This window comes from Mytilus californianus, unplaced genomic scaffold (assembly GCF_021869535.1).
Source record: "Mytilus californianus isolate M0D057914Y unplaced genomic scaffold, xbMytCali1.0.p SCAF_1, whole genome shotgun sequence".
Classification (NCBI taxonomy): domain Eukaryota; kingdom Metazoa; phylum Mollusca; class Bivalvia; order Mytilida; family Mytilidae; genus Mytilus; species Mytilus californianus.
Window position 1 is genome coordinate 120,739,526 of NW_026262581.1, and position 135,612 is coordinate 120,875,137.

The window sequence follows — 135,612 nt, forward strand, 5'->3', positions numbered from 1 at the left end:
CTAGCATTTTCTTATTGATCGATATTTCATTTTGGTACATTCATATGTACATGGCACAAGCTAACAAGTCTATTTACATTTTTTTTATAAATCTCTAAATGAACTAAATTATATTGTGAAACTTCAGTTTTATATTTTTCAGTTTATGAATTGGAAAATAATTGCTCTATTTTTATAAATCACATTTTAATGCTACCTTAAATTACTGGCTACACTTTATGTCGATTTTAGCTTGATCGGCTCTTCAACTTTGGACAAGTTTAGGTGTTTTCCAATATTTTGAAATTGACAAACAGTTACTTACATGTCGAATATTTTGTATCATATTTAGAAAAGTAAATGCAAACTTGTAGTGACAAATTTAGATTTTAGATTAAAATTAATTATAGGTTAAAATTACCTATTCTGAATATATATATTTATTGCCAAGATTGTTAATAAACTGTAATAAGATAAGTTGTATTTGTTTTAAAAAGTATACAACGGTACTATGTTTAACTCACCGGTTGAGCATTTCAACAAGTAAAAACCTTTCAGCTGATTTATATAGTTTGTTCTTATGTTGTGCTGTAATATGACTATCCCAGGTAAGGGGGAGGGTTGAGCAGTCAAAAACATGTTTAACACCGTCACATTTTTTATGTGCCTGTCCGAAGTCTGGATCCTATAGTTCAGTGGTTGTCGTTGGTTCCTGTCTGTCATATTTGTTTTTCTTAAATTGTTTTGATATAAATTAGGCCGTTAATTTTCTTTTTTTAATTGTTTCCTATTTTTCATGTCGGGGCCTTTTATAGCCGATTATACGGTATGGGTTTTTCTCATTGTTGAAGGCCGTATGGTTGCTTATAATAGCTCACATCCACTTCATTTGAAGTTTGGTGGATAGTTGTTTCATTTGTAATCATACCACATCTCCTTATTTTTATAATGTCTCTTAAGTTCTTCCATATGGGTAATCCATATCCTACTACAAACGTTTAAGAGGTTATATAATTGAAAAAGACAGAAGGTAAAGCCCCTGACAATGAATCAGAGCTTTGGTTGAGGGAGATATCATCCTGAATTTCAAACAATTTTCATTTCATCACTGCAAATTTCATTGCACATCATATCCGTACTTTTAAAAAAGGTATCGAAGTAACTGGCTACTGATAACCTCGGAGACTAACAGTCCATTATAAGAGATATCGATTTTTTATTTTTTTGTAGATATGCCTACGACAACGAATTTTACTGAGGCTGGAAAATTTAAAGAAACAACAGAAAATAAAATTCCATCTACAGTTCAGGAAACAGCAGCAGAGGAAACAGAGACTATAACTATAATTCCACAACAAAAGAACTGGACAATACTAAGTGGTACATAATAAAAAGAAAAAACTATGTGTTATGTTTAAGGACGGATTCATCAATTACTGCTCTACTCCCTCGCAATAGCATACACATTTCTTAGTTTGCTTTGGCTCCTTTGTTTTGAGCCATGAGTATTGTTCAAGCAAATGTTTATGCATTTCTTTTTATTTCATCAAGCTTTAGTCTCCAAACGTATTAATAACAAAAACTCAACTTAACTTCTAAATCGCAAAATATTCAAATTTAAATAACGGTGTTTTTTTTACCCATACCTTTAATGCACATTTCAATTTGCAAATTTGAAAGAAAAGAAGTTAAAATTAGTAAAAAAGACAAACAACACCCTGATCAAAAGAGGTAAGCTGAATACGCACACGAAATACATCAAGTACTGCAAGAAAAAAAAGGTTTTAGCACTATTTCTAGGATGAACTCTCCACTTTCAATTTGACGAACAAAAACTTACATGTGCAATATTTTGTTTCATGTTTTTGAGATAAGTAACTGCAAACTTGTAATGACAAATTTAAAGTTAGATTTAATTGACGGTTTAAATTACTTGGCTTAATATATTTCAATGGCCAATTCTTTTAAAATACTTTAATAAGATAAATTGTTTTGGTATTTTTGAAAATAAGAAAATAAAACGGTTCTTTGTTTACGTCACCAGATGTACATTTCAACAAAAAAGTCTCTGAAGAAATATTTTCTATGAAAATATTTGGAAATTAATCTATAACTTTGTACAAACGTTTAAAAAGTGATATAACTGAAAAAGACTAAAGGTCAAGCCACATCCAGAGAATGAATCAGAGCCTTGGTTGAGGGAGATAACTTCCTGAAGTTCAAACGATTTTTGTTTTATCACTGCACACGTCATGGCAAAACATATCCGTATATTGAATAAATATCGACGTACTGTACTACTGGTATCCCCGAAGACTAAAAGACCATGAGAGGTATCGAATTATTTAATTTTTTGTAGATATGCCTACAACAACGAATTTTGCTGAGGCTGGAAAATTTGAAACAACTGAAGATAAATTTCTATCTTCAGTTCAAGAAACAAGTTCAGTGGAAACAGAGACTACAACTATTGTTTCACAACAAACAAAAAGGACAATACTAGGAGGTACTATGTGTAATGTTTAGGGACGTTGTAATTAATTACTGCTCTGCTTCCACATAATAGCATTGACATGTCTTAGTTTGATTTTGCTCCTTTGTTTTCAACCATTAGCATTCTTAAACATATGTTTATGTTTTCTATTACAGTTTATAAGTTCCGAACGTGTTAAAATATTTTCTAAATCTGTTGAAATCTAAATACTGGTGTGTTTTAATCCATCTTAAAATGCATTTTTTTTTGGCAAATTTGAAAGTATAGAAGTTGAAGTAATTCATAACTGTTTAAACATATTACCACTTAAATGCCAAAAAGATGCAAATTAACCAAATTCTACCAATATAAATATAAATATAAAACAAATAGATCAGAAGATAACAATACACACAATACACAATAAAAATCTTAAGTTGAAAGAACATACTAAACCATGATCAAAAGAGATAAGCTGCATAGGCACACATAAGTCCATCAGGTACACGAAAAATCAGATTTAACAACAATAACTCCATTAATATTCTAGGATAAACTCTCCAGATTTTAATTTGACAAACAATTACTTACACGTGCAATATTTTGTGTCTTGTTTTTGGGATAAGTAACCGCAAACTTGTAATGACGAATTTAAATTCAAATTTAATTGACGGTTTAAATTACTTGGCTTAATAGATTTCTATGGCCAATTCTTTTAAAATACTGTAATAAGAAAAGTTATTTTAAGTATTTGTTTAGAATAAGAATATAAAATGGTTCTTTGATAACCTAACCAGATGTACATTCCAACAAATAAGTCTCTTAAGAAATGTTCTCTAACAAAATATTTGAAAATCTATAACCTACAACAAACGTTTAAGGTTGCACTTCTGTAAATATAGACAATGCCATTTACCAAAGGAACTCCTTTTACGGCTAAAACTGTGCCACTTTTACTATGAAGTTTCGTAAAAAATCATATCCTAGAATGGAAAGTTCATATGCACTACTATTTTTTTCAAAGGTCAACACATAGGGCTGTGCGGCATATTTTCAACATTTATATGCCCCGAACTTCTAAGTGTTTAAACTTATACTAAAATTCTGTACTACCCTCCCTTCACTTTGGGTCTTCTTCATAATTCAATTTGGCCGCTATCCATGTGTATTTATACTGGTAACATTTCTAAGTTATGTCTTTATGAGATGAAATATAGAGATTATATCTGGGAACCAGTACATAAACAAAACAAAATATTATGAATATTATATATCTCCCCAAAAGAGGCGTGGTTTGTGAAACAGCTGTATTTACAAAGTGCAATCTTTACTAACATTTATTCAAATAGAGAAATCTTGGAAAACACTTTTTCTCACAACAATACTTATTTATTAGAATCATAGCCTAAAAGAAATCACTTCATATACTCTTTCTTTTCTTTTACAGTACATTTCATACCCCCAACCCTGTTTCAATTTTTAAAGAATTTGAAAACAAGAATTTAGTTATTGTCAGCGTACCCTATGTGCATGTTTTCTGACATGAAATGCCTAAAACCTGTATGAAACTATTCCGATAACAAATTGAAAGCATTTCAGAATACTATAAATGTAAAGTTTAGTAGTTAATCATTCCAACATTCAAGATTACATAAAGTATCCAATCCTGCCTCTGTCTCCAGTCCACATCTTACTGTATGCCTATTTATCTATAAAAGTTCACAATTTCTGCCTCAAATGGTTAGTTTAAAAATCTTGTCACAATAATATCTACTCTAACCATATATCTAACATAATTTGGCTTATATATGAACTAGAAGTGTTTAAATAAAGCCATATTTGCAATAGTTGTATGTATGAAGTAACCAGTCTGATATATGAATTCACTAAAAGTTTTATAGAAGTGACTGCTAAAATCTGTTTTTTGTATAACTTCAAAGCACAGTTATTATTTTCTATACAAAAGACCTTTATAATAATAAAATCATACCCTTTTGCTAAATAATTCTGCTGTTTCTGTGAATATGTAATATTAGTACACTTTCAGGTGTTAGTTTTATTGGGGTATTTTTATATCTCTAGCATCTATTTTTTTATGCCGCGATCACAAGAAAGCACATTCAGGTGTTTCGGCTTATTTATAGGTTTTCGACTGGACAAAAACACCCCAATAACAATATTCATCAAGGATCTATGAGTTTCAATGACTGCGAAGAGTAAATATAAGCACTTCTTAATAATTAAAATTACAAATATGCATATATTATGATTTTACTTTGCATACAGGGCTTTCGGTAAACTATGCATACTGTAAACTGTGACTTTATGCTGAGTCATCATAGTTAAGGCCCAGGATTTTCTCAGTCTTCATGAAATTTCATGCTGTATTTACAAAGTGCAACCTTAAGAGGTAATATAACATAATAAGACAAACTGTAAAGCCACATCAAGACAATGAATCAGAGCTTTGATTGAGGGAGATATCTTCCTGAATTTCAAACGATTTCTGTTTTATCACTGCATATATCATGGCGAACCAAATCCGTACTTTAAAAAAGTATCGAAGTACTGCGCTACTGGTATTCTCGAAGACGAACAGATGATGAGAGGTATCATATATTTTATGTATTGTAGATATGCCTACGACAACAAATTTAGCTGAGACTGGAAAATTTAAAACAACTGAAGATAAATTGTTATTTACAGTTCAGGAAACATTGGCAGAGGAAACAGAGACTACAACTATTATTCCACACCAACAGAACTGGACAATACTAGGAGGTACCATATACCGAGAAAAGCTTAGTGTACTGTTTGAGGACGTATTTACTTCTCTGCCTCCACGCAATAGTATACACATTTCTTGGTTTGATTTGGCTCCTCTGTTTTGAACCATTAGTATTGTTCAAGTTTAAGCATTCCTTTTACAGTTTATAAAGCTTTTGTGTACAAACTTATTGACAACAAAAACTCAACGTTTTTGTAATCAAACTGTACTGCTACCTGAAATTTATATTTCAGTAAAAGATTCTATATTTTCTAAATCACAAACTGTAAAACATCTAAATACTGATGTATTTTAATCCATCTTTTTAATGCATTTTTATTTTGCAAATTTGAAAGTATAGAAGTAAAAATAATTCATAACTGTTTAAAAATATTAGCACTTAAATGCCACGAAGATGCTAAAAAACCAACGTCTACCAAAAGAAATAGAAATATAAAACAAATAAATAAGAAGATAACAATACACATTAACAATTATTTTAAGATGAAGAACAGACTAAACCATGGTCAAAAGAGGTAAAAGAGAGGCGATAGATACCAAAGGGCATTGAAACTCACAAGTCAAAAATAAACTGAGAACGCCATGGCAAAAAAATGACCAAAAAGACAAACAACAGTACACAAAACACAACATAGAAAACTTAAGACGGAGCAACACGAACCCCACAAAAAACGGGGGATCTAAGGCGTTCCAGAAGGGTAAACAGATCCTGCTCCCATCGTGTTGCTCATAACCTGCATAGGCACACAAAAGTCAATCAAGTACATGAAAAATAAGGTTAAGCAACAAAAACTACATTAATATTTTAGGATGAAGTCTCCAGATTTCAATTTGACAAACAATTACTAACTAACATCTGCAATATTCTGTATCATGTTTTGTGATAAGTAACTGCAAACTTTCAAACGGTAATTAACCGAAAAGGACGAAGCCTCACCTAGACAATGAATCATAGATTTGAATGAGGAAGATATACATTGTATTCCTCAATTTGCAACGATTTCAGTTGTATTACTGCAATTTCATGGTAATCAGCATCCGTACTTTCCGATACCCTCGGAATCTAACAGTCCACCAGCAGAGGTATCGTTTTTTTTTAATTCTTTTTAGATATACGATATACGTCAACGAATACTGCTGAGTCTAAAGAATTTGATATAATTGAAGATACATTTCTATCTACAACACAAGAAACAGCGTCAGAGACTCTAATTGTTGTTTCACAACAAAAGAACTGGACAATACTAGGAGGTACATAATACAGAGGAAAAGTATTTGTAATTTTTACGGAAAAATTCGTCAATTACTGCTATGCTCCCACGCAATAATATACAAATGTCTTTGTTAAATTTAGTTGCTCTGTTTTGCAAAGTTAGTATTATTGCTCCAGATAATAATGTTGTTTTTATAGATTAATAAGCCTTTGACAAAAACTCTTTATACATAGTTAGTGAAGTATTTGTAACATCAAAATGAGTAAAATTCGAAATCGAACATTGTTTAAAAATGAGAATATTCAATCATAGTGCAAAAGGTCAGCAGACGGTAACTGCTTTCGTTAAAGAACGTAGATATATTAGATGGACATTAAAAGAAAAATTCGGAGATACTTGTAGCAAGGTTTATAATATATAGATTGAAGCTTATCATATTTTACTTTATATGAATACAGCTTATGTTTTTGTATATGAATTCAAAGTCACCAAATCTGTTTCCAAACACAACTGGATCCGAGAATACCGTGGGTATAAACATATGTTTCGTTGCGGGATGTTTAAATAGATAACCTTGTCCTGTCGGAATAAGAACATGAAAATGATGCCTGGTTTGGAAAAATCAACACGCCCTTTGCACTTTTCAGAACCCTTTCAACAATTTTCATCGTTACATCGGAGTTAAATTACTAGTGTTATCGACCTTATAAACAAAATGTTCTCTTTCAGGGTAATATAACAAATTATAAATTATACACATCCTCACCATTCATTTATGTAAAAAGTAAATTGCTATATTTTTTTACATGTATGGATAGTCACCACTTCAGTTTATATCGTAAAATCTTCCTTTAAGATAAGGAGAACGACTTTTTTTTTTACTGTAGGTCCATGTTCATCAATGTATCAGAAAGTCAAAATTCTTATTCTTAAACAATTCAAGTACATTTGTAAAGGATAAACTTCTGTCTTGAGAGGACATTTAAACGCTAAAACAAAACCAAGGAGACACATAAGTCTGGTCCTAAAGAGTATCTGGTCAATTATGTAGGATCTGCTTTTAGGTGTCAGACCACCAATTACTCCCTCAAATTTAGAACGTATGTAAAAGTAGCCCTACTCTGACACAAAATAGTGCTTTTGGTGTCCTTGTTTACTTAAACTAACCAACAAATTTGCAGAAATGAAACTTTTGGTGAAAGAGAACTATTTAGACCATTTTGAGCCCAAATTTACTTGTCTATGAGTTTGCATTAAAAATTGAGGATTAATGCGCTCCATAATATACTAATTTAAGATTTCCAGAAAACCAGGGGTTATTTTTGGAGTACCTCTTTTTGAAGGTCAGTTTTTTTCTTAGAAGGCTTTAAAGGTATGTTGAAAATTGGCATGCAGATGGCTGATACATGTACAATTCAGGATATACCTGGTTTCTATGAAGTTAAACTTAAGGTAAAATATTTAGAAAGCTGTGAAAATTGCAAAATTTGGTTGAATAGATAGGGATATTTAATTGGTGGTCTGACACCTTTTATTAATGAAATTTCCCGGCAAACAATATCCGTATCCATTGATTATCTTTGAATAGAGTTATATATATATATATGCTACTGAGATATCGTGGCACCAAATCGCCTTACACTATGCCCGGCGCGCTAGACTACTCCACCACCTATATATATATAGAGATATTTAGCTGATCTGTAATATTCCATCTTCATGCCTTATATATCATGTACTGTGTTACGACGCTAGATAAAAACTGACGAGGAAAGGTAACACCCGGCCACCGAAAGCTTGATTTTTATCGAGCCTAGGTGGTCGAGTAGTCTAGCGCGCCGGGCATAGTGCAAGGCGATTTGGTGCCACGATATCTCAGTAGCATGAGTTCGAATCCCGGCCAGGGAAGAACAAAAATTTGCCTGCGCAAATTTACAGATCTAACATTGTTTGGCTGTTATTTAGACGAATTATATATATATATATATATTCATATTATTCATATATGCATTTACATTATTTACATTTAATTAAAAATGATAAAACATAGAGGTGTTTGTCCAGTAAAGGGTCCAGAGTAACAAACGATGGGTCATATATATTTTTATCAAAACAAATTACTTATTTTATTTACCTTGACATTCGATGTTAATCAATTAAATCATAATTAATCATGTTATACTTTGTTTATCCTATTTTAATTTAATTTTTATATCATGTTTGAAAATGATATTGTAAATATTCTGAACTTTTTGGGCGCCGTGATTGGCAAATTAATTGTTATTTTTTTTGTTTTATTTGAATCGGACACGTAACTTTTATGTAATAGTAAACCAACAATCAAAATAAATGTGTACTTCGAAATAAAACATTTCTTAAATACTCTTTTGAATATCTTAAATAATTTGTCGAATTGATTCCACATTAAAAAAATTAAAGGAAATAACAGGACTAAAATTGGTATCACGGACACTATTTATTTGCTTCTTACAGCGGCTGATTGTTATTGGACAACTAGTTCGGAATATAGTGGTACGATCAGCTACACGGTCAATGACATCCCTTGTCAGCACTGGAACACTAATAGTCCACATGTCAGCCAATTCAAACCAAAAGACACAACAGCACACGACACAAACTATTGCCGAGAATCAACTAATTCTGAAGGTGGTCCTGGATGTTACACTTCTGATCCAACTGTCCTCTGGGAATACTGTTTCGTTGTGAAATGCAAGTTGCTATTTTTTCTCTCTAAAATGCTAATGGGCAAAAATAGCATATTAGCAATATATGATTATTGTTCTTATAATTCTTTATTTTTTTTCTTCATTTCATACAATAATCATATGCATTCTTTCTATTAACATATTTTTTGCTATTTTCTCACCTTTTGCAGGTGAACTGTGAAAAGTGAGAGATAATTTTGTAATTACGTAATAATTTTTTAACTTCTTAGTGTTGTCTTAAAACAAGGTAACAGTAAGCTCCATCTACAAGAATAAATATAATACTTCATTAGCACAACAGAGAAATATATAAAAACTGATCCCACGAGGGTGTTTTGTTTTGATATCAGAACCTGATAATTGCAATCTGATTGTAATATATCAATTAGCTGAAACCAAAAACATTTTACAATGTCACATTCCCCCAACATATGTTCTATTGTCTCTTTTGTATCATTGCAGAAACTACATAGGTGTGTTTCTTTAAGTTTTTGCTTATATAGTAGGTCATTTATGGTTAAAATTCTGTGTTGAATTTGTATCGAAAAACTATAAGTGTTTTCCTTAAAGTATCCTTGAAAGGATACATATAAAGAAAATCCCAGTAATATTTTTCCAAAAGCAAAATGTCTTTCCATTATTTTGTGATTTAATTGGTTAATCATGATAAATAGACAAAATTTATAAAAATACGCACATAATTTCTGACTTGTTTTCAAATACTCTAAATTATCACAAGTAATTTTTATTTTACTTTTAATAGTTTTTGATGTGGTCCTTCCAACTACTTGGGATCATATGATATGCACCATAGAATTAAAGAAAATTTGTTTCAATATCAAATGTTTCTTGAAATTGATTAAAAGAGAGAAAATCATTGTTCTCATTCAGTAAATTTTTGACAAAAATATATCTGACTCGAACCATTTTTCGTAAAAAATAGATTTATTTTCAATTTTTCAATTTTATTCAAACAAATGGGCTTGGTCAAGAAGTCATTTTGGTCGTGGGTTGCATTGATCATTTTAGCCCAATTTATAAGGATGTCATTCCAAAAACTAATAAAATATACCGAAATTAGTTTAATAATATCTTTATTCATCACCCACATTTTATCTACTCCATATTTTCTATATTTTTTACAATTTTCCAAGGAGAAAGACTAAAAGGGTCTAATAATTTATAAATCCTTGTCATTTTCGGTGCATAACAGAAGGATTATATGTGAGGCATCTTTAGTCCAACAGTATTATAGAATCCAATTATACAATGATTATCGTTTCTTTTGATTTTATTTGGTTTACCATTCCATAGAAACTTTTTTTTTCAAATATTTTTAATTTTTCTTTAAATTTCAAAGGAGGGATTTGGCAATATTGTTATGGCTGAATGAGAAATTGTCAATGATTAAGACTTAATGACTGTAATTTTCCCAATGTATGAAAGATCTTGGTAAATTCAAGTATTTTATAGTGTATTTATCTTTTCAATTTTCTGTTCAAAATTATTTGTAGTCTTGTCGAGAGCAAACAGATCATAGTTTATACCTAAAAGTACCTCGGGGAACTATTTCTGTTGAATGCACTTTTGAGCCAATCCATATGGATTTTTCTAACTTTGCTCGTAGACCTTAACACTCTGAGAACTTTTCTAAAATATATAAGGACTGTTTTGATGAATCTTCATCATCTTCTAAAGTTAAGGTTGAGTCATCTACATTTTGACTAAGCAAAACCTTAGAGTTGTCTATCTTGATACCATTAACGTCTGGTTTATTTTTCATTGCTGCACTCATCAGTTCTGAAGCCAATATAAAAAGGTTAGGGGATAAAGGATCGCCTTGACGGACGCCTCTTTCTATATTAAAGAAACTAGAACAATGTCCATTGTTTATAACACAATTTTGGATATTGCAATATAAAGATTTGACCCAATTACAGAAATCAAGACCAAAGCATAAGAATTCAAGTGCTTTATTTTTTTTTTATAAATGACCATTCAAGAGTATCAAATGCCATTTTCAAAATCTATAAGGAGTAATAGTCCAGGTATATTTTCGTCTTCAGGTTTTATTACTCAGTCAAAAATAAGTCTTGTACACTCCCCTATGTATCTACCATTTTTAAATCCCAACTGTGTTTCACTTATAATATGTTTGAGCAAAATTTTTATTCTGTTTGCAATAGAACATATTTTAATATTAACATTTAGAAGTGTGATAAGTCGCCTGTTTTTTTTTTTTTTTTAAATCTAACATTTTCCTTCTTTTGAAATGCATAAAACAATGCCTTGTCTTTGCGAAATGGACAGAGAGCCTTCTTCAAATCTATAGTTATAGGAATTAAGTAAAAAAAAGAATTTAAGGTAATTCCAGAAAAAAAATATAAAACTCGGCTGCGTATCCATTCAACTCTGGTGAATTATTATTTTCATGTTCTTTTAATGCGTTCAGATATTCATGATATTGTTAATTTTCTTTCTTCTTCTAATATTTGTTCTTCCGATAAAAAATTCACAAAAGAGTTATTTTTATTGAGAAAATTTTTTTTTTATGTTCCACGCTGCAAATTGTATTTATAGATGAACACAAATTTTTATAGAATAATTTCTGTTCTTCTAAAGATTTCTTCTCAATATTCATTGATGAATATTGATGATTATTGATCAATAATGTTTTCATTGTACTGTCTCTTTTCTAAATTACAAAAGAGGTTTGTACTTTTTTCTCCTTCAGCTTCCCATTTTACTTTCATTCTAGCAGTTATAACATTTATCTTATTTCTCTCAACAATTTCAAAACTTACCTCTATGTTTTGAATTTCAATTTTTAGTTCCTCATCTGAGTTTAAGACATATCGATTTTGTAAAATATTTAAAAGTTGTTAAAATTCAGATTCTTCCCTTTGTTTTTTCTATTTTAAATATGAAGTATAAGAGATAGTTTTCCCTATTATTGTACATTTCAAGAACTCTCATAACATATGGGGGTCTACATATAATTCTGTTTATTCCACAGTATCTGTTTTTGATAACCTATATTGATTAACAGTGTCTCATAAACACTTTGTAATCTCAGCAACATAATATGTGTCATGTAGTAAGCTATTATTGAATATCAAGTGCCCCTCCCAAGATATGATTACATCAGTAATGATCGAGATTATTATAGAATGCCGATCTTTGTATTTTTGAAAGATTTGTATTTAAATATATTCGCAAAATTTTATAGATCTTCATTTATATACATGGAAGGATTTTACGGAAAATACCAGATTAAAAAGTGTATAGATACTGGCATTTCATTCATCGTACAAAACACAATCACGTAACAATCACTTTATCCACGTATATTTAAACTATGTGACATAAAACTATGACTTTTACCGTCATCATATAGTTTTGGAAATGGAATTTATTGTTTCTGTTTACGTTATACCTGAAAATTTATGGTTCAGAAAATGAAACTAACAAATACTTTTTTATGATCAGGTGATGCTTGTGGTGTTGACGAAAGACTTCCTGTTGTGCCGATTGGAACAAAATCCCACTTCCAAATCGGTAAATTTATTGGAATGGTGTTCACATGTGATACACTGACACCAGGAACTTCTATAGATCATTGTCCTGTTTCTACGTGTGGTTCAGATGATCAGTGGACAACTGATTATTCTATTTCATGCAAAGGTAAGTTTGATACATAATGAATAATACATTTTGCTTAATAACACAAAATAATAAACTTGCCAGCATACATTGAACTGTATGTTATGAACACTCTCAATAACCATGTTTAACCCCTTGTGCTAGTAACTAATAATAAAAATTGTAACAGAATGTAAGATAACAGCTCGATGATTTGATGTTAGGCTCTATATATTATTCAAATATTACATGTAATAAATTTTTGACAAAACTGGGTGTTAGGGTCAACATGGAGTTTTAAAAAATGTTCCTGTATGTTATTGGTCCTCTTTTAGGTCATTTTTTAGTAACAACAGACAAAGAACTATGTCAATTGGACCTGCTTTGATACGGTAACTGCCCTTGAATTTTTACTAGATAACATTTTTGTTCGCTATGGAGATTCCGTATATCGTCAAGTTATCGGAATTCAAATGGGGACTAACTGTGCACCACTTATTGCGGACCTGTTTCTGTATTGTTATGAGATACAATTTATGACTAAAATCAGCAAAGACCCATCGAAACAACATCTGATACAAAAATTTAATAACACTTTTAGATATTTGGATGATATATTGGCTCTCAATAATGACGACTTCAGTATGTACACTAAAGAGATTTATCCTGCTGAACTGACTTTAAATAAAGCTAATACTAACAATGAACACTGCCCTCTCCTGGATCTTGATATCTATATCTTTAACGGGAAGCTTAATACCAAAATTTATGATAAAAGAGATGATTTTTCATTTCCTATTGTTAATTATCCATTTTTAGATGGTGACGTTCCCTTGTCACCATCTTATGGTGTTTATATATCTCAACTTGTTCGATTCGCTCGTGTATGTAACAACGTATTTGATTTTAACGAAAGAAACCTCTGTATTACTGAAAAATTATTAAACCAGGGTTTTCGATATCACAAACTAGTCAAAACATTTACTAAATTTTATCATCGGTACAAGGACATCATTCGTAAATATAAATCAACTTGCAGACATCTTATACGTTCAGGTATTTCACATCCAATCTTTTATGGTAATATTGTATACAAAGCACAAAAATGTCGACATTCACCTCAAAAGCTAACCAAACCTTTAAACAGACTTATTCAGAATGGATATAGTTACGATACTGTTGTCAGGTCATTAAAAATGGCATATTTTGGTATTAATATTGATTCACTCATAGGGTCTTTACATTGGAAATAAACACATTTATTCAAAAACCAGCTGTTAGCATGATACGGGTTATGTTCATCTCATATATTTTATGATGGTATGATACTAAACACCTTACGGGTGGGATTGTGCTTGATTTTCATATGATGAAGACATAATCTTTCAATCAGTTTAATTGAGGTCTGGAGCTGGCATGTCAGTAACTGCTAGTAGTCCCTTGTTAATTATGTATCTTGTCATTTTGCTTAGTTTCTTTTGTTACCTATGCTGACATCGGACTCGGACTTCTTTTAAACTGAGTTTTACTGTGCGTATTGCTGTGTGTTTGTTTATTCTACATTGACTAGAGGTGTAGGGGGAGGGTTGAGATCTCACAAAACATGTTTAACCCCGCTGCATTTTTGCGCCTGTCCCAAGTCAGGAGCCTCTGGCCTTTGTTAGTCTTGTATGTTTTTTTATTTTAGTTCATTTATATGTTTTGGAGTTTAGTGTGACGTCCATTTTCATTGAACTAGTACACATTTTTGTTTAGGGGCCAGCTGAAGCCCGCCTCCGGGTGCGGGATTTTCTCGCTGTGTTGAAGACTCATCGGTGGCCTTCGGCTGTTTTCTGCTCTTTGGTCGGGTTGTTGTCTCTTTGACACATTCCCCATTTCCATTCTCAATTTTATTGAAAAAAATGTTTGTGGTTTATTAAAGTAGAACATGATGGTTTGTCCCACAAAGATGAATGGTCGATACCTACGGAGAATCGTTTTGATTTTCGAGTACTTTGAGAGTGCTAAAGATGTCACGATTACGCAGTCTAAAGCAGCGTTACCATAGCCGAAAAAAAGATTTGGGAAATGAATATTCTGTATTGGTACTCACTGTTAAACATAACCTTGCCCGACATTGGATGAAAATGAATATTTTTTCCTACAAAATCCAGTACTTTGCTATAAATAGTTGTGTACAAAAAGTGAAAATAGTTTTCACTCAAAATAAATAAGCCGTACTATTAACAGGTGTAAAATCAATATTCCATGCACTAAAATTCCCCCTTCCCAATAAAAATAAAATGGTCGTCTCCTGAGGCTTTTTAAATTTGAATAGTTTGTAACTGAGCAATTTTATTGTTTTTGTTATATAAATAGGTAAAAAAGACTTTATTCATTATATTATTATAATCATTTTTATTCAATATATGTTTCCTCCTTAAATATTCTTAAACAAAATTCACGTTCTTAATATTTAACTTACACTTAACCCACACAAGACCTGTATTGACTATCGACTGCATGTAGTCAAAACTTGATTAAAACTACATGCAAACATTGATTTTTATCAAAAGGAACGTAGGAGAGTTTAGTTTAAGTGTTGAGTACATGTGTGAACATGGCCTTAGTTGCTTACACTCATGTCATTTGGAGTCTGGTGGATACTTGTCTCATTGGCAATCAAACTTTATCTCCTTATTTTTTATTAATAGGAACCTCTCACCATTTTGACTGACCCAGGACAGTAAGATGTTGAAAACCGTTAATTGGAGGAAGTATGGTATTCAAAATAGGGTTGCATTTACAATGTTGTGTTTACGTTAAATTATTTTCACGTTCAGTGATCGATGTTGACCCTTTTTGTTGTAACCACCGGAGTTGTATTGCATGCGAAGCTTTCTCAATTGAATATGGTACATGTTTTCGTATATACATTATTGTTCTTCGTTTTCTTTCACTAGACCATGATTTCAAATCATTGAAATCATAGTAAGTTCATGTTTCAATATAATTCAAACTATTCAAACATAATCAAAATGGTGATATAATGTAAGATTTATGTCTGTATCGTATCTGCAATACTCTATTTAATAACTGTTTTTTTTTTAAATCGGTAGAAGGGTTCATTAGTGGCGATTGTTAGGGTAGTTTGGTGTTTTGTTTTGTACATCTTATTGAAAATCAAAACATATAAGAAATAATTTAAAAATAAATAGATTTCTCATTATAGATTTAAAAACATTAAAATATTTAGTCTATCTTTATTTCGCGAAAGAGAATATCCAACGTATAGTAAGGTGGGATAAATGCTTCAAATAAAATTATTTATTATTTAGTAAGAGGACATTATCTAGGTAGCTGAACTTGAAGTTAAAGGATAATGCTAGCTTCTTTTCTTTTTCCTAGAAGCTCCTATATGAAGTCTGCCTCATATGAATAAAGGAGTAGGTCAGTAAGAATAAGTCTACAGTTTGTTCACATAAGGATGCCGATTGTTTCTTGAAAAACACATTCTCCAAACATATCAAAGATGTTATCAATAAAAGAAATAACGATTCTTGACGATATTAGTTTCAGAATTTGTTTATATTTGAATCAAAGTAGTGGTTTTACTAAGAATGATTAATCCTTACCTAAACATGATATTGGTATCTAAATATAAGGGTACAGCTACCACAGGTGTAGTGTAGTCGGCTTCTCATATTGATTTACATTTATAAATTGTCAATGAGGGTGGGTTGAGAACAAACAGTTTACGACAAAGGGGAAGATTTCGACTTTTCAATTATAAAATGTCCTTTTCTATGTAGCAACATCCCAACTACGCCTGTCTGTAGACTATGTATCTCCCGGTTGGTAAGAATTTTTATAGCTTGCGATTCCTTTCACGATTTCCTTTATACTAGAGGTTTGCTGCTTACAAATTAAGGCGACAGTAGTTTACCAATGTTCAAATCTCGTAAATCGATTAGGAAGGGACAAATAAAAGGAAACAAACAAAACCGGAATCGAACGAACTCCAAAAGAAGCAAGACCAGATGTGTCGACAGAGTAAGCGTCTCGTACTATGCATGCATCACCTCCCATGCAAATTCAAACTCAGTCAAAATGTCACAATCGGGAATAGGACACAATCGAGGTAGTTACATATCAAACGACTTTACTGGTATCTAATGAACTACCGTCAAACATGTCGCTAGTGAGTTGAGACACCGACACATCGTATCGGTCAACCAATTCGTAATTGTAAAACTTAATCAGAGTTGATTTCAGTCGTTCTTCCTCGTTCTTCCTCGTAAATCTGTTAAAACGTAGAAGAATCAAATCCCTGTTAATGAAATCCATACAGTGTGAACATGTACGAGCGAAACATTTTAACTGGGTTATGTAAACGCAATTTGATAGAACAGGGGGATTGTTACTGCTGAGAAATGGATAATTGACAACTGGAAAGTTGAAAACATTCCTTTTGTCATAGATTTTTTGTTTGAAGTCGTTCATCTGTGTCAATATCGACAAAGAGATCGAGATTTAAAGCAGGTCGTTTACTTTCGAAAGTATCCTTAATCTCAAGTTCACTATGATATGTGAGACGTAACCGAAATACTCATTGAAATGTTGGTATTGCGTGACAGAACGTCATCAATATATTTTAAAGTGAAATAAAAAACCTAGCAAGCTGCTTTTTCTTCTGTGTAAATTTTGCTTATATTAGTACAAAAACAAACAAGTCAGCCAGTAGTGGTTATAAAAATATTTTCTGAAAAAAAAGCACAAAAATATTGTCCACTGCCGATAATAAATTGGACAGAGTGTCGTCAGGACATTTAAAAGGCTCTTTCATCCTATTGTAAAAACTAGTGTAAACTAGAGAAATCTGAAAAAAAGTCCCTTGATTCCTATTTAAATAAATATCTGAAAATTGTAGATATTCGCATATCACATTTCGAAATAAATAAAACAGTAATTAATACGCCTATTTTTAGGAAATTACTCGCAAAGCCTTTTGTTTTTGTACCAGCCGACAAGGCAGCAAACAATGTGATAGTGTTATGGCGTAAATACTAAACAGTAGTACTTAAGAATGAAATTATGCATTCATTTACGTTCAATTCCGAGTGCTCCACAGAGATTCAAATAGAAAATAATCATGTCACTGCCACAGCTAAGCTTTAGGCCTCATCTGAAAATTTGAAATTCCTTCCAAGTTTAGTCTCGATAGTATTTAATATCCGATACTGTGACGCATTACCTACAGACAGAGAAAATGTAGGATTATTTCCTTTTATCTATTTGTTATTTGTACGAATTCGTTGAATATAAATACATATATTACTATTTTCGATTGTAATATGTAATATATTCTACAATCGTTCCAGATAAAAAGAGAAAAAAGAAAAAAATGCACGACAAATTGCTGAATAGCGTGAACCTCGAATTTGTTTAATTTCTCATTAAATTGTGCATATTGTACGAAAAAGAAACGTACGGAAAGAAAGATATATACACAAAGATTGCGATATTTATAACTTTTTGGACTTCAATATTTGCATTTGTATGTATGGAACGACTTAAACGGGTCATGTCAATATGGAAAGATCCGGTTTTGTAAATGTGAACGACCGGGTTTCGTCGTAAAATTTCACAAAGTAGGACCCGGTTTCGTCTTGTGTGCATACTTATATTAGAAACTCTAATTGGTTTCTAAAAGAAAGCTCGTACTGCTGATTACATGTTTATTTTGAGGACATTAATAGAACAATATACGTACGTTAAATGGTAAATCTTATTTATGGACATGCTTTGTAGATTTTAAAAAGACGTTTGATTCAGTTATTCACGAAGCTGTATTTTCAAAATTGTTGGAAATTGGCATAAGGGGATCTTTTTTTTATAAAATTGTAAAGAGTATGTATACTAATAATTTATTAAGTATTGGCATAAATGATGAATTAACATCTTCTTTTAAATCAGAGGTTGGAGTGAGACAAGGGGAGAATCTTAGTCCAAATTTGTTTAAATTTTTTATCAATGACTTTCCAAATATTTTTGATGATGCGTGTTCGTCTGAAATTCTTGGAACTCGTAAACTTAACTGTTTATTATATGCTGATGATGTTATATTATCTTCAACAACAAAGGATGGATTGACATACTGTTTAAAAAAATTGGCAAAATATTGTAGTACATGGTGCATTCAGGTTAATTTGAAGAAGACGAGAATATTTTTTTTTCAATAAAAGTGGAAAGTTAATTAATCGAAAATTTTATTTCAATGGCAAGTTGATTTAAAATGTACGGTGTTATACATATCTTGGTGTTGGTTTTTCAAAATCTAGCACGTTTAAAATGATTCATACCAAAGAGCTCTAAAAGCATTTCTTAAACTGAAAGGTGTTTTTGGTAGTATCATGCCAAATATTGAAACAAATCTTCATATTTTTTATCATACAATTAAGCCTATTTTACTATATGGTTCCGAAATTTTACCTTGTATACATGTACATATCCCTCATGTTACGAAGTTTCCGTCTGTCGTATGTTCATTGTCATAGACCTCATTTTCATGGTCCAGCGACTGCATAAAAAATGAACAGTTTTGGGTTTTCTTAAATTTCACACTTATTATGATTGTTAGGATACATATATTTAATATGGGGTCCTTGCCAGTCAGGTTCACCCTAACTTGACCTCAAGTTTTGGTTCAGTGATACAAGGTTTACTTTTCGTGGTCAAGTCCGTATCTCCGACACTGTAAGTAGGTCAACTATATTTTGTGTATGGTGCACATGTCTTTCTGGCAGGGTTCATTTTACATTGACCTCATTTCATCGTTCATTGGTCATTGTGACGTTAGTGTTGTTTAAAGCTGTAACAGCACACGAGTTGTCATTAACGAGCTCATGCAATGATTTATCTGCTCCCTCAATTGTCACGTTTCCTGTCATCTGTGTTATAATTGTTAAAACAAAATAAATTCTTTGGGAGTCATAATCTTATAACCAAGTTTAGTTTTTGACCAAATTTACCCCCCACCCCAAAAAAAAATTATATTCTAACCCAAACTATCTAACCTCAAATATATAATATAGTAAGAAATTATCATAGCAAAGATACAAATTTGAGCCCCGATCACGCATTTTCTATACAGGTTCGAGGCAGTCGACATTGCATACTAGTATATACAGACAATTTTCATAATTTTATCACAGAATTGCTGTGAAGTATTTGTATTCCACTACAAATTAGATCGTAGATCAGTGCAGTAAGGAATGCTTATAGCATTTTGATAACGCAACATGTGTTTAATCCCTATTTCGAAAAGTTTCCAAGGAAATTATATCATATGCTAGAAAATAAAATTTCTTTCGACGGAAAATGTTCAAATCCGTGCTGCTTTTCTAAAGCCAAAACTGGGTCCTTGTATTGTAAACAACATTGACAAAACTGGGTCCTTCCATTTTCGCATTACCCATTTCTTTCGTTCAATGCATAGAAATACAACTATCGAAGTGCTCAAAGTGGTTAATTCTGCAATATGCATGTATATATCTTTCTTTCCGCACAATGTGCACAACTTAATGAGAAATTAAACAAAATCGAGGTATAATGTTCACTGTAGTCATCATTTTGACGTACATTTTTACTTATTTCTCAATAAACACAGAACGATTTTAGAAAAATATTACATCTCACAATCGAAATTAGTTACTTGTGTATCTATATCTTTCAATTTCATAAAAATAACTAATAAATAAAAAGAAATCCTACTTTTTCTCTGTCTGTAGGTGGCCCGTCACCGTATCAGATATTAGATATTATCGACACTTTACATTTTTGCAGGAGTACTTTAGACACAGTGGCTATGCCAATGTTTAATTAACAAATGGAAATGCATTGAAAATATAAAAAAAATAGCATCGCTAAAAAAGTGCTTAGAGGACTCAGTTTAGTATATATGCATGGATTGATCAATATTTTCCGTTACATTATAATTACCTGAAACTCGTTTCATATGAATTTAAAACGAAACCTATTATTTTTCACAATATGTTCCGATCAAATATGAATTTTGGCAAGTGGAAAGGCCTTCAATTGTTCTGTGATCAATTTGTTTTAAATGTTTTTTCTCTCCCGCCATTTTTATTTCTCGCGTGGGTTTTGTTTATGATGTTTTGCAAGATGTCGCTTAGATATTTGATACTTAGTTTATGGCATCATACAGTTTATAAGCTTTTGAAACTGACACTGTTTAACTGACCACTTTTCTTTCAATGAATTGTCTCCCAGACACTATTATCTTGCTTCTAATTATGTTTTCTTAATACCGAAACATCAATATAATGTATATTTTATATTTAACATTTTGATTAAATTCCTGGTAAAATCTTGTGTTAATCATTATTTCGCAGGATTAACCGAATTTGATTTTAATTGTCAGTATGATCTCGAATTAAACATATTATATACAAGTTTTGAGGATAATCTCAAATTGAATGGCATGTACGCTTCTTGAGCATGTCTGTTAGTAAACTTTAAAAGAAAGGCTATTAGTAACGCTCGGTGTCACATGGTTTTTAAAAACAACGATAGTAGTCAGTGTCAAAAAAGAGTAAGGATTAACAGTAAAATATACAATTGCCTTTCAATGAATGATTTATCTTTCAAAACAAAATAATAGACACATGCAAAGTTTAAGTTCACATGTAACCTTCGTTTAAATATATATATATATTTTATTGTGAAACTACCCCTTTACAACGGAGGCAAGCGCCAGCGGGGTACTGACACCTGCGTCATCAAAACATAGTATTTACAAACAACATTATATGATTGCAGTAAAACATGGTACAAGATACTTGTAAAGTCTAATAATTACATTAACGCTAAAATAACATAATACATTGATTATTTCGTAAAAGTACATTACAGTAACAAGTTCATATTCATATATTATTTGAAATCTATCTGTCGTTCATAAAAGACATAAAAAATCAAACCTTAAAACTAAAAACGTTTTTTAAAGAAAATTGACAGAAAGAGTCAAATAAGAGTTATTATTCGACGCTTAATTGTTGTTCTTTTCTATAACAGTTGAAGATTGTTACACTGATAGCACTACATATCAAGGAAAAGTCACCTGTACGGGTGGTGGTATTCCATGCGACGTCTGGACTGGTTGGGGAGCAATGCCAGCAGGTCCAGATAAGAATACAAACTATTGTAGAGATCCAGACGGTACAGGATCTCCTTGGTGTTATACTACAGACCCTAATGTACGCTGGGACTATTGTCCAGTACCAAAATGTTGAAAAAAAACAGAAAATTCCGAATAACTCTGCCAAATAACGCCAAAGCATCTATGCCCGGGAGTTGAAAAACCTCAGTGTTTTGAATGACTTAATATTAAATTAACAGTAAATTTACAGAAATTAAACAATCCAATGATATTTCATGTCAACTGGACTGGTGTCTTTTAGTAGGTTTTTTTGCCATGACGTTGTCAGTTAGTCTTCGGCTTATGAGTTTGAATGTCCCTTTCATCTATCTTTGTGTGCTGATGTGCGATTCAGACAGAAAGGGTTTTTACAGTGTTGTTTCTATTTTGTTTAACCTTGTATTTCTTTTTACTTAATTTTACTGTGTCGAGAAAGTGTATACTATTTACGGTATGTACAATCAACGACAACACTCTTTTTGTTGGTGACGTCATTGTCTAATTTACGTCACTGTTGAGCCTTTTGTAGACGAAACGCGCATCTAGCGTACACAATTTTTGTCTTGGTATCTATGATGATTTATTACAATTTACTACACCTTTTTTGTTTGCGTCTTTGTGAGATTAGTTTGTATGTTTGTTTGAATTGGTCAGTTGTGTTGTATGTCTGTGATGTTTTTTTACACAGTTTTGACTGCTGGATCCCAATTATTGTAGCATTAACCCATAATGTCTTTTGTATTGCTTACCTAATTTTGTGAATATGAATATAACGGAACTATTAAAACGACTGTCATAAAATTGGGAGGTTTAGCTATAAAACCAGGGTTTTCTTCGGAAAATGTCTGTACCAAGTCTATTGCAGTTTTTTTTCACTTGTTTCGTTGATTGATAGCGTTTAATTTTGCAACTTAGATAACTGGCATGTAATAAAGCCTTGATATGCTAACGTTATTTCATAAGAAAAGATGTTTGAGATATAAATAAATTAGATTGATTAGTCATTATAAAGTGTTATCATAAAAATTTAGCGACAATGGAAAAGGGAAAAAGATCTTTATCTTTTAGGTACATTGCTATTCAAACAGACAAAAACGACTATAAATTCAACACATTTTCACAATTATGTTAATTGATTTTCTCTAGATTCAGAATTCAGAAATAGTTAATGAAAATTAGGTTTGAATTAAGGCTAGCATAATGAATTTCAAACTATGAACACTTTTCAAATTAAATGTCGGTATTCCCTTTTTACGACTGAAAGACTATATTTTGATAATGGAACGTAAAAATTAGACATCTTTTCAGAATTTTTATCAAATTCAAGAAGAAACCCTTTACATATAGTTTAAAAACACATATCATTTAGCCATGCAGGGATATTGCCAAAGTATATTTATTATTTATTGAATGCATCCTGAACGCCTGTGACCACATTTATTTGTAATGCATTTTTGAACAAGAAATAAATGTAATGAAAAAATCAAGCACTTTTCAGTAAGATTTTCAATGTAGTGTATTACTTTGTTGGAAGATACTCTCAAAATTGTTGAAAATGTTGCCATCTTTAAATTAAATATTGACAAATATAGGTGTGGGATATTGCATTTATATTTTCAACTTATTTTTGACATGTTTTAATTGGAACGAATCCATACTTTACCTGAAAAGTCATGAACCAAGCTTTCTATAGTGCACGTGTCAATGGTGATTACCTTAGGTCTCTATAGGTAATAGTTTCGGCACGAACGATATTTCTGGAACATTTCAATTGGGATTGCCTCATTTAAGGAGAGGTCGTATCTATTCAGTCAAAGATGACATAGCTGTGACTTCATGTCCTTAGCATGTAATTCCACTTACTTTGTCTCCTCACTTTTTACCTAGTTCACCAATAACAAGATTTATGAGCATCTGGTGAAGTAAAGTTAGTATCGTGAATGTTACTACGGTGGAAATGTCACGGGAATTTTGACCTTTACAACTCTAATCTTTATCACAATTACAAGGCACGGAGTCAATTAAATGACGAACACTTTAAACGATTACTAATAATTTCAAAGTAAAGACCACTTATCATATATCTGGAACAATATTGGGAATACCTCCCAAAAGGAAGGGTCGTAGATTTTCGGCCAAGACATAACGAAGATGTGGCTTGATGCCCTCAATAATTTCTTTTGTCGAACTATCATGTTTTTTTTGGGCTCCTCCCATAATTAGATCAATAATGGAATGGTCAAGACCTTGACCTTTATGAAAATCAGATGTCAAAGAGCCAAATGGTGACGATTCTGGTTCTCTATGACTCATAGTGCTAATTTATGACCTCTTACAACATTTCTTTAACGTTCATTTGGAATTATCTCCCTTAAAGATGGAATCAACCTTTTCGGTCAAAATATATCGCAATTGCAACTAAATGTTATAAACATCTTCGACCATTTACATTTTCTCTTCCTTTTACGGTTTTCAAACTTTATCCAAAAGTAATGTCTAAAACAGAAAAGTCGTCATCATTTCAAAAGTTTGAAGTCAAGAAGGACAACGGTGAATAACTAAGGTGTCTGTTACTTGCGGTTGTCGAGTTTTAATATTTGAAGAATTCGGTTAGATGTGTGCAGAGAGCTATCTTCTTTAAGGATTTGTCGAATAAATTCAGTCCATGTAATGTTTCAAAATCTTTCAAAGTTATCTTCAAGTTGATTTTTTTTTTCATCTTAATGATAAACAAGTCTCATACAACAAGAATTCTAAAGAACACATATGGCTTGGTTCTGTAAAATAGACCAGTTCTAAATGAAGGAACCGCAAATGTGTTGAGAATCATGAAAAATTACTATATTCACAAAAAATCGGTACAGAAATAGTTTTTCTCAACCTTACACTAATTGGTATTCATGTATTAACTTATTTATATTTAAATTCAAAATTTTCATTTAGATCAAGTCATAAAAAAATATGTTAAATGCATTTAACCAAGAAAACAGAATATATGAACAATCATTTTATAACTCGATTCAAATAAACGTAGTAATGAAAAGGGTAAATTAAAACATCCGAAGGTCCTATTTCGCTATCTAAATGACTAAACAAATGGTGTGGGAAACACATCTAACAGGTGCGGATCGAACCATTTTGAAAAGGGGAGTTCCAACCAACGGAACACCATAAAATGTTCACATAATTAAAAAAAAATAGAAAAAAGGGGGGTTCCTACCCCCTTAACACAACCTTGATCCGCCAACGTCTAACAACTAATCATTTGATATTTTGACCGTATTTCCAAACACATTGTGCTCAATAATCAACCGGTAAATGTATCATTCATTAGAAACGGAGCAGTTTTCGTTTTTCTTACAATCTTTCAGATCATTTAACCGTATTAGAAAACCGGCCAATGTATTGTTTGCTCTGATAATTTAGTTCTACGATTCACATTTGAATGAATTTTCCATTTTATCATATTGAAGTTGTATACCATTTTCAGTACCTTTTTGAATTAACTAAAATTATCTAAGCTTTTTGTTGTCATCAATTTGTGCTTCACATTGACAGACCATACGAGCACTTTTTGACAATTAAACTGAAAGCTACCATAGAAAATCACAAGTATCTCACTATGCATTATATATTTTTTATCTAACGGCACTTAATAAATTTCATTCGTCCGAATTCACATGAAAAACCAATTTGTTTAATATATACAAAACGTTTAGTTTCAATTACTTACAGTTCTGTTTGATGCACTTACAACTGATTAGGAACTACATATCATATTAAGTGATAAAAAATTTGTCGCAGGAAAAATGGGACACCAAATCTATCGCCAACTGGGTGAAGATATAAAGTCACCAAACAACAAAGACTAAGTAAGAGTGGTTTTAATTGTGGGCCATTTTCTGCATAAAGTGAATCGTCCAAATATAAACTTTTATTAATTATCTGTGGCGGCGCCTCTCATCTTCCGCCCTTCCTGATATATATTGACCAGTGACTCACTTCAAAAAGTGCTTGTTAGTATATATATATATATATAGTTAGTATTGCCGCGCTTTGAATTCATGCATAGCTCATGCCATTTGAATATAAATATATATTATTTAAATATTAATTTAGTATCGCATTCACTTCTATAGTACTAATTTGAATACTTATGCCGTGATTTAAATATTCAGTTCTTATAGCCAAACATGACGTACAAAGTTATAGTCCGTTTCTAAATACGCAGCGCAAAACTATTTGCCGTCAATCTCAAGTGGAATATGAATATGAAATATGAATATGATATGAATGTGAAACATATAACACTGAAAACAAAAATAACATAAAATGTTAAATAAATGGAGCAAAATATATTGAATACATATATCCGGTGACAAATATATGGTGTAAACTACAATTTTTAGTGAGTTTTGAAAATTCTTTGTTTGTCTTAGATAAACTTCTTTCCCTTAAAGGTTAGTTCGCCTAGGAAAATGATTTCCTTTTTCAGTATATGCAAATATTTGCTATGTGTAACAATATGATGGCGAATGTAACACCATCTTTGATGGGAGAGGTCAATATAACATGTTTATAAATATGATTTATTGATTTAATTATACATGTTTACCATTTTGTTGCTTCTTCGTCATTTTAATGATAGATGACAGTTTTCAATTCATACATATTTTTTGTTTGTCTTTCCTTCATCCCATCAAACAGAGCAAGTCTGTGTTAACAAAAATAATATTATTACTAACAGTTTTCCTTTTAATAAAATTGTATTTTTCATAAACGTTGGTGTAAACATATCTGTTTTCTATGTGGTGTTTTGAAAACTTGTTTGGCTGCTCGTCGTCTTTTTTGCCATTGCGTTGTCAGATACTCATAGTATATATAGTTATGAAATTTATGATCTTCCTCCTTATTAAAATCAGATAATTATCTTTGGCCGATCATCCAAACAGACATACAATTGGCCTATGCTTGTTCTGTATTATTCTTAAATGAAGTGTCGTTCCATCGGTTAGTAACTCAGACTGTATTATCGAACATTCATTAAACATTTTCACATTTAAATTTACATTTACATTTTTATTGTCAAAGAAGGGACATGCATCTGGATATGTTTAGATATCGATATATGATCTTAAGTAATGAAAAGTTTAATGAATTTTGGAAATATTAAGGCAACAATAGTCTACTGAAATTGACAATTCGATTTAGAAGCAGATACAAATCTAGGTAGCTAACACACACTGAAGGAATCGCATCAACTGCAGATGGATCAAAACCGATTGCATCGACAGTGATTGATTTTTCTGCCTTCTAGAAATAGAAGGAAGATTTGGCATGATTGCCAATGAAATAATACTCCATCAGATACCAAAATGCATAGATGATCGCAATTATAGGTCACCGGACGGCCTTCAGCAATGAGCCAAACCCATACCGCATAGCAAGCATTAAAAGGTCTCAAAATGAAAATATATAAAATTATTCAAACGCGAAAACTAACGGCCCGGTTTATGTACAAAACAATACTGAAAAACAAATATGATATACAGCCACAATGGATAACCACTGAATTTTAGGGACAGGCACATACAGTATATTGCAGGATTAAACACATTTGCAAGCGCGCCAACCCTATCCATAACGTTGAACAGTGGTGTAACTGCATAACATAAGAACAATTTATAGAAATCAGTTAAAAAGATCTTAAATCTTTAGAATCAGATCGATACAAATAATAAAAAAAAAATATCACAAAACCGCAAAAGATATAAAGTACAGATCTGATAGTAATCGCAGTTTCTCAAAGATAGTTCAAAGTTAATAACAACAAAATTTATATATCTAAGACTAAAATATCAATCAGTACACATCCAACTTCAAATTGATTACGTGTAAAGACGTCATTAACAATCAGAGAAAATCATGACCCTATGCATGCCAAAATATAGTTTCGACAGATTGTAGGACCGTGAATGTTCATAGCTATATAACAATGATATTTAGTATGGTTTTAATCTATTGATACCAAAATCAATATGTATACCGATATTTTTATCACAATATTCAAAGATCTAAATACAGAGTTAGCTTGGCAACCCTTTAGAATACGTTTATTTAAAGGATCGATAAGTTTAATCAGATTGTATCTAAATATACGGGTCGATAAAAAACATCACCTTTTTGCCACTATATATGCTGTTCTCTCGTATCGATAAACCTGAAGATCATAAACGGCATTTTGGAAAATTAAATTAATTAACAGAGGTATTGATTTTATCAAATTAACTTATACATTTAAAGACACTTCCATTCAAAACTTACTACCCCCCAATTTTGATAACATAGAACCACCTTTTATTTCGTATTATTTCGTATACATACAAAACAAAACAGTTTAAGTATGATTTTACGTCAGTTACATCAGACGTCAGTATAGAAAATAACGCTCTTTCAGATGGAACGGTAGTATTTCCTGGGCACTAAGGGTAATTATATATAAAAAAGAAGATGTGGTATGATTGCCAATGAGACAACTCTCCACAAGAGACCAAATGACACAGAAATTAACAACTATAGGTCACCGTACGGCCTTCAACAATGAGCAAAGCCCATACCGCACAGTCAGCTTTAAAAGGCCCCGAAATGACAATGTAAAACAATTCAAACGAGAAAACTAACGGCCTAATTTATGTACAAAAAATGAACGAAAAACAAATATGTAGCACATAAACAAACGACAACCACTGAATAACAGGCTCCTAACTTGGGACAGGCACATACATACAGAATGTGGCGGGGTTAAACATGTTAGCGGGATCCCAACCCTCCCCTTTACCTGGTACAGTGGTGTAACAGTACAACATAAGAACGAACTATAAAAATCAGTTGAAAGAGGCTTGACTCATCAGATGGATAAAAATACAAAAACTACAAATACAAGTGGACGTGGCCGGGTACTTGTACATCCAAACAACAAAAAAACACTAAGTACAGATCTGAGAGTACTCGCAGTTACTGACAGCTAGTTCAAAACCACTAACAACTAATAAAAAAAATCATGCATCTAAGACTAAATAATCAATCCGTACACATCCAACATCCAATGGATTTAGTGTAAAGACGTCATAAACAGTCAGAGAAAAACATGATCTTGTGCAATGCCAAGATACAGGTTTCGACAGATTGTAGATCCATGAATGTGTATATGTATATAACAATAATATTAAGTTTGCTTTTAATTTTCTGATAACAAAATCAATATTACTACCAATAAAAACAATATTTAATGATCTAATTACAGTGTTGAATTGGTAACCTTTAAGAATAAGTTTATTTAAAGGATCGATAAGTTTACCAGGATCGTTTCTAAATTTCCGGGCACGGTAAACAATATTGCCGTAAAAATGAGGATGTGCAATCCCGTTTGAAATAAGTTTTCTACAGGTACAACCAAACTTCAAAACCAAATCTTTATATCTGTGGAAGAATTTAGTAAAAGTTTTAAGTAATTTGTGGTAACGAAATCCCTGGCTTAATAATTTACCAGTAATACATAGATTACGTTCGTTAAAATCAAAAACGTCACAACAGACACGGGCATAGCGAACGAGTTCTGAAATATAAACACCGTAAGATGGTGCCAAAGGAACATCACCATCCAAAAAGGGAAAATTAACAATAGGGAACGAAAAATAGTCCCTTTTGTCGTAAATTTTAGTGTGGAGTTTCCCGTGTAAAACCGAAATATCTAAATATAGGAAAGGACTGTTGTTACCGTTTAAATTTGATTTATTTAAAGTAAGTTCCTTTAGGTAAATTTCGGCAGTATATTGAGAAAATTCTTGATTATTTAACGAAAAAAATATCATCAAGATAACGGTAAGTGTTGTTGAATTTATCAATTAAATGCAATTTAGACGGGTCTTTACTGAGTTTGGTCATAAACTGTGATTCATAACAGTACAAAAACAAGTCTGCTATTAAATGGGCGCAATTAGTGCCCATAGGAATACCTAAAACCTGTCGATAAACTTTGCTGCCGAAACGTACATAAATATTGTAGCGTTTTCAGAATTTTCACCACTTTCTAACATTGACCTAGAACCTACATACACAGTTAACTTAAGTACTTTCGTTATAGTATTCAGAAATAAATATGACTATGTATGATAACCGTTTGCTTTTTCTGTTATCTTTATAAACATAAAGCCACTAGTGCTTTGAGGTCTTTTATAATGCAGTGAATACAAAATTTAAAAAAAATTTAAAATTCATTTTCACCTGTTTGTAAAATTATATCATATTTGTCTACACCTCAGCTTGGGAATATATATTCAGTAGATACTGTATCTGTTGTCCAATCACAAAAGAGAAACTTTTCAACTTGAGACTGTGAATTATTGAATTTTTTTTATGATCCCTATGGCCATGTTATTATGGGGTACTTCAACATCATTTAGTACCGAGAGGTTAAAAACGTTCTGTAAAAAGGCCCAAAATATCGTCCTCCATCTAAAAAAGATTAGAAACAGTGTCGTCAGGTCATTATAGACGCTCTTTCATCCTATAGTAAAAATTAGTATAAACGAAAAAAATATTGTTAAAATCTCCTGATTCTTATTTGAATAAATGTATGAATATTGTGGATATTCGAATATCACATTTTGAAAATAATTTAGAAATAAATAAAAGAGTACATAATACATCTATTTCTAGAATAACATACAAACTTTAAGTACTCGCAAAGCGGTTTGTGTTCACACTGGCCTACACTGCAACCAACAATGTTGTGGTGGGTTTGTGTTCGAACCGGCCGACAAAGCAGCCAACAATGAAAGTTGGCATGACGTAAATACTACACGGAAGTTCTTAAAAATGAAATTCTTCTGCATTTAGGTCCATGCGCTCCACAGAGAGTCATCAAGTAAACAATCATATCATTATCACATCTCTGCTTAATGCCTTTTCTGAACATTTGTCTCAACTATGTATTGGTTACCTAAACTACACAAAAAAACTTGGAAACTAGGGTTTCATCTCGACCTCCAGTAAGTACAACGAATTTTTCAGTGCTTTAAACTATTTCCTTAGCTACTGTTAAAAAACTTATCAGTAGCTTTTGTAAAAAAGCATATGCAAATTGTGGAATTTACAATTTTCGGAGTGTCAAAATATCTTTGGATGTTTTTAGATGAATTACGTGCTTTTGATTCTGTGGACAGTTTTTTTTTTTAATTTTCATTTTTTATTGAAATCTGTACATTTGTTAGTATGGAAAAACGTCGAATACCGGTACCTTATCCCGGCCTCGTTAATGTTAGTAATACAACATGTAAATATATATCTGTTAGTGTTTGTTAGTTCATTTTACAAAACATTATATCAGCTGTAGTCACTAAATATAATACCACATTTCTAGGTATGAATTATGCATTTAAAAAGAAAAATAACATAATAGAATGTTCAAAAGAAGGACCACCAGTAAATGTATGATCAAAATAGAATAATTATTTTAACAAACATACAGATATTCTAAATTTTATTGTTTAAGAATGGAAATTTTGTAGAAAAATAAGTAAATTTAAATAGATAAAAAATTTGAAAGGCAAAAAAAAAAAAAGAAAAAAAAAGAAGAAAATAGATATAATGTTCTGATGAATACTTTTTATTTTAGTTAACAAGTCAACATTCTACCATGTTATTCACATATGTATTATAATAGGACTTTAATTACAATTCGAATAAATGAGTAAATTTAATCTACTATTTGTAGAAACTCACAAGTTTATTGTTTTTTAACTGCTATACACTTCTCTAGGTTATAAAGATCTTTTAATATTTTCTTCACAGCATGTATTGATAAATCTTTCTGGAAACATCTTGTATTATAATATATATTGTTTAAGACACAGAAAAATCATTTCACCCTTGTATACATGTGAGACATCACGAAACAAAAAATTCTTTTTGGTGAAGGAGATACTTATACCATTGGATAACAACCATATATCTATGATGTGAGTTTGAAAATTTCTCTCCATTCTAATGCATCAAGTTCCAAAATTTAATTCCACTTTTTCTGCCCATTAGGAACCACTTTAGGTATTAATATCCAATATATATCTTTAGTTCGCTTTTTTCTTTTTAAAATGCTTTGAACAAAAGAGGGAAAAAAAAGGTTCTGTGAGCTTATAATCTCCCACAGAATACAACTTCCTTGTCTGATTAAATGCTGATATGATACTATTATACATCATTATATTCCCCGAAATATCAAATTTGTCTTTAATTTCCTCATAGGAGAGAAACTTTACACTATTACTAATCACATCATTTACAAATACAATACATAAAATTGAGAATGGAAATGGGGAATATGTCAAAGAGACAACAACCCGACCAAAGAGCAGACAACAGCCGAAGGCCATCAATGGGTGTTCAACGCAGCGAGAAAATCCCGCACCCGGAGGTGGTCCTCAGCTGGCCCCTAATAAAATTGTGTACTAGTTCAGTGAAAATGGACGTCATACTAAACTCCAAAACACATAAATGAACTAAAATTAAAAAACATACAAGACTAACAAAGGCCAGAGGCTCCTGACTTGGGACAGGCGCAAAAATGCGGCGGGGTTAAACATGTTTTGTGAGATCTCCACCCTCCCCCTATACCTCTAGCCAATGTAGAATAAAGAAACACATAGCAATACGCACAGTCAAACTCAGTTTAAAAGAAGTCCGAGTCCGATGTCAGAATAGGAAACAAAAGAAACTAAGCAAAATGACAATGATACATAAATGAACAAAGGACTACTAGCAGTTACTGACATGCCAGCTCCAGACCTCATTTAAACTGATTTAAAGATTATGTCTTCATCATATGAAAATCAAGTACAATCCCTCCCGTTAAGGGTTTAGTATCATACCTTCATGAAATATTTATTATACCAATTTCTATAAATACATGTTTATTATTGATGCTTATATTCTTATTCATCCATAATGGACTAGAAAGAAAAAAATCCCATCTAGAATTTATATCTTTATCTACAAAATATTGCCATGCTTTAAATACATCCATCCAATATTGGTTTTTGATATTTAAAATAGTGTTTGTTGTGTAACTATTTACTAGTTTGAACAATTTCTCGTTATCATTTGTAAATAAAATATTTAGCCATTTTCAATTAGAACTAAAAAATTTTCTTATCCATGCACATTTTAAAGCTATCATAAATAAATTAATGTTTATCATCTTTAAAGCACAATTTATATAATCCATATGTAACACTTCTTAATGAACTGGCGAGTTCCACAAAAAATAATAAATAGCATCATTGATTTTCTTAATCATCTCCGCATTTGGGTTTGGTAATGTTAAAAAGAGATGATTTGGCATAGGAAGAATAAGAGTTTTAACCACCGATATTTTTCCAATAACTGTTAAGTTTCTTCTAGACCATGTATTAATCAAAGTTTTTATTGAAGGTACCTATCAGTATAATTTAAGTTTAAAAAAATTTCAAAATCAATATCGAAGTATACCCCCAACAGCCTAAAAGAAGTTGAACCCCATGATAAATTTTTGTTCTGGCATAACATTTCTCTACTGTATTTTTTACTTCCAATCAATACCACTTATTTTTCCTTAATCCAGAAAGTGTTGCATGCAAATCTAGCTCTGATAAAGCTTCTCCCGTAGATTCTTCACTTCCATCCAAAATCAGTGAAGTGTCATCTGCAAACTGAGATAATTTATGTTCAACTTGAGAGATTTCTATACCCTGTATTTTCGTATTTCATCGAACCTTTATTGCCCAAATCTCTGCACATAAAATGAAAAGATACGGTGATAGTGGGTCCCGCTGTCTACAGCCTCGTCCAATATCAAAGAATTCTGATTAATTTCCATCCTGAATGACTGCAGAACTCATATTATTATAAAATACTTTAATCCAATAGATTATGGAATTCCCAAAATTGAAAAAAAGGCAGAACTGCAAAGAGAAAATCCCAGGATATTGTATCAAAAGCTTTTTCAAAGTCTATCAAAAGCAATAAACCAGGGATATCCTTTTCTTCAGTATACTGCAAAATATCATATATAAGTCTGATATTATCTCCCATATAACGCCCACTTATGAAATCAGTTTGATCTAAATTAAAACCTTTTTTAATCTACTTGCAATTACCCTTGACCCAATTTTATTAACTGTATTTAATAGTGAAATGGGACGCCAGTTCTTCAGAAAATACCGTGGCTTATTATCCTTTGGCAAACATGTAATAGTGCCTTGTTTTTGAATGACTGATAATGTTCCAATGTCCAAAATCCATAATTCAAAGATTCTACAATAAAACATTTTAAATCTTTCCAAAAAAATCTAAAAAACTCTGTCGAAAACCCGTCAGATCCAGGAGATGTATTATTTTTCATTTTTTGTAATGTTTAAACTACCTCAGCTATAGTTATCTCCCCTTCCAAGTTAATGTTTTCATCCTCTGTCAGTTTTTCAAAATTGAGATCTCTTAAATCATTTTCTAACTTTTCAATTTTACAGCCATTTAAACTATAATCCCTATTTTTGTATAATGTTTCATAAAATATTTTTGTTTCTTTTTGAATATCATATTGCTTTGTTATCATCCTTCCATCTTCTGTTTCAACTTTAGTTATAATCTTACTAATAATTTTTTTTGTTTTTGACTCAAGACCACAAAAATATTTAGTTGGCTTTTCCCCTTCTTCAATCCATTTGACCCTTGAACGTATTAATTTACACTTAATCTTTTCTTTTCTTATATCCTCCAGTTCTTGTTTTTTTATCTGTCAATTGATTTATTAATTCTTCCTTCTAATTTGCTTCTAGTGAATCTATTTCCCTTTGTAAATCAAGAACCTTTTTATCCTTTTCTTTTCTCGGTGGACAGTTTTTACTTTTCAACTCTTTACACTACACTTCAACACAATCTTATCAAACAAAAGTTTTCCTATTTAATTAAATGGTCGTTTGAAAAATCAGATTCAAAATTTATCTGCTGCAACTCATATGAAGCCTTTTTCTGTAATGACAAAGGTAAATATGTTAGATATACTTACTGGAAGTGTGATGAGATGATTAAAGCTATAAAACATGTATGTACGTTTCGGAAATAAAGTTTATCAACATTTTGTATGTATTCCTATGGGTCCCAATTGTGCTCCTTTAATTGCAGATTTGTAACTGTACTGTTATGAATCACAGTGGCCAAACTCAGTAAAGACCCATCTAAATTCCGTTTAATTGATAAATTCCACAGCACTTAACCATGTTAACGTTATCTTGATGATATTTTTTCGTATAATAATGAAGAATTCTTTACATATACTGTCGAAATTTACCCAAATTATTTCAAATAAATCAAATATAAACCGCAATAACTTTCATTTCCTAGATTTGGATATTTCAGTATACACGAAAAACTCTATCCAAAATAGTACGACAAAAAAGACAATTTTCGTTCCCTATTTTTAATTTTCTGTTTTGGACGGTGATGTTCCTTTTGCACCACTTTACGGTGTTTATATATCCAAACTCGTCGCTATGTCCGTGTCTGTAGTAACGTTTTGGATTTCAATGAACGTTAACTGTGTATTACTGGTAATTTTTTAAGTCAAGGATTTCGTTACAACAAATTACTTAAAATCTTTAATAAATTCTTTCATAGATGCAAATATTAACTTGAGGAATTTGGCTGTACCTGTGGAGAACTTATTACAAACGGGATAGCATATTCTAATATTTGTGGTGATGTTTTTTTCATCAATCCGAACAAGTAGGTACTTTCGGGGTAAACCTAACGATCTTTTAGATGAACTACTCCAAAAGGTTAACAATTCAACACTGTTATTAGATCTTTGAATATTGTTTTCATCAGTATAAATATTGATTTTGTTATCAATTAATTAAACCACAATTAAATAGTATTGTTATACACATATGCACATTCACGGTCCTACATCTTGTTGATACCTATATTTTGGCATTTTACAAGGTCATGTTTTTTTTCTGACGTCTCATTAGTTGTTATTGGCTTTGAGTACTCTCAGATATTTACCTTGTGTCTTTTGTCTTTTGTGTTTTTGCTTGTTGGTTTGTATCAATCTGACGAGTTATGCCCTTTTCAACAGAATTGTAGAGTTTTTTTTTATGTTGGGCTGTTACACCACTTTACCAGGTTCGAGAGGGTTTGCGCTCTCGAAAACATATTTAATCCGCCATATTCTGTATGTGTCTGTACCAAGTCAGGAGCCTATAATTAAGTGGTTGTCCTTTATTATATTGCTGCTATCATATTTGTGTTTTGTTTATTGTTTTGTACATAGTTTTCTCGTTTAAATTGTTTAAAAAAAATCATTTTGGTGTCTTTTCTACAGGAGTTTCTTCGGAAGAAACAAATAAGCTAGTATTATCCTTTAACTTCACGCTCCGCTATATAAACGATTTCGTCTTACTAAATAATTCAAAGTTTGATGACTATGTTGAATGCATCTATCTCATCGAACTTGAAAAAAGGATACAAAGGAATTCTGCTTCATTTCTTGATTTACATCTAGAAATTCACAATGAGGGTCGGTTGAGAACAAAACATATTCCATTATAGTTTCTGTGTCATTTGGTCTCTTGTGGAGAGTTATCCAATCATACCACATCTTCTTATTTTTATATTTACTGAAGGGTTTGTTACTCGTGCTGTGTGGATGCAGTAGAATGTGTCCCCGTGTCTGTGTATACCCTTATATTTTACAGTTGGGGTGTATTGCTTGTGAGAGAGCTGTCTACATATTCCATTATAATTTCAGTGTCATTTGGTCTCTTGTGGAGCGTTGTCTCTTTGGCAATCATACCACATCTTCTTGTTTGTATATTTACGACAAAAACGATGATTGCAGCTTGCCAATTATAAACTCTTCATTTCTATGTAGCAACATTCCAGCAGCACCTGTATATGGAGTATATATCTCCCAGCTGATACGATATTCCAGAGCTTGTATTTCCTATGATGATCTCCATGATAGAGGGTTGCTGCTTACAAGGAAGCTATTGAGTTCCAAGTGGTGAATTTGTAATCATCCCTTTGAACATTTTACGGACACCATCACGAGTTGGTTGACCATTTTGAAATATTTGTTTCACAGATGACGACGGATATATTCCAATAGTTGTAACCACAATCCCGTCCTCTTTTCCTTGAATGTGACCTACCGAATTAGACCGGGTTTGTATTTACATATGCAAGACGACGGATGCGTCTGTGGAGGAGGATCTTCTTTCCCTTCCGGTGCACCTGAGATCATCCCCATTTGTTGGTGGGGTTTTGTTGTTCAGACTTTACTTCTCTGTGTTATTTTTTGTGGACTGTTTTTTTGTCTTTTCCTCTTTTTTCGTTGTTGCCATGGCATTTTCAATCTATTTTCGACTTATGAGTTTGAATATTACTTTGGTTTTTTGCTGCCTCTCTTTTATAGCTTGCTATGCGGTATGAGTTTTGCTTGTTGTTGATGATGTACGGTGACCTATAGTTGGTAAACTTCAACGTCTTCTGGTTTCTGGTGCAGAATTGTCTCCTAATCTTCTTATTTTAATAAAAAAATGAATGGTTGGGAAAAACTTACGTATATTTGTGTATATAGTTAACTTTAAGATTTCTAAACAATTTGCAAATGTTACTATAAATTTTGCTCTTTTTTAAACCACCACACAAAATATGTTCGTGAAAAAATTTATGTCGTACAAAAAAAAAGATAAAATAAATTCATGTTGTAAAATAAAATTTTTGGTTATATATAACTGAGATTACTAATACCTTTTTGAAATTATAGAGATAAATCTTTACATTATAAAGGAAAATCGTTGCTTTATGAAAGAAAATCCAACGTTCTTTTTCTCCTCTGACTTCCGTTATCATATGTAAGTGTTAATAAAAGTACATGCATATTTGTAATCTTTTAAGGAAGAAAAAGACACACACATTTAATACAAGCATATTTTAATATATCACCTACTATGTTCCCCTTATTTGCTATAATTTTCAAAATGTTGAAGTAACGATTTCGGATGTTTAACCCTACATTTAGACGTCAATGAACTATAATTACAGTAGTTGATGGATTAATTTGAACTAAAGATAGTTAAGTTCTTTAAAAACTTTGATATTGTTAGTAAGCTTTTACATAAAGAAAGTATTATTTGTTCATGTTTTCATAAATTCATTGCAGATCGATAGTTTTTGAAGAAATATATCACAAAGAATGGTGTTAAATGTTTTCCTTTTGTATGTTGAAGCTTATGCGATATACGACAATTCTCAAACAGAAACCCGGAAAAGGAAGTGTTTGTATACATCTTTAAACAGCATTTACATGGACAAAGCTTTACTTAGTAGCCATTGTATTTCATATATATATATATGTATATATATAAAAACATTAATTTTAAATGAGTATGAGTAATCGATGAAAATATTATCTTCTATGCTGGTCCTAGATTCGCCAGCTATAGAAAAATTTGATATCTCGACCAAATTGACCAATGAACAGACGAGAACACAGGGAATAAATGGATTAAAACTAAAGAAATATACAAATGTAAAAAAAAAAAACACCGAGATAAGACAATAAACCACTGCTGATTCCATGATTGCAGTACCATGAATAAAAGTTCTAGTACAAGTTTATTTTATTACTAGAAAGAAATTCTAACGTCTATAACATACTGTTGTCTTTTGGTTGTTTTTCGGTTTTTTGCCATGGCATGGTCAGTTCGTTTTCGCCTCTCTTTTACAGAATAATGAACAATCCTCCTGAATATACAATTAATGTACGCATAATTAAAACAATAATAAATTTCTAGTTCTGCCAATTACTCAACGTAGTCTTTTTCCATTTTCTAAAATTACTAGCACACCAAACACTGTTTTATTGGTTTTAGTCAAAGTACATATTTAAAGACGGGTTTGAAGCATATTATGATAATATAAGAAAAAGATATGTATTAGTACATTTGATCAATCTTTTTTTTAACGCAAAAGTTTTATAGAAAAGCTTCTCTGGTTAAAAAAAAAGTTGTATGACATCATCAAAATGTTTGATTTTCAAATGTCGTTTTGTTTTGATAAGCAATCAGTGGACATTCATATAAGAATGAACTATGATCATCTCATCGTCGACCCATTCTTATAATCGCATGAGTCTTCCTACGGAACATTTTTAAGAAAAAAAGAAAATAAGATGCTTAGCGGTGTGACGATACACAACACCATGGGTAAAATAAATATGGCGAACAGACAATCATTAGTCCTCAAATCAATACACAGAATACAAAATATTGAGCCTTAACAGAATGAAAGGAAATGTCTGCAGTCTTTGTTTCGATAGTGACTCCCGTCAAGACCAATTTTAAAGATCTAGCACAATATATATGTGAGTTTGACTGTCCCTCTGGTATCTTTCGTCCCTCTTCTATAGTATTACGTGTTTTTTTTTTTCAGATGTAAAGTTTATTTGACTGAATTGTTTGCATCTAACGAATTAATCGTGAAAATTAGGATACCAGAGATACTGATAGGACTGCTTTTACCTTCATTCACAAACAGAAATTGGCAGTGAGACCAGGTGAGCCGAAGCGAAAAGAATGAACAAATATTGTCAACTAATTCTATGGAGTATATCTATCTTAGTTGAAACAATATTCCAAACCTTGTGATTACCAGAAGTCTGTTTGAAAAAGGGTTTCAAAGTACTATAAAACAGCAAAAATGCAGACTAAAAGTGAAGAGCCAATTTGTGCATATACCAATGGAAAAAGTAGATCAAAGCAATACTATTTATTGTTTAATTGCATTTTGTGGCATATAAAACCAAGATTATTGCAGAAAATCAACAGATATTATGACAGAGATTTTCGTTGTAAAATCCTAAATATAGATTTCTCAGTGACACTTGTCTGTGATGTGCTAGCGTTTATTGTTTACAAAAAGTCATAAACAACCTTAAGAAACCAAAAACAAAAAAACCACATGTTCAGAGATTTAAGTCGAGCGCACCCTAGAAGGTGTACTTGAATAGGTCCATATTTATACTTGTTTTTGCCAATATCTTTATTCATAAACTAGTTTTAGGGAAATCTTTGCTAGCACTGCATGCAATAATCCTCTATCTATTAAGCTCCGAATTGTAAAATATTAGAGTACAAAGGAAAATTCTGTTGATTTTCTATAATACATGTATTTCCATATGTTTAGCATTGAAACAGCAAAAGGGTACATAATCCTTTCGAAGTCATTTCAAAAGATTTACTTTTGTATTAATTATTTACATTCTAGCTTGGGTTTTTTTTAGACTCGAAGCGATTTAGAGTTTGGCATATTGTATAGTCACTTGTATTTGTTGAAGACAGTATTTTAACCCGTAGATAAATTTGTTGTGTAAGTTTGTTGTCTTGTTGACGTATAACAATCGTCTCCTTTTTACAATTAGTTTGTATCTGTGTCGCAGATGACAACGTTTACTGATGTGTTCTATTTGTCGGAATCTCAATCCCAATGTTCTATCTTCGATCACACATTGACAACGAATAATTCTCATAATTGGTTTCCATTCGCTTTCATTACATATACCGGTAGCACTGATCAAGCATAGGGGATACATATACATTAGCGGGTTCTTGATAGGAGACATGAAAATATCAATAAACAACTTAAGCAACTGCATTTGCTTTTATACTTGCTGAGTATTTAACTGTAGACTTAGTCATTATAGAAATTATTATTTATAACTTTTACTGCAACTATCCATCTTCAATTAATTATAATCAATAACAATAACGATATCAATTTTATTGTATCAGATGCGCATTTCGACAATTAATGTCTCTTCAGTAATTGTATCTGTCCTGAGAGTTCTTGCGTTTATTTGTACTGTATCCCTGTCAGGTTATGTTGTCATTTTATCGGTATTTTTAACATTGCCATATTAGCGGGAGGTTTGGCTAGCCATAAAACCAGGTTCAACCCACCATTTTTTTCCTTAAAATGTCCTGTACCAAGTCAGGAATATGGCAGTTGTTATCAAATAGTCCGTTTCTATGTATGTTGGCGTTTGTTTTTGCAGCAGTTCAGTGTTTCTGTTGTTCCGTTGTTTTCCTCTTATAATTGATGTTTCCCTCGGTATTGATTTGTGACCCGGATTTGTTCGAGTTAAATCGATTCATGACCAGCGGTATACTACTATTGCCTTTATTTAACAGGAATCTTGTTTTTATATTCTAATACTTTATTCCAAAAGCAAATACAGCTTATAGGATACATGCACATAATGATAATGATTTAATATGTACTAATAGTGAGAATTTTTACGAAATATTCTTGAGTTACACAATATATAGATATAAAAGTGAACATAAATAATACAAAATATGAAATACGAGCGGAGAAAAGTATACTTTAATAAACACAATATGTGAGAACAAATATACTATATACATGCAGTTACATTCTTAGTTGTTCTGCTGATTTTAAAAATATACCTAAATTTTTTAATTCTTTAATACAATACATTTCTGACAGATAACAACTGGATAAGAGTGTATGCAAATAGATTACTCCAATAATACTTTTTGATATACTTTTCTCGGTATACGGTTATGTCCTCGAAATCAAACAAAGTTGTGGTGTGGAATAAAAAATAATTTCAAAATATCAGAAAGTAACAACTAAAGTTTAGATACAGCTACTAAAAATAAGAAACTAAACCTAAACAATTAATTCATTGGTAGATCTTGATGAATTTAGTTAAAAATGTAGATACAAAACAAGTACGGTGTCACTTGTGTGAGAAGGCAAAATGAGAATATCGAAAACAATTAGGACATTTCAAGATAGATTTTTTTTGATTATATCACATATTGTTTTCTTCAGATATCATATATTTTAATGTCATGTGAACTATTGCTTATTTTGTATTGAAGAAGTCCTCGTAAGTTAAACATTTGTGTCTTAATAATTGTAATTTTCCTCATTTTGGAAATGAAATATGTTGAAGTAAAATTAACGTACAGAACCTAGATATTCAGAAAGACGTGTGGTTAAGCAAACACACGACATCAATGACAGCAACATATCTTTTGCAAGATTTAATCGAGTGTAAGATATTCGCAAAATAATTTCAGTTTATCTTGAAGACATATTTGGAAACCAACATGCGGTGGCGACCAGTTATTCAGTTATTATATCAACCCTAGCTATATTGCGATATGAAAAATGGACCGCCATGTAACATAATTATTTGGTACATTTTAGGTAACTTACACCCTTGTAGGACGAAATATCTCAGGTGATTTCATTTCGTTATAGGAAGGAAAGCTAATCACAAATATAAATTAAACAAAGAATATTTTTATCATTTTTGCAACAATGTTGATGAAATATTGATATATTTGTAGATCAGAGCAAAGAATGAGAACTCTAAATAGCCTCATAAAAATCATAAAATATATTGTAATCAATGTATATCAAAGTCTTGAAAATAAAATTCACCCCTTTTTATAGTGCATATCAAAATTTCTAAAGTTATCGCAAAAGTACTACAAAGTCAAAAGATAGAAATTACCTTTAAAATTAATCAATATATTTTATGATTTTTATGAGGCTACTTTAAGTTCTCATTCTTTGCTCTAATCTAAAAACATATCAATATTTCATCAAAATTGTTGCAAAATCTGGTCCTTGTCTTATTATTCTCTAAAACCAATAATTTCCTATATAAGATCACACTCTGCTGCCATTGGATATTGGAATTAAAGTACTAAACTAATGGACTCAACCAATCAGCATTACGTTCGGTAAGTATGTCCTCAGACGTGTGTATATTATAGAATACCGAACTGAAAAACGTTAACATAAATTGAGGATGACTTTGTTTCTTTACATTTCACCATTCTTGCTGTTACTGTTAATGTCAGACTGTTACCAAATACAGGAGAAACAGTTTACAGTATGGCAAGGATATCGCTTGAACAATACTGTGATTTTAGAACAATCGGTGGAAGTAAAAAACATGATTAACTGTGCATCAAAATGTCACAGAAGTCCACATTGTAAAGCAGTAAGTTATAACGAATTATCTAAGTCGTGTGAATTTCATGGAACAGGACATTCAACTGTAGTAATTACAAATATCACAGATAAAAACCAGTATTTGGCCATTCCAAAAGGTACGCAATAGTAACTATAGTAAAACTATCAATCTAGTTATAATTTGCAATACTATAACTGTGTTGTCTGTTCAGATATAAAGTCAGATTTGGTACCATACGAAATAAGAATATTTGAAATAATTTGATATTTATAAAACAATGCGGTATTTGGAATATGTTTAATTTTCAAATATGTTTGATGGATATTTTTGTTGTGCATGTTGAGTATGTGCATGGTACACGATAACAAAGATTTTCACAATTTTTGATAATCCTCCAATTGCACTCTTTTGTATTTTGAAGCTTACCAGAGACCAAATGACGTAGATTTTAGCAACTCTGCCTGTTCATGATTAAGAAGGTTATAGCACTTTGAAGGCACTCAAATTTTTATCAATCAAATCGTACGGCTACCTTGGATTTATATTTCAGAAATCGAATCAATGTTTTAAAAAACTTGTCTTCTAACGAACAAAATGTAAACATCTAAATAACGGTGTACTTTTAACCAACCTTTTTGATGCAAATGTCATTTACAATTGTGAATAGTGTTAAAACAATTTCAAGTTTTGTTCAATGAAATTTTTATAAGAGAAAAATATATGCACTTAAATACCATGAAAATGCGCAATAACCTTATCTACCAATAGAAATATAATTTCAAAAAATATATTTCAAAATACAAAGCACAATAAAAATATTATGTCGAAAATAACAAACAACACCATTATCAAAAGATTGAAGCTGAATAGGCACACAAAACGCATCAAGTACTGCAAGAACTATTATAGTTTAGCAACAATAACTCCATTAATATTCTAGGATGAACTCTCCCCATTTGAAATTGACAAACAATAATTACTTTCGTTGACTTTATTTTTGAAAGATAAGTAATATAAACTTATAATGTTCAATTTAGATTTTAGAGTAATTGTAGGAAGTAAAAAAGATATGTTTAACATTACATTACTTGCCTGCAAATATTTCTGTTGCCCAGTCTTTTAACAAACTGTTATAAGATAAGTTATATAATAACATAAAACGACATCAAAGTTACTTCATCATATGCGCGTTTCATCAAATAATGTCTCTTAAGTAATGTTCAAGGTCAACATATTTGAAAAAACATAACCTACAACAAACGTTTACTAGAGATTTTCAATAAAATGACATTGCTCGACATAACCAACATATCTGACCGTATTTCGGCCTATTACATTGAAGGATGACGGCGGGGAGTATATACTGCATGCAATTTTTGACTGGTTGAAAACACATGCTTTGTTGGAATAGATGCTATTTAAAAATTAGCACAATCTGCTATTTTAATTCTGTACATACTTTATCAAAATCGGGATCATTTATTGACAACAACATTTTTTGGGAAATAATTAATGCGCTTACCAGTAATCAAATGCACCGATCATTACTTAGTCATATCACTTGACCCATATATTTATTCCTCAAAGGGTGAATTCTTAAAGCTACTAAATCAAAATTAAGTTTGAAAAAATAAAAATAATGGAATCTGAAGCGAAATGATTTATAAGTTATAAGATTAAATCAAGAGTTTCAAACACGTCGGAATGTAAATGGGTACTCGACTTGCTTCTTTTTAGTATACTTTCATTTCAAGATACTGTTGTCAGAGGTAGAAATTCAGATTACTGATGCATCTATCTGAAGTACTCTGTCATCTTTCCGTAGAATTTTATCAAATTGAATTTATAAGGATGCATCTTCAAGAATAAATATGATTACACATAACTAAATCAGTTATTTTTCTACTTCTTGACTTTATTCTTGAATAGAGTACAGACCGGTACATTCCGCAACGCAAAAGTAGTTGACCGTACTCTTGATAGGTCACACACAGTCACAAAGATCCTGTCTATGAGAAATCCAGATTTATGGAATTTTATCATGAAATAATAATATTTCTAGTGCGCATCAAATCAAAAAAATCCTGAAACTGCTGATTAATATCTCAGTTTTCAGTTACAAACAGGTCCTGATTAAAACAAAAACCACTGACAAAATTATATGTATGACCTCCTCTAAAATGCTTTTGTACAGATTTAGGGATATTTAAGTTTAAGATCAACTATGTCGTTTAACTTTATACGTTTAACTTTTGTCAAAATGCATGGAATATAATAACTGGGTGAACTATGAAGTCTTGCTTATATCAACTAAGGTACATATCAGTAGGAGGAAGAAGACTATATACAATGTAGGAGTGTCAAGTGTCTGTTGAAAACTAAGTTTACCTAAAGTAATACGTTCGTTGTCAAGGAAAAAAATCAAGCATCATGTCAGTTTCACAGTTATGACCTATTGTTTGAATCAGTTTTTTATCAGGTATACTTTGTCTGTTTCTTTTAAACGATATTTGCATCTACCTTGTTAATTTTATTAAAGAACGTTTCATGTATATTTTTTGCAAGACGTTTTCTCTCAATCGATTTATGACTTTTGAACACCGGTATACTACTGTTGCCTTTGCTTCAATAATGAGGAATGAGTTAGTAAAGAGTAAAGCAATCAACGTTTCTTGGTCACTCTGTGCTCTATATTATGAAATACACGCTATATATTTTCTTTTTATCTCAATTTTTTTATGGTCAAAAGTTTGGTGAGGCAGTTGCCTCATTGCGTCTAAGGAAACTACACCACTGCTCGAGTGTTGGAGGTCTTGGGCTCGATCCTCGTCCGGTTCAAATCGAAGATTGGCTGCCTCTCTGCCAAGCACGCAATATTTATGAGTAAGAGCAAAAATTGGGCGGTCCGGAGTCAGAATCATGTGTCCGGGTATGATGACATGTCTTCCTGCGGTATAAATAAAGACAACAGTAGTATACCACTATTCAATAGTCATAAATCGATTTAACTGAAAAAAATCCGGGTCACAAACCAAAACCGAGGGAAACACATCAACTATTAGAGGAACACAACGGAACAACAGAAACACTGAACTGCTACAAAAACAAACGCCAACATACATAGAAACGGACTATTTGATAACATCTGCCATATTCTTGACTTGGTACAGGACATTTTAAGAATTTTTTTATGCCTTACCAAACCTCCCGCTTATATGGCAATGTTAAAAATACTGCTAAAATGACAACACTACGTCACAGGAATACAGTACAAATAAACACAAGAACACTCAAGACAGAGAAATACATAAATAATTAATATAATAGTATATTACAACATGTAAACCACAGAATAAAAACGGACACAAAAATAGAATTATGAACTGTGTGTCTGTGTCACACGAATGTATCAATGCCACAAAAAGTGACGTCACATGTAAATTTCTAAAAATAGAATATAAAATTGGGATTAAGTTTGTAATGGTGTTATTTTATGTATTTTTTAACCATTACAAGAATATTAATATAGAATTGTGTCAGTAATGGTGTAATTATTTGTATTTTCCAACCATGTCGGTTTTTCTTCTAAATCAAAACTGTGTAAAAACAAATAAATCATGTGCATATAAATGCTTTAAACTAAAAATCGTATAAATGAACTAGCTGATTAATTATCTTAACTTTTACATACATATGGAAAAAAATAGAATTAAACCACAAACGATAAGACAATACACAATATCTAACAGACTTACACACGAAACATCATAACTAAATACATGAATGTTGGATGTATAAATAATATGGATGTAAAATACAATTAATATCCATCTACTCGTCCTTAATATGCATATGCAAAATACATATGCAACGAACACTTATATATATGGCACTACATCCTGTTAATACTTATATTTTAGCGTTACGCAAAATCGTCATCTTCTACACTTGCATTGGGAATAAAACATCGAAAAGAAAATAAAAGCGTACTGTTTTGACTGCATAACGCATCCAAAGGTGGATTTAGTTGGGGAGGGGCATGTTCCTCCTTTAAAAATCCTGGATCCGCATCTGGCATCGAATTCTTATCATCTTATGTTGTTCTATGCTTCTTACCTAACATTCCCATTAATGATTTATGCAGTAAAACACATTCGTTCACCCCTATTTATTGGTTATCAACAAAATGGATAAAATATTATAACTTAATTAAACTTCAAGGGATATAAAAAAATTTGCCTGGAAAAGTCTTTTGTATTTGGACTCCGATAACGTCCCCCTTAACAAAACAACACGGAACAATCATCAATCGAGCACACCTTCTAAAATACAACCTATAGGGAATGTTTTATCAATACATTTTATTATTAAAAAAAAAACAAACTTTTGTTTAGAAATTAAATAGAAGCGATAGTTTTATCACAATTTGCAACTTTTTTCAATAGACAAATTCTGAAATTGTCAGAAATATATCCTTCTAAAATATGTTTTCCCGGAGACAAATATAATGAAAAGATAAATAAACAAATTTAGAAAAACATCGGATAGTGAAAAGATAAGCATGTAAAATATAGAATAATGGGGCGTTCATCAGCAAAGTTTATTAAAAAATAGTTGTCATAATCAAAACCATGAAAGATAACTCAAATCGATCGTATGATAGGTAAGGGAAACATGTGTTTATACGTGATCTTATGTCAGTGTAAATAAAGGCGAGACAATGGAGAACCACGTGATCAATAAAACTGCCAGATTTCTGTCATTTTATTGGAAATCTCTACTAGGTAACATAACCGAAAATGAGGAAAAGTATAACCATACCCAGTTAATGAATCAAAGCTTTGAATGAGTGATATATTTTTTCAAATTTCAAGCGATTTCCGTTTCTCCAAATTTCATGGCACACACTTTCAAAAAGTACTGAAGTTCTAATCTATTGAAACCCTCGGAGTCTAACATTACACCAGCAAATGTATCAAATCATTTTATTTTTTGCAGATATACCTACGACAACGAATTTTGCCGAGGCTGAAGAATTTGAAACAACTGAAGATAAATTTCCATCTACAACACAATCAACAGCATCAGAGACCACACCTATTGTTTCACAACAAAAGAACTGGACAATCCTAGGAGGTACTATACACATAGGAATATTATGTGTAATTCTTACGAGCTGATTCATCAATTACTGCTGTGCCCTGTAAAATTGTGTGATTTGGCTCCTCTATTTTATACCAATAGTATTGTTTAAGCAAATGCTTATGTATTTCTTTACAGTTTATAATATCGTTCAACGCATTAAAACAAAAATGCTTTATTCATAGTGAGGGTAGTATTTGTCTATAAAGTGTCTATATGCCATTTTATCGTTCTTGACATAATTGTTTGTTGTTATAGTGATTAAGATTATAACACAATGTTGACTGCTGTGTACCCCAATTTTTGACATTTTTACCTATCATGTCTGTTTTGTTTTGCTCACACATGGTAATGGAATTCTATGCGACTGTCATACAAGTGAGAGGTTTACCTAGTTATAAAACAAGGTTTAATCTACCACTTTCTACATAAGGAAATGTCTGTACCAAGTTAGGAATTTGACAGTTGTTTTCCATTCGTTTTAACGTGTTTGAGCTTTTGATTGTGCCATTTGACAAGGGAATTTCCGTTTTGAATTTTCCTTGGAGTTTGGTATTTTTGTTATTTTACTTTGCACATCTAAATGAGAACAACTATGAAGTCAAACTGGAACATTATTTGTAGATTATAATATTCTATGATTGTGCTGATGTAAGCAGACGATATAATTATGTAACTGCTTTCGTTAAAGATCTCAGATTAATAAAATTGATATGTAAAGAGACAAAATAATTTGGAGAAACTTGAAACAAGCTTAGTATTGTATATTAAAGTATATAACCAAAGCTTAATCATAGTTCATAATTAAAAGCTATATATTGTTGTCCTTTCGTTTGATGTGTTTGTGCTTTTGATTTTGCCATTTGATTAGGGACTTTCCGTTTTGATTTTTCCTCGGAGTTCAGTATTTTTGTGATTTAACTTTTTTCCAATCTTTTCCCAAACACATAACATTTTTTTTTTTTTTTTCGTCTGTATGGGACATTTGTTTGATAGTGCAGGATGTTTAAATAGACAGCTACGTCCGATCGAAAAAAGGGCATCAAATCCAAAGCTTCGTTAAGTAAAATCACCACGCCCTTTGCACATTAAAGAACAACTTTAAGGGGCTGTAGATGACTGGGTGGTCTTAGAGTTAGAAGATATAACGACATTATATTTTGTTTATACAAAGAATATATACATATATATATATGTATATATCCATCTCTTTCACGGAAACAAACTGTAAAACATGATGCTTAACTTAGATTTTAATTCATATCAATTGCAGACACTTTTTGCCCACAGCAAAACGGTTTTTCCTGTAAAAATAACTTAATTGTTCGAACTTATGGCGTATTGCATCTTCATGGACAGTTGATACATGCAACGAGGTTTTAATCTCTATATTGACGGTCAAGGGCAGATATTTTGTTAAACGCTGCAGATTCGGATTCAAGTTGCAATAGTGTTATCTGGAGTAACACTATAAGTTCAATAAAAATTATTTCCATGATAGTTTCCAAGATTTAGAAATGTCTAGAAAATGATTTAAAAATTTTAAACTTTTTATAATTACGTTTGACACAAGTTTTTTTCCGTGCGAGGTTCGCTTTATTGTAAGGTATTGGTAAGAAGTGTGGACCTACAAACATGTCCATCGTTACATCGTCGTTTTACAAGTTTTAACATCTAATTAACAAAGTGTGGTCTTTCAGGGTAATATGGAAACAATAAAATAACCACATCGACATCATTCATTTCATTTTAAAAAATAATTCCTATGTTTGTTTACATGTTTAAATAGTCGCCACTTTTAGTTATATCGGGAATTCTGGTTTGAAAGCGAAGAGAAGGATTTTTTTGCGAAAATGTTAACTCTAGGTGCGTTATCAATGTAACACAGAAAATGAAAAATTCTGCTTGCTTTTTCTAACATTTTTCATTTCCATGGAGTACAGTGGACAACTTTTTAACTTCTGTCGGATAGGGCAGTCTTTAACGCTAACCCAAGCAAGGAGATAAATGCGCCGCGTCCTTAACTGTATCAAGTCAATTAATTTTAAACCTGCTTTATATAAGACAAATACGTGCAATTATCTTGCAATAGAAATAAACAAAGAAAATAAATGTGTACTTATAACCATATTTAATGTACGCTTTTTTAATATTCTTTTGATTTTGTCCCATTTATTCCAAATAAAAATAGGAAAATGGCTTAGAATAATCGTATCAATACTATTTGTTTGTTTCTTATAGCGGATGATTGTTATTTGACAACTAGTATGGAATATAGTGGTACGATCAGCCACACATTCAGTGGTATTTCATGTCAGTATTGGAACACTGATACTCCACATACCAGGCAATATCTACCTTTAGACACAACATCACATGACACAAACTATTGCAGAGAAACAAATCATTACGAAGGGGGTCCTGGATGTTACACTTCTGACCCAAATGTTCAATGGGAATATTGTTACATTGTGAAATGTAAGTACATTAGGTAGTTTCAAAATTCTGAATTCAAGCATAAATTATAATAACATGTTTAGCAGATTGTATAAATGATAACTGAGATTATTATAGAATATTGTGCTTTATATTAAAATGTTTGTTATTACTAATATTCTTAAGATTTTAAAATTTGAGTCATCTTTGAGACAAAATCATGATTACACAGTGTATAGGTATTAATAGTACAAAAGCAAATCGCACAACAAATACGTTATCTCTGTTAGTTCCAACTCTGGGATATAATGTAATAGTTTTAATACTCGTCAGTGAAGATTTTGAAAGGAACAAGTCTTGAATTGATAGCTTCTGTTTACAACTAACAAGAAATATTTGAATCTTAATTGTTAATGAAGGAAATGAGCACATATTTTGTATGATCAGGTGATGCTTGTGGTGTTGATGAAAGACTCCCTGATGTACCGACTGGAACAACTTCCCACTTCCACGCCGGTAAATTTATTGGAATGATGTTCACATGTAATACACTGGCATCAGGAACTTCTAAAGATCATTGTCCTGTTGTTCAGTGTGGTTCGGATGATCAATGGACTACTGGTTATTCTGTTTCATGCACAGGTACTTATGATATATAATTACAATTATTTTGGATGACAATCAGACACAGGTAGAACATAATGAATTTTTCTTCAAACTTACATTGAATCAATACAATGAAGGAAATAAATAATCAATTTTAATCCTTGTGTTGGTAAAGTGAGATATAAATTGAATAGAATTCACTGCTAACTGTTCAATAAGATGAGTTTATGCCCTATAAATTATTCAATCCACTAGAAAAATAAGTAACTTTAATCAAAGTAACATATAGAAATAAAACCCTATACCATGTTGTCCCAGAACCGCTATATCTCACGATTTAAGGTCATAAGCATAATATTTGACACTTGTGTCAAGACTTTTGTCAAAACTAATATTTTCCAAGTTGTGTCAATGTATTCATTTGTATATAAATATAGACAAAATAAGATTACAAGCACTCCTACTCTTTCTAAGATAAAACCCAAACTATTGCAATGTTCAAACAGGCTTCGGTATCCACGACTTGTTATTTCCAAAACACAATTAATAATAATTGATATCTTACTTAACGCTTACATATTACGTTGGAACATGTTATATAATTAACAATATATATTGAAAAGTTTATTTCAGATTTGTTTTAGCACCAATTGTTACATTTTATTCTAGCAATGATTGTTTCATATAAAGACAACAGCACTTTACCAATGTTCAAATCTCATAAATCGATCAAGGTAACGAACGAAAACTGAGGAAATCGCATGAGCTCCAAATGGAGCGAAACTGGGTGCGTCGACAAGGCAAGCGTCTCCTGCTATGAATACATGTCATCCGAATCAACACTAAGTCAAAATGTCTTAATTCGGAGAAAAGGTAACAACCAGTAAAATTACAGATCAGACGACCATACTAGTACCTTAAGATCTAAGATCTAAGATGTCACCAGTGAGTTGAGACACCGACATATCTTATTGGTCAACCAATGAGTGATAATGACCGTAAATCTTATGTTGTGTCAATTTCAGTCGTTCTTCCTCATAACTCTGTTGAAGCAATTTTTTGTGTAAGGAGCACACCCCTGTTAATTAAGTCTGTATAGTGTGATCATGCACGAGTGAAATGTATTAATGAAGATATGTAAACGCCATCATACAAATGGGCAGTGTGTTTGTTACTGTTTAGAAATGGAAAGTTGATAATTGAAAATTTGAAATCAACACGTTTGTCATAGATTCTAGTTTGAATTATACCCATTGATATATCGACGACTGTCTGTTAAAATACCAATCCACCGAACTAAGCAAATATGTAGTCGATCAAAATGTCCAGCATTTTGATATTATCATCTTTGGTGGATTTGTTGTTGGAATAAATGTGGTTCTTAACAAAGTAAGAACTGTTATGACCTTAAACAAGGAATTTGTATCTACTTTTCCCTTTTTGTAAAAAAAGACGCTCTGTTTAGTGCAGTCGATCTTTTAATTGAGCATAGGAAATATTAGTGTAAAGCGTAGACAAATTTAAAAAGATTGAAATTACTGCAAAATTATTTAGATTATGATTGCAGATTGACAAGTAGATCTTTTAGAATTTTCAAGAATCAACATCTGATTAACACAGCTGATCATAATTAAATCGTATCACAAAAGTTGTCTTTGGAGGGGCTTTAAATTTTATGTGTTTATGATGTTTTCCAATTTTGTTTATCAATATGAACACCACATAGAAAACTTAAGACTGAGCAAACCGAACCCCATCAAAACTGGGGTTGATCTCATGTCTCTTGAAGGGTAAGCTGATCCTGCTCCACATGTGGCACACGCCGTGTTGTGTACCGGGGTATGTAAGTACTAACCCGGTGATAAGTCTACATCGGAAGGTCACATTCGCGGAAAAGAGAACGGGATTGTCGTTACGACAATTGGAATATATCTGTCGTCATCTGTGAAACAGATATTCCATAACGGTCATCCAACTCGTGATGGCGTTCGTAAAAAGTTTGAAGAGATGATTTCAACATCACCATTTTGAACTCTTGGATTAAAACCTTCCTTGTAAGCAGCATCCCTCTAACAAGGAAATCATGATAGAAAATACAAGCTCTGAAATATCGTATCAACTGGGAGATATATAACAAGTTTCTTATGCAATTGTCTCAATAAATAATTAAAACAAAACAATATGCGCGTATTTGCATGCATATTTCAAATAACATATGGTAACAGATAATATTTTAAAAATGTAGGATTGTGGTATTGAAATAAATTTAAATACGTTTGGTTAAGGACGCCAAAAACAATTATGTCTACCTATATCATAAGAGTTACGTTTGTATTGTTCTCGCTTCATCTTACTGAGTTTCGTTAGTTTTATAAAACCAATTTATGCATGCCTGAATTTTTATTTGTACATTTGAAATGTTGATGAGATGGAATAAATAAGTTCATATTTTTTTTAATATTAAAACATGACTTTAATATGTACTTTACATTTTGGTTTTTGGAGAGAAAGAAATCCCGGTAAAATCTCGTGTTGTTTTTTGTTTTTATTTCGCAGTATTTATATACTGTTGATACCCAAGTCTGACTTTTTATTAAGCAGACATTTCAAGGTTAAGGGGTAATCGCAAGTTGACAGGCGTGTTTGCTTTTTTTTATACGTATTTAATGACAATATAATTTACACATAAGACTACTAGTGACGCTCGGTGTTATCTGGTTTTGTATTCACCAATTGTAGAAAGTGAAAGGAGGTGTAAGGGATAACAGAAAACAGACTCATGCTTTTAAATAAACAATTTTATTTTTAAATCAGAATATTACAATTGCAACATTGAATCTTTTATGGTTAATATATAACATGTGTCTAGTTAAATTTTGTACTAAAAACCAAACGATGACCTTTCTTTTTTTATGACAGACGAAGATTGTTATACTGACAGTACTGAATATCAAGGAAAAGTGACCTGTACGGCTGCCGGTATTCCATGCAAAGTCTGGTCCAGTCATAGTGGGCAAGTGCCATCAGGTTCTGATAGGGATACAAACTACTGTAGAGATCCAGACAATACAGGAGCTCCTTGGTGTTATACTACGGATCCTGATGTAACTTGGGACTATTGTCCAGTACCAAAATGTTGATTCATAAAAAAAAATCGAATAAGTTTTCTGTTGAATAAGTTTTGTTAATAAATATTACTACATTCTTTTTTTATTTATTTGGTAAGATTTTCTATCTTCTCTTAGCAAACATTGAAAGTTGCCGAGTTTTGTATTCATTCTTCGATTTATATAAAGGGAATCATGGTACAGCAAAAATAAATGGCATAAGCCGTTCCAACGGATTTTCATAGTTTGTTCCTATGTTGTGCTGTTACACCACTGTCACAGGTTAGGGAAAGGGTTGTGTGATAAAAAAAATATTTAACATCGCCGCGTAATGTGTGCACCTGTCAAAATTCAGTAGCCTGTATTTCAGATGTTGTCGTTGGTTGCTATATGCCTTATTTGTTCTTTTGTTTGTTGCTTTGAACATAAACCAGGCTGTTTGGTTTTTTTCCTTTCGAAATGTTTCACATTTGGTCTAATAGGGTCATCATAGCTTAATACACGTTATTGGTTTTGCTAATTGCAGAAGACCTACACTGTGCTACATCTCATTTCTAGTCTTTGTCTTGTGTACTTCTTTACATTTGTCTTTTTTCATTGTAGTCAATTTACATTAGACTGTCGTTTCTTTTGGATTTTGTCATAAATAATTGATATGTTAATCTGTTTGCGTGTTAAGCTTAGCAATTAACTCATTTGTATCACATATCGATTTAGTTCTATGTTTTGCAACTAATTGAGGTCAACAATATTAATGGTACTAAATGCACATAGAAATTGATTGTCCGGTATACTAACATGAGGATCAAAAGTTTCCCTTACTCTTGTCTAGATATAAGCTAGAATATAATAGCAGATGCATTCAAATGCTTATCTGACACTTTTCAGGACATAAATAAATTGTTCCAACTTGATTTAAACGTATCAAAAGAGATGTGGGTATAAGAGAGGGGCGAAAGATACCAGAGGGACATTCAAACTCATAAGTCCAAAATAAACTGACAACGCCATGGCTAAAAAAAAAAAGACCAACAGAAAAACAGACAAATTGTTTGCACCTGTTTTTCTTAAGTCAGGAATCTGAGGTTCAGTAGTTGTCGTTTGTTGATGTGGTTCATAAGTGTTTCTCGTTTCTTGTTTTTTTTTATATAGATTAGACCGTTGGTTTTCCCGTTTGAATGGTTTTACACTAGTTATTTTTGGGGCCCTTTATAGCTTGCTGTGCGGTGTGAGCCAAGGCTCCGTGTTAAAGACCGTACTTTGACCTATAATGGTTTACTTTTATAAATTGTGACTTGGATGGAGAGTTGTCTCATTGGCACACATACCACATCTTCTTATATCTATAAACAATAGTACACAAAACACAACATAGAAAACTAAAGAATGAGCAACACGAACCCCACTAAACACTGGGGTGATCTCAGGTGCTCTGGAAGGGTGAGCAGATCCTGCTTCACATGTGGCACCCGTCGTGTTGTAATAAATTGTTGTATAAACTACGCTTTTGAACGACACAAAAACAATCGAAAACGTCTGAAAATGAACAAACGGTCTTGAAAATAAACTCATCATAGATACCAGGAATGTATACGCCAGACGCGCGTTTTGTCTAAAAAAACACAAATGTCTAAGCAACATATTTTGATGCTACAATCGACCCGAGAACAGAAACGAAACTGTTTTTCAATATGCCGAAATCTCGTGACGAACAGAATGTCTTGGTTTGTAAAATTGAACGTCCAAATAGTGCAAGTTATACTTAAATGTTATTGTTTTACTTCAAGAACATGTAATTTCGAGTATGAAAAAAAGACGAAAATAAATGGTTTATCTGTTGACGCTATTATAATATTTTCACTCAAAGAGCAGCTATTTAATTCTATGGTTTTACAAGAATTTACTATGTTTTAGGTCTCATCATCGTGGAATAAACTAGAGGCTCTAAATAGCCTGTATCGCTCACATGCCTGTACCAACATTGTAGACCATAATATAATTCATGACTAAAATCTCTTTTTCTGTTGCTCTTTTATTTTTTTTTTTTTGGTTAATTTCTGGTTTATTTCTCTCTATTTACTATAATTTCTGCCAAAAACTTTAAAATGAATAAAAATGAAAATCGAGGGGATTTTCTCTACCTTTCACGATGATAAACATAACTTGCATTTACCCTCCTGATGATCCCGTGTATACAATGTATAAATACATTTAACAGAGACTTTTTAACAGTTTGTAATTGACGCCAATTTTTTAAAAGAAAAAACACATTACGATATAACAAACGACAAGGTTGCTGAATTTGAACAGACATATTATCACGAGGCGGGTTATACTAGTTTGTTTTAACCCTCTCAATTATCGTCAATGGAATAACCACGTTAGATGCTTCAATGATTTAATGAAATTAATATAATTTATTCATGTACAAAACATAATATTCATAGATCTACAAGACATAAGCTCGAAGTGAAATAATTTTACAATCTTTGTCCTTGTCATTTCTCACAGTATACACTTCACCAACATTCCATTCAGAAGACTTCCTAATTTTAGTTTTGATTTCCTTTTGCCTTCCAAAATCACCAAATGTGTACCTTGTTATACATTTGTCAAACGTTATACCTCCTTTGTTATCTTTTGGCAGGAAGAATCCTACCATATCACCTTTCTTTACAGCAACTTGCTCCTCAAATGGAACATCTACTGATCTCGAACGATGGTTCCCTGTACTGGCTATGATATTTTGTCCAATCAATTCATACCTTAAACAGAATAAGATGTAAACTCAAAGCACAATAAATAAACAGCTGTAACGTGAGAGTAACAAAATGTGACTACAAAAGTTGAAAGCAGACACACCCATTGCTAAAAAAGACGAAAATGCAAACAAATGTATGAATTCAATAAAACCGCATTTGAAAATGCATTTGATTGCATTGGCTATAGTATGGTTTAAACTTAAAGACGATGCCAACTTCGGGTAGAGACAGAGTTAATTTTGGTTCCTCCAAAATCATTCCATTTTAATTTTTTATTTTCTTATATTTGTATTTACCTATTTATTACCTCTCCCATTATTCTTTTATTAGTTTTATTATTGGCAACCTTTTAGTGTATAACCATTTATCGATGAAAATGAGTAAAAATATCATAACAGTCTAAATCTAAAAATATAAACTATTAAATGATATCACTAGTAAAAATCTGAAACGGTTATTTAAATCTAAACAGTTCTGAAAATATTATACAATAAATTATTACTGTGCCTTGACTATAGGTTTTGTCCTTTATCTATACCTTTTGTTCAATGACACATTTAAATTGACCAGTTGGTATTGTAAGAGTTGATAAATGGGTGATCACTCATACATTTTGAGTCTACCTTGCTGCTGTCTCATCACTTAAGCTGTTCAATTGTAACTGTTACTGAGGTTTTTACCAAAGTGGTATTCTGTCATCAGTTTTTTTCTTGATTAATTTACATTTCATGCAGATTTTTTAGATCAATATGGTTACACTGAAGCTAGAGTTATGGCCAGTTTTTTATCCACTGCAGTAAATCCAGAACTGTCAAGACAATTCGCTTCTGGCCAATTCAGTACTGTCTAGTAGCTTTTCAGACAAGACCAGTTTCTTTTCATGCTCAATCTTTCCAATAGATTTAAAAAAAACCACACATACTGCAAGGTATAATTCAAAATTATCATTTTGAATTTTACATGCCACATAAAGTTTTTGGATGAATTATTACCTCCTTTATGCTTTTGATTCTTGGGGATAGAATCAAATCACGATTGTAGAGGAAACATTAAATCTCAACTAATAAGTGATTTAAATTAAAATAATTCAAAACCCTGCCAAAAGTACTCCTAAATGACACTGTTGCAGGGATATATGAAAAACAAAACATGACATTTCCAACGGAATAACATTAAAGAAATACTCAAACTGTAAACAACTGAATAGCTGAAGTACTGAACATGACTAATTAATTAAAAGTTCAGAGTTTTGAGATGATGTTAAGATCAAAATAACCGTTTCAGACTAAAACTAATTTACTACTGTACATTAGCTAGTCTTGTCTGAATCTTACAGAAAACCTACTTCGTACTTTACGAACTTCATTGTATTGGCTTTATCAGGAACTTTATACAGCTATTTATATGTTTTCACTTATGTTTTCTTAGTGTCCAGAACAATCAAAATTTATTAGAGACTTATAGTTACTGAAACGGATAAGTAAGGCTGACGAATATACATCCCATTACCATCGGGAATTGGCTGACCGATACGATGTCTTTGTGTCTTAAGGATGTAGTCAGTTCAAACATAGGAATTTTTGTCATATGTTCGGACTTCTTGGGTTTTTCCTACGATACAAGTTAAAATATTTTGTCCAATATCATCCACTTTTCTTTGCATAGAAGACTTCAATAGCTCATAAAAAGGTCAGTACTAAAAATTTAAGCAGATTCTAGATTTCTTTTCTTACGATTTGAGACCCAAATAATGCAAATGCTAAATATAAGGTAAAAGTCCCGCCATTTAAAAAAAATTAAATATCTCAAAAAGAAATTCCATACCTATCAATATTTTTGTAAATTACACGAATGTGACATATTACCTGTTGTGACTTTTGGCTGATTGTGGATTCGCATGTCGGATAATGCATGCATAGCAAGATACGCTTACCTAGATGTCACTCCATTTGAAGTTCAAGCGAATATCTAATAATAAAATTGAAAATGGAAGTTTATCTCAGTTTGTTTTTGGTTTTTCTGTCCTAATTTTTATTAACAAAAAGCCTTTACGAGATTTGAAATAGGCAAACTGCTTTTTCTCAACTTTCATTTATCTTTGTTCTCAATCCCTGTTTGCAGTATGAAATACTTTTTATTGTCAAATTTTCCGGAAGTAAATATGTCCTCTACCACCTTGTTCATTGTCTCTAGTGTAGTTATAATATTAAATATCGTCGTTTTTAACATTTCTGCAAAGTGACTGCTAGACTTATTGGTTCGTTATGTTCATATATTGATATTTGGAAACACATTTTTAGACGATATAAATATTATTTACTAAACTGTTTAGATTTATTCCAATTATTTACTTGTCAAGATTCGTTAAAGTAGTTTTCTCTATGAACAGATCTTTTGTATTAATATAATATGGACAATTCGAACATTTTATATATTCAAAATGTTTTGGGATTGAGAAAGGACCCATCTCATCCTGAATATAACCGAAGATCAATGTTTGAACTGTTATATCGTTTTCTAGTATATTCACTTGGGTAGAATTTTTCAAATTTAGGTACAATACGTTCATTTCTTAACGCAAATTCAGGAAATTTAAACAGGAGATTAAACTGCCAAATCCTAATCTATGTTAACAAGAAATGTATCAACACCGAAGAATCACTATTCAATTGACATCTAATGAATGTATTAAACTTAAAGCATTTTTTTTTAGAATACATGTATACTACTTTCATTTACTGACGTAATTGTTGCTCTAAGAATTTAAAGTTCTACAAAGATACAAAAACAAAAGAGGGTAGGACATTATAATACATTCAAAAAAGAATAACAAAAATACTGAACACCAACTGATAACTGCAATTTCTCCATGTTCATTAAGGAGACCTTGCCTGCTTATAGAAACTCAATTCATCCTTTCAGTCATATAGCTCCTCAAGTATTTCTAAAATCCGGGCTTAAGATGTAAGTAATTCTTATTGTCTAGCACTTGATGGATAGATCTGTAAGTGAACTGTTCGTCCCCAAGGTTAGTATATGCCCAGTAGTCTATGATTCGCCATTAACATAATTCATAACATATTATATTTTATAAAAAAGTTGGATAAATTTAGAAATTTTAAATGATTTAGAACATGTAATTTTAAATTGTCAATATAAGAATTATTAATAAACTAAGATTAAACCTCCTTCAGGCAAAGTTGACCTAAGGTTTTGGCTCTTCAGTATAGATCCCTTTTGATAATATTACTCTTCGAGTATTTTAACATCCCCGGCTTTCAAATGCAGGTTAATTCAGAAGGGCGAATTGAATGCTCGAAATACCCTCCGTTTCTATATTAGAAGTTTCGATCGATAAATAGATGTAGGTAGGTAGGTAGATATCCATGTAACACTGACATGTTGTGTAATATAACCATAAAAAACTTTAAAATCCTGTAAATCCACTTACTTATCACGTTTACTGGTAGGTCGCCATACTTGAAAAGCTACTTCACCATCATAAATACTATAGAATTCCCATGTTACTAACTTTCCAGATCTTTGAATTCTTAATGCGTCATTATCTGCAGTATATGCCATCCCGGCCTTACCATCTACAGATCTCTGACGTAACTCGATTCTGTTGTTTGGTGATGGTACCAAGTCTTCATCTGGTATAAATATTATCACAAAATTTAACGTAATGAATTTGTCTTTATAAGTAGGAAAAACATATCTTTTGAATTAATGCATATGCTATTTCTCGTTTGAATTGTTTACCATTTGTCATTTCGGGGCCTTTTATCGCTGACTGCGATATGGGTTTTTTTCATTGTTGGAGGCCGTACGGTGACCTATAGTTGTTAACTTCTATGTCATTTGTCTCTGGTGGAGAGCAATCATATCACATCTTCTTACTTCTATATTCGCTCTGACTTGCATATGAATTCTATGATAATGCTCCCGAGATGTGACCTCGTCTACATCTATCCATAATATATGTTTATATATTAAGTTTCATACTTACAAACTTGAAACTAAGAAAGTAATATAGATAAGTGATAATTGTATTTATAACACATAAGGTAAATAACAGAATAGCTGAAATATATGAAAGCCAGGTTTAAACTTCAAGCAATTCTGTTCACATGGATTAAAAATTCCGTAAATCAGGATATAATAGTTTGGCTACTTTAATCATATCAGTATAATGAATTTTGAGAGAGTAAAGGCTTGAAATAGGTTTACCAATGGTGTGTACCATTTCTGAAAATCATTCTATTCATTCAACGTAAAATTTAAAGATGAAGTATTAAAGATAAAAGAATGTTAAACCAAAAGGAAAAGGCATGTTCTTTAGATGATTATAATAAAAAAAAAAAGAAACATATACTTTCACGAGAAAATATCTTTTCAGTACAGATAATACCAAAATTTAAGCTGAGAAATAAAAAATGAGACCTCATACCTACACAAACAGGTTCATTTCCTGTGAAATCTTTATTAACTAAGCAGGCCCGTCTTAGATTTCCATTGGCAAGAATGAATCCGTCTTTACATTTATATTCTATCATCGTACCAGGGCGGAGGTCCTTAATCTTATTCAACAGTTCCACGTTCTTTGGTATGGGTGGCAGAGGACATGTCACGACTAGGTAAAATTGAAAGATCCTTTTTCAACATAATCATTCAACTTATAATACAATTTTCCTTGGTCAGAAAATAATAGGTCATTTCAGATGTGAGTTTTCAAAACAGTATAGGAATTGCGGTATAACAAAACACAGAGATTTAATGGTATGTCTTATAGGTAAAACGAAGATCAATTGATTTGCTTTTTGTAACAAGTGCGTGTCATATGTGGTTGATTATAGACGTGTTAGGAAAGGGATTTAAATACTGCGCTGATGTTAAATACCAAAACCGATACAAGATTTAAGTGTGGACTTTCTCAAAATGCAATTGAATTGAAAAGTATCCCGGCGCAGTATAGTTTAGCTTTGCGATGGGTTTGATACAATTTGAAGCAAACGGTTAACGTCGACTCCAAATTTTAAGACGTGCATTGGCCTTACGTAGATCTTAATACATTTATTTGCATTTGTTTGATTTAGGAGTGCAAAACAAAACTTAAAAAAATATATGTAAGGGTCAAGAATGGGAATGACGATTTTACGACCACAAGTTCAAATATATATATTAAATGATATGAGTAGAATATGTTTAATAGTCAAATAACTCAGTTTGCCTCTCCACAAGTCCAGAACACAATTTTGAATTTTGAATAGGGGTTTATTCTATTATTTAATTTTTGGTGGAAAAAAGGGGTATACTTTAGTCAATCAGAATCATGTTTTGCCTGCATAAGACTTCTTATAAAAGAAGGGAAAAAATACCAAGGAGGCAATCGAAAATCATTTGTCTAATAAAAACATTCAACACTATAGCAAAACAAAAATCAACGAAATGACAAACACATTAACAAAAACATTTGAAAATCATAGACGAATAAATACCTGAAATACGTGAAGAGATATATGAACAAATGAAACCTAAAAAGTAACCACATTCCCTTCCTCTTTTTCTTTATTGTGATATTACGCGACTTTCACGTGAGCAACTTGCCTCGAACTATCAGCAGGATCTACTTATAAATCTGGAAGACCTGATTTCTCACCGTCTTTTGGTTTGGTTCGTGTTGTTCAATTCTTTCTTTGTATTTTTAACACCTTCAAATGGTTGAAAACCGTATATTTATCTGTATAGAATGTTGTTTATTTTTGTGGTGTTCGTATCTCTATGGTTCACGTATAAACCAAATCATATTCATTAGTCCTGACAATACACGAGATGTGGATAATGCAAAATATTTACCACTGGAATTTAGGCAATCAAAAATCATTTATCAATGTGAAGCTTTTGTAAGAGAAAAATTACCCATGACAATTCACTATCTTATCATGGAACAGAAAAGTATGTTTTGCAAATGTTATGATCTGAATGGAACTGTTTTGCAATTTTGATTTGATTCGTGTTGTGGATGTCTCCACAAAGTACCGACAACCCTAAATGTTTTAAACGTCTGATAGCGTGTTCGACATTAACTTGACATTCTGAAATTCTTCTATTTAGTTTTTTGCATTTTATTTTTTTCCTTTTCGGTTTTGTCTTACTTGTTGCCTTCTTTATGGCGTAACAATTGGTGGAAGGTTCACATAAATCTTATCACAAAAATTAACACAGTTTGGAGGAAAATCCAATTCCAAGTTGGTGCCAATTCTTGGAAGAAGGTTGTCTTGCTGCGCATCGTTTTAATGTTCAAGAAAACCATTTTTCATGAGCCGTATGTGATTTGTATTGTCTAGAACTATCTGGGTATGAATGCAATGAATGGACAGACAGACGAAAGAACGGACGAAGGAACCCATCCGACCATCACTATATACTGTCCAATTTAGAAAGCGGAGTGTATAGTGAATATTAGGCAAAACAAAATGAATAAATCGGAAAACAATTACCCGATATATAAATTAGCAGGATTTGCAAAAGGTGAAAATGAATATTCCATTCTCAATATATCCTCCTGACACAAAGATGATAAAATTTACTTCTCCATATGAAAGTTTAACGCCACTTTCAACAGTATCTCAATTCAATCGTGGTGTTCTGTTGTGTTGGTAGTGAAAGCCGTGATACAACGAAGAAAAAAACTTCCGAACCTTCAGTAAAACGTTAATTTAACATGCTTGAATAATGCCCAAATGTGGTAATCTTTTCAAGCTTAATTCGATAACCTTTTTCACTAATTGACAAAAGTTGATAGAAAGAAAATGTCAGTTAATTTTTTTTAGGTATTGTCCCATTTTAACAATACATTAAATTTCAAGAATGACCTTTCTAGATAAAATAAAAAGATAAAGATAATGAAATAGAATACTCTTCTGTTTCATTCTTTTATTTTTTTTTAATTTTTTTTATTTGAATTTTAAGCTAAACATTCTCTATTCTAGAAAATGATATAAAATAAGGAAATTTGGTATGATTGACAAAGTAGACAACTCTCTGCCAGAGAATAAATGACGTAAATGTTTACAATTATAGGTCACCGTATAGTCCCCAACAAGGAACAAAACCCATCCCGCGTAAATGCTATGAAAGGCCCCGGCATGAAAAGTATATTTTAAATAAATTTCAAATGAACGAACATTTTGAACAAAGATTGATGTAAAGTAAAAAATCTGATTCGGATGTGATTTGATTGCAGTGTTTTTTTTTATTCATTTATTTTGATCACTTTGCAGATTTTCCTTGTAGTCGTTCACCAAAATAGTAAGAAATTGGGAAACAACGATCTTAAACCGAATCGATCACTACTATGTAACAATGCAGTTTATGATGATAATATTAATAATGGTCGTGTTGTTTTGCTGTATTGCAAAATAAATTGTTATTATTTAATTGTTTAAAAATCATTTCAGTATTATCAAACAAACTCATGCAGGTAACTTTAATTAATGAATGATTAGCTGTACTTTTTGAGATGGTCCCCACTATAGTCTGTAGTGGTATTGGTATTTAACATCAGCGTCAAAATCGTATTGACTTTCCAAACACGTCTAATAGTATATTTACCATATATTCTATTATTCTTTTTATAAATCGTATGCCATCACACTGGGAAATAGATAATGGAATGTCTTTTTATTAAGTAGATAATGGCATTATAATTTCTTCATATTCTTCATATTTATGTTCAGCTTACTATTCGATCGAATACTAAGTTTGGTGTTTTATTACAAACAAGTTAAACCGTGCTATTAGGTTTTATTTACGTGGTGTTTTGCCTTATAATTAAGCAATTAGCAATGAATAATAGAAAAACAGATCTAGAAATTCCTTATAATTATGTGATAGACAACATGCAATGTCTAAATGGTTTGAAATTATTACAAGACATACCCTTCAATTTGTCTTTGGCCATTGAGTATGACACCTACAAGTGTTACTTTCTTGCTAAACTTATTGTTCATAATGTGGTTTGGCATATAATAATAGGATATAAGGTAATTATGAAATATTCTTTTGCACATTTTTTACGGCTGACATGTTTTATATAATGAGCGAGTTGACCTGTTTTAAATCAAATAAGTGTTAAATGATATATATAAAGTGATGTTACCTGATCCGTCATTACAGACATTACACGATTTTGGACAGACGTGCCATGCAAAGTCTTGATGTGCTCCACATGCTCGAGGATCTTCTTTGATGAATTCCTCACAGTCATCCCTAGCGTCATTACATACTTTTCTATCTATACATTAGAAATAGTGATGAAGTTATTTATAGAGTCACATATATTCCGACGAAATCTCAATTCTTTTGAGGAGCGGTAAGGAAAGTTGAAAGGAAGTGTTTATTTTATTTATTAGAGTTCCTACGTTTTAAAAGATTTTGTAAGATTCCTCACAATAAAGTATGTTGAAATATAGTTAATAGTTAAGAGAAGTTTTAAACTGCTAATTAAATTGTCCTTCCTTGTTGATTTGAGATAATTAGGCCATCGCTGGTATCTCCTTCATTTCGTCATTTATTTCTTTTCCACTTAAAATACAGAGCCATCTTACATTTTAATTTGAATTTTGTGCTAACAAATTCTTTGCTAAATGGAGAAAAAGTTTAGGTCATAAACTGAAGATGGAGACGTTGTAAGTATTTTTATAAAAGTAGTATAATTGAATATAAACGTATACTACCAATTTAAATATCTAAATGAATGTACATTCGTTAAACTTTTTGCACATCTGAAAATCCCTCAAGTAAGATATCATATCGAATATTGCTTTATATTCTATAATAAATTCATCAAATATTGTATGTCAAACCTGATGGAGACATTTTACAGATGACAGAGAGATATTGGACACTGTTACAAGAAATCCCCTTCCAATTCCCGGTTTTATCCACATATCCGCAACCTTTGTTGTTTCCTACAAAAAAAATTATATAATAAATAAATTTATTGAGCAGTTTCAATTAAAATTTATCATACCCATTGCGTATTATACAACTGAATATTGTTCGCACACGAAAAGGTTTATCCTGACAAGTGATATGATTTCATTTCTTAATAAACTTAATATTTAACATGAATGAATGTCATTAGTTTTGATATATGATTCACTATATTTATTCAATATAAATAATTTTATATTCTTGCAAATCGATGTAAGTTTTGAAAGATTTATTCACCTGAAACCCATTTGTTGAAGGTAACAGTCGAACCATCCTCTAGCCAAATAGAATCTCCTAAACTGTCCTCAAACTGTAAACCAAGCCAGAAGGGACGAACATCAGTCCTGAATAAAAAAAATATTATCTAGAAGCTAATGAATTTTAACACATGAATTTCAGTTTGTAACTTTTTTATCCAGAAATTAATATTCTGTATAATCAATCCAGCCAATGAGAAAAAAATATTGTAATAAGTCAAAACTGTTTTGTTTTCAGCAATAATGTTAACTAGTAATAGTAATAGCATACAAAGTAAATGCTAGTCGAGTTTTAGAAAATGAATTCCTACCTTTATTTTAATTTTACCAAGAATTTTGAAAAAAAATACTCTTACAATAGTTATTATAATTTATTGTTTAGTCCATTTTTTGCTATATCCCTTAGGCGTGGCTCGGTACTTATACATCCCGCCATTGTGTTATTGTGCTATGGTAATTTTTTGTATTCTTGTCTTTCATTTTTGCTTATGTGCTTTGTCTATATGCCATTTTGTTTCTCTTTGTTGACATATTTGTTTGTTGTTATAGTGATTAAGATTATAACACAATGTTGACTGCTGTACCCCTATTTTTAACATTTCTTTTTTTTTTAACAACAAATAAATATTCTTTATTCTTCAGAATGCTTGTTACAATTTCACTTCACTGTCCAAGCTCCAATAAAGTATCCCTGTGAAATACTTTCTGAGTATCCAGGACAATACTCAGAATATAATAAAATATAAATGTTTTTTTTCTATTATATCAATCTTTTTAAATTAATGAAAAATACATTTTGAGATACTGTTTTGTTCTCATTCATAACCCTTAGTATTTCTTTTATAAACATATTATACACATCTAAAAATTTAAGTTTTTGCTCGGAGACATAATATGACTTGTAAATACAAAAACCTAGAACCGTCAAAAAATAGTTAAAACCATAATACCCCTGGTCTGATATTTTGTATCCAAATACTATATGTTTTGCTAATACCTTGTTATGAAAATTCATTTTTGCTAGAAGATAATGTACCTTCTCCCAAAAATCTTTCAAAAATGAACATGTAATAAAGAAATGCAAGTAATCTTCTTCTTCTGTTTTACAAAAATTGCATTTATCATTCTCAGATATTTTCCATCTTAAAAGTAACTGCTTTGTAGGAATAATATACTGAAGTAGTTTCCATCTGAAAATTTTCAACTTGTTTTCTGTTAAAATTTTAAATATAAAATCGTATACAAATGTCTTATGTGGTGTGTATTCTAATTTTAAATATCTTGTCCAAATATTAATACCGATTGGCTTTGTATATTTTTTATCTATTAAAGTATTCTAAAGTATTTTATTGTTGATATATTTTTCTTCAATTTGTTTATTTTGCCAACTTAATTTATCCTTACATATGTTGATACTCTTAACGGAGTTTTCTTTTTTTAAAACTTGCAGCCATTCTTTTGGAATGCAAGATTTTAACATCTTAAACTCTGCAATCCAGTTTGATTTATTCTTTAACTTTTTTAAAATAAAGCTTTCGGATAATTTTCCCTCACTATCCAGTATGTCGTTAATATACACCAATCCACTTTTAACCCAGTTCGGGAAGAACAAACTTTTATTGCGATTTTTAATATATTTATTTCCCCAAATAATCTGTTTTCTGATACCCGAAAAGTGATCAGAAAATTTTGTTAAACCTCCTCCTGTTTTCACCCAACTTGAAATTACTTGTAAATAAAAATCAGGTATGTTTCCAAGTTCATTTGGTGATTTTATGTTATCTAAATTCATTTTAAAGACAAGAAAATTTTTACCAAGAGTGTTAAAATATTTAGTAGGAATAATCTTCCAGTTCGGCAGTGCGGTTGTTGTTAATTTGGAGACCCATGAAGCTTTCAGTGCTGTAAAATAACTGTTAAAATCAATCATTTTTTATCCCCCTTTTTGGTATTCTCCGATAAGTGTGTTTCTTTTTACTTTGTCATTTTTTCCCTCCCAAATATATTTGAAACAGCAGCTTTCAATTTCTTTTAGGTAAATATCTGGAACTTTGCACGAAGTAGCCAAAAATGTAAATTTTGGTAATATTAAAGATTTTATGATCAATATTTTCCCAACCATTGTTAATTTTCTTTTTTCCCAAGTTTTAATTAATGATTTCATGTTTTCTATTTTAGGTTCCCAATTTATCTTTTCACATTGGTGTTTGTCTTGACCAAAATAATACTTAAAGCTTTAACGGGTTTGTCTGTCCAGCGTATGCCTTCAATTTTATCTATGCTATTTTTAAGCGCCCCAATCCAAATTCCTTCTGTTTTATTACGGTTTAACTTCAGACCAGAGAAAGAACCAAATTTTTCAATTATATTCATAGCTTTTGATATATCTGATTTTGAACTACAAAAAAGTGTTGTATCATCAGCCAATTGTGATATTTTGATGCTGTGTGTTTTATTATCTATAGTAATACGAATACCTTTAATGTCTGAGGTTTGCCTTAATCGCTCGGCCATAATTTCGACTGATAAAACAAAAAGTAAAGCCGATAAAGGACATCCTTGACGAATTCCTCTAGAGTTTTCAAAAATTTCGGATACCCATCCATTATTTATCACACACGTCTGTATTCCCTTATATAGTGTTTCCACCCATGATATGAATGATTCATTAAAACCAAAATGCTTTAAAACGCTTAACATGAATTCCCATTCCAAAGAATTGGAAGCTTTTGTAAAATCAACAAATATAATATCCCATCTATTCCGTTTGATTCTGCATAGTCCATTATATCTTGGATTTGCCTTAAATTGAATCCAATAAAACGATTTTTTACATATCCGGTTTGATCTTCATTAATTAGTTTAGGAAGAAGCTCTTTTAGTCTCTGTGCCAAAACATGAGATAATATTTTCAAATCTACATTTAATAATGATATTGGGCGATAATTGTCCAAAGATAATGGGTCATTTTTTTTAAATAATAAAGATAGAACACCTGTTCGTTGTGTATATGATAAAAGTTTTTCCTCGTGTCCTTTATTTAAAACTTTTACTAACATTGTTTTTAATTTTTCCCAAAACGTCTTATAAAATTCTAATGTTAAACCATCTAGACCAGGTGATTTATTTAGCTTCATCTTATTAATAGCATTAGTACATTCATCTATAGTAACCTCCCCGTCACAAATTTTAAAGTCGTCTCCATTTATCTCCTTTTCCATGACAGTATCGCCTACATATTTATGTAGTAGATTTTTATCTGGATTCGTGGTTGTATATTATACTTTATAATAGTTTTTTATCATTTCTAGAATTTGTTCCTGATTTGTTGTTACCTCGTTATTTTCAATTCTGAGTTTGTTAATAGATTTCTTAACTTGTTGCTGTTTTTCTAAACCTAGAAAATAAGAATTATTTTTTCCCCCAGTTCTATCCATTTTTCCCTTGATCTTATTTGAGCCCCATTTGCCTTATTTTCATAAATTTTGTCCAATTGTAACTCTAATTGTTTAATATTATTTGTTATTGTTTCATCTTCGTTTAATTGTTCATCTCTAAGTGTCGTAAAGTGTTCTAATTCTCTTTCTAATTTTCTTGTTGTCTCCCTTGATAATTTCGATTTTCTTTTACAGTAAAGAATAGATTCGTCCCTAATTTCGATTTTTAGATTATCCCATAATAGACGGATATCGCTACTATCACTATTGTTTATACGATTTTCGAACTTATTAATTACTCTGTTGATTGTTTTTTTATATTCAATATCTTTTAAAATAGAATTATTCAATTTCCAGTACCCATTCCCTCTTTCAGAAGCTCCTGTCCTAAAGTTTAAAACCATCCCTTGATGGTCAGTCACTTTAATTAGTGCCGGTTTAATTTTACAATATTCCACGAGAGATTGAAATTCTTTTCCAATTAAAATAAAGTCTATCCTACTGGCTTGTGTCTTATCCTTTCTTCTGGAGACCAGGAGCCATGTAAACTGTTGTGTATTTTCATGTAAGAAACGCCAAATATCTATAAAATTATGATTTTTCATAAAGGTTTTTAAACTATTTACAGGCTCAGAAAACTTTGTATTTTTATTAACGCTTTTCCTATCTAAAATCTTTAACGCTTCATTGAAATCGCCGGCAACTAGAGTAATGCCTATAGAATTTTCTTTTATAAAATTGTTTACTTTCTTGAAGAAAGAATTTCTATCTGTTCTGTAATTTGGCGCGTAAAGACAAACTAGAGACAAAATTATATTGTCCATTTTCACATTTAATAAAATAAGTCTTCCGTCATTATTACAGAATTTATTAATGACCTCAATATCTGCATATTTGTTAATACCGATTGCTACCCCCCTACTTGCCGTAGTTCCATTACTGCAGTAAAAAATAAAATCCGTATCCTTTTCAAGACTAGCCTTTGATTCTTCATTGAGATGTGTTTCTTGTAAAAGGGCAATGGAACACTTATTACGTTTAATCCAATCTATAACTCTTAATCCTTTTTCTTTATTTTTCATACCATTAACATTAAGTGTGCATAAATTAATATTTGTCATTGTACGTGTAGTTTAAAGGGTAATTTAATTTTGTTGACTTATTTGTACGATCTATTTTAACATTAAAATTTTCAATCGATAATAGGTAGAAAAACGTGACCTTATTTAACCTCGTGTCAATTATTAACCCGTGAAGTACGGGCGTACCCAGGTACAAACGGTTTGTTTCATCACATGCTACATTGTGTATAGGAAAGCATTCAATTTGGATAAATAAATCTACTGCTTTCGATTTAGTTGGATTATATTGCAGTTCACTAAAAACTAAGTGTAATAAAAATAGTGTGTGAATTAAACACTCTAAACAAATGAACTGAGTATGTCGCAATTGAAAAGTGCACTTATATATGTGGTAGACTATAGTTTAGTCTGAATTTAGAAAGGATTTAAAAACTAATTTAGAATTCATACGTAAATGTCTTTTTGGATTACTTTTACGATTTTGAAACGACTGTTTTCTGAAGAAGATTACATTTCTAAAAAGGTAGGTAATTTTGGATATCTGTTCAATATTGTTTTTACATGTTTGTTTATAAATTACTTTATTATCACTTACATCAAGTGATTTGTTTTTGTTACCAACTAACAGTAAGTTCCAAAAAGCATCGCCTTTATAATGTACATGCATATTTGAATCACTTTCACTCCCAATACCATTATAAAAATGTGTGTACACTGTAAGTAATAACTGCCTCACAAGCATATGTTTACGGGTTTTAAAAATGACAATATATAATCTACTTTGTTTTTGTTTAAAAGTATTTTCATAATTTTTTATGCTATAACATTTTTCTAAAAATAGCCCTGGGAAAAACCAGTATCGTAAATAAGCACAACATTGCTTAATATATGACGTCATCGACAATGTACATGTAATCAGCTTAATACAATAGAATTTGATTAAGAACTCATACAGTATCTTATAGCAACTGTGTAAAGTCTCAACTTCACATGTTGATCTTTGTTTTACAAATCTATAATTGTTGTATGTTGTTTTCATTTTAGATATAAACATTTCAAATTTAATCAATTTACATTTGGCAAATAACAGAACGATAGTACTGCATAACCATGTTCATAATAATATTGGTGCAGTACTAACAGCTAAATATATTTGACTGAAATTTATAAAGCAACAACACAGTGTATAATATAAACTATGGTTTTCGGTCCATGAATAACCATTATTATCCGATAGAATTTCACTGTGGTTTGATGTTTCTAAATATAACATAGGGAAAACCAAGTTTTTTAAAAACAGCTGATTCACTTTTTTTTCTAAACAATGATAATTCGTAAACAAATGTTTACGCAGAATCTGATTGTACATGATATTGAAAATATATATTAGCTTTTGGCCCGTTAAATCGTATATGTTACACCATATCTTTGTTTCTAATATCGTCAATTGACATTTTATAACGACAAACCTTTGTTTAGTAATACATATATACATACATATTAATATCGTTTTGTACACCATATAAACTTTTTCATACCATATCTTATTTGAAAACATTCCAATATTTTTAAACATTTCATCATTACTTAGATTAAACTCTGTATTTGAGCTTGATTTTTTTTTCATTTATATGTTTTTTATTGGTTTTTTTTAAATAATAAAAAAATAAACAATTTTCTTTTAAATGTACAGTTTGTTGATAAATTATATTAATACAATATTTTGAAATATGATACAACAGTTATTTTGACAAGATAGTGATAAGATATTCTATGCTTTTGATTTCTTAGGTCCAATGTTTTCTGTGGGTGTAGGTGGCGTATGATTTCTTGCTGTTGTTCTTCTTGTGTTTTTTGGTGTTCTTACAAATTTATCAATTGATTGTTGTGATTTGTCATTGCCTGTGTTACTCAAACTTGGTAGTTGCACATTCTTTGCTGAACCTGTTCTTGTATCACTAGATTTGCTGGATAAATAGCTATTTTGTGATGGTTTCAGTATTGGTGTATTAGATGTTTTGTCAGTTGTTTCAGAAATGTGTTCTTTTGTTTGAGCTTCAATGGACTGTAGATTTACATCTGCACTTTCATTTTCATTGACATTAACCTCTGAGTTGTCTTCATTTATATTTTCACTTTGAAAGCCAATTGGGCAATCCATCATTTTATGCCCACTTTTGTTGCATGTTTTACAAACCCAGTCATTTGGGCATCCATATATCAAGTGACCAGGTTGCAAGCATTTATGACAAGTTTTTACATTGTTTTCATAATTGATGCTTCTGTTGAACTCTGGCTGTCCAGCATGGAAAACCCTAGCCATGTATTTACCTATCTGTATATTTCTTGGTATGGTCTTGTCTAGTACCTTACTGATTACCACTCTGTCAGCAGTTTGGCAAGCAGTTAATTTGCCATTTACTCTCAAACATTCTCGGAAAAGGCCTTGAATCTCACACCCTTGTAGAGTTAGAGCTCTGTGGATTTGTCCATCGTCAGCGGACAGAGGGACATTTTTCACCTTAATACGAATAGTATTCTCTTGCAGCCTACCAGGATTTCGAGGATTTTGCGAGTACAGGAGTACCTGCCTGCCACGCAGGTTTAGCCCTGTCACTAACAAAGACAGTCTGTCCTCCTCGTTGTCCATATAAAGGCGCCACATTTCTCTTATCTTATACGAGTGATGTCCCTTGTTGCTACGGCTCGTTGAGATAGCACTCCGTTAAAAAAGTTTAATAATTAGTAAATTAGAGGTAAGATGGACCCAGAATTTGAAGCAATATGTAAGCGTATGACGGCTGATCGTATGAAACGCCTCCTGAGTGTTCTACAAAATGAAGAAAGTGAATCTGACGGAGATGAAGTGAATGAACAAAATCAAAACAAAGAAAAAATGGCGTCTTTTTCTGATGTAGTAACTGGTAAAACTCAAAACAATCAAAACAATCAAACTGAGACACATCAAATCAATGTTAATGATCCCGGAAACTTCGTAAAACCTATTTTTCTTAAAGACGAAGATGTAGATGGCTCGGTGAAACCCCCAAGATCTCTTTGGCTCACAAATCTAGAGATATACAATGCTATAGGTACCAAAGTCCCTGCGAAATGTATTAAAGGTATTCAACGGATAAGAGAAATTTTTAACATTTCTACTATTATGTCTGTTTGTTTTGTTCACACAATGTCGTCAATACAATGGAATTTTCTTCGACTGTCATACAAGTTAAAGGTTTAGCTAGCTATAAAACTAGGTTGAATCCACCATTTTCTACATACAGAAATGCCTGTACCAAGTCAGGAATATGACAGTTATTTTCCATTCGTTTGAAGTGTTTGAGCTTTTGATTTTGCCATTTGATAGGGGACTTTTCGTTTTGAATTTTACTTGGAGTTCGGTATTTTTGTTATTTTACTTTTTCCACACGTGTATAACCGACTAATTTTTTTTTAGTATGTAGGGGTCATTTTTGTCTAATTAAATCTAAAGTTAAATCTGGTTACGAATTAAGGCTACGAGTAAAACATTTGCTTTTTTTTATACATTTTGCTTGCAATCTAGTCAGATCTGCTCCCTTAAATTACAGATTATTCATTATTAAGAGTTTGCCTAGGTAAATAACAGATAATGATTATTGTGAAAATGTGTAGCAACGTTTTTAACAGTGCCGAATTTATCCAATTCTTTGCTTTTTTATTGTAAATCATTTAAGATTGGTTCCGTGTAATATTTTCTAGTGCTTCCTTTTTGTTAAATGATGCATTTATTTACGATACAATTGAAATACTATTTTATAAACGTAAACGGCGTACACATAGGACCTTAACAATATATTTGAAAAGCAACTATCACAAACCCTCAAGTGACTAAATATCAACGTTTCGTTCGTAGCATATAAAACGATGTATATTGTCTACCAATAGGCAAATATGAGATTAGATGAATGTAAAAAAAAAAATTAAATTTCCAAAGCACAATACAAAACAATGGAAGACAGGTAAATTAATCATCGATGTATAAGAGAAAGTTAACAGGACTGCAGGGAAACCATACAAACATATAAATTCAAAATGCTGACTAAGTAGCTTCTGTTACAATTCTCGTGCACTGTCACCTAAATGTTTTGTTAGAAAAAGAACCTAACGCCTTAGTGATATCTTGGTAGCGCGCTCGGATCATACCAAAAGACTTTGAAATTGGTACTTACTCTCCGCTAAGCACTTGGCATTTAGGAGTTAGAGAAAAATTAAGGCAACAGTAGTTTATCGATGTACTGAGTAACATGAACCCCATCAAAACAGAGATGAAATCGGGTGTTCAGGAAGGGTTAGCAGATTCTGCTCAACATGTAGCACCCGTCATATTGGTCATGGTGAGTGATAAATCTTATTCGGTGTAATCACAATCGAAGAAAAAAGGATGGGATGGTTGTTACGACAATTAATACATATCATTGTTCATCTTTGATATTCAATAACATCAATCAACTTGGGATAGAGTGAGTAAAACTTTCGATTGGATGGCCGTAACTTTGCCATTTGAAAATGAAAGGAATTCATGATAAGCTCTGGAATATTGTATCAACTGGGAGATAATTACTCCATATTGTAGTAAAACATTTAATTTGCATCTACATTATTGTTATTAAAAAGTAAAATAACAAAAATACCGAACTCCAAGGTAAATTCAAAACGGAAAGTCTCTTAACAAATGGCAAAATCAAAAGCTCTAACGCATCAAACGAAAGGAAAACAACCGTCATATTCCTGACTTGGTACAGTCATTTCCTTAGGTAGAAAAATGGTGGATTAAACCTAGTTTTATAGCTAGCTAAACCTCTCACTTGTATGACAGTCGCAGAAAATTCCATTTATTGACAACAATGTGTGAGCAAAACAAACAGACATAATAGGTAAAAATGTAAAAAATTGGGGTACAGCAGTCAACATTGTGTTATATTCTTAATCACTATAAAAACAAACAATTATGTCAACAAAGAAAAACAAAATGGCATGTAGACACTCAGTGGACAAACCACATAAACAAAACTGAAAAACAAGAATACAAAAAATGACCAAAGCACAATAACACAATGGCAGGATGTATAAATACCGAGCCACGCCAAAGGATATTACCAAAAATGGATTGAACAGTAAAGGTTAAACATATACAAAGACAAATAAAAAGAACACTATAAATGTAATTATGGTGATAAACAACATCAGTATTAAGAATCTATACTTCAAGACCAACATGCATTATTTGTAAAGTTGAATATTTATCAACAAGGTCTTGGTATCTTCCGATGAACCTCTTTAGAATTCATTTATTTAAATTAAGTCGACAATACATAAATGGATATGCCATAATCAAATATGTAAGCAAAGAGTTATTTAAGGTGCATTTATAGTACAACTATCACGGGAGTGTTTAACGATCTTGGCTACCATTTAGGGTTTTGCACGGTTGGTCACTTTAAAATACCGAAAGTGAGTACGATCAAAAATAACCAATTGTATTTTTAAAAGACCGTAAAATTGACAGTTTAAGTAACCGTGCAGGGAAACAGTGCATGTATTTCTCGGGAAACAATTGGTTTAATCATCCGGGAAACTGTCATATAAAAAATTAGGTGTGGAGCAGGCGATTGTCATTGTTACTATAAAATGTCGGTATGCCAAGATTGGTCCCTGTGACAGATAACTACGTCATATGCCGTCTTCAGACTAGAGTATCTCAAACTGAAGTCGTCCAACAATTCAACGATCACCAGAGTACAATTTCACACTTTTGGCAGCGATTGCATCAAACCAGATCAGCTCAAGATCGCCCTAGACGTTTTAGGTCACGCATTACTACTCCAGCCTTGAGTTATAAATTAACGAAATCGAAAAGTCACTGCTAAAACCATTGATGATAGTATACAAGGTTTACTGTGAATTTCTACCCAGACAGCCGTGACAGGCTTCGCAAACGCAGAATTAGCCCAAGGCGACCTCACGTTGGACCAGTTTTGACCATTGTTCATAAACGTCCACGTGCTTATTGGTGTAAAAGATGGAGGGTCTGGACTTTGAAGAAGTTGCACCGAATTTGGTGAAGCAAAGAATCAAGTTTCATATCCAAAAAAATTGACTATTGAACGATTTTACTCTGTTTGTGAAAAGGAAGTTGACAGATTTGGCGATAGAAGCAGCAATATCCTTCAACTGCAAAATATCCTTATTGTGTGTCGGAAATTGAACGGCTAAGATACTTTGCAGCCCCATATGCTCAGTTTCTTTGACCGACAGAGGGAGATGTTTTAGCAGGACAGTGTCTGTTCCCATGCATCAAGGGTAACCATGGATTTTCTAAATCAGAACCAACATTAATGTATTGTCATGGCCATCAAAGTAGACAGATTTAAACCCCACTGAACATCTTTTAGACGGACTTGATAGACGCGTCAGTCAACCTCAACCCAACCTCAATCATTGGATCAACTCAGTCAAGTATTAAAACATGATTGTCAAAGGATACCGCAAGTCCAAATACAGAATGCAGAACTGTGTTAGTCGCAATTGGTGGTCAAAATAGATACTGACTTTAAAGTCACTGGAAATTTACTAACTTTATCGTTCTTGACCTTTTTTAAGATTTTGTTTTACATTAGTGTGTAAATTTTAGGTCATTACAACAAACCTTTATTTAAAACCATTCTGCGTTTCCATTTTTGCAGAGTACATATTTTTTGAAGAAATAAATCATATCAAAATTCTGTTTCTCAAGACAGATATTTTCTTCTAATTTACCATTCCATTTTCGAAATACTATGTACATATGTCAACATTTCAAAATAAACACTTTTTTAAATAAATATTGAAGTATTCATCATTCCTAAAATTCTTACCTTAGCCGTAATAAAAATTTGAATTCATTCTCATCTTTGATTGATGTCATCACAGCTGAATGACGCTTACATATCTCGTTAGATGTTGTCATGTTCTCATATGTGTCAAACCATCGATAACATTTCCCGTGAAATGGAAACCAACCATTTGGACATCCTATAAAAATGAAGTATAATTATTTGGAAGATTACGGTTAGTGGAAAATAAGACTAAAATGTTTTTTGATAAAGCTTATCTTTTTTATACAATCATATAGTTCATTGATAAAATAAAATACCAAAGGGACAATATATAAAGTCATGTGAAGAGGACAGCAATTATCACAGGCAACATATCAAAAAGACAAGCAATACTCATAAAAACACTACATAGAAAATACAGTTGAATAAAAATGAATATCCAATTAAATGCCGTGGTTGTCTATATATATATATTTGTTGACAGTTGATCAAGTGAAGTTGTAATACTTTTCAAAAAAAATGACGAATTTACCAAGTAGAATTCTTATCATAGTTTTTATACAATCTGTCCTCATTGATGATCTTATTTGTCCTGCCAATGTGACATCACTGAATTAGAATTATCATTTGAACTTCCATTAGCAACACGACTGGGGCCACACGTTTACCTTTCAAGAGAAAAGATAAACCCTCCACCCCCCCCCCCCCCCCCCCCCCCCCCCACCGGGTTTTGGTGGAATTCTTGGAGATTTTAGTGGTCTATGCTGTGACGATTATTTTTCTTTTTGCTGTTTTTCGCCATTGTGTTGTCATGTCAGTTCGTCTTCGACATTTGATTTTAGGAACAATAAAGCAAAAGAACCTTTAATGGAATAATTCTTTACAACAGTCATATAAGTTCTGGTCATTTACAAATGTAAACACGAGAAGTACACATATTCAATGAAAACAATGAATTAAAATTTGTGTAATTGGAAATCGAATATGAGTTTTTATTCGTAACTATTATTAACAGGGAAAATACTACATATATCAAAACTTTTTCATACCGAACATTTACGTAATTGAATTATATTGTATATCCAGTAACTTCCAAAATGTTTTTATTCCTAACAAATATTTACAGGAGGAAAATACTCAATATTTCAAATATGTTCTAAATATCATTGGTGCAAAAAAAAATACAGATCAGAGGGACGACAACTAAAATTCTGTAGGTAAATTGAAAAAAGGAATTTGTCTTTTCTCTTACAATGTAAAAACATATACGAAAGAAACCCTGATAGATATAATAAAAAGTCGTACTTCCACAAACAAAATTTCCGCCAGACCAACTTCCATCTGCCAAACATATTCTTCTCTCAATTTCTATGCCTGTTTTACATTTAAATGTGACGACTTCTCCAACTTTGTAACGTCTCTTCATACGTTCTGTACAAATGGCATCATACAACAATGGTGGGGAACGGCATTTTACTTTTGAGACTGAAAAATACACAGTGCATCGCATTTTAATTAATGCGTTTTGAACTCTTAAATACAAATAACTTCATACATATATTATACAATATTGTTATTAATATATAGATAATATTATATCTTAGACATGTGCTGAATGTAATACCTTTTTGTTTTAAGTTTTGCGTTCGGAATATAATTTCTCCTTCTTTTAGATTTCAAACATTTCAGTAAAGGATAAAAGAAGACACTCTTTGTTTTTCCTAGTTTAGACATAATAAAAATAGAGAAAAGGACAAATATTCTATTTTCTGGTGTTTTCAAGGGAGATTTGTTGCATGTGTTGAAACGTTTGCCATTGAGACATCCGGAAACGCTTCATTCTTGAAATAAACATTTACAATCATATTTGTCAATCTTTCAAGTTTGATACAAAATAGACCATGTTTTTCGATTTATAAAATGAATATTTAACTGTCAACATTGTAGTAGCCCAATAAACACTACGTCAGAAATATTTCGTGAGAAGCTTAGATTAAAAAAAAAGGAAATTCCTTTGGTGGTCATGATTTCCAAAACAAAACGACATGACCAAACTTATAATAGACATCAAAGTCCTATAATATTTAAAATGTTTGTCGGTGTACGTTTTGAAATAAATAAATTTGAAAACCAAAAAAATCAGAACCAAGAAATACACGAGGAGTCATACGGGGCCATTATCCCTTCAAAAATAGATTCAAAGGCAAATGTTTTATAAAAGACAAATCAAACTAAACGGTTAACTAACGACGACAAACGCCAAGTATTGCTTTAAGCTCACACTGGTCCTGTTGGCTATAGAGCTAAAACTAATTTTAAAGATCGTACTTTTCCTACAACCAATATTGTCTCAAAAGCTATAGAAAGATTTTGAAACGTGATTTTATAAGGAATACAAGTATTTCTTGTATTTTTTGTACCTAAATACAATCTTTTATATACTGATACGCATGCATTCACTAAAAACAATTATAGTTGTTCCTCGCATTGAAGTAGCAATATTTATTTTAACAAGTATTGACACAAAATAAAAGTTTATTATATAGTAAAAACATTGTAAATTTATCAAAGCGTTAAATTAAAACATATAAACATATACGTAAGTAAACAGAGATAACTAATTTATATATCATTTAAAATGTATAACTAGAAATCTACAAAAATAAAATAACTAATAAACAGAAAGAATAAGTCTTTCATACTGCTTTGACATTGACATTAAATCAATGTTTTTTATGGTTTTTGAAGATCCAATACAATTTGTTATTATAGTAATATTTACACCTCTGTAAAGCATGGATGTTCTAAAGACATATTCTAATCGTTTTAAACAATAAATCTTGCTTTAATGCATTTGGACTCTATAATACAGTATTGATGTAAACGGGGGAATTATTGATGTAAAATAAACATGTTTTCTTATAGATTCTTTATGATTAAGGCATTCATAATTCAATATGTAATGTGAAATAAATTACACTTTTAACGACATTCATCATCAATTGTAGTAGGAAGAAAATTATGTCTATAAATTTGTTCATTGTTTGGAAAATACAAAACTTTTTTAATTTGTTTTAAAACATAAAACATATCCATTCGGTCGCAGTTTTCATCAATAAATTAACCTGACATTTGTTTAATTTATAAACAATATCTATGTTTCACGTAATCCGATATCGCAGTAAGATTTATCTCAATTTAAATATGTTCTCTCATCATGGCTTTAAGAAATTCAGAAAAGTTCGGAGGCAAGGACTTCTCCAGTGTTTTTTTTTATAGATATCATTTAGTCATTGTAGATTTTGGAACCCTAATGAAGAAAGAAAGGAGATTCTTTTTAGAATCTTCGAGATCGAAAAGAACGACATTGTTGATGAACACATAATATGAAATTTTACTTTGTAAGACATTCAAGAATTTAATTTGTATAAAATTAGGTTTTTCCTGCTAGATGTTTAAAAATACTTCCAACAATACCTTGGAAATCCTTTTAAAAAAGAATGGAGATGTCAAATGCAATACATTTTATGTAGTACTGTCAGATTCCTGTAAAAATGCCAGTTAATTTAAGGGAACAGTTGTCAACCGATATTCAAATCTCAATAACATCGATAAGGGAGAAACAAATCGGAGTAAACACAAACACTGCGGGAATTGCATGAACTTTAAAGAAGCGAGATTGAGTCCGTCGACAGGATAAGCATCTCATGCTATGCGTGCACCATCTGCCATGCGAATCCAAACTCAGTCAAAACGTAATAATCATAAATGGGACAGATCAGATGACTATGCTGATAAATAAAACTCTAGAAACCACGAAAACATGTTGCCAGTGACTTGAGACAGAGGCATACCATATAGGTAAAAAAAAGTATATAAATATCTATTTTTCAGTTAGATTTATAAGAGTTGAAAAGATATATCTATTAGTTGAATATAACTTTGATGTGTTTTATATACCTGGTTTTGGTTTTCCCATCATACAAAATCCACAAGATTGTCTACAAATTCTTTGTGCTTCTACATTATTCTGACAAAATGTTGGTTCTTCAGCAACAAGAGTAGCACAGTCATCCAACAAATCATAACAACTTTCTTTGAACAAATGTAAAGACGATAAATTACGTAGCTAATAGCAAAACAATCATCTTGAGCTAATGTATACTACTTCTAATAAACTTGGAGTTGCGAATATATCACTAAACAATTAGTCACTCATTTATACCTTTATAATTCAAATATTGTAAAAACAGGTTTCATGGTACTAGTAATACGTCCCAAAATTTTTTCTTTCCATATCTTTAATATTGTTTTGCCTTTGTCGTATCTGAATGACTTGTAATATCTAGGCATGCACAGGGAAAATGTATTACTTTCATCGTGAAAAATTACTTTGTGAAAATAAAATAATCTTCAATTTGACTATGGTGCAAGTTTAGCAGTATTTTGAGCTACAGCAGACCTTAAGCTTAAGACAGCAGTAAAAAGTAGTTTTAGGTCATCTTTATCATTAAGAGATGAAACATCAGTTTAAACTTTATAGTGCAGTTTATTTCAAAATTTAGAACGCACTTATTTTCAACCAAAATTTTCTACACTCTACGTTTTTATCAGGAAACACAGTTCGTATGTAGCAAATGCTGGTTTCCACTGTAAGTAGTACTCACAACAAATAAATAGAACGTTTAATTAGAACTGTTAATCAGAACCAGAAAATAAAAACAAAATATTTTAGTTGAATCAGAAATAGCTTTGTATAAACTTCAAGACATCATAACACGATTTTGAACATATCGTTTTACCTGAGGTAGATAGGGGTCTTTGTTGAAAAAGATTTTTTCATACTTTGCTGACATGTTGAACACCAAATTTAAAACTAAAAATTAAATGCAATTACTCAATCACTAGTAATGGTGTATAAAAATTTATAAGAGAACATTCTAACATGAACATTTGAAGCATCTAAGGGTTATGCCGATTAAACTTTGCATAATGCATCTGTCTGCTCTATAAGATTTGTTTTTTCATCTTTGCACAAAAAAAAACATTAACTTCAAATTCCATTTATGATTTAGATGAAAAGCAGTTGAAAATAGTAAATATATTTGTTTTTAACCAATTGACATCAGATTTTTCCTAAGAGTTGATATATTTTTCATTGATTTACTAATACTTTTAAAAAGACGAAATGTGATTTTGTTTTCCCCAGTTTTCCTTTCATCTATTTATGTCAACGAATTTTACCTAAGCCACATGGATCACAATAATTTCTGTTACAGTCTTCATAGTGAGTATAGCACCATGGTTTTGTTCCACTTCCCGGATTTCTACAGTAATTGTCAACTAAATCATCGTCTAAATCACTAAATAAAGTATTAACACATTAGTTCTTTGTGAATATGATTACACTTCAAAAACAATATATAGGAATACGAATAGATACAGAATAATCATAGCAAAAGCTTTTCTGTAATTCTTTGGTCATTTAAAAAAAAGTTTAAAGCTTTACTGAGTTTCCAAATAATAAGCAAGTTAATCAAATAGAATTCGTCTATAAACGAAAGTGAAAACAAAACAACGTACAGATACTAGAAATGACAAGAATAAGCACACAAGGCTTAATGTTTTATTCAAGAAAATATTAAAAATATTTCTAACAAAACGGTATAAAAAGATTGATTATCAATGCCATTTTTCAATTTGATAATTTAAGAGAACGTAAGATTTTTAACAGAAATTGTATAAGCAGAGAAATTTTTGAATTTACTTATGACTGAAACATAGAGTATTACCCAGAATTAAATGCGTGATGAGGACAGTTTTGAACTCTTGTCCAAGGTAAACATGATTCAAACGTTCTTGTGACATTCACTGTGCCGCGGTAATCATTACCTTTACCAGTGTAGCACATGTCTTTATCTATTATAAGAAAATATGATTAAAATCATGCGCATGTAAAAAATGAAAGTAAATCAATCCATCAAATCATACTTTCGTAGACTCCTTCCGTCTCAGTTCATCATTCTAAGTTGTTATTTAGTAGTTCATGTCTGTCTCTCAGTTTAGTGGTTTCTGAATAATCATTTGCTTACTTTAAAATTAAATGATCTTTTAATCATCTTGGAGTACTTGATAAGAACGGAGATGGTGTAACTGTTCGTGATACAAAATCACTACACGCTTGAAAAAAAACAAAGAAACAATGCCTTTATTACAGTTTGTAATCTCAAAGTTAAGTGAGGCCTTCAATGCAATTTCGAGCAAAAACTCTCGCCTCAAAGCAAAATCAAGATTACCTCTAGTTCTAGTTTGGGATATTTTGTATATCTACAAATGTGCATATAAAACTGTAACATGAACTTTAGTAAACTGTTTTTGCTTTTTAATTTTCGTTTTACTTGAATTATAATTTGAAAGTTGATTTTACGTATCGCAGTTGCCGGGGAAAAAACACTGTTATAGTGGTGTACAAAGTATTAGCGATGTCCTGTTTGAATAATAATTCCGTGTTAATTAAGTACTTAATAACTTGTATTTGTATGTTTGTTTGAATTTTTTGTCACTTGTGTTGTATGTCTATGACGTATGTTTTCCTAGCTATGGCTGCTGGATCCAAATTATTGTCACATTCACATATAATGACTTTTGGGGTCGCTGTCAATATAACGGAACTATGAACAATTGTCATACATATTGGAGGTTTAGCTAGCTATCAGACCAGGTTTAACTTTTTCTTCGGAAAATGCCTATATCAAGTTAGGAATATGACAGTATTTTTTCATCCGGTCCGTTGGTTAATAAAAGTTTAACGTTTGATTTTGTCAGTTTTTATAGTCTTTTTGATTCCTTGGAGGTCGGTATTTTTGTTAATACTTTTTTGAGAGTACTTTTCTAAAACATTTCATATAGAAGGCAATTGACAGTAGACATCTGTCTTTACATTATGTCAAGCTCTAAAACTGGGTCTAGAAAATTTGTGCATATATTCAACAAACCCTTTCAAATACCTGCCATCAACATTAGATTCCTACAACATTTATCATGTGTATCGTTTCTACGTCTTTTCCTATACGACTAACAACATAATATGGGATTTCGCACTTCATTGCATAACAAAAAAAGTTTCAGATATTTTCAGGTCCTTTAAAAGATATTGCTAAGTATGTTCTTTATATGTTCTAACAGTTTATATACAATATAGTCATAATTAACAGAGACAGAAATCTATTTTAAACCTAAGCGATATTATAGTGCAATATCCGATATAGAATATACTTACCAGTAATCAATGACACAAAAGCTTTAAAACCATTTCCGGTTCCTGTTAACCCGGACGATAATGTTAGTCCAATGTAATTCACTTCTGTAATTATTATAGAGCTAAACCTTTGTCCGCAGTAACTACAAAACATTTTTGCAATATAAATTTATCTATATTAATGGATGCTTTATTTAAATATACTGTGCTTCAAAATATTTTTTAATCTCTTTCTCTACAAGACAGCAGACTTCCGGATTTTACTATTTATCAGAATTTACATACTAACACGGAAACCATAAGTGAGCAGAAAAACTATTTTAAGATTTCCTGCTCAAGTTGGTTAAGTAAACATAATTTTATTTCATTTGCTTTTTGTATCAAACTATTAAATCTTTTCAGTACTATCTATAATATCTGTCAGAAGTATTTGGGATGTAGTCCAAAAAATTGTGGATTAAAATGAAAAGACTTATATTAAATCAAAAACATGTTTTGCAAATAAAATATTTTACTTGACGCCTGGATGACCTGGTAGTGTAAATCGTACTTCTAATGAATCATCGCATACGGGATAGGATGTTTCACTGTCAACAGTTGACTCAATGTCAAATTTATCAAATGTCAGCTTCATTTTGGTATTTTCAGGACTCTGAAAGTAAACATACGTTTGACCGTTACCATTTATGATTTGTTATTTAGATAAATAGCAGAATGCAAAAGAACATCCTCTGTTTTTTTCTGAATTTGGGAACAATATTTCACAAATTTAGATCGAGGGGTAATTTATTACTATCATACTTCTCTTTACATTTTATTTTGCTGTAGAATAGTTGACTGAAAAAGTTTATCATTGAGCTCTGCAACTTACTTCTAAGAGGCATATAGATCATCTCTTCGTTTTTGTTCATATCAAAACCAATATGAACAGTCAGGTTTACTGTTTTACTTGACGGTTGTTGAACCACAAAATCTGTCTCATTCTTTTGAAAAGTGTTTATGCATATATAAGTAAATGGATTGAGTATTTTATAATCATTTTGTATAAAGGTCATTATGACCTTCCAATTGTGCCAAATAGCATATTTAGCATTTTTACAACTGAAACAAATACACTAACTAATTCTAAATATCAGGGTTAACGAAAAATTTCGTATTCTGAGGTTGCATTGTCTACTTATGGTGTTGAAAAAAATACTTTTTGCACTTTTTACTTAATTGCTGCTTTGACATTGACCCTTTAAAATTTAGACAAGAGAAAAACATTTAACTTTCTTTTAAAGTATTACAATCCGATTATATCCGATAATACGAAATAGTTTGTTCTGGATAATGTCTTATTTTTTGTCAAATTTGAGACCAACTATGGCCTTTCATGACTCCCGTCCATCAAACATGCGTATATCCTGTTGAAAACGGCACAAGTAAAAATTATAAATATCTAATATTGATCTCTATTTTGTCATCACTTAGAAAAAATATTTAAAGTTTAAAATCATTGGTTGAACGGTTCATAAGTTATTGCACGGGAAGGACATGAAGTGTAATTTTCCAATCTATTAAAGACCGTAACTCCTAAACAGTTGTAACATAAATGGCACCAATAGAAGTGAACATCGGAAATATCTAACTGTATCTTCATTTTGTCATCAGTAACAACATAATACAATTTGAATGTATTGGTGGAACGGTTCATAAGTCATTGCCCGTTTAAGACATAAAATGTCTTTTCCCAATATATGAAGGACCAAAACTCTTGAACGGTAAAAATGAAAATCGTTAAAATCGAAATTGACCTCCATTTTTTGTCATGAGTAACAACAAACTAAAAAAGTTGTGACACGAAAACGACATAAAGTGCCATTTTCCAATCTATCAAGGACCATAACTCCTAAACGGTAAAAGTTGAAATCGTCAATATCAAACATAATCTCCATTTAGTTATCAGTGACAACACAAGATAATTTGAAAATCATTGATGAAACTTTTCAAAAGTTAATGCATAGAAACTGTTGGCACTGTACCTTGACAATAGTATTATGGTGAAAATTCCTGAAAATGGGCAAACATCTTATCTTAAAATTCAGGTAGTGTTTTTTCCGTTCAGACGTTTTTGAGTCAATTGTTTTGTCCTTCAAACGTATAATACAAAAACAGATGAGATATCATCGTGCCTCAGATTCATTACTTTTAAAATTATTAGGCTACATGTTGATAAAATAAAATTTAAATACACACTGTCAGTACTAAGAAATCATATGTATGAGTCAAATAAAATACCTTTGTAAAAAGTCATCACAACAGAGTAAGTGTGTCCAAATAACAAAATAAAACACCTTTCTTGCTACTACAAATGTTAAAATATTTAGTTTATCACATACTTGTTTTTAATTTTCGTTCACTCATTTTAAAAATCGAAATTAAGGAGTACTTAAAATTATTTTTTTATGAATATGTACTAGAAAAAGTAAAGTCTGTTAATCCGTTCACTGACACACCCTTACATTTTTGCCAAAAGTCCTTTAAGACAGACTTTACTCTTGGGTTTTAAAAATACATAACTTTAAAAAATGACTTTGTGTGTGTTATGTAGAATATAATTAGTCTTCAATCGTTGAGAATTTCTAGTCTTCCCTTCCACGAAATACTTAAATATTCTTTTTTTTTTTCTATTGAACTTTTGAAAATTTCCTTGACAACCATTCAAACAATAACGATTATGCTTATTAGCTGGAAGAAACATTTGTCTTTTAGAATACAGCTTACAAGTAAGTATCGAAATGACACAATTAGAATATTATATCGATTTTCAAGAGCTAAATTGACAGTGCCTCACCCCTACAATGGCTTCCACTATCATGATTGAAAAATCTGTACGTGTTATGGGGAGACAATTCTGACGAAGTAGAATTCTGTCCGTTAATATCCTCATGTTATATCATCATTTCATGAACAGTAAAATAATGAATGTTTTTAGTTGTTTGATATAATATAAAAAATAAGGAGATGTGGTATGATTGCCAATGAGACAACTATCCACCCAAGTTCAAATGAAGTAGATGTAAGCAATTATAGGCATCCGTACGGCCTTCAGCAATGAGAAAAACCCATACCGTATTGTCGGCTATAAAAGGCCCCAACATGAAAAATATGAAACAATTCAGTTGGGAAAACTAACGGCCTGAATTATAACAAAACAATATATTTAGACAATATACGTATAGTGTCTTGAAATATGAAATTTATTTGTATGAGGCTAAGAAACGGGGGTAATGCGAGGTTTACCGAGCATTTCCCCGTTTCGTGCCGAATACAAATAAATTTCATATTTCAAGACACTATACGTATATTGTCTTTATACTGAAATCGATAAAAAACATTAAAAAAAATAAAATACGTAACAAATTTATTGTTAAAAAAAAAGTGTTTGGAATTTCCCTCTTGGTGTACCATTGTTGGGTATTTCCCTATAAGCGTAGTAACTCATAAAGTCCAGGCGATAAGACATTGACATTTTTAGGAATTAGAAAGAGAAAATAAAATAATTTAATAATATTTAATAAACATGGTATGTAAATTACGAATTTCAAGACAACAAGTTTAAATTTACAAAAGTTTGACAATTGTTACTACACGTTGTCATGGTTGTGACGTGACGTTGTTGATGAAATACAGTAGTTCCGGTAAGTAGGCGTGGCTAATAGGTTAGTTGAGGTCATTGACGTATAAAGCTAATGTTTATACGTATAGCTTTATCTGTATAGTAAAATAGCTGATTGCAGTATAAATAATAAATAAGCATGCTACATTTGTAAGACAATTTTGAAAATTCACAGACAAATGAACGTCTACTTGGAGTTCTCGGAAAACGTGTAGACTCAATACAAAATCTGAGGAAATAACTGTTAGAATGTACCATGATCACTATGGTTAAACATACCTTTAACGTATTATTTTTATGATATGCAATGAACTTAATACTACTCTGTTATCATACTTCTTATAATTGTCTACAGATTGTTTAAGCAATTAGATTTACCTTAATTGTCCAGCTACATTCTTGTTTAGAATTATAAGTATGTGGAAAGTTTGGAGAATTTATGATGGCCATCGGGTTCTCCTCTGAAACCGTTATTATGTCACCGCAATCTAAAATGTGATAAAAATAATTTAACCCGTCACATATCTCTATCTTTATAATATGTCAGGAATATCGACAGTAGTTCTATTTAACTATCTAAAATGAGCAATTTATAGTTATATTAAATAGAATTGGCCTTGGCTTTATCCTATAATAAAAAACAGTATCAGCAACTGTAGATGTTGATATGATTGACTTTAATATTTTCATTAACCACACTTATCCTATTATTGATAGTAGAAAATAAACAAAAGCAGAATACATAATGCAAAAGAGTAAAGGTTATAGGCAATAATACAATTCCCTATATCAGACATCGGTGTTTTCTTTATTTCTATCATTATCTTTAGTTTGCTGTATTCTAGTTACAAGTGGAACAATATTTCGTATACTGAACTAAAGATGTATAAGCATACCATAATTAATTGGCCAGTAGTAGCAAAAGTTGATAAAAATCGACGTTATTCTTGCTATCCGGGAATTTGGTGCTAACCCAGCAATTTGGACTCTGCTGCCACCCTTCAGCATGAACCACTGCTTTTCTGCTTTCATATCTCAATTTAAAAAATAATATTAAAAACAAAAATAAATGCACACTGTTAAACAAACAAAATCAAATTCAAGCTAAAAGAAGAATGACAAATCGTGTGCTACTACATAATATACTTTGAGTTACTTCGAAATATTGAGATTTGAAGAGTGAAACACAGCTATTTGATTGTCAATTTCTTATTTATTTCGTAATTTTGCTTGTTGATACGGTGAAAGTCAGCTACCTTCGTAACAATTATTTTCTTTTATCCTTGAAGCCTTCGTTTTTTAAACAAATGAATGTGTAGAAGAATTAAAACATACGTCTTTAAAATGTTCATCATTTACTAGATTATTCGGATGAACGAAACGTCATTTAACATTTCCATGTACTGCAGATTGTTTACTGAGTAAAACTTGATGATGTCGGTTTCAGAAAACGCATTTGGTTATATTCAAAGTGATCTTACTTGTAAGTGATTTGTTCCTATTTAGCATATGTAGTTTATTATTTGTTCAAGCATATGTAAACTAGTGCATCCCTTATAATATATTTTAAGGTTTTTTCAACATGTGGGTAAACACATGCCAAACAAGATTAAACAAGCACACAGCGTAAAAAAGTATAGAACATGCAACACCGCCTCTACTAAAACGGCACATTGACATTTAAATGACATATTCAATGGTTATATACTATTATTATGAAAAGATCATTAGAAAATCAATAAAGGTAAGTTACCTTTCACCTCTTGACATTCACTGTCTGTAGGGAATAATGTAAATGGTTCTTTAGTTGGTAGATATAACGGATCTTTCCAACTACCGTCTTCTCTGCAACAGAAATGCCATACCATGGAGTCACCTGTAAACTTCCCGTCCGGTATTGGTTTCTTAATAATCTTCACATCGCCTTTGCCAAACTTTATGAATCCCTCAATAAATCCTGAAAGAAATGTAACACAACTGTGTTTAACAAAGCAATATAAATTATTTTTCTATTTTTCTTTTCCTCTACAAGCATTTAAATATCCCTTTATCATCAACTGCATATACATACTGCATATCCAACTCATTCTTGTTATCTGTCTAAAATGTCCAAATGATAACACCAAAAAGGTCTGATTTTTTATTACAAATGGGATTCTGTCAATCTTGTCTTTTTTGTATTTATTCCTAATGATTTTATTCATGATAAATACTACTGCTTTATAAAGAAAGGCAACAGTAGTATACCGCTGTTCAATAGTCATAATTCGATTTAGCAAAAACAAATCGGGTAACAAACTAAAACCGAAGGAAACACATCAACTATAAGAGGAAAACAACGGAACAACAGAAACACTGAACTACAACAAAAGCAAACGCCAACATACATAGAAACATATTGTAGATAACAACTGCCATATTCCTGACTTGATACAGGACGTTTTTAGAAAAAAAAATGGTGGGTTGAACCTGGTTTTATGGCTAGCCAAACCTCCCGTTTATATGGCAATGTTAAAAATACCGCTAAAATGACAACACTACGTAACAGGAATACAGTACAAACAAACGCAAGAACACTCAGCACAGAGAAATACATAAATAAATAAGATGATAGTACATTACAACATGTAAACCACAGAGTAACAACGGACACCTCCCATAAATTTACGAAAGCACACCAGGACACCACAAACGAAATATAAACTGCGCGACACATGAATGGATCAACCTCACAAAAAGTGACGTATTTTTTATGACGTTTATATTATCACAGGAAAATTTCTAAAAATAAAATAGATTAGTTTTATTTATAGACACGTACAAGAATAGTAAATTGGGATTGAGTTTGAGTATGGTGTTATTTTATGTATTCTCTAACCATGACAAAATATTTAAATGAAATTGTGTTTGTAATGGTTTTATTATTTGTAGTTTCTAACCATGTCGCTTTTTCTTCTAAATTAAAATTGTGTATAATCAAAAAAATCCTGTGCATTTAGTTGCTTGAAACTTAAAATCATATAACTGAAGTAGCTGATTTTTTATTTTAACTTTTACATTCATATAGAAAATAAAAATAAAATAAGTGTAATATAAGGCAAGATCATGTAAGACCAGACAGTAAACACACATGAAAACAAACAACATAAAACAAAAACCCTGTAGTCGAACCACAAGTAACTCGACTATACTGACAAATAAGACATTTCTGAAATGTACCGAAAATACAATATTCAAACCACAAACGAAATAAACAGACAACAACTCAGCACAAAATGACCCGACGGACCCACACGTATACGAAAGTAACAACAAAATTCCCGAAAGCGGGATTTATAAATACCGAACCACGTCGTCTCCAACAGCGAACATAAAACATAACAAAGTTTCCAATCGAACTTACAAAAGAAACATCATAACTAAATACACGAATGTTGGATATATAAATACCGAGACACGTCGTATAGCAATGCGAATTCACACTCGGCAAAACAGTCATATTCGGGAATAGGTCACGTTCGGTACTAAGCAGACCAGACGACGTAGATGGTAAACCACAATCTATATATGTGAATTATATAGTATAAGTAACTATAAATATCAACACATAACATACGAATCTATTTGAGTGGTAATTAATCAGTACAAAGATTAATTCAATTACACAAATGAAATTATAAATTGCCTAACAATGTAATTTTAACACACTATTGAGTATGTAAATATTAGAATGTTTAAAATATTTACAACGCGATAAAAAATAAACGCAATATTTCGCTAGACAAACTAGCTTCATCAAGCGTGCATTTATCCAGGTGAAATCGGATGTAGATAAGAAACTTTTGCAGCTCACTGTACATAAATTTAGCTGTCTTGTAAAGAATTCAAAATTTGGATGAAGTTCAAAATTATTTACAAAATTGGTGGTTGAAGTTTGCAACGTCCATTGGCCAATATCACAGAATAAAAAGGACGATGCTGTGTACTAAATTATTCTTTATCTTTCCTGTATCTTTTCTCGTCTTTTTCATTAAGACCATCAGGTTCTAAAGTGTGGAGCTGGTGGATCCAAAAGTTTTCTCTTCTCCTTCTCGCCGTGGTGTCCCACTCGGTGTTAACTTCTATGATTTGGAAAGTAACATTATCAAAAGGATGTTTCTTTGCGCGAAGATGTCTTGTGAGAGGACAGTTTTTGTTGGTTTTGTACCATGAACATGAACGATGGTTATTAAGCCGAATATTAAATTTATCCATTGTTTCTCCCACATACTGAATGCCACAAGTGTTACATGTTAATACATAAATTGAGTTCACCGTTTTACAGTTAAAATTTGAGTAGATGGTATACCTTTGTTTTGTAAAGGAGCTGATGAAAGAACTGCTTGTATTGGCAGATTTACAACATAAGCAATTCCTTCTGCCACATTGTTTGTAGCAACCGGGAGGTGGAGTAGGTTGTTTTGTTAATACAGCTGTCACTAATTTATCACGGATGTTTTTATGTCTTCTGAAGGCCATGACTGGTGGTGAGGAAAATACTTTTTTTTAAATTGGAGTCATTTTCTACAATTTTCCAATGCTTTTGAACAATGGATGACACATTTTTAAAATCAGGATGATAAGTGAGTACAAGAGGTGTTCTGTTGACTCCTTTATTTTTATCCTTGTACTTCAGAAGTTCCTGGCGACTAGTGTTGTTTGCTCTTTCGAAAGCTGTATCAAAGATGTTGTTATTTTATCCCCGAACAACTAGATGTTTACGTTGTTGTCCAAATCTAGCATTTTGCTTATTTTCGGTTGAGCATACTCTCTATTCGCAATACCTGGCTGAATGGGATACCCCGGGAGCAGTGTTTAGGATGGCAACTTTTAGGAGAAAGAAATTGATGTTTGTCCGTTTTTTTTTTCGTATGAAGGTCCGTTATAATGGTTCAGTTCTGGATGTAACTCGTAGTATCAAGGAAGTTTATTTTCTCCATAGATGTTTCGTGTGTAAATTTAATTGAATGGTGGAAAGAGTGACAGTGTTGAAGAAATTCATTCAGATGGTCTTGTGAATCTGGCCATTTAAATAAAGGCAACAGTAGTATACCGCTGTTCGAAACTCATAAATCGATAGAGATAAAAACAAATTCGGGTTACAAACTAAAACTGAGGGAAACGCATCAAATATTAGAGGAGAACAACGACACAACAAAAACACAACATTAAAATGTAACACACACAGAAACGAACTATAATATAACAATGGCCATTTTCCTGACTTGGTACAGGACATTTTAAGAAAAAAATAGTGGGTTGAACCTGGTTTTGTGGCTGGTCAAACCTCCCGCTTTTATGGCAACGTCAAACACAACACCAAAACGACAACATCACATGACAGGACCACAATACAAATAAATGGGAGAACATATAGGATTTAAAATCAATATCGTCAATAAAACGAAACCATGATAATGGCTGGTATGGAGCACTGGCCATGAGGCGTTTTTCAAGTAGGCCCATAAATATGTTGGCATATGACGGGGCCATTTTTGTGCCCATGCTAGTGCCGTCTATTTGGAGATAGTGTTTGTCATTGAAAGAGCATTGAAGTTGTTGTTCTCCAGCACTAGTTTCAGAAGTGTAACAAGGCATTCAGTTGGAGGATTTTTGTCACTACGGGTGTTCCATACCTCTTCACACGCTGCTATTCCTTCGTCTTGTGGAATGTTGGTAAATAAAGAAGACACGTCCATGGATGCGAGTATAGTATTGTCAGGTAGAGGATTAAGGCTTTCCATTTTCTTTAAATAATCTGTAGTCCTGAATGTAAGAGGGTAGTTCTTTAACATGAGGTCTTAAGTGATGGTCTACAAATTCGGATATCTTTTCAGTTGGGTGACTATTCGCTGAAACAATAGGTCGACCTGGATTGCCAGTTTTGTGTATTTTAGGCAACATATAGAATCTTCCAGCCTTTGCTTCGTTCTCAAGAGGTCGAAGATATTCAAAGGTGTCATTATCGATATGCTTTTGGTCGCACATCTCTTAAAGGATGGTGTTGATCTTTCGAATGGTAGTTTGTGTTGGATCTGTGGTTAATTGCTTGTAAAAATTGGAGTTTGACAGTTGACGATTCCCCTCTGCTATGTAATCTGTTTTATTCATGACAACCACAGCGCCCCCTTTGTCTGCAGGTTTTATTACAATATCCTCTTGTTCTTCTAACGCTTTCAAAGCGATGCTTTCTGACTTGGATAAATCATAATTTCTTTTATTTGTTTAAACAGGACTTTACATCAGACCTCACGTAATTAATAAATGACTCCATGTTTTCGTTTTTACTTTTTGGTGGTTTCCATGAACTTTTCTTTCTAAATTTTGGGTTGGGCGTGACTTCTTCATTGTCCTCAGTATCTGGATCTTTTAATCCGGCTTCTTCAAGGTGTTTCTTGCCCCTATTGTAAAAAAAATCTTTCAAGCGTAAACGTCTAGCGAATTGGTCTAAGTCCTCGTCTAGCTGAAAGTTATTTACATTTGATGGGATAGGACAGAAGTTTAAACCTTTACTTAAAAGAGATTCTTCTGCATGTGTTATTCTTTAGATGACAAATTTACAACAATACTTTCATTTTATTGTTTTCGTCTTTTAAATTTTCTTTTTCTAGGGGCCTTATGGTTTGTTGTATTGATATCATTAGTATGCTGATTTAAAGAAACAGTGTGAACTTTATCTCTTTGAAATTTATTCCTTTATTTTTCCCTATGTTTTGATTGTTCAATTTTTTCGATATCTTCGAATCGACGTTTTAGTCTAGGTAAATCGTCACGTGAAATGTGACCACGTTTGATGATATCAGATATTTCATTTACAATTTGTTTGTGATTTGTGGTTGTAAAAGAAAGTAACAGTTGAAGTAGCTGGATTGAACAGTTAAACAAAATTTCATTCCAACGGCTCATGAACCTATTGGATTTCTGTCCCGGTGCCTGGGGACTCACTTTGAAAATCTCCTCAAGAAGAATGTGAATTATATATTGATATAGATTTTGGGTATGCGTCAATGAGTTAGCAACCCAACAGCACGATAAACAAGAAAAGAAATTTAGAAGTAACCATGCTGTCAAAAAAGTGTCTTTACCATATATTAAGCTGTAAATCTCACCAAGAAGAATGGAAAATGTGAGTAAAATCGATAGACTATGTGCTTATGTCTGCCGTCATCCTCAAATTCGTTTAAAGCGAGACGGAAGATACCGTAGGTAACTTTTCTTTGTTGAAATAGTTATTTAAAAAGTGATTAAGATTGTAACACAATGTTGACTGCTGTTCCTCAATATTTGACAATTCTACCTATTATGCCTCTTTGTTTTGCTCACACATTGTTTTCAATATAATGAAATGCTATGCGACTGTCATACAAGTGAGAGGTTTTGCTAGCTATAAAACCAGGTTTTGGAGCCTTACACTTTGTCCTTTGATTAGGGACTTTCAGTTTTGAATTTCCCTTGCTTTGAGTTCTTTTTTTTTTTTGTTATTTTACTTTTTACTGAAAACGCCATGACAAAAAAAAATGAAAAAATACGAAAAGACAACAAAATGCAACATACACTGACATATAAATGAAAACAAGCGTAAACAGTTTCTGGTTAATGACAGGTACAAAAGGTTGGGACTGTTCGATTTAATAGTCGTCAATTAAAAAATGTGACACCACTAGCCACAGTTTCCATTTCATGTTAGACGTTTTTGAAGAATATCACAGAAGTTGATTAATAACATAAACGGTACCAATTTGTCTGTACCATATGCGCATTTCGACAATCAATGTCTCTTCAGTGATGCTCGAGGCCAAAATATTTGAAAATCCAAAGCTTATTAAAAAGATGAAGAGCTATAAATCAAAAAGGACAAAAAAGTATAGCCATAGATCATAGATCTGAATGTGAAAGTACACGAATTGAAATCGAATGTCGGGTGATATTAGCTTGAAATGACATATTCACCTTTTTTTCATATTCACAGGTTAAAGGCAAATAAGTTTTATCCTGCATCGATTTCTTCATTTATGGCAACATCAATGTTATTCAACTGTATTTTAAACAACTGTAACGCTTCGGGTGCATAAAGTTTAAACAAGTGTTATTTTCATGAACCTTAAAAAATGTAAGATATAATGATTATTTGCTTTCCTAACATAGCTTTTCAAATTTCAACTCACGATACATGACAAAGCAACATAAAGGAGTCGAGAAGGCCCTCATATGGCCCCTTCTTCCAGCTAAGATTTCAAATAAATATTTGTTAGCCATTTCATTTATGAATCATAGCTAAAACTATGACTCGATTTGAAACCGGTCTCTTAATTGAAATCTTACGATTCAGCGTTCTTTTAATGACGTCACAAATAGCACTAATTTTGATTTTTCTCTAGAATCAATGAAGACAGGTCTGGATCCTTTAATTGTTAGGACCAGAAACATACAGAGCATCAGTCGACAAAAAAACCCTTAAACATTATGTTTGTTAATAAAAAATACAAATCTGACTGCAATTTTAGTTTGCCAAACTCTAAGCTCTACGTTTCCTAAGCCAAAATATGGTTGAAATCCGGACGAGTTTGTGGCCTTTCACCATAACACCAATATATTTTTGGCCTTTTTCGGATGTAAATGTTACACTTTATATGAACTGCTCGACAAACATAGTCCCATTTCACTTTCTTACAGGTCTTTTGATCAACTTGAAAAAAAACTTTCATCGTGAAACAATGGACTTAATAATTGGAGCAATTTAGGACCATAACTGAACTTACTTATTTTTAAATTTGGATGTTTGTACAAGGAGACATAAATCTCAACATATTGATTTTTCAGTTCAATTATAGGATTAAAATTATTTTCATTATAACATTCGAAGAAGTGTGTTGAAAATATTGACAAATGAATCGGGGCTTTTAAAATCAATATTCCAGGTTTTTTCTTGTGATATTTTGAAAAATAGCCTCTTCGAATTATTTTTTGGGATTGTTAACCTCATTTAAAGGTAATTAAAATAATTGCTAGATATTATATGGTTGTGTTCCTATTTCTCATTTGTCCAGACAAATTGTTACTGTTTCATTTCAAACATTCACATTTCATCATTGGATTCGATTTAAAAACCCAACACATCAGATCGGCACGAATCACAACATAAATATTAAAAAATAAGTACCGACCTTATAGTAATCGTTACTGAGATCTAGTTCAAAGTACCGACCTTATAGTATTAGTTACTCAGATCTAGTATAAACATTAAAAAATAAGTACCGACCATATATTATTAGCAACTGAGATCAAGTTTAAAGTACCGACCTTATAGTATTCGTTACTGAGATCTAGTTCAAAGTACCGACCTTATAGTATTCGTTACTCATATAGTTCAAAGTACCGACCTTATAGTATTCGTTACTCAGATGTAGTTCAAAGTGCCGACTTTATAGTATTCGTTAATGATGAGATCTAGTTCAAAGTACCGACCTTATAGTATTCGTTACTGAGATCTAGTTCAAATTACCGACCTTATAGTATTCGTTACTGATGAGATCTAGCTCAAAGTACCGACCTTATAGTATTCGTTACTGAGATCTAGTTCAAATTACCAACCTTATAGTCTTCGTTACTAAGACCTAGTTCAAAGTACCGACCTTATAGTATTCGTTACTGAGATCTTGATCAAAGTACCGACCTTATAGTATTCGTTACTCATATAGTTCAAAGTACCGACCTTATAGTATTCGTTACTCAGATTTAGTTCAAAGTACCGACTTTATAGTATTCGTTAATGATGAGATCTAGTTCAAAGTACCGACCTTATAGTATTCGTTACTGAGATCTAGTTCAAATTACCGACCTTATAGTATTCGTTACTGATGAGATCACGTTCAAAGTACCGACCTTATAGTCTTCGTTACTGAGACCTAGTTCAAAGTACAGACCTTAGAGTATTCGTTACTGAGATCTAGTTCAAAGTACCGACCTTATAGTATTCGTTACTGATGAGATCTAGTTCAAAGTACCGACCTTATAGTATTCGTTACTGAGATCTAGTTCAAAGTACCGACCTTATAGTAGTCGTTACTCATATAGCTCAAAGTACCGACCTTATAGTATTCGTTACTCAGATATAGTTCAAAGCCAATTTCAAATAGTAGATGAAAGCCAGGAGTGTATAATTACATAGAAACTTTAGGAACGATATCACGAATTGGGCCTTAAAAGCATAGTCAAATTTACCTAAGGTCAACGTTGTCTAATGGAGTTGGAACGTTTGTTTCTCAGTCAGATCCAGGAAAGCGCTCAGACACATACAATTCTTAATTTTTATTTTTTTTTTCATAACACCGGTCTTATAGACTTTAAGTTGCCGATGCTATCATCATCGCTAAATAGTCAGTGCTTCGGTACTGGCATGATTTATAACATACCTTTCTTAAATTGTCCGTTTATAAATTTATCATTTGACCTTAGATTGATTCGCTATTACGTTAAGGTCCAATTTGGTCATATTGCTCTTCACTTGTTTCGGTGTTTATATATCCATGGCTTTCAAATATTTGGATTTGAGAGTTCCTGATGAAGGAAAATTAAGAAAGGCGCTTCAGACGCATAAAATTTATAAAGTGTTTTTTTTTTTCATTTACTTAATAATTTCCTTATTTATCGATTCTTAATATAGTACCTTACAAAATAAGTTTATTCCAAACAATAAATGAATTTATATGGATCGTGTCTAAATTTACGGGCTCAATTAATATTATCACCGTAAATATAAGTATGTGATTTCCCGTTTGTATTAAGTTTTTAACAGATTTTAAGTATTTTGTGGGAACGAAATCCCCGATATAATGATTTTCCAGTTCTATATAGATTACGGTCATGTTAATCTTAAACGTCACTACAGATACGATTATAGCGAACGAGTATGGGAAAACCTTATCGTATGAAGGGAGGGGTCAAAAGAACATCATTGTGCCAAAAAAAAATTAGAAATAGAGAACGATACATCGTCTATTTTGTCGTAATTTTTAAACTATACTTTCCCGTATTCAACTGATAGAAAGGACAATTTTTACTGATATCATTTGATTTATTTATAGTCAGTTTCCTTGAGAAAATTTTCGCAGTGTCACTAGAGATTTTTGATTATTTAAAGCAAAAAATATCATATATTGAGTGTGTTCAAAAATTGTGGTTAATTTAAAAAAAAAACAGGAATATGTCTGTTATTAATGGGATGCAATTGGTGCCCATAGAATTATCTACAACCTGTCGATAATTTTGATTGCCGAAAAGTACATAGATATCAAGCATAAAAATTACAGATTAAATTATATCATTTGAATTGGAGTAGGTGCATCTAATATGTTTACGTATTTTATTACAGAAAACAGCTATATACGAGTTGAACGAAAAATATTTGCAATCAGATAGTTTCAAGCGACCATATGATTAGATGAAAAAGTTCTGATAAGATTCTGTGGACGTGTAGTGTAGATAGTCGAATAGTCGTCGCTGTCATTCGAATTAACAGGACGATCAAACCCACGTAATGTATCTTAAATGTTAACAGAGTTCTTTGTACTTTACACAAACAAAAGTTTTGTGAAGAGGAGACCTTGACTGTATCAGAATTTGTAATTTCATTAGTAAGAACATTCCGTGTAGTGATGTTTTTTTGTTTTTTACTTCTATGTTTGAATACTATTTTGGGCCAAATACGAGCCTTAATGTTCCAACTTCATTAGAGGTTGAATCTTGGAATACAGATTTTAATTCAGTAAAAATTCTACTACCTACCCTCTGGACACAATCCGTTGTGACTCAGAATGCAATACTGACCAGGTTCCCAAACAGCACGATTATCGCTTGTTGTGTCTGATTTCTTAGTACAGAAATTGAAATCGAAGCTAGTTGTTTCGTGTCTAAAATCAAGGTTAAACTTTGTTGATGTCCTTATGCTTTCTACGTATTGTATTATATTTCCTTCTTCGTAGTTTAAGGGACATCCGTTTTCTGGTTTCAAGATTGAAAATGCACCCAACGGCCATCTCAATCCTTGCAATATTCTATCTGAAAATATTTTTTGAAAAAAAACAGTTCATTTTGTTGCAAAACAAAATAAAATGTTAAGTTATGGCATCTTGTATGCACTTTCAATTATTTGTTTGCAACTATTAGTTTTATATGATTCTGATGTTCTTGGTTGTGGTAGGTTGGGAAGATCAGATACAAAAATGCATAACATGTATTTACAATATATACGACAGATAATATTGTCGTCATTTTCCAAAATTCAAAATGTTTAAAAACATTATGAGAAATGAAGAAAGATGAATAGTAAATATCAATGCACTTCCAAGAAAAAATTCAAATATACTCATGGGAAAACGTATTATGGTAGGATCAAACGCAATTCATATGAGATCCTAACTAGTAAATAGTATTAAAAAGTCCTACTAGTGAGACTGTTCTAGTAGATCACACTATTGGAATCAGTTAAGGATTATGCATTATGCCAAACAATGGACTGACCGCGGAATGATAGACGTAAATACTATTTTTCGAATTAGTAAAGTCTGTGCGGCCGTATATTCAAATCAGAATTTAAAACAAACGTATCAGGTCTACGAAAACGTATATCTTTCTTTGAAGATCCAATTTCTACTTATCAGCAGTCCTACCTCCATGAAAAATTGGTTGGTGTCCTAGTAGATAAAGTCCCTTACAATATCGTATTGTTTTAGTTTGTAAAATCACATTACATAATCAGCTTGATAAAAAAATTAGGTATTGACAATTCACTTGGAAAAAATACATATACTCCTACGACATTAATTGAAGAGGAAATCCTGAACAATCATCTGTCTGTTCTATGTTCCTTTTGAAATATCAACCAAAGATGAAAAAATGGATATTCCTTCACAGTATTTGACATGCAAATTACACAGATGTCCTTACAAAACACCTTTATATTGCTAGGTCTTCTAAATGCTACAAGAAACCTCATTCCAAATTGTTGACATCTATTTTATCAGCAATCGAAATTCGGCTTTAAAGTAAAAGACATACTTCTTACTCTAGGGCCAGTGTAAATCAGATATGGATATTAAAACTTTTACAATATACAATCCAAGACTCTTTCTTCTTGCAAAAACACATTTAACTTCTTTACCCTCTACACAAGATTCCTCATTCTAAACTTAAAGACAGATTGAAACTGTTTGTCCGACTTTGTTTTAAAAAAAATGCCCAATGTAGTTTCACATATGATTTTTAGGGATGGATAAATCATTCTGTGTAAAAATAAAAACACTCTGATTCATACAAAACGTTCTTTGAAATTGATGGATTGACAACATATTATCACGTTTGGAAGACTTGGTTTTCAACATATTATCCATATTCCTATATAAAACCATTGGATTGTCGACATGTTCCTTTATTCATATAAGGCAGATTTCATACAAAAGCGTTTTAAGATCTTAACATCACGAAAATGAGGTAGCATTATCCTTTATCTTCCGATACATAGATTATGTTCTCTCACTGAATGATATAAAGTTTGGTGACTGTTTAAAGCATCTATCAAATTAAATTCGATAAAGAATATCATAGATTCAGTAAAGTCTGCTTCATATCTTGGAGTACATATACAAATGACAATGAGGGTTAGTTGAATACTGAATTTCGACAAAAGAGATGATTGCAACTTTCCAATAGTGTTTTTTGTTTCCTTTGTGGCCACATTCCAGCATATGGGATATGAATCTCATAGTTGTTGAATTTTACACCATCAAAACCTTAATATCTTTTATGTTCTTATATTTGTGTTGTTGGGTTGAAATTTCAACATGATTTACCTTACAACTATAGAACAAATATATTTTGCTTTTGACTGTTAATACCTATCACTTACCTAAAGCACACCACAAAGGACAGGATAAAAATGATAGCGTTGAAAGCTATGTTATCGTTTATTTTGGTACACTTTTATTTAATTACCTCCATGATAAACAGTGGTGCATCCTGTTCTTGGATCAAGACCTTTAGGACATCTGCATATACAGGTATCCCGAACAAATGCTACATATCCATCGTTTTTACATTCTGTTGCAAAACCTGAACATTTCATTTCTAAAAAAAAGAAAATAATTAAAATAGTATTACTTACTGTGTATCATATAGTTAAAACAATGTCTACTATAGATATTACCTCTTAATTACGAAATTAACTATGACGCTTTCCCCTTTCGGTAGACAAATAGTAAAATGATTATTGTCTTTAAATTCTGTTGTATAATATTAAAAAAAGCACAATTACAGACGAAGAGCTTTAATCAGTCGGGTAGAACGAAGTGTTCAATAAATTCGCCAGCTTCATTACTCTTTACAGAAGCATGTCTAAAATCGAAATAATTTGAAAAGATGCAAAAAACTAGAAAATTAGAGAAATAAAAATTAAAAAAAAATTTAAAAAAAGTATTGAATTTAGTTCCTTTTAATGCTAGTTATGGTTTAAAGTTGAAAGAAATGAAATACACACCTTTGCATTTATATAGAGATGTAACTTCTTTAAACATGTAGTACATATGTGGATCTGGGTTGGTAAGAAGGTACTCCATATTGGAATCAAACAACGTTAATGTTGGCATGCCGTTATTTGAAAAAGCCTTAAATATAAAGATATTTGAATTGTTCCTTTTACTATCATTATTGTTATTTTAAAAGCCTAAATGTCATGGTCAAAAACAAATAAAATTGTTGGTAAACTTGAATACTACTGTTAAAGAGAAACGTTCTATATTCTGGTGTAACGTTTTCAAAACACTGTAACAACAAAATGTTTTGCCAAAGACATAATTTAACATTTTTGCATAGAAAAAAATGTGAAAAAACTATTGATTGTTGTTTGGTTGACGTCCAATTGCAAATAGTTGATGCATGTTTAGGAGGAGACCAAATTAACAAAAAACACAAGAGTTAGGTCCTGCAAGGTAGGGGTCAACCGGATTGAAGGGCGCGAAATTTTTAATGCCATAGGAATATGAGGGTATGTTGGTTAGGGACAGAAGTTTGTCCTTGCAACAGGCCACATACGGGCCCCATAATTTTTTAACGACCATCGGATTTAACGTCCCCATTCCGAGTATTTATACATTCTGCACATCCAAACGCATGCTCCACTTGAGCAAGGGTTTAACAGCAGGAAGTCCAAGGGATGAATCAAAATAGTCATTTCTAAGAACATGTTTGTCTTATTTGGCTAACAGATAAGCAATTAAGTAGAAACCATCAGGGCTGTAATTTTCTGGTTATCATATATTGTAACGGATAAGGCATTTAATAGTATTTTATATCTTATGCCCAACACTTTTGTAGCATTATTCATAGCAAATAAATTCTATTAGCTTTGCGTTTTTTACTCATGGACATACATTCTATTTGTAAATATTTGTCAAGTTTTCTTTTTTATTAAATGTGTGGTACGGATTTTGCGCTGTTTAATAATTTATAAAAAATTGCGTTTTATTATCTCCTTGTGGGGTTTGGGCATTTGTCAAAACTTGTATGATCATATGAGGTTGTGATTTGAAATAAAATTGCTTGACATGAAAGCATCTTCATTTTCCCCTTTCTATGTTTGATTATTTGCAAATTAAAGGGGACGTTAGAGGAGGTTAAACGGACATGGAAACATTCTTGAATGATCTGAATGATGACAAAAGAATCCAACAAGTCTTTTGCCTACAGTCATATTATATAAAAATGTTAATGTGTGAAACTTCTTGTCATTTTGCGTAAAACTATGTGTAAAATTGACCATGTTGGTGAAATAAATGTCTATATCTTCATTTTACCAAAGTGACACAACTAACATTTACTCATTAGAATGTCCAGATAAAAAATTATCATTCATACAAAAAATAACATGATGTGGACAGTTTTCGCAATTTCACGCGCATGATGGTAGCTCTAATCTTCCTGGTTTTTTTTGGGGATGATACAAATAGATATAAGAAGATGTGGTATGAGTGCCAATGAGACAACTCTCCATCCAAGTCAAAATTTATAAACGTAAACCATTATAGGTCACAGTACGGTCTTCAACACGGAGCCTTGGCTCACACCGAACAGTAAGCTATAAAGGGCCCCAAAAAAATTACTAGTGTAAAACCATTCAAACGGGAAAAACCAACGGTCTAATCTATACAAAAAACGAGAAACAAAAACAACACTTATGAACCACATCAGCAAACGACAACTACTGAACATCAGATTCCTGACTTAGGACAGGTGCAAACAAATGCAGCGGGTTTAAACGTTCTAATGGTACCAAACCTTCACCCTTTTTCTGAAACAATAGTGTAACATCACAACATAGAAAGAAACCTATTTCAGAAACTTTTTATCAATCTTCTCCATAAAGTTGTTTAAACATGTAAAAAGGCATTATAATTCAGCATTTTTTAATGTCGGTAGTCTTTTCCTATTCACAAAAAAAATTTATAATATAATCGGATTTTTTTAATGCAATCTTTTAACAAGAGGCTCTCAAGAGCCTGAATCGCTCACCTGTAATTTTTTGCTTAAATCTTTCATCATTGCTTTTCATTATATATTAATGAGTGGCTTAAAAATGCCATTTAAATGTTTTTGTATCTATTAGTGGCTTGGTTTCTTAACATACAAGGAAATAAAATACAAAATTTATACTAGATACTCTGAAACTCATTCAGCCTAAGTTTGACTGAAATTTATTCAGCAGTTTCAAAGTAGAAGATTTTTTAAAGTAAGCAAACTAGATTAACAAATTGTGAAAAATTGTCTTTAAAGGGCAATTACTCCTTAAGGGGTCAATTGACAATTTTGGTCATATGAAAACTTATTTGTAGATCCTACTTTGCTGAACATTTTAGCTGTTTACAGTTTATCTTTATCTATAATAATATTCAAGATAATAACCAAAAACTGCAAAATTTCCTTAAAATTACCAATTTAGTGGCAGCAACCCAACAATGGGTTATTAGATTCATCTGAAAATTTCAGGGCTGATAGAATTTCACATAATGAACACTTTAACCCCATGTCAGATTTGCTCTAAATGCTTTAGTTTTTGAGATATAAGCCAAAAACTGTATTTCACTCCTATGTTCTATTTTTAGCCATGGCGGCCATGTTTTTTGACAAAACAGAAAATAAAACACAAACTTTATTTTAGATACCCTAAGGATCATTCAGCTTATGTTCGGTTGGAATTGGTTAAGTAGTTTCAGAGGAGAAGATGTTTGAAATAGTTTGCACCGGACGGACGACGACGAAGACGGACGCCGAAGACGGACGACGACAGACGACGTCGGACGCTAAGTGATGGCAAAAGCTCACATTTCCTTCGGAAAGGTGAGCTAACAAGGCATATATTTCTTAAGTTTATCTATAAAAAAAAATTAAAATAAAATTTCTCTTTAAAATAAGAAGCATTTCAACTCATCGGATTGATAGCCACTTGAAAATAATATCAGTACATCGGATTATCGATAAACCGAATGTCGAATGTGTTGAGCTTAAAAGATTAAGTAGGCGAAGAGGAATATTTAACTGCAGTTTACTTTTGTATATATTTTTTTTAAATATGTTTTTTTTAACTCACAGTGAACAGTTTACAAGAGATATCAGTAGTCTACATTCTTAACTGAAGTTGTGCTACTAATCATCTGTTATTCAGTTTATTTATTCATTTTTCTATTGATACTTACGTATTTATTATACAACATAACACTGGCCATATCAAAGTATCCAAAAGTTTTGGATTCCATTGGTTCTACCTCATTATAACCACTAATTTTTTCTAGAATATAAATAGTAAGTTGAAAGTCCGAAAGATAAATTGATGATTAACCTATGTTTTTTTAATTTCATCTAGAGAAATGAATGTTCTTAAGGCTCCTAACAAAGGCAAACTACATTTGAAAGTGCAATGGTATAGGCTATTGAAAAGGCAAATAGTGAACCCTTAAAAACATATTTCTTCATACCTTATTATTTGAATTAAGTATTGATTAGTATTAGTATTAAATGATATTAGAAACTGTTTGTGCAGTTCATCCCAAACAAGATATGAAATGTGTATAAAAGATATCTACCTGGTTCAATGTTCTCTTCGTTTACTCTCAAATATACATCACGTAGTGGACTTTTTTGCTCGTGGTGAAGACCAATCGCATGCCCAAGTTCATGAATACACGTTACCTTAAATAAAATAAAGCACAAATTCCCCAAAACCCTGGTCACATAACGACTTCTAAAAAATAAGTAATATACAAAAAATAAACCTTAAGTGAACAAGTTAACACACCCCATGCCTCAAAATATAGGAAAAGAGCTTATACTCTTGAGAAATTGTTGTATTTTCATAAAAAGAAACAGCAGCATGTTAAATGTTTGGTACGCGTTTTTTGAAACAAGACTTTTCCTCTTGATAAATTTTTGTAAAATGTTGGAGAAATTCTTAAAAATAATCGTCAGAAGGTTTATATTTTATTCAGCACCTCTGAATTGTAATTTTGCTTTTTTAGTTAACAATACATTTCTATCGGGTTTTTTTCATGATCTAGTTTTGCATGTTACAATAACGATCTGATTTAACTGTAGTTCCCTAGAATAAATAGTGTTACTTATATAATTGAGAATCTGCTAAATATAAATAGTATATGTATTTTTCTTCAAAATTGGTTTCTCTGATTTTGTTTATTTTGTATATAAATATTCCTTTGATCAGTCTATTATACGCTATGAAGGATCTGTAGCGACATGAAAATCAAACCTTCTATCCTCAGTTTGAAGAATCAAACCAGAAGGGGATTGATGCATACTTACGATACTCTCATGGGTAGTCACGGTCGTTAAACACCCCCGTAGTAGTAGGATGCATACTTACACCTTTACAACATGAAATTTTCTGGCCGTCCATTTTCATATTTCCAACATGAGACCAGCATCTTAAAGATAAACAAAGTATTGTTTTCCCTTATGTGCTTTTAAAACATTAACATATTTTTGTTCATAGAAACCATTCCCTAGATAGAACATTATATATCGTGTTAAATTGCAAATACGTAATTTACATGCTATCATAATCTGTATTGTTTATAATACTTCCCTTTTTCTTGTCATAATAGAATATAAAAGAACAGAGTTCCAATGTCCCCCGCGTTGCACATATTTTATATATTTCCAAGGGGCATAACTCTTTTTAAAAAAGTCGATCATCCACCATTATATCTCTTGTCCGAGATATTGCTGATATTAACTTATAGTATAAGTTTTTTTATACATCTGGCAAGAATTGTACCCGTGAGAGTGCTAACGAGGTCATTTTCCATAAATTTAATATATCCAAGGAGCATAAATCTATTAAAAAAAGACGATCGGCCACCATTATAGAACTTGTCCGAGATATTGCTTATATTAACATATAGTATAAGTTTTATAAAAATCTGTTAAGAATTGTACCCGTGGGAGCGCTAACGAGGCCATTTTCCATAATCTATTAAAAAAAGTCGATCGGCCACCATTATAGAACTTGTCCGAGATATTGCTTATATTAACCTATAGTATAAGTTTTATAAAAATCTGTCAAGAATTGTACCCGTGAGAGCACTAACGAGGCCATTTTCCTTAAATTTAATATTTCCAAGGAGCATAACTCTTTTAAAAAAGTCAATCGGCCACCGTTATAAAACTTGTCCGAGAAATTGCTGATATTAACCTATAGTATAAGTTTTATAAAAATCTTGCAAGAATTGAGAGAGCGCTAACGAGGCCATTTTCCATAAATTTAATATTTCTAAGGGGCATAACTCTTTTAAAAAAAGTCGATCGGCCACCATTATAGAACTTGTCCGAGATATTGCTGATATTAAGCTATATTGCTGATATTTAACTAACCACAACGCGTTACGCGTGGGAACAAAAATGGGTTCTTTTCATGCTGATTGATTGTTTTGAAGAATTCATTCAGACGAGTGCGAGCTAGAACGTACCATATATTTTCGGCTATTGTTCATATTTGAAAGTCTACAAGCAGATAGTTAATATACATTTGTTGGTGGGTTGCTGTCTTATCAATGTTTATACTGTTTCTTTTTTGTTCATATGTCAGACATTTATTCGTATAAAACAATACAATTGATGTTTTTTATTGCAATTTGACGTTAATAAAATTGAAATAAGATGTCTATACGTGAATGGCTTACACATTTTCATATTTTCATTAATTGCGATTGTTGATTAAAAGTAGGTGTTTATTGTTAAATCTTACCCTTTTTTCTCAACATGTATCAAATAATTATCATGATCCAATGAATATTGTTGACTAGTAGATGATGTCCAGGGAACAAATCGGATACAGGTCCAGTAATGGAATCTACTTTTAGCTCTAATCTTCGACATTACGTTAGTTTCTATAATACAAGGTCATATGTCCAAAGAAGAAAATACCGTGAAGAATAAGAAACAAATAACAAAAATCAAAGCAAATTGAAACAAAGATCAAGCAAAACAAAAAACAAAGATCAAGGATCAAGCAAAACAAAAAACAAACCTTTTTCTGACACAATAAAATGTCTCCCGTTTCCTCCTATGTAATTTTACAAAAGACAGTAACAATATTTTTATCGATTTGCCCAAAACTTTGAAATGCACAACTATTCATGTTGGGACAATTTTGGTAAGTTTCGCTCCATTCCAGTTTAAAATGTGACTATTTAATGACACACTTTCCCATGTGCAAAAAACACAATAACATAACAGAACAAAAACAAAAACAAGCAAGCCTGAGTAACAAAGAACGATAACATGAAAATTTCTGATTCAACAAAAATTTGAAATGTACAGTTTAACGTTTTATGAAATAGTTTCGCTTAATTTTTATATATCTTCTACAGGATAGATTGGAATGACGAATGCTCTGGAAAGTGATTGAAATATATATCATGTGTCCACACTTCGCTTACAAGGATCAAGAATTTGACAATGTTCCGTTCTACTTTCTGTTCTAATAATTAACCAAATGTCTTCCCCCAGCATTTTTTTGGAAGACGTGTTCACATAACGACAACCACCAGGTGAATAAACTCATCATAAAAACCAAGCTTATCATTTGGTATGCCTTACGCACGTTTCGTCACAAAATACTCATCAGTGACGTTCGATTCAAAACAATTTAAAAAATTGATCCCAAGAAGGTCTACAAAACAAAAGAGTAGAATGAACGGTTGTCAGATCCTTGCAAGAAAAACGTGAACACATCATCTATATTTCAATCAGATTGCTTAGTATGAAGTGAATCTGTTTCGTGGGTTTCTACACATACCAATGTAAAATGCTGATTATTTTACAAGTTTTCCCATCTGAAGACGTATCAGAATCCATGTTTGGCAATTAGAGACCCAAAAATTCTATCTCATAAAAAAATCCAATGACAAATCAAATTAATCAAAGCCATTCCAGAATAAATATTGTGCGAAATTTTGCGTTACAGACTTGTAAACGGGCAGTCGATTATACGGACTGTTAGTAAAGTCGAATACAACGGACTTCCTGCACACAATTTGGGGTAGAGACATTAAATTATTAATCGATAAAAAAAATTAATTGAGACTGAAAACAAACTAACTGGCTGTGGAAATATATATAGGTTGTATAGCGGTTGTTTGAAATCTGTTACGATAAAAGCCTTTCATTATAACGAACAAATAAAAGTAAAGTTGTTATTTATAGTTCTTTTTGTGTTTTCATATTCAAATCTAATGTACATAATAAATAATTCAAAAGGTCGATCGTCTTTTGAATAATTTACTAATCAATACAGAGGTGAGGTAAAGTTTGTGTGTTGTCGTTTTGTTTTCCTTGGGATTTTTGTTTTGTTTGCTACAGCAGCATTTTATTTTGGAAATTAATTTTGTATTAATGTCAAGGTACAGTTAAACGGCTAAAATATTCATAGGGTCACCGACTTTGTGTTCGATGTATAAATCAATCGGTTACCTAGTTTGTAGTGAAAAACGTCAAAAATCGATGTTTCACCGCTTACAACGCGATGAATTTACGCTTATTTCGACGTTTTGTGGCATTCTTCACCTGTAACACCACATTGAATTATGTATACCGTAATAACAATTTTGGTGTAAGCATTGGTTTCATTACAATACAAAGCAAAATTAACAGCAAACCTTCAATGGTGTCTGTAAATGTATAAGGAACAATTCCTTTATCCCAGTACTTATCAGAATCTTCAATGGCAAGTCTCTTTGATCTACTTGTCTTCTTCAGCAATTTATTTTTGGACGATTGTCCAACGTGATAACTCTTCTGTAAGGAATTGGTTAAGTCATTATAGATAAACTCGTCATAGATACCAGTATTCAAATTTTGTACGCCAGACGCGCGGTTCGTCTACAAAAGACTCATCAGTGATGCTCGAATCAAAAAAGCTAAAAATTCCAAATAAAGTACGAAGTTGAAGAGCATTGAGGACCCGAAATTCCGAAAGGTATTGCCAAATACAGCAAAGGTAATCTATTCCTGAAGTAGAAAAGCCTTAGTATTTGGAAAATTTCAAAATTTTATAAATAGTTAATTTATAATGATCGCCATATCAATGATAATTCATGTCAACATAGAAGTGCTGACTACTGGGCTGGTGATACGGTGATACCCTTGGGGAGAAACCGCCACCAGGAATGGCATCGACCCAGTGATTGTCAAAAGGAATTTTCAGTTAAACTTAGTAACACGTTATTGACCAAGCCCAATCCCCCCCCCTTTTTTCCCCCAAAAACAATTGCAAAATTATGGACAGCCTGCAACTAAGTCGAATCACATATCAACAAACATATTAACCAGTGAAAAAAAGTTAAGACAATGATAAATTTACCGCGCTTCTTTTGACATTAGATCGTCTCTCTTTTCAAGTTCAGGCTGTAAATTTCTCAAAAATATATTACCTTCAGTTTACGCCAAAAATTTGATTCACATTTGCGATATTGTTGACATTTCAATTTGCAAATCGCAATAGAGTAAATGCATGATGATCATAAGATATTTATTAGCAGCCACTATTTGAGATAACATGTAGCGATTGAATTAGAAATTTTATTTCGAAGGACCTTCTTTTCTTAACGATAAAAGATTAAGGTAGCAATATAAAGTATGAATGTACAACATGCATTTAAGGTGGTATTGGAATATAAACAAACTAGAGGCTCTCAAGAGCCTGTGTCGCTCACCTGATTCTACTTTGGTTTTGGAAATCATGTAAAAATAGATTAAAATCATAACAGATACCCTAATAATGATTGAGGCCAAATTTGGTTTTATATTGGCCCCGTAATTTAATAAAAAATCCTGGTGGCCATCTTGAGCAGTAAATCAGCAACAAAGTAGCAACACTTCATCAGCACCTCATACGTAACATTTAAGCCATATATGGTTTCATTCCATTCAATGCACCTTTTGTATTATTTCCCATAGGGTTTATGTTAAACTAAGTCCCCTACAGGCGGCCATCTTGGATGATGATTCGGCTACAAAGTAACAACACTTGGTCAGCACCTCATTAGAAACATTCATGCCATGTTTGGTTTCATTTTATTCAGTGGTTCTCTAGAAGAAAACGTTTGTATGTATTTCCCATAGGATCCTATGTTAAACTTACTCCTCCTGCTGGCAGCCATCTTGGATGACAAATCAGCTACAAAGTAACAACACTTGGTCAGCACCTCAAAAGAAACATTCATACCATGTTTGGTTTCAATCAATTAAGCGGTTTTCTAGAAGAAGACATTTGAATATATTTCCCATAAGGTCCTTTGTTAAACTAATTTACCCGTTGGCAGCCATCTTGGTTGATGGATTTGCTACAAAGTAACACTTGGTCAGCACCTCATAAGGAACATTCATGCCATGTTTGGTTCATTCCATTCAGTGGTTCTCTGAAAGAAGACATTTGTATGTATTGTCCATAGGGTCCTATGTTAAACAAAGTCCCCCGCTGGCAGCCATCTTGGATGAAAGATAGGCTTCAAGTAACAACACTTGGTCAGCACCTCATAAGGAACATTCATGCCATGTTTGGTTTCATTCCATTCAGTGATTCTCTAAAAGAAGACATTTGTATGTATTGTCCATAGGGTCCTATGTTAAACAAAGTCCCACGCTGGCAGCCATCTTGGATGAAAGATAGGCTTCAAGTAACAACACTTGGTCAGCACCTCATAAAAAACATCCATGCCATGTTTGGTTTCATTCCATTCAGTGGTTCTTTAAAAGAAGACATTTGTATGCTCACCTTCGGGCCAGGTGAGCTAAAAATGATAGACATTTTTCATATGTATCAAACTGTAGTATAAATTGTGATATTTTCAAAAATCTAATAAATGTGATATGTCGCCGAGCTGGTTTTCAAGTTACAAAGGCTGAAAAAAGGACAAAAAAAGGGGCATGGATTATACAGAGAAAACGTCTCATAATGTGAATAGAAGAAAAACTAAATGATATAATTTTGAAATAAAATTTGAAAAGATAGCTCTTATAAAATACTTTCAGAATATTTAAAGAAAAAATGGGGTTATCGTGCGCTTTTTCCTGCTGTAACATAAAATAGAACCATTCCCTGGAGTTTCCTTTATGCATTGTACTATTTATGAGTTACCTTCCCTTAATAGAAAAAGTAATAAAGAATTAAACCAAGCAAAATCATTTTACTTTTGTAAATAAAAAGGTTTATTCTAACTAAAAATCGCATAAATTTGTACATTTAAATAAAAATTCTTTTTTTATTAATTCCACTCCTGCATTGAATTTGCTGACTTGATTAAAAATCTAGACCTATTGTAATCTGCTATTTTACAATCCAAGATGACGGAAAACAGCCATACTACCGTAAGGTTTCCAATGAAAGTAAAATATTGAAACTATGAACGTCTGATAAGGTATCAAGCAATTAAACGTGGGGTGTGTCAAAGAAACAACAGCCAAACCAAAGAGCAGAAAACAGCCAAATGCCACCAATGGGTCTTCAACGAGAAAATCACGCACCCGGAGGCGGGTTTCAGCTGGCTCTTAACAATAACGTGTAGTAGTTCAGCGAAAATGGACGTCACACTAAACCCCAAAACATACAAATGAACCAAAATTAGAAAAACACACACGTCTAACAAAGGCAAGAGGTTCCTGACATGGGACAGGCGCAAAAATGCGACGGGTTAAATATGTTTTTTGAGATCTGAACCCTCCCCCTATGCCTCTAGCAAATGTGGAATACGCACAGTAAAACTTATTTTACTAACATACCAGCTCCAGACCTCAATTAAACTGATCGAAGGATTATGTTTTCATCATATTAAATTCAACCACAATCCCTCACGTTAGGGGTTTAGTATCATGTCATCATAAATTATACAAGAAGAACATAACTGTTTCGAACAAATATGAACATAATTGTGAACATACTTCATAATTTTCAGCTTCAAATGATTCTTTAACGTTGTCTGGATCTTGTCCCTTCTCCATCGCTAATTTCCTTTGTTCCTGATAATCTATATATTGCTCTTCTTCCTTCTGTAATTCAAATTCGTAACCAGACGTTTCGTCATTTTCTTCCTTTGCTTTAACTTCGTCCTATCAAAACGTACAAAAAAGAAGTAGTTTTACATTTTGTAGGATGTACACATCTTGAACTGTGTATTAATTTACTTCATTTCAGTTCACGATTTCTGAGAATTCGAATAACCTACAAGTGATTGCTAGTCAGAGATTGGGTAAGAAATAAATGCGTTTTGAAACCGTTATAAAAAAAAGTATTTTTTCTGCAAATCTAATCATTCAAATAAAAAAAAAGCTTATGCAAATCATCCACAGGTACACAGGATTAGAATAAAAACTTTTGATTCGTTATATTCAGGTAAAAAAAATGATGATATTGTTCAGGGGGTTAGCATTATTAACTTTTTGCCTCTGGGATCATCACAGTCTACAATCGCCGAATTGTTTCCATACAAAATAATAAAAAAACTTTGTAGAAACTTAATTATTATAGTTTTCAGTCGCCGAATAGTTTTGATCAAAAAATGGTAATGAACTAAAAACAAAAACTCGATACAGAACAAAATTAGAATATGAATCAATATAATGTAACAGCACAATCGTCAAATTAAAGGATGACATTAATTAATAAATGAATCATCTGTCTTTAAGTTAACTTCTTAAACAAATGAAACCAACTTAGTTACGTAAGAATTATTTAGAGAAAAGACGTAATCGGTATATTTGTATGCGAAGTTCCCTTTCTCCTTGGGTTTTTTTACTTCTATCTATATATATCAAAAAGACTTATATAGTTGTTTTTATTTATGTATTTATGTATTTATATAGGTACATATTTAATTTCAGATAATAAATAATATATTTTTGAAAACATCAGTAACTAATGTCTGAGGGTTGGTTAACAAATATGTAACAATGCGTGGTAGGCCACCATAATATCTATGTCAAAAAGAATTTACATTCTCCCCTTCTGCCAATATGGTAATGAATAAATTGATTGAAATGTATATAAGTTACATTTGAAAATAAGGTTCAATACATATCAACAATAAGTAACATAAAATTATATATTGGTCAACCATAAAGTATTTACATATGTATCAGTTATCGTACACAGAACAATTGTCAAAAGTGTCTACCTTCAAAATTTTATTCGTAATCGTATCTATTGGGATGCAAAATAGTTTTTAACAATTTATTATATATTTTGTCATCTTTCAAGTCTGGCCCACTTTACAGAATTGAAAAAAGAAAAATTAATAATATTCTTTTGAATAAAGAATTTAAATACTATAATTATTTATTCACTTTACGTGTCTTATGCGGTTATCACAATTGTCATAGAGTCATGCAACTGCAAAAAAAAAAACAATACACATATTATGAATATTTCAATTATGAAAGTAATTGTTAGTTTTGTTATATAAAACTTGAATATTTCGAATAAAATCATTGAAAAGAAGAAAAAACATTAAAATAATTAGAAATTAAACGCAACGTTTTGAAATAAAATCTATATAATTCTGCCAATAACTAAAATTATAATTATACTAATGCAACACAAAAGAAAAGAAAGACGAATAAAATAAAAGTTGAAAAAATTCTATTTGAAAAAAAGACGGATGATATAAAAGCTTCATAGATCATAGACAGGCAAAACAAAATGGCAAAAAAAAAAACGAAAACAACGAAAAGACAAACAAAATTCAACAAAACACTACATAAAAACCTGAAGACGGAGCATTATAAACCCCATCAAAAATTGGGGGTCATCTTAGATGCTCCGAAATAATCGCAATACAGGTTCATGCTTGTAATGGCTTATATCCCAATGCGAGAACAACCTACGCAATCTTAACTTTATCTCTTTCAGTTTGAGCCACGCGTTTTTTTTTTTTGAATTCGTTCAATTAAACGGCCTTATTATTTCAATCTGTCTCTACGTTTAGAATGATGAATACTGGCGTAGAGGTCAAATGTTTTTTTTTAAACTGTTGCAAGAGGAAAAAACCTAAAATAGACTGTCCACTCTAACAAATCTTAGGAATTTTTAGTCTCCAAACTCTGAAGCTCGATCTTTAACGCTGATAAAATGGATAATATAATTTAAAACGAGGTTTCGCGGAGCGTTTTGCAGACTTATCAATACAACGTTGTGTATAAGGACACTTTTGTAATTTTTGTATTCAGACCAGTAACGGAAAATCTAGTGCTTCATCTTTGGTTGAAATTCCAAATGAACATAGAACAGGTTCAATGATAGTTCGGAATTTTCTCACTGGTAAGTGTCGTCAGAGTATATGTGAGTGAATTGTAAATACGTAGTTTCTGTATTGAGCAGTATTTGTAATATGATTTAGAAACAAAAACAATGTTGTTCGGGGCATTGTCAGCAGGCACACCACGATATTTCATTCAGGTAGAACATGAGTGTAACAACATTTGAAATATGCACTCAAACTAATTTGCCAACAGCTCCATTCGACAAATATTAAGAGAAAGAGAAAGTTTATGAATGAGAGTATATGCATATGATTTTTTTAGCTTCAATGCGACTCCGTCTGATGTACTGATTAATAAGTGCATCATCAATGTATAACATGCAACAGATGTTTATTTAGTAAAAAATAATAAATGACAAAATCTAAAATTCCTGCAATCAGGGTGATAACCAGGTGTACAAATTCACCTCCGAAGGTAAGTTTGGAGGGTTTATCTGAAAGTGTTGTGATACTAGTTAGGGTAAAAGCTGTAGTTCTCGTGAGAAAAAAAAGATTTCATGGGCAATCCGTCTATGTGTTTACTTTAAAAACAAGATTACAGATTGCATGTTACAATTATATATAAGTCGATGCCACTGCTGGTGGACGTTTCGTCCCCAATGGTATCACCAGCCCAGTGGTCAGCACTTTAATGCTGCCATGAAATATCATTGAGTATGTTCATTTCATTACATATCATTTCCTCGATATCAATGGTTTTGATTTACATTTCTTTTTGAAAGTTAAGTCAAACTTTCACAAAATGCAAGTAGGTCTAGTCAGACCACTTTTTTACCATCATAAAACATGCGATCATAACCCGTATCATGCCAACAACTGGTGTTAGAATAAATGTGTTTATTTCCGATGCAAAGACCCTATGAGTGAATCAATATTAATTCCAAAAATGCGATCTTTAATGACCTTAAATAACAGTATCCCTTCTGAATAAGTCTGGTTATCTTTTGAGGTGAATGACGACATGTTTGTGCTTTGTATAGAATGTTACCATAGAAGATCTATACTTACAAAAATTTGTTTGAATATGCCTCATTTTGTAAATTACAGATAACAATCAGATTCATAATAATGCAATGGAAGTTTGAGTACAGTATACTGAAAGTGCATGCGATAATCTAAATCCGCTACCTGTATACTTATAATTATTGGTTGTTTCTAGTCAATCATTCATGATTATTAGGTGGTTATATGAAGTCACTGATAATAGGTCTTAATTAATATAACAACAGTAATTTTTAAAAAAAACATCTCAACAAAAGTTTTAAAAAAAGGTGAGAAAGATACCAAAGTGACATTCAATTTCATTAGTCGAAAATAAACTGACAACACCATATTTAAAAAATAAAAAAAGACCAACAGACAAATAACAGTACATAAAAGACAATATAGAAAACTTAAAACAGAGCCAACAGGAACCCCACCAAAAACTGTGGGTAATCTGAAATAATTGACACAATGGATAAGCGTTGGATCATTAAAAAGATACCACTAACCTTCTGGGTTCGTTTATCCATTGTACTAACACTATTGATTTCTTCACAAAAAGGTCCCATACGATATAATCCTATTCAGTAATAATAACAGAAAGATAAATTTGGGGAATATAACTAAAAATGCAATTTCATGGCCAGTAAATGACTTCTATGATACCCATCCTTCAAATTATATTGAACCGCCTCGGTGGGTTCGAACCCCAGCCGGATCAAACCAAATACTTTAAAATTGGTATTTGCTGCTTCTCCACCAAGCACGCAGCATTAAGGAGTAAGAGCAAAGACTAATCGGCTCGGAGTCAATATAATGTGTCCGGGTAAGGTGACATGTCTTTCTGTGGACTGTTACCTTGTGAGCTAGCACGTTAAAAATCCGGGTTCGCGTGTCGGTCTAGTACAAAGCAGGGTAACTACTCATATTACATTAACATGTTCTCGTCCTGAATATGCATATTAATTTGCCGCTGGACGTTAAGCAGCCATCCATCATCATCATCATCATCATCATCATCATCAAATTATATTATCACGCTATATCATATCAGAGTGAATTGCGCTATATGCATTACATTCTTTTGGTTAAAATATTCACTATTCAGCATGAATTAACTGGATATATATTCGAATTTTTGATTGACACTCCGATGGGCATCAATTGTACTGATTTTAGCAAATTTTTGCTTTACTTGCATGAAGCATAAATCAGTCTCATGGCTTTAGCATTCATATTAGACATGTAAGAATTTGTTACCGAGGAGAAGTTATGGTCACTACTGAGAGAACACTGCAAGACTGCAATGTTGCAGCAGTAAACCTATTCCAATTACCATTACAATGACCTTAACCCAAGTCTATTGTCAGCGAAAATACTTTTATGATGCAATGATGGAGTACAATTGAGCATTTAGTCTTGTTAAAATCTAAGTTAATTTCTGGTTTTTTCTTATTGTAAATTTACCAGTGTTCAGACAATTCAGAACTGTTCGGTAGCTTTTTAGACAATTCAATATGTTGTTATTGTGTACAGGTAAATAACAATTGCTATACAGCCTAAACATAAACTGAACAGATTGACTGCAAGTGTCTGAACAGTACTGAATTCACCACAGTGGACAAGTAAAAATGTGTACTGCGAGACTGAACAGGACTTTATAATATAGTGTTGAGTCTTTTAAGAGCTGTTCAGATCAAAATAACCGTTTCAGTTCAAAATTGGTTAACTAGTGGTATACACTTAAAAGAGGGCTATTTTGAAGACCAAACAGATAACTTATTATCATAATTAGTGTTAGTTATTTAAAAATAATAATAATCCAAAAAATATTACTACATCACCTACCACAGGTACACATGTGACAGTTGATAACTTCCGTGAGAAACATCGATCTCTCATTCAATAACTGGTATTTCGGGGTTAAACTGACCTAGTCCTCTATAAAAAAAGTTTTGTAATGTTGATGTCAGTTTTGAATCTGGCATAAACATTACAAAACTTTTACAGTCTTCTTCATGGGCAATCGTTAAAAAACAAAGATACCAAGCTGTTGGATTGATTGATTGTTGGTTGCTTAACGTCCAGTGGCAAATCCAAGCTGTTGGAAGTTTACTGATTGATATTTAGTCTTAGAAACATGATGTGTTTATAAGATGTTACTGGCTTTTAACTAGTTGTCAGTAACTGCGAAGACTCCCAGATCTGTACTTTGTGTCTATTTTGTTGTGAGGGAGGTATAAATTCCCTGCCACGTCCGGTATGTGTTTTTGTTAGATGTGTTTTTTTCTTCTTTCGACTTATCTGACGAGTTAAGCCCTTTTCAACTGATTTTAATAGTTTGTTCTTATGTCGTGCAATTACACAACTGTCTAAGGTTAGGGGAGGGTTCGCGCCTTTAAACATGTTAAACCCCGCCACATTTTATACGTTCCTGTCCCAAGTCAGGAACCTGTATTTGCTGTTTCTCACATTTGTTTTTCGTTTATTGTTTTTTATAGTTGGTTCTTGTGTCGTGCCGTTACAGCAGTGTCCCAGGTTATAGGGAGGATTGGCGCCTTCAAACATATTCAACCCCGCCAAATTTTTGTATGTGCCTGTCCCAAGGCAGGAGCCTGTAGTTCATTGGTTGTCGTTGGTTCATGTCTGAAATATTTGTTTTTCGTAAATTGTGTTGTTATAAATTAAGACGTTAGTTTTCTCATTTGAATTATTTCATATTTTTGAGGGCCTTTTATAACCGACTATACGGTATGAGTGTTTCTTATTGTTGAAGGCCGTGCGGTTGCCTATAATTGCTTACATCCACTTCATTAGGTCTTTGGTGGATAGTTGTTTCATTTGCAATCATACCACATCTCCTTATGTTTATACTATAAACGAAAGAGTCACAAATGACCATGGTAATATTTTCGTAACAATGTCACCTTTTTTTTAACTGATTTCGACACTTGCCTAATTATAGATTTTTTGGCACTTGACTTAACGCTGCAGCGCTGTTATAGTATTAGAATGATATACTCCCCGTATACTACTTATGTTTTTGAAGGATGTTTATCATTGGAACACTAATTTTAAGTGTTCGTAAACGTTTATTGTTTTCAGTGCACGTGACTCAAACGCCCAACACAATGACATTTCCATAATAGATTAATATTCTTTATTGATAGGTCTGTTGATCTGCTGTACTGTTACATTAGGAGAGTGGTTAATTTTGCTCTAAAAGGGATAGGACTGAAAGAGTTCTGATTATAACATTACCTCCAATTCTTCTTCTTCTTCAAACGCCTCCCGACTTTGCCCAACTGGTCCCATGATTTTATAATATCTCGATACTGCTTTAAAACCAATTCCATTCGGAGCCTGTTTAATTTGAAAAATTGCAGTAAAATACAATGTTAAATATTAATCAAATAATATTTTCTCTTTGTATTCTAAATTTGCTTCAGAAGACATTGAGTATTCATAAAAATATGAGAATAATCATTATGGTTGTCTCGTTTTTAATCTAAAATTTTGGTTTGAATCAAAAGTCCATAAAAATGACAAAAATACATAAAAGTTCACCAGTTGCACTTTCCTCAATGTCTCACATGTTTGCTATCCATAATATTGCGTTATATCTTTTTCACGCTGATGACCAATATTGAGGCCTGACTTAAAATGCACAAGTCTCCAGAGCTTTGAGTGATTTGAATAAAATCAAACATAAAATATAGCAAGTGGACAACCAAAGCTGTTACAAACATTTTGTAAAGACAATATCTCAGATAAATAGGCGGGATGACATGAAGGGAAATGGTTCTTCTAAGTATGAATAGATTGAATATGGGTAAATGATACATCAAAAGTAAATTGAAATAGACGTGAGGAAAAGTATTTCATTACAACACTACAACACTAACCAATATTTCTTTTTCTACGCATTGGTTCAATATAAGAGACAATCACCTCCATGTTTTTTTTGTGATATGCTTACTATAATTTGCTATATTGTACACTGTTACCACACGAAACAAGTAAGCTATGTCGTGTGAATCTAAATAAATTTCATACGAGTATTTTCCTATTGAATAAAAGAATATAGAATTACCACTTATTGAATTAATAGTTTTGAAATGTTTATGCGACAAAGCAAGTGAAAAAAGAAATCATACTGAGTTTCTTGCATCCATGTTATTTTGACTCTAGTGAAAGTTGTCGTTTTAGAAATCATATCACATCTTCTTATGTTAACTAGTGAATATGTTGACCTAAAATGTTAGTTTTACCGGAGAGTGTAATACCGCGATCTTCCTTCATCGGTATTACCTTTTCAGTGACTAATACTTTTCGTCATTCATTAAACAATTAAAAAACTAGTTCTGTTTATTTTGTTCTTATCCCTACTATTTAAATTGTTTAAGAGATTAACTTTTCATAACAATTATGACAATTTCAGTACTCACCGTGTCTGTAATTTCTGCAAATGTAGCATACCAACCAAATTGGAACAGTAAAAGTAATCTTATTAGTTGGAAACTATTCATATGCATTGCACTCTCTTGTATGCGGAAAAATTTAAACTCCTCTGAAACACACAATGTTCATAAAGATGTCTTTTCGCCGAATTATTTTTTTAATTTATTTTTCTATCCAAAATTAACAAACAGATCCAAGGGATCACAGTAGCTCAAGGTTAAATTAAAACTGACGATTTTTTAATCCAGTTTATCTTTTGATTATTATTAAAATATGTATTAATCTTTTATAAAAATGAATACAAATTGGGTTTTGTCGATCAAACGTGAATTTTGAATGTTTGAACTTACCCAGTGTTTCTTCGTATTTACATGTCTCTGATAGTTGTGTCATGGGACTCTGTTCTTGTCCTTTTTGTAAAATACACCCGACAATTAACCAGTCAACAAACCTATAAACAATATCAAAATTAATAAAGGGAGTTTATTGCTTCGCTTCAAACAATATTGACCATGAAGTAATGAATCTATAGACGACTGTCCTTCAAAATTATATTGGTAAAGTAACAATATTGAAACCGACCATAAACTAAATGAAAACATTAATTATCAATGTGTAATAAAATATACCATATTCCGAATAATATCATTGTATACCTGGCCTGGACCGGACTAAGTAAATTAATATTTTTCCTATCATTTTTTTAATCAAGAATCGAGTTGACAATTTTACAAATAAGAGTGATTGTGTATTGATGATCACTCAAAACAATTTTCTTTCATATTGGTTAATGAAACCTTTAGCAGTAATACTGTTCAATGTGATCTTAATTTGTCTCAAACTCTCGCTTTCAATCAACGCAAATAAAAATGTATAAAGTATGAAATTGATAAACGTATACCTAGTATAAGTTTACAAGAAGACTAGTGATATTTTGGATAAGGTACGTTTCAAGTTTCAGTCTAGATACCAACAACTCCCATTCTCTCTCCTTTTGTTCTCATACTGATCCTCCGTTTATGTGATTATTGTTTTGCCTATATGTTGTAAATCTCTGAAATTTTTTGAGTTTTTGTATAATACCTGGGTGGAATAGTTTTAAAATTAGTAAATTCCCTGATTTTGACTTTGGAGTTTCTAAACTCACTGAAAAAAAAATAGAAGGTTTTTTTTTCCACATCATTCACTGGTTTAATTCAGGACATTGTTTTTTCTGAATATAATCTTTGTATTAGCAAAATTCGATTATACAGTTTACTTTCCAATGATCTGAACTTGCTCAAATTCACTGTAGAATTTATAGGAATCACTAAAGAGTTTTTAAAGGATAAAAAGAAAATAAATTATTTTCGGAAACAATTAATTATTTCAATATAAATACTGGAAGCAGTAATTAAAATATAGATATATGTATTATTTCTATAGATTTTTTAGAAAACGAGGCCCGGGTTTTAATTCATGTTGTATATAATTACTATGATCGTCTTTTTCTTTGTCTTTTCTTTTCGATGTCACAATCGGCAAATATTTGTTACTAAAACAAATCGTCAATTATAAGCCTGGTATCTTTGATGAGTTTTGTTATGCTAATTCATCGTCGACAGTAAGACGCACATATAAATATTCAGGTTTCTGATAGTTTAATCATTTGGGAAAGCTGTGTCTAATCATAATGGTGAAAGTCGGTATACTACAAGGCATCCTTACTCTGACACTTATGATGGTGGTCAAGTCTCTACAGCACAAAGACTATTTTAATGTTATGCCGGGTCAACCCCCGGGAAATGAATATTTGATAAGATTCGAATATGCTCGGAGTAGTATACATTGTACCTCCTTGTGTGGAATAACTTCTACCTGTATGACGGCAGTTCTCAATACTACAACAATGATGTGTGGATTGTATCGTCAATCCCAGCCTAGTTCTGCCAACAGGACTTTATCTCAAGATGTAGTTCTAATCCTAAAAAAAGGTAAAATTAAAACATGTACATCAACTATGTTTCTCCGATTTTTTTTAACTTCACATTGCAAAATATTAAAAACAAAAACAATTTTTTGAAAAACACATGAAATAGAATAACCCCTTATTTTATTTTTTTTTATCTGATTCAGAATTCTTCATTTACTGTTTTCACTTAATTTTAAAAAATATAAATTGAAGTACGAGAAATCAGAAATGACTTTCTATAGCAAATAGATCATTAATAGGTGTAGTTATAGAGTGGTTACTGTGAAAGTCTATCAGAAGAATGGCGGATAAAATAAGTTTGTTTTTTTTTCAGTTTTTCCAAATTTGTTTAAAAAAAATTTAATTTTAATTTCATGATACAATAAAAATCTTAAGATGTATATGCCAATTCATATAAAACTGTTTAGGTAAAAGCATAAAAAATAATCACATATACCAATGAAGAGACAAAATCTAACCTATAAATAAGAAGATGTGGTATGAGTGCCAATCAGACAACTATCCATCCAAGTCACAATGTGTAAAAAGTAAACAATTATAGGTCAAAGTACGGCCTTCAACACGGAGCCTTGGCTCACACCAAACAGCAAGCTATAAAGGGCCCCAAAATGACTAGTGTAAAACAATTTAAACAGGAAAACCAACGGTCTAATCTATATAAAAAACGAGAAACGAAAAACACTTATGAACCACACCCTAACCTGAAACAGTGGTGTAACACTACAACATAAAAAGACACACAATAAAATATCAATTGAAATGGATTAACTCATCAAAAAGACATATACACAAAAACAAGTAAATATACACTGAACAAATAAGTTTGATCTATGACACAATATAAAAACAATATAAATAAAAAAGATATATTGATGTCAAAAAGACAACTTTAACCTTGGACAAAATGGCGTTAAATAAAGTAACGTACACCGATAAATGTAAATATGATAATTTTGTTGTAAGGAGTACAGAAACATTTTTTACAAAATAAATTTGTTGTTCACAGTACGATTACAGAACATAAAACACGTAGATAAAAGTCTTAAGCTTGCCTAGTAATATAAAAAAAATGTATAGGTATGACAAAAACGTTATTAGGGGTATGTCAAAGGAAGTATCCAAATTTATGTCCTAAGATACGTCTTATGACTTGATTTAGGATAGTCCTAGGAATTTGCTGAGACATGTCTTATGATGTAAAAGAAAGGTGCCTGGGCATGGTCCTACCTAAGATATGACTATCCTAAACCATTTTATACTAATAATAGTAAATAATAATAATGATTTATTTTATTATAGTGTCACATATTTGATCAGACATAATTACATAAACAACACAGAATTAAAATGACCAAACATCCAGCCTTATGTAGACTTATGTACAAACATTTCTAAAATCTATATGTTAATCTTTCGAGTTAAACGCGTATCATCGGGTCGCAATATCCGACAGAATAATCGTATACATGCAGTTCGTTGTTTCATAAAACACGAGGTCCAACCCATATCGCCTCGAATCACGGTATTTGAGGTGTAGCTTCCAACAGACATAAAAACTTTAGCTGCTTTGTTCTGAATAGAGTTTATTACTGAATACACTTTTGTGCCCCAGATTCCAGAACAATAAAATAACACTGGTTCAACCATAGTAGAATACTGTCTGTATTTTTTTCCTAAACTTCTCCAAAAATCACGCTTGCAATTCGAATTCAACTGCTCCTGTAAATCCCTTTCTTTCTGAATGTTATATTTTCTTTTAAATTTCCGATTAAGTTTATCGAAAGTTTTCCTTTCGGAGCAATATCTATCTTTCATAAGTTTTTTCGTTATGGAGATCCCTGTAATTTCAGCCATTGTTTTTCACATTCGCAAGCAATATTCCACTGATTCTGTAGTGTTTGGTTCCAATACGGTTTATAAAACGACTTCGACCTTTGGTTTTTATTGCTCATTTCACGTTGGACAAGCTCTTGAAATTCATTGTAAGCATGTCCTGGTCGACGTGATTAAAATTTTCTATTTTCGTAATTGTGTCTCGAACCATTTGTTGCACACTTTCGTCAGTAAGAAAATCATTCGGAACGTTTCTGGTATTGCGTTTTATACTATTACTCACTTTACAATCGTTTACTTCACGTTGATATCTCATTTAAGATCACATAATAGAACGGAATGATCGAGTATACTTTCTAGGTAGCAATCCACAGACTCAATTATATTCGACATTCGTAATACATTAAAATCTAAAATACAGTTTAATTGCTCGTACAGCAGACAAATATAGTTCACAACAGATCTACCGGCTGGCGATATATATATATATATATATATATATATATATAAAAAAAAAAAAAAAAAAAAAAAAAAAAAAAAAAAAAAAAAAAAAAAAAAAAATAAAACGTCTGAATAATAGTCAACGATTTTTCCCACGAGGGCGCTGGATCGTTACGAGTAACGATACACGTACACAATAAATAAATTATATAAACGCCTAAAAAGTGTACACAACAACACCAATAACAAAAAAAGGAACTATAAATGTAATTATTTATAAATATTTCGGATAACAGATATCCTTCATCAGTAAATATGATTGTGATGTTGAATGAATCATATATCAGTCTACTTAGATTAAACTATACAAATCTTGAAATTTATACAATAAAAATGTCAAACCGAACATCAGGTAAGACGCTTGCACAATTCTAAATATGTGTTAAACACGACATAGGTTATATGACTAATTACAACAGAGAGTTCAAATATATGCTTTAAATAAAAATAATAATGTGCGATATGAACTAGCACAATTCTAAAGCTTAAACGGTGACGACAGTTATGATGTTACAAGAACGATTGCGTCAATAAGAATTCCAAATAAACAGCACTGAACGATCTAAATTTGTAAATATTTCAAATTTAACAACGGTAGAGTAGTTGCAACAGAGTCTGTGTATTTAAACATCGCAAACAAACGGCCGTTTGTTTGCGATGTTTAAATACACAGACTCTGTTGCAACTACTCTACCGTTGTTAAATTTGAAATATTTACAAATTTAGATCGTTCAGTGCTGTTTATTTGGAATTCTTATTGACGCAATCGTTCTTGTAACATCATAACTGTCGTCACCGTTTAAGCTTTAGAATTGTGCTAGTTCATATCGCACATTATTATTTTTATTTAAAGCATATATTTGAACTCTCTGTTGTAATTAGTCATATAACCTATGTCGTGTTTAACACATATTTAGAATTGTGCAAGCGTCTTACCTGATGTTCGGTTTGACATTTTTATTGTATAAATTTCAAGATTTGTATAGTTTAATCTAAGTAGACTGATATATGATTCATTCAACATCACAATCATATTTACTGATGAAGGATATCTGTTATCCGAAATATTTATAAATAATTACATTTATAGTTCCTTTTTTTGTTATTGGTGTTGTTGTGTACACTTTTTAGGCGTTTATATATATATATATATATATATATATATATATATATATATATATATATATATGTGTGTGTGTGTGTGTGTGTGTGTAATCGTTAACGCCTAATCGACCATTTAGCATAGCAAAATTGGCATCTGATAAAAAATCGCTAAATAGATCTCCGTGAAGGTTTTCGGTAGAATCAATTGACCATCTTCGACAGTTCCACACACCTAACCGCAATCTATCCTAGTAACGTTAATGTACCAATCTGTTACCGACAAATACTATGTCTTGTTCCTTTATATATACATAGAGAGAGGGAAGTACATAAAACAAATTTATGATATAGTATAGTATACATGTATACGGGGTATATTACATTAGTTATATTCTGACACTAAATAAACTGTTACAAGAATAACAATTCGATAAATGATCATACTACAATTGATAATAAAAAATAAGAAACTAAATGAACATGATTAATTAGGGGTTAAAACTGTGTTGTAATTTTTTTTTTTAAAGATTCCACATTTGGTCCAGACTATTCGTTTTCATTACCTGTACTCACGTGTTCATTGAATCACGCGAAGAAAAGGACTTCGTTCAAGTTCATTTTCTTCGGAAAACAAAACTCCAAACTCTGCTGGATGACTGATGTCAACAAACTTCCGTTTTGAAGTTTTTATTTCGAAATCCTAACGTTTAGAACTATCCTAAGACCATTTTAAGACAACTATTTAGTTTACCAAACTTTAGAACAAAATTAAGGGTATGATCTATGAGGACTTTTGTTAACCTGACTTAGAAATAAGACGTGTCCTAAGACCACCCATAGACATGTCCAAGTCATCATAGCATTACCGATACAATTTTTATTGCAGCAGATGCACATTTCGACATTTTAAATTATCTTTTTTAATTTTATGTAACAGATATACAAATTAATGTCTTTTAGAAACCCTCCTCCAAGTTGACCGAATGAGGTTATAAAAATTGAAGTTTATCTTACATTTCATATTTGGGTCTTCTTTCTGGTGATTGGGAATTAATTTAGAAAAAAAAATTAAATTGAATGTTTATCTGGAGAGTAAATAAAATTTTGATTGATACATATACCTAGATAATCAATTATATTCATACATATATATATATATATACAAGTCTAAATTGAAAACCTATGATTGCGTTGGATAAAAAGCGCAATTTTTATACGTGTGCATGCAAAACAAATTTCTTGGTAGAGGGGTCTAAATACAGCACAAACAACATTTTTCAAAAGACCAAAAAAGTGAAAAAGTATATTTTAACAAAACGCATTTGACTAACATATCGAACAACAAATGTTCTTAAACCCTGCTGACTGTCATTGGCGATTGCCAAATAAACGGATCACAAGATGTAACAAAATGGATCTTTTATTATTAATTTAATACCAAACAGAAAACAATAAACTTGCGGAAAAGATGGTATACCGCAAACATGAGGTGCAAAAATTTGTACACCATATCCGGATTTCGACAATTAATGTCTCTTCAGTGATGTTAGGAATCAAAACGGTATTTGGAAGGCCATATAATTTACCTCAATTTAGGATAGACTCTTGAATTTTGAAGAGTCGAAATAGGATGAACGGATCATATAAACCCGAAGGCAAATATAATACAAGCCCAAACGAAAAAATATAAATAAGTCTAAATTGAAAACAACGTTCAAACCTATGATTGCGTTGGATAAAAACCGCAATTTTTATACGTGTGCATGCAAAACAAATTTCTTGGTATATGCTACAGGCATTTTTAAAATTTAGGCATTTTACAGTAAGATTCAGGCATTTTATATTTTGACAAGTTTGTTTAGGCATTTTGTAAAATGCCTGGTAATTTAAAAATTGAAAAGCAATTTAGAAAATGCCTGAAATTATTTTATGAATCAATTATTAACAAAAACTGAGCAATTGAAAGTATCGAACAACAGAGCAATTTTATCTATGATAATTAATGAATTTTAAAGCTTGCATATTAAGAGTTTAAATAATTAAAAGTAAATTCTACTGAATTATTTAAAATTACCACAAGCAACGAACTCGACAATTATTTGTTATTTCATATAAAGTTTTGGATGGCAGGATATGTTACTCATTTGTCCTGTTCTGTTGCAAATACATCATTTGAAGTCAAATCTGTTCTAAGACTTATCACTTCAACCACATCTGCTTAAACCCTGACCATCACACATACAGCGTTGTCGATACTTTTTCTGATAACTTGAACACTTGAAGTTCAACCAACAATGGGTTTCGCAAAAAGTAGACACATGAATGTCTTCTTTGTCATGTGTTCCAAACGGATTCAAAGACACATTACCATGATTAGCTTGACTGACATCTTTTTTGCTATCAGCAAGTTCAACAAACTGAAGCAGCTATGCGCATGTCGGTTGATGCATCCATAACAGGGGACCAAGTTGGGGCACCTTTATTTGTCTCATCTTGATCGATTTTCAAGATTTTACAACGTTTAACTAATTAAGCATTAATTCATCCAATTGTAAAGACCCAAGAATTCTTTTGGGCAGTGAAGATGAATGTACCTTTGCATCAGAACTAGACATAAATTATGGCGAAACCCATGCTATATAGAGGGAATCTGTTTGGCTGTTCAGAATGTATAAATTCGAAGCAACTTTTCTGTCATATTACAACTTCAGTTTTGAATCTAGATTTCTAAAAAATTCGTTTCTAAACTTTTTTCTATTGTAAGAACAATTTGTCCTTCTCCCATCATGACAAGAAGATCATACAATTACTATTTGAAATACAGTACATACTTTACGTAGTTCCACTAAAAAGAATACAAACTTGCCAAGCTCGTTTTGGAAGATAAACGCAATTTTACCGAACAATCAGTTAATTTTTTAACAAGATATTGTGTTTTTGGTTAAATGCATCTCAATGATAATTATCCTCTTTTTAACAAGAAAGTGAACAGGCAGTTTGTTGAATTTTGCTTAAAAATTTCAGTCATTTTACAAAATAACCAGTATTTTCAGTCAACTTATATAATGCCTGTCAAGGATATGCATTTTATAAATTGCCTGAAAATTCAGTCATTTTACATAATGCCTAAATTTAGAAAATGCCTGTAACATATCCCTGTCCACCTAGAGTACATAAAAATATTTTAACTTTGGAATATTTTGGTACTTTGCATTACTTTAATTGTTTATAAATGTCTTTATGAACACCCCCAAGGTTGACTCGGGAATAAAAATATGGTCACCATTGGTATTCCTCCGACCGGCAGTAAAACCCTTGCCAAAGCGGGGCGTCCGTTTGACTGTGCGGGGTGTACAAGATTTCAGCCACACCCGGTCAGAATTGGGAGGTTAAATATGATGCCTCGTGTAGAGAGAGCACCACGCTCTTTGCACGTTAAGAACCATTGCAACAACTCTTTGAGGGGTTCGTAGATAGCCTGTTGCAAGGCTAAATTTCTGGCCCTATCCTATATACCCTCATTTTCCCATGGCAGTCCAAATTTCCCCGATCTTCATCCCGGACGACCTCTATTACATGACCTACCTATTGTATTTATTGTTAATTTGTTCTCGTCCTGAACATGCATGAAATATTTGCCACTGGACGTTATGCAACCAACAATCAATCAATCAATCTTTATGAACATAATTCGTTGTTGCAATATTAAAATTTTCAATCCCATAGACCATAAACATAAAATTCAAATTTAAAAAATCAAAGCTTCAATTAATCTTCTGTGGGGGTCATGATGTTTTAGCCACAAACTTGAGCTCATATGGGCTGGATTAGCATCTGTTTGTATTCCTTGAAAAGTTAATGTGAACCATGTAGAGCCTTGTTCTCCAAAATGGTTGTTACAAAGAGTTATTTCCCTTTCTAGTGACACAATGTATGTTAGGGTAACTCATAAATGAAGTCATACAGATCTAGAGGCTTTTGATATGATTTTTTTGGTCATTTACCAGGAAATTGAAGTCAAGGTCATCTATTAAATTTCGAACTTTGAAATTTTTCTCAATTTCTCAGAAACCTTAAAAATTAGTTGACATAAGGTTTTTGGCAAATTGTAACTTGTGACATGGCGCTACTCCGTTTGGATGGGAATACGCTGGTGACTTTTTTTATATAAGTTTTCCCCATTAAATATTCAAAATAAGCTGTTTGGTACATGCAGGAAACTATTAACCATACATATTATGGACCTGTGGTTTAAGTTTAAATTTGCCGTTCTAGATTTTTACCTTTGATATAAGTTGAGTTTTTTTTATTTGTTTGTTTACGATACGCCGACCCAAATTTTCCGATTTTCAGAAAGAAAAAAAGATTGAAAGTTCATGGTTTTGTTTTTTAATTACCACCTACTTTACCTACATGTAGCAAGATATTTTTTCTACTGGTTATGATCGGTTATGGAACTGTACTGATATCAAATATTATATAGTTCTGTTCAAGTTTAACGGTTAATTAGTTGGTTGGTTGAAGTACGAAGCATGCTGTATTCCGGTCGTGAAACGAAGATTCTGGAGCCGAGACTGTCTACTATAATGTAATGAATCTTTAACTACATATCTTAATGACGTAAAACGTTAATATGTTTCTGCCTTAAAAAGAGAACAAATTACATCACAATAAGGTCAATCTAGAACAAATAAAGTCCTAATAACTTGCAATGGTCAATTTATGCAATCTTTCAGGCACAAATGATGATATTCGTAAAATGGAATATACCAAAAAGGTTTTTAGGTTTATATTGTTGTTCATATATTCAAATCATTTTTACACAGCAAAGTAAAATATAAATGTCAACTATGTATAATGTATGCTTTTAAAGTACCTTATCAGAGAAATACTAAACAAAAATATGTATTTCGTCGCATCTGAATCTAGTCAAGCCCTAAGATGTTTTATAGCTAGCTAAACCTTTCACTTGTATGACAGTCGCCATTATATTATAGACAACAATGTGTGAGCAAAACAAACAGACATAATAGGTAATACAGAAAGGTTACTAAAACATGTGAACTGTTGGTATGCACCTATGGTACTACCTTTTTTGGCGGACAGAAATGTATCGTAAATTTGAAAAAAGGTAGATATTTTTTTATGTCAAAACATCTTATTCTAACTGTAGCATCAGGAACAACTATAGGTACATCAGTATCTACCATGCCGGAAACAACTTTAGCTGTAGCATCAGGAACAACTATAGGTACATCAGTGGCTACCATGCAGGAAACAACTTTCGCTGTAGATTCAGGAACAACTATAGGTACATCAGTATCTACCATGCAGGAAACAACTTTCGCTGTAGATTCAGGAACAACTATAGGTACATCAGTATCTACCATGCAGGAAACAACTTTCGCTGTAGATTCAGGAACAACTATAGGTACATCAGTGTCTACCATGCAGGAAACAACAACAGAAGAAACAGTATCTACACCAATTTCACAACAAAGGAACTGGACAATACTAGGGGGTAATCTATGTTTAATTATAAGAATAAGACGGCACTTCATACACCCGACGAAAGTAACGTTTCTTTATTCAAACACAATATTTCATCAAATCAAAGAATAACCAAACCTTCATGTATTATTCATTGCAGAATAATGATTGGCTTTTTACAAATCTAATTCAAATTAGCAACTACGCTTTTATCAAACGAGTATTTTAAACTCATCAAACAGAGACAAATGAAGGCAAGTGACATTCGTTGTACTTCCAGTACATAACTGACATAAAGACAGATTAAATATTGTTTGATTTGTCCTGTCGATTGTACAGTTGATTGATTTCGCAAAGGCCAGCTCGGTAAGACTGCGCACAGGGAATTTTTAATGGTTTCTTAAAGGATTAAACTGCATTTTGGAGTCTTAAAGGCGTATGGTGTTAGAATTTCGAAATATGTTTAATTTGCAAAACGATAAGGGCATATGTAAATCTTTTTGTCATTTCAACATTAAACACAAACTTACTATGAATAATCTCAAGTCATTCACTAAGTAATGTTTTGATTTGTTTTAAACGACCCGGTTGAAAATGCATGGATGATGGAATGCTGAAAGAGGAAAGGCTGTACTAGTAATTGCTATTTTTACCTCACACAGCGGCTGATTGTTATTTGTCAACTAGTTTGGAATATAGTGGTACGATCAACTTTACAGTTAGTGGTATTCCATGTCAGTACTGGAACACCGACACCCCACATATTAGACACTATGTACCGTTAGACACATCGGCTAACGACACAAACTATTGTAGAGAATCAACTCATTATGAAGGTGGCCCCGGTTGTTACACCTCCGACCCAGCTGTCAACTGGGAATATTGTTACATTGTAAAATGTGAGTTGATATGTTTATTCAAAGTATTAATGCAAATCATAAGCAATAATGCCATATGAACCAAATATGGTAGATTGAGCTTATTGTAGAATATTAATAAATTTTTACTCGCACGTTTATTTAATCGGAAAAGATCTGATCACACAGTATATATCGATATTGATATTAACTTCAACAACAAATACTTAATAGCCATTTATTGCATTCAATTACGTGATAAAACTATTTAATTACATTGCTGTGCCTTAAACCAACAACAATGTAGTTTCGGAAAAAAAACAACAAGTCATTAATCCTTTAACAAAATGAATATGTATTATTCATAAACAACAAACACATATTGTATATGAACAGGTTATGCCTGTGGTGTTGACGAAAGACTTCCTGTGGTTCCGATCGGGACAACATCCCACTTCCACGTCGGTAAATTTATTGGAATGGTGTTCACATGTAATACACTGGCAGCTGGAACTTCTGTAGATCACTGTCCCGTATCTCAGTGTGGTTCGGATGATCAGTGGACGACTGATTATATTGTTTCATGCACAGGTACTTTTGATATTGTGCCTGTCTTATGCAGAGTATGTGAAAGTAGTGTCAGGATGTAAATTTTCTAGTTGTGTCACTGTTTTCATTCGAATATAAACGATCAATATTCAAGATACAGTTTTCAAAGAACTATTATTTGTACGGTAAAACCATAACTATTGGTAGTAATCGACGCTATAAATTTGCGTCGGAGTGACATATCATATTCAGTGATCGATGTTTTACACTTTCGAGTATGGTTCATTGCGACCTTTGACCACTGGGCTATTTGATAAATGTCTCAAGCGAAGCGCAATATAGAACTCCAGGTTATCAACGGTGTCGAAAATTATATATTTTAGATTCACTGTTAATTCTTAGTATACGTCTGTGCCTGTATGTCCGTAAAATTTATTCCCTTCTTTTGATTTGTATTTTCTCTCGATTTAGAAATAGTGAATACATAAACACCTATCATATCAAAAATTATTTAAACATTCTCTATCCGTAAGTTTTGTATACAGGGATTTAGTTTGTCCTAACTTTTGTGTTATTTTTTTTTTTTTTTTGCAAAAAAAGACGGTTCTTGGACTGAAATTGGACAATGGATTATTTTGATCGTATGGGTAGGAAAACAAATCTGAAATAGCTTGAAAAATCCTCTTGAAATGTGAATGAATAAGGGTGTTCTTTTGTTAGCACGGAGTACAAAGTTGCAGCATAAATGTAAAATAATTATGTGTAAAGAACAAATTGAAGATATTGATACAACTAGATTATTTTGGCTGTCTTGCATTAGCACATAAGATTATGATACATTTGATAGTAATGTCATCTAAAATGTCTCAAAAGGAAAATATTTAAGTTATGAATAATTTATTTTTCTTGTGATAGCTATAATACAATTCCATTCAGCATTATTTTAACTGAATACTACCCAAATATCAGTCACTAGAAATAATCTATATTTATTTAAAGAATTTATCTCTCATGCATTGCTCTGGTTTCTTTTCCTTTTGTAAGAGATAAGACTTGTCAATATATGCAATTTAATGTTAGTAAATAGAAGTTTAGAAAAGACTATTAGTAACGTACATTTTCTTGAGCTGTTTTCTGCTCTTTGTCTGGTTGTTGTCTCTTTGGCACGTTCCCCGTTTCCATTCTCAATTTCATGTCAACTTGTTTTCATAT

At 31.7% G+C, this 135,612-nt stretch overlaps 1 protein-coding gene across 1 annotated transcript; it reads right to left on the bottom strand.

Annotated features, from left to right (window-relative positions):
- Positions 1-56,876: 56,876 nt before the first annotated feature.
- On the bottom strand, positions 56,877-121,590 carry LOC127738897 (uncharacterized). Its single transcript, XM_052250382.1, has 26 exons — positions 121,585-121,590; positions 120,895-120,996; positions 114,275-114,442; positions 110,995-111,130; positions 109,083-109,224; positions 107,700-107,760; positions 106,906-107,011; positions 106,519-106,610; positions 103,308-103,434; positions 102,767-102,898; positions 100,604-100,834; positions 90,492-90,695; positions 89,117-89,226; positions 85,593-85,729; positions 85,099-85,220; positions 83,612-83,738; positions 83,064-83,182; positions 81,780-81,914; positions 79,125-79,304; positions 77,859-78,015; positions 66,424-66,530; positions 66,057-66,161; positions 65,351-65,485; positions 61,640-61,822; positions 60,641-60,842; positions 56,877-57,192 (listed from the first exon to the last, which is right to left on the bottom strand). The coding sequence occupies exons 1-26, from the start codon at positions 121,588-121,590 to the stop codon at positions 56,877-56,879; spliced, it is 3,642 nt and encodes a 1,213-aa protein (XP_052106342.1).
- Between the last annotated feature and the right edge of the window lie 14,022 nt (positions 121,591-135,612).

Excerpts from the sequence above, each read along its gene's own strand:
- LOC127738897 (XM_052250382.1), bottom strand. Across the intron at positions 114,443-120,894 it reads AAGAAGAAGAAGAATTGGAG|GACGAAGTTAAAGCAAAGGA; the intron begins GTAATGTTATAA and ends ACGTTTTGATAG. Across the intron at positions 60,843-61,639 it reads AAATGAACCTGTTTGTGTAG|ATGAAGACTTGGTACCATCA; the intron begins GTATGAGGTCTC and ends TATTTATACCAG.